The 144179-nt window shown below is 46.6% G+C and overlaps 1 protein-coding gene, 9 non-coding genes and 15 pseudogenes across 10 annotated transcripts; 21 read left to right on the top strand and 4 right to left on the bottom strand.

The window, feature by feature from the left end:
- The first annotated feature begins 3862 nt into the window (after window positions 1-3862).
- Window positions 3863-3981, top strand: LOC148670435 (5S ribosomal RNA; annotated as a pseudogene).
- Window positions 3982-18460: 14479 nt separating this feature from the next.
- LOC148670434 (U1 spliceosomal RNA) lies at window positions 18461-18598 on the bottom strand (annotated as a pseudogene).
- A 20680-nt stretch (window positions 18599-39278) lies between these two features.
- Window positions 39279-140476, top strand: LOC148670411 (major histocompatibility complex class I-related gene protein-like). Its single transcript, XM_088631023.1, has 6 exons — window positions 39279-39289; window positions 39661-39838; window positions 40492-40612; window positions 138828-138958; window positions 139125-139452; window positions 140177-140476. Exons 1-6 carry the CDS (start codon window positions 39279-39281, stop codon window positions 140473-140475), a joined length of 1068 nt encoding a protein of 355 aa, XP_088487149.1. The 3' UTR covers window position 140476.
- trnav-aac (transfer RNA valine (anticodon AAC)) lies at window positions 52916-52988 on the top strand. Its single transcript has one exon. It is a non-coding gene; the product is annotated as a tRNA-Val (tRNA).
- On the bottom strand, window positions 58165-58247 carry trnal-uaa (transfer RNA leucine (anticodon UAA)). Its single transcript has one exon. It is a non-coding gene; the product is annotated as a tRNA-Leu (tRNA).
- Window positions 68979-69097, bottom strand: LOC148670431 (5S ribosomal RNA; annotated as a pseudogene).
- On the bottom strand, window positions 84994-85158 carry LOC148670430 (U1 spliceosomal RNA). Its single transcript, XR_015938515.1, has one exon. It is a non-coding gene; the product is annotated as a U1 spliceosomal RNA (small nuclear RNA).
- On the top strand, window positions 88332-88450 carry LOC148670429 (5S ribosomal RNA; annotated as a pseudogene).
- On the top strand, window positions 88988-89106 carry LOC148670428 (5S ribosomal RNA; annotated as a pseudogene).
- On the top strand, window positions 89644-89762 carry LOC148670427 (5S ribosomal RNA; annotated as a pseudogene).
- Window positions 90300-90418, top strand: LOC148670426 (5S ribosomal RNA; annotated as a pseudogene).
- LOC148670425 (5S ribosomal RNA) lies at window positions 90955-91073 on the top strand. Its single transcript, XR_015937274.1, has one exon. It is a non-coding gene; the product is annotated as a 5S ribosomal RNA (ribosomal RNA).
- On the top strand, window positions 91611-91729 carry LOC148670424 (5S ribosomal RNA; annotated as a pseudogene).
- LOC148670423 (5S ribosomal RNA) lies at window positions 92269-92387 on the top strand. The gene has a single exon (XR_015938718.1). It is a non-coding gene; the product is annotated as a 5S ribosomal RNA (ribosomal RNA).
- LOC148670422 (5S ribosomal RNA) lies at window positions 92924-93042 on the top strand (annotated as a pseudogene).
- Window positions 93579-93697, top strand: LOC148670421 (5S ribosomal RNA; annotated as a pseudogene).
- LOC148670420 (5S ribosomal RNA) lies at window positions 94235-94353 on the top strand (annotated as a pseudogene).
- Window positions 94891-95009, top strand: LOC148670419 (5S ribosomal RNA). Its single transcript, XR_015937804.1, has one exon. It is a non-coding gene; the product is annotated as a 5S ribosomal RNA (ribosomal RNA).
- Window positions 95547-95665, top strand: LOC148670418 (5S ribosomal RNA). The gene has a single exon (XR_015937803.1). It is a non-coding gene; the product is annotated as a 5S ribosomal RNA (ribosomal RNA).
- Window positions 96203-96321, top strand: LOC148670417 (5S ribosomal RNA; annotated as a pseudogene).
- Window positions 96859-96977, top strand: LOC148670416 (5S ribosomal RNA; annotated as a pseudogene).
- LOC148670415 (5S ribosomal RNA) lies at window positions 97515-97633 on the top strand (annotated as a pseudogene).
- Window positions 98171-98289, top strand: LOC148670414 (5S ribosomal RNA; annotated as a pseudogene).
- LOC148670413 (5S ribosomal RNA) lies at window positions 98827-98945 on the top strand. Its single transcript, XR_015937802.1, has one exon. It is a non-coding gene; the product is annotated as a 5S ribosomal RNA (ribosomal RNA).
- Window positions 99480-99598, top strand: LOC148670412 (5S ribosomal RNA). The gene has a single exon (XR_015938919.1). It is a non-coding gene; the product is annotated as a 5S ribosomal RNA (ribosomal RNA).
- Window positions 140477-144179: the final 3703 nt, after the last annotated feature.

Genomic DNA, 144179 nt, shown 5'->3' with positions numbered 1-144179 from the left:
ATTTCGTAAATAATATTGTATAATTTAGTAATATATTGAAAAATATTTGCAATTATATTACCCCATGCAAATACCATATTCATTTATTGACTATAAAGAAGATTACGAGGCTGACGTTCTCGCGTTTTTTCGTTCCACCTTAAATGCTGCTGCTGTGATATTATGTCGTCTTTCGCCTTTCGGTCAGTACTAATCCGGATAGAATATTGTAGACATCTTCAGTGGAAGGGAATATCCAGATAAATAGCGACTGTGCAGATTGTATTGTTTGTATGGAATACATTTCAGAAAAGCGCAAACCAATTTAAAAAGCTCACAATAACACACATTTACACTGGGAAAAGGTGATTGCACTTTATGCTGTATTGCTATGGCCCTCTATCCTGATTACAAAATCGTCTCACAATTCTGACACAAATTTTACTGTACCATTTTTTAAATGACCCTCTGAACATGGCACTTGTTCTGTACAAGTCGATTGATAAAACCCGGCCTGTAAATGTTGCTGGAGAATGTAAAAGAAAGAAACAGCTGCAACCACAAGAATAACAACAAAAAGGTCATTTTGTTATTTAATGTCCTTTTGAGACATGCACTGTCAATGCACACAGGTACATGCTTGACTTCGTTAGAATGTGGACAAATATGTTTTGTTGAAAGTGTGGAAAGTTTTAATAACTTATTCCTTTCTTACACGGAATAAAAGAACAGAGTCTTTATAAGACAAAAACAACCCAGTGGGCAGTGATTCGTCCAATATACATATATATAATAGCGAAAAAACAGCTATATGTATATATACATTGCCGCAATGTATAATTAACATTGAATTGCAACGGTAATTTCAACAATATTAATAACTGCAGTAACAGATGCAGCCATTCAAAACAAGCGGGGTATGCTGCAGTATAACACGGTGGGCGTGTCGCAGTATACCGCATCATACCGTATGCAACTTAGATTATGTTAATAGCATAATCACCTTGTAAAACCGCCAGCTGGAGCTAATAAAGGTTAACCTCTCCTGTACAGCATTTGAGCTGTCACCAGAAAACGTCGGTTTCGAATCCTGATCACTGCTGAGGGACAATCTTTATTCAATTAAGAATTTAAGTTGTATACTCTTTAGACTTTTAAATTTAAACAGTGTATTACAGCATGTTAAACATTAAACATTAAAAAGGCGGTATATTTTATAAAAGCAAGATTGTTCTGTTGGACAAAAGTACACAACCTACCACCTTTATCATAAATATTTTAATTATGCAGGAATATTTTATGCATCAAAGTCTTTACCGAAGATATTACTAATAGTATTAATAAAGAATGACCTTGAACAAGCTGTAAGCTAAAAGTATTACCCTGGTCCAAATTCTTTGTAACCGTCTTTGTAAACGAAAAGAGTTTATTTTTTCATTGACAAAAAGTAACACCACAGCATTTAGTTGATCCGATCACACATTCGTTTCCAATCATACAAAGTAATTCTCGAGAATCTCCGATTCACCATGCCTTTCACATGCTCATAAACGATATTAATTTAGGAACATAAACATATTACTGTATGTAAACTGTACTGTATATTGCTGGTCTTGGTAGTTTAAAGAAAAAATACACACCAGTATTCCATTTCTCCCTAAACATTTTAAGCATCAACGTCTTACATGTTGTTATTTGGGAAACGTTTTTACGTGCTCCTTCTGACCATATTAGGATTATATACTTTGTGAAAAGTGATAGTCTTTTAACCTTTTCTGTGAATTCGCTTGTTATCTAACAAATGCATACTTTTAGAATTTGATTAACAGGGAATATAATATGGAATTTCGTATCTAAAAAAATTAATAATGATATAATTATATTCATGTACTGTCTGGTGGAATAAACTGAAGAGGTTAGTTAATGCGACATGGAATTATTAAGAATTATCACCTCTTTTTACACTTGAGAACAAATGAGAACATTGTAAGACTCTGATGCTTAAAATGTTTAGGGAGAAAGTGGAATACTGGTGTGTATTTTTTCTTTAAACTACCAATACCAGCCATATACAGTCTGTAATGTAGGGATTTCTATATGTCTTTATTTAGTGGTTACATTAGTGACAAAGGCTAAACTTTTAGCTTCAGTAACGCATACGCCGTATGGCATACATGTTTGTTTTGGGTTTTGCTTGTTCACATATCTTCCCTTTTTATAAAACGACATGGTTGAAAACTGTTCCAGAGCCACTGTTGTTTCATCAGTGAAAAGTACATCATGAAATGCCTCTCCCTGTTCAATCCTCTGGAAAAAAGAAAAGGAGCATAAAGCGTCTGATGGTCATAAACGATATTAATTTAGGAACAGCATCAGAGATATGTTTTTAACTGCACTGCATCGGAGAGAATACCATAGTGTGTTTTTTTTTTACTCCCTGGCGGAAACTGGCTTCCATAAGAATCAGTATGGCTCAGAGATTAAATAAAACTTCACTCGCACCAAACAAATGTATATTTCTAAATATCACAACATGATTGAAGTTAAGTCATTTTAATAACAATGAATAGTCACCTATGCGTTACAATATAAACATTTAAATTGATTTAAATCGCGTTTAAATCGCCTTTATTTAAAACCCATAAATAAAGCTGATACTGTTTAGACTTTTAATTATTGAAAACTGTATTACTGCAGCACAATGCACAATGCAACATAAATCGCTATGTTTGTCTTCTGTGTAATAATGTTGACCTCTCTGTCCAGCAAATTAACAATAGTAATAATAATGAAATTTATTGTATACAGTATGGCGCCTTTAAAGGTGGCTCCTCAAAGCGCTTAACAGTTTAAAAACAATAACAACACAGCAATACTGTTAGGCTGGGCAAACGATTTTTTTTAAGAAATACAAAATGAGATATAATGATGTGTTCTGGCTTAGACATTAACGAAGAGCATAACACGTGGGCGGCGTAGCGGTCGGCTCTGGCTTTCCTATCTACTATATACACTGCAAATACAACCCCCCTCTCTGCGGGAGTGCTGGCTGTGACGAATTAAACCGGTTTCACAGGTATTTTCAAAGTAGAAGGGGGCGAGATTTCCAGCGAAAGACACCTCCGCCCTTCAAAAACCCAGTAATGAAATCGCTTTAACATGCTAATGCGTTGGTGTAACAGTCCGGGCATGGCAAACTTCTAATGTCAACTCAACTATGGCGAAAGGAACCCTTCTTTCATTGGAAGACAATGAACATATTCTAGCCCTAAATGAATTAATAGCAAACATGGTTTGCATAAAAGACATTTTTCCAAGAAAGTTTAGCCTTTGTCACTAATGAAACCACTAAATAAAGACATAAATATAGAAATCTTAAGATTTTTAAAATACATGACTTTGCTAAAATTTATTTAAAAATAAAAACGATTACAAACGCCAGCGGAGAGAGAGAACAGGGGAGGAATGTTGATTTTGCATAAGGGGCGGGGCTATGGAAATGTGTATATATGGAAATGTGGAGTTACATGTTCTGGCTGTTTGTGAATTATCGTTGTTGAGTATGGAGTGTTGAGGTATTGATTTTGTGTAATGTTTTATGTTGAAAATTGAGGTGGATTTTGTTTATAATAAAGAGGATAAACTGGGATGGGAGGAGGGTTTAGTTTTGCATAAGGGCGGGATTATGATAACTGGAGGAATTTGAGAGAGTTTAATGGTTTGATATATTTGATTTTGTATTGTTGTTGTTATCTATGTTTTTGGTTGGTATTATGTTTATATGGTTGTTTTTGTTGGTTGGTCGTTATTGTGGTTATTAATCGTCGTAAGAGGTGACGGAGCTGTCCTCTCTATAAGAAAGGGGCCATTGAACCCCGCTCTTGCTTATGGCCACACCCCCTTGAGCATGCCTGATCTCGTCTGATCTTGGAAGCTAAGCAGGGACAGGCCTGGTTAGTACTTGGATGGGAGACCGCCTGGGAATACCAGGTGCTGTAAGCTTTTAAGCGCAGGAGGCGTCCTATCCCCGCTCGCTCGCTCATTCCCCTGTTCACACGTGCAGTGCGGCTTGTCCGTCTGTTTATTTGTCAGCTTTGGCGAGACACGGGTGCTTGTGTATTAGCGTGAGCGTTTTTTATTCTGATCATGAACAGTTTTACAAGTCCGCAAATGATTGAGGAAAGGTTTATCGCCAGCTGAAAAGAGACACAGCGCTTCGGCTGTGGAGACTTGTTCAGCTGGCGTTCGGGGAGTCGCGTTTTTCAGAATTGTATTGAGATCGTTTTCCACAGAGCTCAGATGTCAAAGCACAGCAGCAGCTGTCCACAGCGATCCTCTATAGCGCCCTTTCTCCCGCAGCTCCGTCCTCATTGGAAGGAAGCAAGAGTGAAAGGCTGAAGTGAAATAGAGCGGGGACAAAGGCGGTGAAGAGAGAGAACGTGGGAAGAAGAGAAAAACGCAAGGGAAAAAAAGCAGCGTCGTAAAAGAGGTGACGGAGCTGTCCTCTCTATAAGAAGGGTGCCATTGAGCCTTGCTCTCGCTTACGGCCACACCCCCTTGAGCAGGCCCTCTGACACCACAGGGGGCGTGGTCATGTGAGAGCAAGAAGAAGGAGAGGAATAGAGGATGTGTTTGTCTCAAGTAAGACTTTGTTTTTTGTGAATTTTTGTGGTTTTTTTGGTGTTTTTGGTTGATTTTGAAGCCCTCCCCTTCAGCCTAGTGCTGTTTGGGGAGGGGAGAGACTTTTGTTTTTTTGTTGTTGCTTTTTTGTTGCTTTCTGAGTCCTGTTTGTGTTTTAATGGAAGGAAAAAACATGGAGGCAGAGAATGTTATTGTAGTGGAGGAGGAGAGTGGTGTAGGAAAGAGAAGGATGAGGAATTCAGACCGCCCCCCCTGGCGGGTTTTTGCAAGGGCGCATACTGTTGTGATGGATGTGAGCGGCATGGAGAAACCATCTGCGGGTGCTATTATCGCAGCGGTGCACGGCATCTGTGGGGAGGGCTCTCTTTTTGCCTGCCGCCCCCGGACGCCAAAAGAGTTTGAACTGACTCTGGACTCAAAAGATCATGGGGACGCGGTGGCTGTGGGGCTGGATGTGCAGGCCACACCCTGCTACTGCCGCTGGCTGGAGCGGAAGGAGGTAGTGGTGTCCTTCCTCCACCTCCCGGCATATATCTCAGACGAGACTATCAAGGAGAAGCTGAGTAGCTGGGGGGTGAGAGTGATTTCGGTCATCAGGATGCGCCACTACCCTGGGACCACCATTGCTGATGGCACGAGGTTTGTTCGGATTCGCTTTCCCGAGCATGTTGCCTCGTTGCCATACAGCACCCGCTTCGCCACGGCAGAGGGGGAGCAGTACTTCAGGGTCCTCCACGACCAGCAACAAAGGGTGTGTCATGTCTGCCTGGACTCGGGGCACATCGCCAAGGACTGCCCCGAGTTCCTCTGCTATGAGTGCAGACAGCCCGGCCACCGCGCCAGGAACTGCACCGCTGCCAAGTGCCCGGACTGCCTCCACGCGCTCATGAGCTGCAACTGCGAGCCGGAGCCGGAAGATCCAGCCGCCGCAGGAGCAGCTGCCCGCAACGCCGAGGGGGTTGAAGATGGACTACGAGTGGCCGCTGCAGCTGAGCATGGAGAGTTGCCAGCAGCGGTGCCCCAGGACCCCAGTGAGCCAGCAACGCCCCAGCCGGTGATGGGGGAGAGGCAGAGGAGGCCCCTCCAATCCTGGGTACAGCGCAGCAGAAAGGAGCCAGGGACCAGCCAGCATCTCCACCAGCAAGGGCGCCCCGTTGCCCTAACAAACCTGTTGCATCCCACTCTGTGCCGCAAGAGAAGCGGAGGGAGGTTGCTCCACAACAGGCGGTGGTGCAGCATGGTGCAGCTGAGATCCTACGGGCACCACCACCACCAGAGGCGGCCCCTCAGCGTACCAGTGGGCTTATGACACCCCAGCCTGTGCAGGGAGAAAGGCAGAGGGAGGAGGCGACAGCACCGACACCACCACCTCCACCATCACCGTCAGCGGTGCCGCAGCTCACCGGTGAGCCGGCAGGGCCCTCTTCTGGGCCCGGGGATGAGAAGCCTGCTGGGGTCAGCAAAGGCGCTGCTGCGAGGCGTGTGACCAAGCAGCAGCGGCAACGGCGACAAGACCCTGGCAAGGTGGACATAGGCCCAAACAAAGAGACGCCCGAGGAGCCTGAGGGGAAGCGCCCGGTTGCCCTGCAGTGGCCACAAGACACCCTGCCAGGTGAGGGAGCCTCTTCAATACTCGGGCAGGCACCGTTGGCAGAGACTGAGGAAGGGGAGTTGGATATGGTCATGGGAGGAGAGGTAGGGGAAGTGGTGGAAGTAGGAATGGAGGATGGGTGTCTTGAGATGGATGGGGCAGGGACGGAGGAGGGGGAATTACAGAGCATGGAGATGGAGGGGGAAGGGGAGGTGGTGGAGATGGATGGGGTGGAGAGGGAGGACAGGGAGGAGGGGGAGGGGAGTGGGCGAGCCGGGGTACAACCACCTGGGCCCTCGAAGGCAGGGATCCAGTGGCACCACGTCAGGCCTCAGCCCAACCTCAAGCCCAGTTCAAGAGTTGTCCGCAGACCCATCCCTGATGTCTCTGCGGTGGCGGAGACATTAGGTGGGGAGGAAGCAGCAAGTGTTGGCAATGAGAATGTGGCAGAAAGGGCGGGGAAACTGTTGTGCGGGCCGGAGAATTAACTTCACTCTTTCCCGGCCATATACGTGATGGCATCTTTCGCCTCTTTAAATGCCAACGGGCTGAGGGACAGAGCGAAGCTGGGGGCAGTGTTAGCTCTGCTGGGGCGGACGGATGTTGTCTGCCTCCAGGAGACCTTCTGGGACGAGGAGTGTGTCCGGAAGGTGCGAGCACAGTGGGACTGGGAGCTGTTTTACAGCAACGCCTCCGGCCTGTGCAGGAGGGGGGTGGCCGTGCTGGTGAGGAGGGGAGTGTACGAGAGCGTAAGGCTCCTGCACCGCGACACGGACAGCCGGCTCCTGCAGGTCTGTCGAGAGGCTCGAGAGGAGCCAGGGTGCGCAGCAGAGCCCAGTATCTTGCCAAGGGCGAGAAGAGCACGAGGTTCTTCTTCGGCCTGGAGCAGGAGAGGCAGCGCAGCTCCTTCATCGAGGAGCTGGTGGGAGAGCACGGTGTACGGCTCTCTGCCCCCGAGGCCGTTAGGAATGAGGTGTTTTCTTTTTATAGCGCCTTGTTCTGGTCCGAAGGGGTGGATGAGCAGCAGACCCGGGCCATGCTGGCTGGGGTGAGTACCCGCCTGTCACAGAGCGATCGTGAGCTCTGTGACAGTGCGCTGAGCTTGGAGGAAGTGCTTGAAGCACTTCGGGGCTCGTCTCCTAACAAGAGCCCTGGGTGGGACGGGCTCTCCTCCAAGCTCTACAGACACTTTCAGCAGTCCCTGGGGCCCCTCCTTCTGGAGGTGTTCCAGGAGATTGCCAGGACCGGTGCTCTGACCCCATCTATGAGAAGGGGGGTGATCTCTCTTGTCTACAAAAAGCAGGGGGATCCCTCCCTTTTGAAAAACTTTCGCCCGATCAGTCTGTTGAACACGGACTATAAGATCCTAACTCGTGTTCTCTCCCTCTCGCCTTCGCAGAGCTACTGCGTCAAGTGGAGAGACATCGCGGACACGGTGTGCTCCATCAGAGATGTTGTGGACCTTATGCGGGAGCAGCCGAGGGGTGTATACGTCCTGAAACTGGACCAGGAGAAGGCCTTCGACAGGGTGGAGCATCCCTTTCTGTTTGAGGTCTTGAAGAGCTTTGGCTTCGGCGAGGCCTTCATCTCTTGGGTGAGGCTCGTGTACAAGGGGATCGTGACCTGTGTCAAGGTGAATGGTTCACTCACGAGCTTCTTTCCAGTGACCTTGCCTGGGGGCACCGCCACCTCGTTGATCTACCAATATGCTGACGACACCAGACTGACGTTGGCAGAGGTGGCGGAGATCTCGGCCATTTTAGAGGTGGTGCAGGCCTACTGCGCTGCCTCGGGCGCCAAGGTAAACTTGGAGAAGTCTGAGGTCATGCCAGTGGGGAGGGCAGACCTTGCCCCGCTCCTCAGCTACCCTTTCAGGGTAGAGACGGGTCACCTGAAGGTCCTTGGCGTCTACTTTAACGCTGATGAGCAGGCCACTGGGCTTCTCCTGTGGAAGGAGAAGCTCATTAAGATGAGGGCCAGGCTAAATCGGTGGAGACACAGGTCCCTGATCCTAAAGGGAAGGGTCCTGCTCGTTAACACACTGTGCCTGTCCCTCTTGTGGTACCCACTGTCTGTGATGCCTCTTCCTGAACGGGTAGAGAATGAGATTAGGCAACTGGTGGTGGGATTCGTGTGGGAGGGGACGCCTCCGCGGGTCACTCATGACACCCTCATTGGGGAAAAATCCAGGGGTGGCCTGAAGCTGTGTGATGTAGGCCTGAAGCTGAAAAGCTTTAGGCTGAAAGTAGTGAAGAAGTTCCTTGACCTGGATAATGTCAGCATTTGGAAGATTGGTATGGCAAGCTACCTCGAGACTTGCGAGGGCTTGGGGCAGGAGACCCTCCTGGTGAGGCTGACTCCGGGGTTGATAAAACATCTGCCCTCCTTTTACAGGGAGGTCCTGCTGGCGAGGGGGTAGTTCATGTCCCAGCATGTCTCCTACACGCCGGAGACCTGGGCAAAGCTTCTGGAACAGCCTCTGTTCCTCTACCCCCTGCTGGTGTCTCGATGGAACAGGCAGCTCTACGAGGCTGGCATATCCAAGGTCAAGGATCTTCTTTATGAAGTAAAGGACGGATTTCTGCCCACCCAGGCTATTGTCGACGCTGTGCGAGAGGTCGACGACGAGCTTCCTGTCAGTAAGATCTGTCAGGATTATGAGCAGCTCAAACTCGGTCTCCCGGACAGTTGGCTGGAGAAGCTCCATCTACAAGATGGGGCAGCAGGCCCGGCCTGGCCGGAGCTGAGGGTGAAGTGGGGGGGCCGTGGGGTGGACCTCCTGGGGTGCACCACCAGCATGTTCTACAGGCTGATGGTGGCAAAACGCTTCAGAGTGCCGGTCTCAGAGGTGTTCTGGGGTAAGATCTTCCCCCAGCTCGAGCCAGGGCGTACTTGACGGATCTGCTGGATGGCCTGTTTCGCTCTGTTCGAGGAGCTGTTCTTGACAGGGTGCCCTGGAAAGAGCTGTTCCTCTTTGGGTACCGCGGGTCTGAGGGGGGGGGTTAACGCCATTTTAGTGAACCTCCTCCTCAGCCTAACGAGGACAGCTGTCTGGGAGAGGAGGAACCTCATGATGTACAATGGCCTGAAACCAGACCTTGTCAGGCTGTACATTGCCAGGGTGAAGGACTGCTTCTCTCTCAGCCTGGCCTACTGCAGGGCTGAAAGGCGGATGGCCGACTTTCGCAGGATCTTCTTAAAAAATAACATCTTTGTGGACCTGCGGGAGGAAGGTCTGTACTTCCGGCTCTGAGATGGGGGTGTCTTTGAACAAAAGACACACACGGCTCCACCCTTTTCCACCCCTGGATAGCATTGGAGAGTTGAATAGCATTCAATTCACATCGAATAGCATTGGCCCCTGAATAGCCCCTGAATAGCATTGGCGAAGCTCAGCACTGGGCCACTGGGCACAATTTCCCACCGTTTCCATAGTGTAGTGGTTATCACGTTAGCCTCACACGTGAAATGTCCCCAGTTCAAAACAGAGCAGCTTTTTTTGTTGCCACGCACACTGTTTGGGGATTCGCCTAGCGCTGTGATCGAACAGACCCACTCACCTCTTAGTGTGGCGGGATCTGCACAGTGCATGTCGCAGCGCTTTCTGCTTTCACTTCAATGTGCTTCCTGATGTCGAGTCGTGTGCTGTGCAGAGGCTCTGAAAGCGAGAGAAATGAAAAAGTGCACAGCGCTGTAAAAAGAAAACACAGAGAAGTGAAAGGCAGTCCTTTCTCTAAGACTGGGGTAAAGTTAGCTTGAAGTTCGAAAACGATTTTGGCACGCCTGTAGTGCTTTCGCGAAATCTCTTAGAGTTACAAAAACACTTGCTTTGTGTATAAAATGCATTGTGAATGCTTTCTCAGCCTTCACTTTGTCATTTTTATTACTTTTTTTTAGCACGCTCAAATATTGTTTTGTCCATATCTTCACAATGGAAGCACAGAACGTCTTCAAACCAAATGCATTTTAAAGACCACAACTTGTGGAAATTTCCACATTCTCTACATCAAACTTTCAGTGAGCTAATTTCGTTTTTCATCGATGCATAATTACGCACTAACTGGAACCCGGGGGACCGCTGTGTGCACATGTTCACAATGCGAGAAATACTGTTCAATACGGCTTCATGGAAAAACCCGTATATTACCATAGGAAGCAGAACAGCGCAGTCTCCAATTACCCAGACTGTAAGATGACAAGATGAGTTGATGGAAAGAGCACAAAAGTTCAGCTCGTACAATAGGCAACGAAGATCCCAGCATCGTCATCACACTTGAAAGGACTGCCTTGCAGACCAAGGGCAGTGGGCGGTGCCCGGTAAGAGGGGTAGAGGCGGTAAGACATGATGCCGAGAAGCATGAAGCGAGGGGGATTAGCTCAAACGGTAGAGCGCTCGCTTAGCATGCAAGAGGAAGCGGGATCGATGCCCGCATCCTCCAGGTCTGAGTTTGGATCTCCGGAAGCCCAGTGCTCTCGTTTAGCCTCTGCGACTTCTGACAGGTGCTCCTCCGTTGCGGAGAGAATGTCCTTCAGTTGTCAAGCGTTGAAGGGCCACACCTCCTTCCCAACCTCAGTCTGCACTGAGTGCGTCTCTGGCATTTTCTCGTCCAATTTGTCAGCTTAGCAAGTGAAAAGTATATCCGAGTGAAAACAGTGCTGATAATACTCTCACGAATTGTTAGAAGACGTGCTTTTGATCATCGATTGCTTAACAATCACATTCGTTCGACTTGAGCCATCAAGCTCGTAGTTTTCCTTCAAATCTTGAAAGCTCTCAGTGAGAACATCATAGACTGCAGGACGCCCCGTAACTTGATTACTTCAACAGAAAGAAGAGCAGACAGCTCCACAAATATGCGAGGCACAGAGAACGCAAGGCGAGCCGCACACGTTTTGGTGGCTGAGAGAGGGCAGTTTTTGCTTCTGCATTTCCCAAGTAAGGACGCATGACAACAAGCGATCGCGGTGCTCATCTACGACATAGTGGTGATGAGTTTTCAGTACGTGTTCTTTTGAACGAGCAATGAGGCTGCCGCCTTGGACAGCTGACTGCACGCTCTCATTGTGCCACGTGATGAGAATTCACCAGGCTCGTTCAGTCATTAGTCACATTCCATCGTTTGTCATAAGCAGACGCTGCGAAGTGATGTGGATATCAGTTCCCAGTCTTGTGGAAGAGGAGGAAAAGAGCACACGAGGGCTCGTCCGGGAGTTGAACCCAGGACTTCTCGCACCCTAAGCGAGAATCATACCACTAGACCAACGAGCCACAGCAGCACTTTCCATTTCAATCTGTCAGTGAGCTTGAGGATGAGGGAGAGGCGTCATTCGCTCGTCCAGTCAGACCTTCATCAATAAGTCAAGAAAGCCGCAATTACACGACTGCCTTGCAGACGAAGGGCAGTGAACTGTGCCCAGTAAGAGGGGAACAAGCGGCACTAGGTGAGGCCGAGCCATAAGCCCCAGCGAGGGGGGTTGGCTTGTATGGGACAGAGCTTGCTTTGCATGGGGGAGGTAGCAGGATCAATTCCCACATCCTCCAGGTGTGTGCTTAGAGCTTGATGTGCCGAAAGGTGTCCTTCAGCCTGTGGTCACACCTTGCATGGAGAGCATCGTGCAGCTGTCAAGCGTTTCGCAGCCACACCCCCTTTTCATCTTCTCTCTGGCTTAAGCGTCACTCCGCCACTCTCTCTTGACATTTCATGTCAGCATGTCAGAAGTCCGAGTGACATTTTTAATGGCTGAGTGAGGGCACGATGCTGAAGCAGAGAGGCCACTTCAGCCACAGAGACTTGTGCTAGGTGAGATCTGAAAGACGGACTCGCAACAGAAACAGACCAAAAATGTATCGGTGAGATCAAAAGGCAAATGCAACATTCCGCAGAGGGCGTCTAAAGATTAGGGAACGGGCGACTGAAATCCATGTGAGGCAAACTTTCCGGTGTGTGTACTGCAGCTGGGCTTGTTGGCGTAATTGGTAGTGCGTCAGTCTTGTCATCTGAAGGGCCTGAGTTTGATCCTCACACGGGGCAGGGCTGCTTCCTCTCTTGCTCTTTTCAAACACTTGCGGCAACTGTTCGCTCATAACCACGCCTGGAATGCGTGACCTTTACACGGGCGAGAAGCAACGCCGCATCCCTTTTCTAAAGAACATTCACATTCAGAAATAAGTCAAGAAATTTGCCATTACTTTCGCTCGCACTGCTGTCAGCCTGCCCATGTTGCCAAAGAAAGATTCACTCGGCGTCAACATGACAGAACAGCGATCACTTGAAAACAATGTTCCACACTCCGTAAGCAAGAACTTCAGTGTTTGCAGTCACCCGATATGCCGATAGTCAAAGGAGCGCAAAACACGAAGCGTCAAAAGACAAGATGAGTTGATGGAAAGAGCGTTGAATTGATGAGCACAAAAGTTCAGCTCGTACAATAGGCAACGAAGGTCCCAGCGTCGTCATCGCACTTGAAAGGACTGCCTTGCAGACCAAGGGCAGTGAGCGGTGCCCGGTAAGAGGGGCAGAGGCGGTAAGACATGATGCCGAGAGACTTGAAGCGAGGGGGATTAGCTCAAATGGTAGAGTGCTTGCTTAGCATGCGAGAGGTAGTGGGATTGATCCCCGCATCCTAATGAATTAGTGGAAAATCATCCCCGATCTCATTTTCTCCCACTGGTTTTCTCTGTACCTTTTTGCCTTTTTTCCCCTCTTTGGTTTTTTTTTCTGAATCACCAGCTCACCTCTTTCTGATCCAGCTGGGAGCCTCTCTGTAATTAAACAGTTCTGTATCAGACTGTCTGTCTTCCTCTGAATTCACTTCCTAAACCATTCACTGCTTCAAGAGTTCAACCATAAACAGCACACTGAGGACTGTGCTTGGGCTTTGACCAAACACCACCCTGTTTTCACGTTTAAACCTTGACGTGGTTATTAAGAATTTGCTGGTCGATGCTGATTGTTGCTGTCAATAGAGGTGTATGATACTAACAAATGTAATGTGTGCTTAGAAAAGTTGTTAATTCTGAGTGTTACTTTTCTGTGTACTTATTTGCAGTGTTCATTTAGTTTCCAGTTTTTGATTTAGTCATAGTCTTAGTCAAGTCAAGTGTCTGTCATAGTCACCTTCTAGTCATCCATTTTTAATTTAGGAACAAGTAATAGGTTTATTCCATGCTGAAAAAAAAGAAGAAAGAAAACACAACGTTTCGGCTGTGGAGCCTTCTTCAGGTGTGGGACTTAGAGCTTAGAGTGTAGACTTAAAGGGACTTAGAGTGTCTGTATTAATCCTTCTCTCTGGTTGCAGTGTTAATGTGCTGTTTTGTCCAGTCGCAGTGCCTGTGTTAAGCCCTCTCTCAATGCAGTGTTAATGCACTGTAGTGTCCAGTCAGTGTGTCTATATTAACCTCTCTCTCAGTGCAGTGTTAATGTAAATGTAATGTAATTGTGATATTATTACAGTAGTCTTACTTTTTGCATGGTAGTTATGTTTCTGACAAAGCTAAATCAGAACACGCCCTTATACCCACTTATTCCACTATGTTAAAACAACCCAAATTGATTGTGAGTGTACTAGTATGCGTGTGTGTAGTTTAAGGCTTTTAAGATCACATGGCCTCAGCTATCACTACTATGCTGATGATACTCAAATATCCATCCATACCAAACCTGACGATGATGTGGCTGTCTCTATTCTATTAATTTGCATCCCCGATATAAAAACTTGGGTGACTCAAAATTTCCTTCCTTTAACTGTGACAAGACTGAAGTCGTGTTTATTGGCACCACCCATCAACTTTGTACAACCAATGTGTAACTCTATCTGTAGATGGTCTTGTACTTAAGCTTCAGTCTAAACTGAAAAACTTGGGGATGATATTTGACATTCGACCCACATGTGCAGCATGTTGTCAGAACATCTTTCATTCACCTCATAAATATTCCTCGACTACGCCCTGTGTTATCACTAACTGTGGCTGAAAATTTTTGTCTTCTCCCAAATCAACTACTGTAACGCTCTACTCTCTGGGGTTTCTAAATCCACATTGAACAAACTGCAGTATGTCCAAAATTCAGCAGCCAGAATCCTGACCAGGTCTAGTACAAATGATCACATTACTCCTATCCTGGAGTCCTTGCACTGGCTTCCTGTCAAGTTATTTATCGACTTAAAAATCCTCCTGCTCACCTATAAGACGCTCAATGTCTTGGCTTGGCTTGACACCTCCATATTGGTCTGATATTATCACCCTACTCCCTACCTTGCAATCTTCGCTCTTCTAATTCTGTTCTCCGATCTGTCCCCCAAGCCCGTCCACATTGTATGGGTGACAGGACCTTCTAATTTTATGCCCCAAGCTCTGGAACTCTCTCCCCAAGGATATCAGAGAGTCACCTTCTCTAAACTCCAAATCCAGACTCAAAAACATTTTCTTCAGAAGAGCCTTTATTTAACTGTTCTGTACCCCTCTGTTCCTACTTTACTTAGTACCACTGTCTACTGTCTCCTCTAACTGTGTATTCTCGTCATGCTAAGTTTGTGTATTTTTTGTTTTTGGCATTCTGTAAAATGCTTTGAGAAGCCACCTCTAAAGGTATAAAACTATAAAATAAAGTTTATTCTTATAAAGGTCTTGTCTTGTGTTTACAGATTCAGAGGCCAGTGCTCTTATTAAAGCTGGGGAAAGGACTCCTCTTGAACTGCAGCACAGTGTGGAGATGCACTGGCTGATGCAGGAGACAGAGGTCACTGCCGCAGAAGGGAAAGAGGCACTTAGTGAGCAGCACACAGAAAGTAGACAGAGTGTCAAGGATCTGGACTCTGTGCCCATGATGAAGACAGAGCCTGAGAGTGAGACACCTGGGCTCTTAGTATGTGATGATTTTACAGAGACTATTAATAATCTGGACACAATCAATATTACACAAGGTTGTAATGAACTGGGCTGCATCTCTGTACAAGAGCACAGTGAAAAACTGGATGTTTTAAATCTTACAGAGCAGGACATGGACCCCAAGTTGATTGACCCTGCAGAACAGCAGACTGATGTACCTGGTGAAGAGAACAGTACTGATTTACAGCATACTGAGAAGAGTCAGTACAGGGAGGAGCAAAAGCAGCTCCTACAGGGCTTGATAATAATTAGGCCTTGTTCTGTTCAAGCGGAGAGACTGTCATTGCAGAGTCTCAAACAATCATATGATCCCTTAGTATCTGATGACTTTACACACAGGTTTAATAATCTGGTTACTGAGAAAATCGTTGAAAGTTTTAATGAACTGGAGAGTATGTCTGTTCTTGGGCAAAGAGAGGAACAACTGAATGAACTGGACGGTTTTAGTCTCAGAGAGCTGGAGAAGGAGCCCCAGATGATTCACACTGCTGAGCAGCACATGACGAATGACGAAAACAAATCTCAGTTCCATCACACAGAGCAAGGCCATTCCATGGAGCATTTGCAGAATAAGAGACCCCAGCACGATCAGGGGATGAGGAAGAATCACTCAAGGCCTTGCTCAGATGGTGTGGGCAAACTGCCATTATGGCACAGGGAGAAGCAGCATTTCTGTCAGTCTAGCATTTCAAAACCCTATCAGCACCTTCACACAGGAGAGAGACCGTTCAGCTGTAGTCAGTGTGGGAAGAGTTTTAGTCAGTCAAGCCACTTAAAAACCCACCAGCGCATTCACACAGGAGAGAGACCATTCAGCTGCAATCAGTGTGGGAAGAGTTTTAGTCAGTCAAGTCACTTAAAAACCCACCAGCGCATTCACACAGGAGAGAGACAATTCAGCTGCAATCAGTGTGGGAAGAGTTTTAGTCTGAAAAGCCGCTTACAATCACACCAGTGCATTCACACAGGAGAGAGACCTTTCAGCTGTAGTCAGTATGGGAAGAGTTTTAGTCAGTCAAGTAGCTTAATAGTCCACCAGCGCATTCACACAGGACAGAGACCGTTGTACCTTGAGTTTGCTGCTCCTTTGGTTTGCCAGTCTCTCTCTCCCTCATCTCAAGTGGTGCTGGACACAGAGAGGCCATTCCATTTGGTTCACATTTAAGGTGTTTTTCTAGCTGATAGTGTGTTCTGATAAGGAACAACTCCCAAAGCTGAGACACATCAGCCACCCTAATTAATGGTCATCTCTGGTGCCTCACTGTCTGGGAGATTCCAAGGGAGAGTCTCATCCCAAGTGGTTTACACCCAAGGATGAGTGCATGGTTACTCATCCTCACACTGGGCACCAATAAATGTAGGCATCCTCTCACGAGGCACCAATAAATGTAGGGGTTTGTGCATTTACTGGGCCAATTGTTAATTGTTGCAGTAAGTCACAAAATGATTCTCGAATGCCCATGGAACTTTCAACCAATGAGCGACCGTAGTTCCTCCAGGTAAAACTCCAGCTCCTCCTGGACATCCTCAGACTCAGCTCAGACAGTCACGTAACGGCCAATGTGTCCCAGTGCCAGGACTTTTCCTTGTTCTAAGAGTCGAGAACGGAGGTTGCCAGCGTGTTACCAAAGGATCCACCCGAGGTTAGCCCAGCAGCAAGCCTCGTGAACCCACCGCGAACGCTCACCTGATCAACGAGTGAACTACTTTTGGAACTGTGGACAGCTGAATATCAGTATTCAGGACTAGCGCTATTTCGGGAACTAACCGGTCTTCTTCCTGTCTAAAGAGTGTGACTTGCTCGGATCTGTAGTCACTTTTCTGTGTGCAATCTCTCGCTAGTTTCAGCCAACACTAACTAGCCGGTCTTCAGAGAGCATCAGCAGCGCACCGCAGCAGAAATCTCTCTTCTCCTTCTCTCATGTCGAACAGCCTGCCACTGCTTCTTTGCGTCCACAGGAGATCTGAACCCCCACAGATTGGACGAGTATTCAACATTCGGCATTACAGCTCGAGAATTCAATTGTTACCTTAACCTGAGTTGATATCAATTTAATTCCTATGAGTCCTGTACTTGCTTTTGAGTATCTAATGTACAAGTTGTAACAAAGTTCATTTACAAAACGGTCTAAATGAATGATATACGGAATGTATGTCCCTCTTGGTTTGTAACTCTTTGTGATTGAATATATACCTTTTGTATTCTGCTAACCGTCACTATAAGATCTGTTATGTTGATATGCACATTTTATGTAATAATAAATGTATTCTTGTGTATTAGTATCCATGTGTGTGCGTTGCTGAGTTATCCCGCTGGCTCGCTCTTCTAATAACCATCAAAGAATCATTTTGTGACTTACTGCTACAATTAATAATTGTCCCGGTAAATGCACAAGACACCTACATTTATTGGTGCCTCGTGAGAGGATGCCTACAAGCTCCTCCAGTAAGGACAGTAGGCTCTACTGTACACAGAGAGGGGTGGGGGTGTGGATTAAGCCGATACCCCGGCTTCTCTCCAGACACAGCTGGGTGAGCTCCTCCAGTAAGGACAGGAACCTCTTCTGTACACAGAGAGGGGTGGGAGGGGGGAACAAGTTGATACCCTGGCTTCTCTCCAAACACAGCTGGATGAGCTCCTCCAGTCAGGACAGAAGGCTCTACTGTACACAGAGAGAGGTGGGGTGTGGAACAAGCCGATACCCTGGCTTCTCTACAGACAGAGCTGGATGAGCTGGATTGGTGCCGTAGGCTTTGGGAGGAAAGCCTGAAGTATGGACATTTAACACTTCCAAGAAAAGTGATCTATAGCTTCATTTGCATAGATGTTTTGTTGCTATGGCATGTGTGTGACTCATACATATAAAAAAACCCATTTGTTAAACGAATATCGAAGCTGCCTCTAAATCTGCAAATGAAGATGAGTCAATAAACCACTTGTTTTTCGTATAACTATACATATATTCATTTATTACTGATTTCATTCATTGAGCACGGATGCATGGATGAAATAGAGGTACAGCCATTCACTTTTTGACATGTCTGCACTGTTAGAGAATCTAGCAATCAGAAAACGGGTGAAACTGTCTTGAGAATTAGCATACAGTACCGAGGCCCCCCCATGACCAAATAAAGGCTAACCTCGATATGAGCCTAAATAATGCAGACTACAGCAAAAAGACTCACTTTGAAAAGGGAATGAATGTCCGGAAAGAGTAGTGTAACCAGCTTGAAATGCTTCTCCGGATCTCTAACTAAAAGAAACTGGGAACCAGCAGTGGCATCGACTCCTTTCGAACTGGGATCCTATCGCAGCTCGTGGTGTCGTAACTCTTCTGTATCTGATATTGGACCAAGCACATCAGGGGAGAGCGCCAACGCAGTCCCCCACTACCAGAAATTATGCAGTCGAGATTCCCACATTTGGGGAATTCGCAGGGGTCAGTACAGCCGGAGTTTAATGGCCGAGCCTTGCCCTGGGTGAACCGATTTTTTATTTTTAAGAACTTTATTTTCTTTTCACAAAAAAAACACAGGACATCACAAATTAGAAAGCTTTACATTAATATACGTACTTAAAACAGTATATATGATCACATCTCATTACATTTTGACACGGTACCAGTTACATAGCAACAATTTCTTTTTTTCTGGTGCAAATCACATTCTTTACTTAAACATGATAATGTTTTTTACAGTTTCTTGAGATATTGACCTATGTTCTCTATTTCCCACAGATTTTCTGCTTCCTCCCTCCCTTTTCTCCACAGATCTCTGAGGTAATAGTTCTCTCGGGTGATGAACAGGGCCAGGCTACCTGCTGCCTTGACTAGGACCTCGATGCCTTTGAACAGCCCCATGTTCCTCACTCTCCACAGGGCGTCTTTCCCACTGTTCACCACGGCCCAGATCCTGTCAAACACGTCAGGAGGAAGTTTTACAGGAGAGATGCCGTATATGACGAAAGCAGCGGTCAGGGTAAATTGGGGCGAGAGAGCTTGCAACCAATCTTCAAACTGTGCCCAGAAGGCCTTAGCAAAAAAGCAGGACCACAGGAGATGGGTCACAGTCTCCTCCTCGCCGCAGCCCACCCTATCGCAGCGAGGGCTGGGGGTGAGGCCCCTACGGTACAAGAAAGTTCGTACCGGTAAGCACTGGTGGACGACACTCCAGGCTAAATCTCTGTGAATGTTGCACAGAAACTTAGAGGATGTGTGTTTCTACACCTTCCTTATTTGGGCTGATGTTAAAATGCCCACAGGGGTCTGCCTATTGTTCTGGGGTGCAACGAAATCTTCCAGTTTTTGGATGCTGACATCTCGGAGGGGAATATGGCCAATTGGGTGAGATCTTAGAAAACTTTTAACTGTCCCATAAATTGCAGGGCATGTGTCAGAGAGTGGGACATCCAGCTTGGGTCTGACACCCCACACTCTGAACACCTCCCTACCTACCCAGAGCCTGGAAAAATAAGTCCAGGTATGCGCTGCAGGTGCTGTTGCAAAGCCTCTCAGCACAGAGGCCAGGAAAATGCACAGCAGCTTCGTAGCAATATTGGGACAGACTTCCACCCTGAGGGTAGCGGCCTGTACATTATTTCCCTTCTGAGTCTTTCCTGTTTCCCACCCCGTAGAAATTGAAACATCAATCTCCTCAGCACCGTCACAACACGGTGTGGGATTGGGAAGGTAAAAGCCAGAAAATTCAAGACAGGCAAGAGCTCGGCTTTGATGACCAGCACCTTCCCTGTCATGGTGAGGTCTCGGTCCTTCCATTGCATCTGTTTTTTGTTTAAGATTGGCAATTTGTTCTGCCAATTTACTGTTCCCATCTGTTCTCCAAAATACACCCCCAGGACCTTAATTCTCTTCTCTTGCAGCCTGAGATCATGTCCTTCTTTTGGCTCCCTCCAGTTCTGATAAAAAATCTCACTCTTAGATTTCTTAATTTTTGCAGAGGAAGCCAAAGAGAAACGATCACAGCACTGCAGAGCTCTGCTAATTGAGGCATTGTCAGAGAGGAGCAGGGTGACGTCATCCATGTATAGAGATGTCTTTACCTCTCCTCTCCCACTTCCAGGCACTGGTATCCCATTAATGGCCTGATCCTGGCGCAAGGCACAGGCTAAGGGCTCCATAGCCAAAACGAATAACAAGGGGAATAATGGGCAGCCCTGCCTCACCCCTGAACAGACTTCAAAGGGGCGTGATCTATTGCCATTAACCATTACTCTGCTGTTGCTACCTGTGTACAGCAGGTTAATCCACTTTCTCATGATAGGGCCAAACTTGATGTGCTCAAGTACCGATGTTAAGTACTGCCGGTTTATGCGGTCAAGGGCCTTTTCTAGGTCTACACCTAAAATGCACAGAGGGAGGGAGCGATCCTCTGAGTACAGACAGACATCCCTCAACAAGGCCAGGTTGTCGCTCATCAGGCGTCCTGCTATCCCACAAGTCTGTTCTTTCCCTACCAGTGAGGCCACTACATTTTGTAGGCGCAGGAAAAGGGCTTTGGACAGGATCTCAGTGTCCACGCCTAACAGGCTGAGGGGTCTCCAGTTCTTTATGTCATTCTTTGCTCCTTTCTTAAACAAGAGAGAGATAGTGCCTTCTCTTAAGGAGTCAGGCAGCAATTCTATCTTATAACTTTCCTCGAATAGGAGCAGTAGCGGATCCTGAAGCAGATCCCAAAAGGTGCAATCAAATTCTTTAGGGAGCCCGTCAGCACCCAGAGTTTTCCCCTTCTGTAAGCTCTCCATAGCCTGTCTCAGCTCTTCTACTGTCAAATCCCTCTCAAGTACTTCCCTATCTTCTTCACTCAAAACGTTTTCTAGCTTTGAGGTAAAAAAATGAATTTCTTCATCCTTTACCTCTGTAGAGCTGTACAGTCTTGATTAGAAGGCCTCGGTGCAGGAGAGGATAGCACTCGGCTCTGTTCTCTCTCGTCCCTCCTCATCAACTACACTTTCCATGACAGACTTGGAGCCTACCACTTTCCTGAAAAAGAAGCGAGTACACTTCTCATTTTCTTCCAAGAACTGCACTCTGCTTCTTAAAAGCACTCCTCGACTACTTTCTTCGGCTATGCTCCGGATGTCCTTTTTTAAAAGGGTGATATCCTTGAGCACATCGAAGCCACTGTGCAGCATCGTGTAGAGACACTGCAGCTGCCTCTGTTTCCTGGCTAGCACTCCTTTCCGTCTGGCAGCAGCCTTCCTCCCCTCAGCCACGAAAAAGGCCCTTGTCCTCACCTTCACCTCCTCCCACCACTCTCCTACTGACCCGTAAAGACACTACAAGGACAGCCACTTTGATAGTTTCTCCTTGTAGCGGGATACTACCCCCTCGTTCTCTAGCAGCTTTGTGTTGAGTTTCCAGAGGCCTGGGCCAAAGACAGTCCCTTGAACTAAGCAGAGAGAGGAGATGAACTAAGTTTTGCAGGGCCAGTGAGCTGGAATCCAATTTTATCGGAGAGCTAGACTGCCTGTCTATGTACTCTAAGATACAATTAAAATCCCCTCCCACTATCACGTCTGTGCTACATAACAATAGGGGAGAGAGTGCCTTGAGTAGCTCCACCCTTCCTCCCACGTCAGTAGGGCAATACACATTGATTAGCCGCAGGTTAACGGTCCCCCATTCCACATCCACACACAGCAACCTGCCATCTATGACCCTCTGAATACTTTTCAGTTTGAATGCCCGTCCTTTGAAAAGAATGGCCACGCCAGAGGCTCTGTTGTTATTGTCCCCTGACCAAACAGAAGGGCCTTTATCCCACCTATCTTCAAAGCTTTTATACCTCTCTTGATAGGCTAAAGCACACTCCTGCAATATCAACACATCTCCTTCTCTCTGCTGGAGGTAATCAAAGACAGACTGGCATTTAACTCTGTCATTGATACCTCTGGTGTTAAGAGAAATTATGTTTAGAGCCATATTACATTAGAAAGTGGAACCAGTCTTTACGAAACACATTTCTCTTCTGTCTCACCTGTTACCTTCTTCTTTTCTTTTTCTTCTTACCAATTTCCTGCCAGCAATCCTCTGAATGAGCCTTCATCAGGGTGGCAGCAGTAAAAGCGTTCACGGAGTCCATTTCAAGGAAGGGGGTAGAGGGAGGGGTGGAGGGGTTCCAGCTGTCCCCATCGCCATGCTCTCCTTCCTCCTCGCTCGGGGAGAAAACAGAGTCATTTTTCCGTTTCCTCAAGTCCAGCTCCTGGGAGCACTGAGGGGAAAGGGGTGCAGACGATGCACCAGTCTCCTCTTCCCCCTCACCCACCAGCTGCTGCAGATCCTCCGTGATGGACTGGATGGAGGAGAGGAGGACATCTGTAGCACTTGCAGAGTCTGAGAAAAGCAGCTCCGCTGAATCCTGGGTATCCTCGCTGGACCCGCTCCACCGGGGGGCCCCACACTGGCCCTCGTTCTGAGGAGCAGGAGTGGGGGAGGGGTCCTCGCTGTTCTTTGGGGTTTTCAAACCCTCGTGCTTGTCTGGAGCAGTCTGCGGTTGTGGGGGCGTAGTGGATTTCTCTTCCACCGGCCCCGGAGCACAGCAGGACTGATCCTGGCTGGAGGCTGAGAGTCTTTGTCCAACAAGGGTTCTTTGTTTGACTTGTTGTTTGCTTTGGATTTTCGGGCCGGTTTGGCTGAAACAAGCACTGCCTCATCCTTTCTCATTTTGAGTTTATTGGCGTAGGCGTGAGGGCAGTTCTTAAAAACGTGTCCTTTCGAGCCACATAAATTGCACTTTGGCAGCATTGAACAGTCGGAGGCTAAATGTCCCTGTTTGCCACAGGTCTTGCAGCATTTATCAATGCAGGACGATGCCAGGTGTCCCACAGCACCGACACACTTTTGGTTGTCCCACATAAAAAACATAGCCATTGCAGGCGCCCAGCCGGATTGTAGAGGGCAGGTGCCTTAAGCCTCCATTTACATTGTCCGGTAGCAAGCAAACCTTGAATTTCCTTGCTCCTGTTTTTATACCGTCAACATCTCTAACCTCAGTTCCATGGTGGACGGTGCAGTACTGGTTAAGCCAGGTGTGAATGTCCTCCGTCTTTGCCAGATCCGAGAACATAACAACATGCACCGTTTTCCTCTCTCTCTGTGTCAGAGGCTGCAAGTTGATCTTCTCAAGGGCAGGAACTCTCCCTCTTTTTGCCTCAAACACATCCACACATTGTTCAAACAGAGAATAGGTAGCAAAAACAACCTCAAATGCTTTCTGACCTGGGAAAGCGAAGATGAAATCCAAGTGCCAAGGTTCAAAGCCAAGTTCCTTCTGCAACACTTTTCTGCTGAACTGAATGCGATCCATGAAGAGGTCATCCAAAAGCTCAAAACGCACAACATTCTTGCGGGATCCAAAAGTTGTCATTTCGTAAACTGCAAAACAAACACTGCTTCCACAAAACAAGAAAACAATCCAACTACTCCACCTACAGGATGATCAAGGTATCACCCCTGCCAGGTAAGTATAAGTTGTATAAGGCCCTGCAAGCGGCCAGCACCCACAGCACAAAGCGCGCAGCCTAGGCCAGCTCCTCGCCACGCACGCCACTGCCTCCTGCCGGGCCCACTCTTTCGCACACTCACACGCCACACTAACACTCAAAAGGGTGGGCAAAACGAGAAAACGAGTGCGCCGTTTCCTACACATCTGCAGTCGCCAATGCGCATTCGCAGCATGTCCCGGGATGCAATTCGGCCTCATTTGCATAACACCAGACCGGCAGATCGCTACGCAAGCTCGCGTCGTGCGCCTGCCACAAACCGAACAAACACCGGAGCCTTTTCAGTAATTTCCAAAAAACGGGCCTGCTCGCCTGCCCACAAGGCTCCGTCTCTTACCCGCTCTCCAGAGCCTGCTGCCTTCTGTGCTGTTCTCTCGGCACCGCTGCAGCGCACACAACTCCTGCAGCGCTGAGAGAAAGTTTCCACGCTCCGCCGCAGGGAAGGCTCGCTCCGTGCGCACACGTCCTTTCAATGCCAGTTCAACAAGTGCTCCGCATTAGCAGCGTCGGGGCTCCGGCGTGTCGCACCTCACCTCACCTCGACATACGACATACGACACTTCTTTACGCAGAGAGTGGCGGGAGTGGGATGTCAGGGCCATATGACACTGTTTTACACAGAGAGTGGAGGGGTGGGTGTCAGGGCTATACGTCAGTGCTTTACGCAGGGAGTGGCAGGGGTAGGATGTCAGGGCCTGACGATACTGCTTTACGCAGATAGTGGCGGGGGTGGGATGTCAGGGCCATATGACAGTGCTTTACGCGGGGGGGAAGGGGCTGGAATGTCAGGGCTTGACGTCACTGCTTTAAGCACAGAGTGGACGGGTGGGTGTCAGGGCCATACGACACTTCTTAACGCAGAGAGTGGCGGGATTGGGATGTCAGGGCCTGACGATACTACTTTACGCAGTTAGTGGCGGGGGTGGGATGTCAGGGCTTGACAAAACAGCTTAACGCAGAGAGTGGCGGTGGTGGGATGTCAGGGCCATACGACAGTGCTTTACACAGAGAGTGGCGGGGGTGGGATGTCAGGGCCTGACAACACAGCTTAACGCAGAGAGTGGTGGGGGAGGGATGTCAGGGCCGTAAGACACTGCTTCATGCTGAGAGTGGCGGGGGTGGGATGTCAGGGCCAAACGACATTGCTTTACACAGCGAGTGGTGGGGGTGGGATGTCAGGGCCTGAAGGTACTGCTTTACGCAGATAGTGGCGGGGGTGGGATGTCAGGGCTTGACGACACTACTTTATGCAGAGTGTGGAGGGGTGGGTGTCAGGGCCATATGACACTTCTTTACGTAGAGAGTGGCGGGGGTGGGATGTCAGGGCCTGACGATACTTCTTTGCGCAGAGAGTGGCGGGGGTGTGATGGCAGGGCCTGAAGATACTGCTTTTCGCAGAGAGCGGTGGATGTGGGATGTCATGGTTATACGACAGTGCTTTCCACTGAGAGTGGTGGAGGTGGGATGTCATGGTCATAAGACACTGCTTTATGCAGAGAGTTGAGGGACTGATGTCAGGGCCATATGACAGTGCTCCACTCAGGCCTCTGCTTGAATTTGTACTCCTCCTCTCTCTCCCTACCTCTACCTCTCCCTCTCTGTGGGGCCAGCAGGGGGTGCTCACCCTGCGGTCTGTGTGGGTCCTATTGCCCCAGTATAGTGATGGGGGACACGATCTGGCCCACCAGCGACGAGCAGGTTACCAGATCTAGACAAAGTGGGCAACTCTTAGTAGTATGAGCTTAGTCACACATCGCAGTGATTAAAAAAACAAAACAAACATATTATGTCCGTTACTAACGACTTTTTTTTCCTACATTGAAAGTCTCTTTCCCGGGTGATTTTCTAGCGCAACTGGGGCTCTTCATTTCTCCTCGGTGTCTCATTGCGGGCTGATTTGAAACAGACCACAGAACCTGCCGCTGCAGTGCTCTCGGTTAGGGGCTCTCATCCTGCATCACCAATCTTCCACAGGAGGGACGGAGCTGGATTTCTGTCTGGAAAATAAGAGAGCAGAGAGGGGTAGGGAGAGGTAGAGAGAGGTAGAGCGGTAGAGAGGTAGAGAGAGGGAGAGAGGTGGAGGGCGAGGGATAAGGAGAGAGGTGGAGAGAGAGGGGGTTAAGGAGAGAGGGAGAGGTAGAGGTAGGGAGGGGAAAAGGGAGAGGTAGGGAGAGAGGGAGAGAGAGGGAGAGGTAGAGGTAGGGAGAGAGAGGGAGGAGGAGTACAAATTCAAGAAGGAGAAAATCCACAACACAACACAGGCGTCGGCATGCGTAGGCTACAAAAGGAACAAGTAAAATGTTTCTTCCGGGCTGAAAAGAGAAGGAAAGAAAAAAACACCGTTGCGGCGCTACGACACGAAGATGCCGAGCCAGTTGAGCACAGCAAACCCAACCTGTTCTCACAAGTTGCTTGCGCTTCAGGCGAAATTAAAGCTGCTGAGATAAATCGGGAAAGCGGTAACTATTAGGACTGCTCACTGTTCCTTAGGCTGGGACAGGAGAGCACACACTGTATTATTATTATGATTGAGAGTCTGGCTCACTGTTCCCCAGGCTGGGACAGGAGATCACACACTGTATTATTATTACTGAGAGACAGGCTCGCTGTCTGTTCCTCAGGCTAGTACAGGAGATCATAATCTGCTTTATTATTATTGAGAGACTGGCTCACTCCTGTCTGTTCCTCAGGCTGGGACAGGAAGTCACACATTGTATTATTATTATTGAGAGACAGGCTCACTGTCTGTTCCTCAGGCTGGGACAGGAGATCACACAGTTTTTTCATATTATTGTTGAGAGACATGCTCACTGTCTGTTCCTCTGGCTGGGGCAGGAAATGACACACTGTATTATTATTATTGAGAGAGAGGCTCACTGTCTGTTCCTCAGGCTGGGACAGAGGATCACACACTGTATTATTATTATTGAGAGACATGCTCACTGTCTGTTCCTCTGGCTGGGGCAGGAAATGACACACTGTATTATTATTATTTAGAGACAGGCTCACTGTTCCTCAGAGCTGGACAGGAGATCCCACACTGAATTATTATTATAGAGAGACAGGCTCACTGTATGTTCCCCAGGCTGGGTCAGGAGCTCACATAGTATTATTATTATTGAGAGAAAGTCTCACTGTCTGTTCCTCAGGCTGGGACAGGAGATCACACACTGTATTATTATTATTATTATTATTGAGAGACAGGCTCACTGTTTGTTCCTCAGACTGGAACAGAACATTCCACACTGGATTATTATTATTGAGAGACAGGATCACTGTCTGTTCCTCAGGCTAACATAGGAGATCACACTCTAGATTATTATTATTGAGAGACAGGTTTACTGTCTTTTCCCCAGGCTGGGACAGGAGATCACACACTGTATTATTATTATTGAGAGACAGGCTCACTGTCTCTTCCTCAGGCTGGGACAGGAGGTCACACACTGTATTATTATTATTATTATTATTATTATTATTATTATTGAGATACAGGCTCACTGTCTGTTCCTCAGGCTGGGACAGAGGATCACACACTGTATTATTATTATTTAGAGACAGGCTCACTGTTCCTCAGAGCTGGACAGGAGATCCCACACTGAATTATTATTATAGAGAGACAGGCTCACTGTCTGTTCCCCAGGCTGGGAGAGGTGATAACACTGTATTATTATTGAGAGATAAACTCACTGTCTGTTCCTCAGGCTGGGACAGTAGATCACACTGTATTATTATTATGATTGAGAGTCTGGCTCACTGTTCCCCAGGCTGGGACAGGAGATCCCACACTGTATAATTGTTATTTAGAGACAGGCTCACTGTCTGTTCATCAGACTGGGACAGGAGATCCCACACTGAATTATTATTATTGAGAGACAAGCTTACTCTCTGTTCCTCAGGCTGGGACAGGAGGTCACACACTGTATTATTATTATAGAGAGACAGGCTCACTGTATGTTCCACAGGCTGGGACAGGAAATCACACTGTATTATTATTATTGAGAGACAGACTCACTGTTCCCCAGGCTGGGACAGGAGATCACACACTGTATTATTATTATTGAGAGACAGGCTTACTCTCTGTTCCACAGGCTGAGACAGGACATCACATATTGTATTATTATTATTGATTGACAGGCTCACTGTTTCTCAGGCTGGGACAGGAGATAACACACTGTATTATTATTATTTAGAGACGGGCTCACTGTCTGTTCCTCTGGCTGGGACAGGGGATCACACACAGTATTATTTTTATTGAGAGACAGGCTCACTGTCTGTTCATCAGGCTGGGACAGAGGATCACACACTGTATTATTATTGAGAGACAGGCTCACTCTCTGTTCCTCAGGCTGGGACAGGAGATCGCACACTGTATTATTATTATTGACAGATAGGCTAACTGTCTGTTCCTCAGACTGGGACAGGAGATCACACACTGTATTACTATTATTGACAGATAGGCTCACTGTGTCTTCGCTTGGGCTTGAACAGGAGATCACACACTGTATTATTATTATTGAGAGACAGTCTCACTGTCTGTTCCTCAAGCTGGAGCAGGAGATCACACACTGTATTATTAGTATTTAGAGACAGTCTCAGTCTGTGTGTCTGTTCCTCAGGCTGGAGCAGGAGATCACATACTGTATTATTATTATTGATTGACAGGCTCACTGTCTGTTCCTCATGCTGGGACAGGAGATCACACACTGTATTATTATTATTGAGAGACAGGCTCACTGTCTGTTCCTCAGGCTGGGACAGGAGATCACATACTGTATTATTAGTATTTAGAGACAGGCTCACGGTCTTTTCCCCAGGTCTGTGTCTTCTAGGATATAATGCCAGCGAACTCTTGTTTTTATGTCCACTATAACTACGCTGGGCAAACGTTCTGAGGTCAAATTCTTCCAGCACGGGGGTACCTTTAAAGCGGAGACGACGGCACCGACATTTTTTGGCGCGCCTTCTCTTTAAAGCCCTGGCCAAATATGACGACAATAAATAATTTCCTAAGATACGCGATTAAAAAATAAATAAATTAAAATTTGAATCTCCTGCGGAACACATTCCATAAGAATCAGCGGTTTTACAGTATATATCGCCTTTAAAGGTGGCTTCTCAAAACGCTTTACGGGATAAAAACAACCAGAACAGCAGCAACAACAATATTGTATTTCGTTGCACTTTGAAAACCAAGTTATAACTTAACTATACAGTACGTGCAAACGTTTCGTATGTTGCTGTCGTGAATGCCTGCGTACCCATAAGTATCTTATTTGCCTTGAGTCTGTCTACAGTATATCTGTCCCACTACCCCCCTCTCTCCCTCAATTCAATTCAATTCAAGGTGTTTTATTTGCATGACAGATGGGTACAAGCAGTGTTGGGTATGTATATTGTAACGCTTACTGCCAACAGGCACTGTGTAAGACCCGGCGTACCAGAGCAGTGCACCGAGGAAGCGTTTGCATTTATAACTTAGTTTTTAAAATTAGTCAAGCAATATGAACTCCCGGAGTGCTGGCTGTGACGAATTAAACCGGTCTCACAGGTATTCAAAGTAGGAAGTACAGTGTTAAGTGGTAGCTGGGCTACTCCCTCAATCGAATCGCTTTAAGGAAAAGCATTTTCAGAGAGCAATCACGCTGTGTTTATGTAGAAAAAGCGATTAGGTTTAAGAGCAATCTAATTACCTATTCGCTTAAAACGCTATATAAAATAAAGTTTATTTAGAGATGAATGATCAGTGTCGCAGTTTAAATAATGGGAGTCAGGAAACTAACACACAGCGCCACCGGATTTAATAACGCAATAAAAACGCTATAAAATAATGTGACTAGGCACAGAAAAAGTTTACAGCACAGTACAATAAATGCTGACCATGACTTTAGAAGCATAAATTACCTTACACTCAATTTAAACACAAGCTGTCTTTCTGTATGAACCTCTAAGCTGGTTCATACAGAAAATGTAGAAATGCATTAGCCTGATTATGATTAAAAAACACATAATTAAACACGCGTTTGCGATTTAAATCAGAACACGATTTAAATCAATATAAATGTTTATTTTGTAACGCATACTGTCCAGCCTCCATTTCTCTATAAAAATGTACTCTGTTGCACAAACACACACACTAGAAGCAGGAACCGCTGTCAGAAGGGAAGATATGTTCAAAATATCGCAAATATCGATCATGTTGCGATATTTTGAAATATAAAAGTCAATTGATTGTCCATAATATCGCTTACCTATTTTTTCGAAGAAATGTTTGTTAAGAGTAAAGTCCAGCACCAGCTGGATTCGAACACACAACCCGCCAGTTGGTAGTCACGCACCTAGACCAGTAGGCTACAAGACAACTCGCGTGAACAGGGAGGCGAAACAGCCTTACACAGCCCTGTCGCAGTACACGAATATAATCATACCGTTAATAAATTCTTTAGATACGCGATTCCATATTATATTCCCTTTTAATCAAATTCTAAAAGTATGCTTGTTGACTCCGGTATCACGTTAGTTAAAGACTTCGAAGCTTACAATGTTTAGGGAGAAATGGAATACTGGTGTGTATTTTTTTCTTTAAAGTACCAAGACCAGCTATATACTGTATGTTTATGTTCCAAAATTAATATCGTTTATGGCCTTCACACGCGTTACAGTATGCTCCTATTCTTTTTATGCTCAGCTACTAAGATTTCCTTTCAGTGGTAAAATTCAATATCTACAACGGGCACAGTAAAGACGTTTACAGTAAGTCTTTCTACGACAGACCAACGGACCACGAGTGCCCCTGTCGGACAACCAATCACGCACCGCGGTACCCCGTGTCATCTTACCTGCAGTACGTGTCTGTACCGCTCACTTTGAATGGCTGCATCTGTAGTTTGCTTGCATGATGCCAGGAACAGCATGGTTGTTTGCTGAAATATGGTCTAGCGGTTAGAACTTCTGGTTTTCAGCCAGGCGGCCCGGGTTCGACATCCAGTATGAGAACGTTTTGTTTTTGCCTCCTGCTTTCCAAAAGATCAGCACCGTGTACGAAGGAGCCGCATTAAAACTACTCGAACGTGCAAAACGTGCGAGAAGAGGGGGCGCTTGTTTCCAACCGAAACTTCTCGCGTGTGAGACGAGCTGATCATCGCTGTGGGAGGGTTACTCTGGTAGACAGGGCTGACCTTCAGCAACAGGATTTATAGTCTCCAAGATGATATTTGCACTTTCTGGAGAGGCGATTTTCTCCACTTCAGTAGCCCGATTACATCGATTGCTTGGAGAGGGCTGTAGAATGTGGCGCCGCCTTTCCTGCTCCGTCCATGACAGGCGTGCTGGTCTCTGGAGAGAGAGCACGGTCCATCAGCGCACTCCAATAAAGGCACTGGAAGCAGCTGAATCGCATTGGCGAAGCTCAGCGCTGGGCCGCTGGGCACATCTTACCACCGTTTCCGTAGTGCAGTGGTTATCATGTTCGCCTCACACGCGAAAAGACCCCGGTTTGAAACCGGGTGGAAACAGCCTTCTTTTGTCGCCACGCACAAAAGGGGATTGGGGATTCGCCTAGCGCTGTGATCGAACAGACCCACTCACCTCTTAGTGTGGCGGGATCTGCACAGTGCATGTCGCAGCGCATCCTGCTTTCACTTCAATGCGCGTCCTGATGTACCCCGGTCTCCCGTGTGACAGGTGGGGATAGGTGACAGGTCCTATACTAACGAGGAAGACATCGCTCTCTCTGACCCCCGGCATCGTGTCCCGACCCAGCGTGCTGGAAGCCGACGCATGCTGTGATTCCTTTACGGAGCAGAAATGACAACCGAGGAGCCGAGAGATCATTTCAGCATTTCGCTTCTGAACGGAAAACACAAACGACCAACTCGGAATGACTTGTCTTTGACGCTTATCAAAGGGTTCTTCGTGCATCGAACAGACCCACTCACCTCTTAGTGTGGCAGGATCTGCACAGTGCATGTCACAGCGCTTCCTGCTTTCACTTCAATGTGCTTCCTGATGTCGAGTCGTGTGCTGTGCGGAGGCTCTGAAAGCGAGAGCAATGAAAAGGTGCACGATGCTATGAAAGAAAACAGAGAAGTGAAAGGCAGTCCTTTCTCTAAGGAGGTGAAAGAAAAGATACTCCCCGTTGGGGAATCAAACCCCAGTCTCCCGCATGACAGGCGGGGATACTTGCCACTATACTAATGAGGAAGACAGCGGATGTGCCGACCCCCGGCATCATGTCCCGACCCAGCGTGCTGGAAGGCGACGCGTGCTGTAATTCCTTTACGGAGCAGAAATGACAACCGAGGAGCCGAGAGATCATTTCAGCATTTCGCGTCTGAACGGAAAACACAAACGACCAACTCGGAATGACTTGCCTTTGACGCTTTTCAAAGCGTTCTTTGTGCACGACGACTGCGCCACCTAGCAGATACAAATGGGTTGTACAACTTTGAACTAGCAAATGGAAGAGGGCTAAGCCCCCTCTCTTTTAGCCCAGGTTCGATCTGTCTCCCAGAATCACCAGGGCGCACACACACACACCCGTGTCGTTGAAGTGCTCTGCTTCATTTCTAAGGGCAACTCAACATTCACTCCTACCCCGAGTGAAGAAAAGACAGCGTCCGCAGCAACAACAGCTCAGGTCTCTGCACAGGAGCTAAGCTGCCCCCATCTCCTCTGCTCTGCGGCTCCTGCGGAGTGAAGTCCTGCCTGGAGCCGTGTTTGCAGGCGGCGGCTCCCCGCGCCCTGTCTGTGTGTCATTTTCAAGAGCTCCTGGGAGGAAGAGAGAGCCCTCCCACTCGGGGGCTTTTCCACGGTCTGTGTGAGGAGGGTGTGTCCAGTAGCTTATCGAGCGGAAGCCTGGGGCGGCGGAGAGCTGTGATCGTGCAGACCTTGAGGTGTCACTTCTTTGTCTGCTTTCCCGCCCCCCCTCCGCCCAAGCTCTGCTCCAAAGTAGCCCGGCAACCCCTCACACCTGCACGTGTCACAACCTAAGGTGTGGTCATGAGACACCCATGGGGTGTCATTCTGTTCTTGCTAATTGTTTCCTGCCCGTCGCAGGCAGAAGTCCATGCGAGGAAGATGCGCTGGACAGAGCTCAGAGGGCGCACCTGGGTGGCTTTCCTTCTGAGTGACGTTCCTGCAACACTCTCCCGCTACTCTTGGTGCGCTCATGCCGCAACACAGGAAGGCTGGAGCAGGTGGCTGTGGGCTCTGCGCACTGCCGAAATAGCTCAGTTGGGAGAGCGTTAGACTGAAGATCTAAAGGTCCCTGGTTCGATCCCGAGTTTTGACATTTTGTTTCATCGCGCCCTTTGTTCCTCTCTCCAGCGCCCCCTGCCTAAAGTGACGTGTCCCTTTCTCAGCCCGAAACGCAAGCGAGACACCAGCAGCGGTCCCTGCAGGTTTCCGTAGTGTAGCGGCTATCACGTTCGCCTAACACGCGAAAGGTCCCTGGTCCGAGACCGGGTGGAAACAGCCTCGTTTTGCACGCTCCTGTACTTCACAGAGGTCTTGAGCGACCGGTCATTTGTTCCCAATGTATTTCCGGTGCCTTCATGCACTCTTGTACCAAACGCACGTTCCTTCTGTACGCGGAGCCGATCATTTGCAATTGGGCTGTGCCGACAGACCAGGACGAGCTCTTTCGGCTCAAAAGCAGCGCAGGACCTGCAAGAACAACAGAAAGATTAGCATCCAGCGGGGGCCTCTTAGTGAGCCCAAGATCTCATCAAGAATCAGCTCCAGCAACAGGGCTGGGCGCATTGTTCCATTCTCCGACCACTCTCGGTGTAAACAAGTCCCTCCTGGTCTCTGCTTGAAATGCACTTTCCTGCGTTTGCTTTGGTGTAACTGGCTTCCCCTGCATGGGCGAATGTGAAGAAGATCCTTAGTAAGTCATTGAAGAAAACCGAGAAGACCGACAGAGGTCGCAGTGGCCTCTGTCGTTCATCAACGATCCAGTCAGGCAGTACTCCTCTGTAAAGCGCCGTTCGTTCACATCGATTGGCTTTTTTTTGCCTTCATTCGTACAAGTAGTAAAAGCAGACGCCCCTATTCTGCCATGACCCGGCTTCAAACCGGGGTTGTTGCGGCCACAACGCAAAGTACTGACCACTATACGATCACGGCGAGTTACCGAGACACATATGGTAGGATGGAAAAGGCTGTGCTCTCTTCGTGTGACATAATTCGGAAAAGTCCTGACGTTGCATTTCAAGTGAGCCCCAGTATACATCGACCCTTCGACACTCTGAGTGACAACTCTCTTGCGTGTTTTCTCATATTTATGTAGTTTGCTTGCATGATACCGGGAACAGCATGGTTGTTCGCTGCCATATGGTCTAGCGGTTAGGATTCCTGGTTTTCAGCCAGGCGGCCTGGGTTTCAACATCCGGTATGAGAACGTGTTGGTTTTGCCTCCTGCTTTCCAAAAGATCAGCACCGTGTACGAAGGAGCCGCATTAAAACTACTCGAACGTGCAAAACGTGACCGGGGAAAAGTTAACTTGAAGTTAGAAAACGATTTTGGCACGCCTGTAGGGCTTTCGCGAAATCTCTTAGAATTACAAAAACACAGCTTTGTGTATAAAATACATTGTGAATGCTTTCTCAGCCTTCACTTTGTCGTTTTTATGACGTTTTTTTGACCACACTCGAATATTCTTTTGTCCATATCTTCGCAATGGAAGCACAGAACGCCTTCAAACCAAATGCATTTTAAAGACCACGACTTGCGGATATTTCCACAGCCTCTACACCAAACTATCAGTGTGCTAATTATCTTTTTTTAAACCTCCGGTTTTTCATCGATGCGTAATTACGCACGAACTGGAACCTGGGGACCGCTGTGTGCACACGTTCACAACGCGAGAAATACTGTTCAATACGGTCAATATGACCATAGGAAGCAGAACAGCGCAGTCTCCAATTACCCAGACTGTAAGCACGGGAATAAAGCTTTGTTTGATTTCTGAAACCCCTCCTTTACGTCCTGTTTTCATTCAGGTAAGGGTCAACTATATTGACAATACTACTGACAGCAGGAAGATTAAAATATTCTTTACTCAGCGGCTTATTAAAAACAGCTCCCATGATGTTCCAACCGACTTTTTACACAGAACGCTGACACAGCTTTGTGTTCTGAATCTCTTTTTCTCGTGCTTTTATTTAATGTGGCACAATGCACTGGGATAGGGGTATTCTGTTCACAAACCAATAGCATTTAAATCACAGCACCCACAATGCTGCATGTAAGTGTTTTGCACACTAAGCAGGTCCTCTGACTTTTCCCAGCTTTGTTTTGGGTTGTGGCCCCTTTATTTTTTTATGATTTTCTGAAGATAACACTAAAGGTAATACACTGGGATAGGTGGGTCTTTTTCATGGCTCAATAGCAATTCAAATACAACAGCCACACTGCTGAAACCAAGTGTTTTACACACCAGACAGGCCCTCGAACCTCATACAACCTTGCTGTGGCTGTGGCCCCTTTCTTTATTTTTTATGATTTTCTGAAGATAACACTACAGGTAATACACTGGGACAGGTGGGTCTTCTTCATGGCTTCATGATTTTTTTACTGTAATCAAGTGTTGTGCACACAAGGCAGGCCTCCTGACCTTTCACAGTCATGCTTTGTTGTGTGAAACTTTAATTCTCTTTTTAGGATTTTTTGAACATCAAAACTTCCAACTTTCACGGAGATGAACGGGGTGCTCTTCAATAGCTTTTTCATCTATACACACAAGTGTATATAACCAAGACACTCAGAACAAACAGAATCAACCTGAAGTCATAGAAAATCAAGAATGCCCCCGAGACACCTGCAACCCCCTCCTGGACCACTCTGGTATAAACACCCCCAAACCAAGCCATACCAGCTAACAAGACCAAGAGCAGGATGGGACAAGAACCTGCACCACACTACCCACCCCTCAGACCTGTGGTCAAGGGCTGGTGGAGTAGGGAATATGATCAATGAATTTCTGAAGTTTTCTAAACTCGAAAAAAAAATACTTGTAATGACAATATGTGGTCAACACTGTCAAACAGAGTCCTTGGAGAGGATTGCCCCAGCAACAATCAGTGATTTGGCATGAAGATAGAAAAAAAGTAAGAACCCAAGTGCTTAGGGTGCAGAAAGAGGAGAGTATTGGTAGGGATTCCAAACCAGATGACAGTACACAATCTATAGTCAGTATTTCAAGTCAAAGTGAGGGACATAGTTTGGAAGGCAACACAGAGCTCAGAAGTTCATCAGAAGATACAGAAGATGCATGGGCAGCACACGGCAGCACAGACAGTGGTGACATGTTAGAGGGAGAAAACAAATCTGTGTAGAATCAGAAAAAAAGCCTGAAGAGCACAGTGAATATTCCCAGGGGGCAAGCTCATCTGGGACGTCACCTCAGGATAAAAGAAGATTAAGAAAGATTATGTCTTTGCCTAAAACTTTCAAAGTATGTCTAAAGGCTGAACAATGGAGAAAAATAGCACCTCTAAAAGGTACATCTAAACTAAGACGACCATGGACCCAGATCTTATATATCGAGTTCAGGAAGATAAATCCTTGCTGCCCAATAGCCTTTAAATACCAATACATCAGGAAAGAGAACAGCAGAAAAAAAAAACTTTCTGATGATAAAAGCAGTCTGTACCTTCAGGTCCTGCAATGTAAAATACATAATGACAACAAGACACAAACCAATGGGCAATGATGACATCACAATTTATGTTGTACAAGTAGGGCAAATACAGCACAGTAAAAGGGAAACAATTTCAACAAGCACGTCAGCCTTATCGTCGAAAGATTGCCAGTGCCCTCACAAAAGGAATCAGCAATGTGTACTACAGGAACCTGAGCAGAACTCCGCTTGCTGAAATTGCAGCAGGCAATTTATCTAAACCACTAACACAGAATGTGCTGAAAGTCATTTCATCAGAGTTCAGGAACAGTAAACGCATTCACTATGATCCAGTGATTGAATTACATATGGCACAAAAATATATGAAAGCATGCGACTTCAACACTGTCCATTTTTCAGGATATATACAGATTTTGCAGTTAGACACATTTGCTGCCTATCTTTACACAGAACAGAGTATGTGAATTCTTATTGCCCATCTAAAGATGAAGGAGAAAGTCATCCTTTACCTGGATGCAACAGGAGGGGTAGTCAGAAAAATTCCATCGGAGAACAAAAGAATTTTGTAATACAGTCTTACGTTACCTGGAGGTGGAAAAGAAAGCCTCCATTACCAGTGTCTGAAATGTTGACAACTGACCACACCATTGTCAGTATAGAACGTTGGCTACGTAAATTTGACATCTCAACATGTACTACCAAGAGAGTGCAGCATGTAGAAACTGACTACAGCTGGGCCCTGATTCACAGTGTTTTTTTTGCCTTCAATGGGGACACCATCCATGCATACTTAAATCGTGCAATGAAAGTCTGCCAAGGCAAACTTAAGTACACAGAACTTCAGATGTTCACTGTTTTGCACCTTTGCTCTGCCCATGTCATAAAGGCTGTCTCTCAAGCAATTAGTAAAAAAACAACAGACAAAGGACTGCGAGACTTTGCAACATTTTCCTTTGCCATCCTGCAAAACAGCACAAATTTGAGTGTCAGCGGAAATGTTTTCAAACACATGTGTATTGTACTCTCAAGCAGGAGGTTCACAACTGAAGTCCAAACTAGTGTCTGCCTACTTAACGCTTACATTTCTCAAACAACCACACCAGACCAGATGGAAAAGGAAGCAGAAGTCAAAGACACAGATGAGGTACTATACCCAAAAATGAGAGGCAACCTGGGCTGCTCTCCTTTCGCTGTGGAGTTCAAAGGTATTTATGAAGACAGCATATCAGTTCAAGGACATGATGACTATGGGACACAACACAATGTGAACCCCTATTTCTGTGAAGACAGAATTAGATTTCTGTTGCAAAGATACATGGCATTATTTCCACTGTGGAGTGGAATTTTGTTGGGTGACCTGACAAGATATGCTTCAGACAGCAAAAAAGACATATCAATGTCAGAGGTAGCACAAACAAGAGCCACTTACTGTCATGTTGAGACCTGGTTTGGCATTGTCAAGCAATCAATACTTCAGCACAGGAGGAAACTGAAGCCAGCAGAGTTTATTACGATGATGAGAAAATCCCTCTAGGGTGGTACAGAGAACATATAATCCAAAATGATCTCCCCAAAAAGGTTTTGATGGCACCATTGATCACCACTAAAACACGTCATGAACATGCACAGGAACAATGGGCAAAGAGAGCACCAGGTGTAGGCAAAGAAACAAAAAATAAATTCTACAGCGCACCACAGAAAATTCCAATCCCCCAAAAAATGAGAAAACAGGAAAAAAAAGTTAGCAATAGAAATATTGAAACAAGTGAAAAGTCGCCAGATGACAGCAACGGCCTGCAAGTACAGCAGGGGAAATCAGGAACCACAGAATGTAAAGAATGGCAGCACAAAGAAGAAGGGAAAGTGTCACCCAAGCAAGCTGCCGTGGGCATGACTGAAGTGATCACACCACACTGTGATGCACGCCCCATCTCAAAACTTATAAAAGAGAAAACAGATTTCAGAAAGAAGGTAGGATTTGTATTTCAAATATTTCTCTGTGTGGACATTCACTTCTTTTTCAGAGCTTATGAATGTCATCTTCTACTACTGTAGGTGTTCTTTGTCGTTTCTCTCTAACTTGTTATACTTGTTGATAGTGGTGTGTAATCTCAATTTTCGTTATGTTAGCTCCAGTGATCTCTTGTGTATGCTTTTGGCTTGGTAAATCTTTTTTAGGTTCACGCCCTTTGGAACATCAATCCGAGTGAATTAGTGGTTGCAGTTTTGCCATCCATGCACAGTGCAGACACATATATTCTCAGACACTCAGAGTTTGTGTCTCTGAAACCAGATGAGTGGCTCATAGGCGAGGTGAGATGAAAGTGTTTGATTGCAAGGTTTGTTAAGGTTTCTGAGCTTTTGTGTAATCAAATGTGTGTGAGTGCGTGAAATCATATCTTCTTCAATTGTATTTGCTTGTTCCATAAGACCATTGAGTGTTACTTTCAAGTAGTGAAAGAATCCATGGACTTGGGGAAGAAGGTTTTCCTAATGAACCACTACACAACTAGTGTAATCATAAGTGGGAATAGAGAGCACATGGCTAGACAACTTTTGTCCAAGGTAAGGACATCAAACACAAATGTTGATGGATTACATTAGTGAGAGGCAAACATGGTTTTTCACTAACTGATGATTGTTTTATCAATAGAGAAACAAGGAGAGCTACAAGCAATCAAAACAGGTCACAACTGTGCCCATGGTGCTGCCTAAAGAAACTACCTTTATAGTCAGAAATCAAAATTCAAAGGTAGCACACCATCCATGTGAGGCAGCCTGTCGTGCTAATCTCGTCATTCCTTTCATTACAGGTCAACTTTGAAAACTATGAAGCCATAATTATTTTTTTTTAACACTGGTGTCCATTGGAAGTTGTTGGTAAGTGTGGTGCAGGTAATCCAAAACAGCATAGGTTTATAATTACACTTGGAACCATAACACAGTTCAAGTGATTATCCCTGTTGCATCTAAAAAAATTACAATGTATTGGTTCCTCTCCTGTTAAAAAAGGCGGACATGGATAGTGAGTATCCAAGGCAATAGTGACAGTGCACTTTTCCTAAAATATTATTGTGAATACTGCTGTGTAATAAACAGAAAACCAAGTGTCATGAATTGCACCCCCGCAGGCAGGCACTCATGCATTCCCACGAGCTCCTCCCATCCCAAACGTGCACGCACCAATCTTTCCTCTATTTAAACCCTCGCCAGATCCCCTTTCAGTGCTCACGATTGAGATATTCTCCCTGAGCTTAGTTCCTAGTTTACATTCTGTGATACTACTCTTTGACTCCTGGATCTTGACCCTGCTGTTCTTCTGCTACGTCTTTGCCTCCCAACTTTGTACCTACGCGCCTACTACTCTCTCCTGGATTTTGGACCCTGCTCTTCTTTCCAGACGACGCCCGCGCCTACCGATTCTGTACCAACGCTCCTACTACGACTACCCGGATTTTGGACTTAGCTACTTCTCCGATTACGCCTTCGCCTATCGTTACCCTTCCGAAGAGCTCCGCATAGAATCCCTATCCTCCGCAGTCACCCCCTCCATGACACCAAGCAGGTCAAAGTGTCATGTAGGAAAAAAAAAGTACTGTTAGGTCATTTTCTGACTGTCTTTGCTGAGGTTTGCAAAATATTACATGTTAAATAATATATAAATATAAATAAAATATTTAAATATTAAAAAGTTTTGTTTCCACAACATTAAACTCCTGAAACTGCCTGTGTGTCTGGCCCCACATTAAATGCAACTTCATGTCTGATGATGGGCCCTTTGTTTCTTGCAGTATCTGTGTGCTCCATCCCAGAAAGTCTTTGTGGTCGACCCTATGGGGAGTGACGAGATGGCAGACTCCACTGCAGCGGCAAAAAGTTTCAGGTAAAAAAATCAAGCATTGGTTTCGTGGTGAAACTCTACACGGGCACACATGCATTTCACATTCAAATTCAGCATGACAAATATGTCCTCATTTATCAATAACCTATTATTTTGATTCACAGGGATTTTCAAGATGCGAAGGAACGTCCTAGGAAAAGAAGACTGGTTGAATATCATCTGGCACCCAAGCGTGATTGGTCACACCAAGCAAGCAGATGCCTCAAGCTGTGGGGTCTTTGTGATGCAGGTCAGCATAACCTTTCCATGCAGAAATTTTGGACTGTCTCAAAACTATTGTATGAGAGATTTTTAGGGAAATAATAATTGTGACAAACCTTCGTCTGTTAGATGGGCGCAGACATCGTGAACAATTTCCTGGATATTCCAACATACATCGAGATGAACAGCAGCGCCAAAGAAATAAGAAAGTTGCGGGAAGACCTGTCAATCAGAATTCTTGAAGCTTCAGGTATTGTACCATTTGATCATCATTGCCTGCGTTTATTGGTGTATGTTGTTTTCCTGAAGCATGTTCTGTCTATGTAACAAGTCTGAATGAAAAAAGATTCTCGATTTATTTATATGCAGAACTCATTTGGGTATCCTTTTTGTACTATATAACACAGAGATGAAAAGTTAATTAAATCACATTTCGCACAGTTAAAATTCAATGACACTTTGGCCTTCGTCGTGGTTGACACAACCATTGTCTGGGAAAGGTGTGGGTCTAAATTGCCCATAGTGAAGCAAAGCAAACTGAAAAATGATAGCTGTGTGATCATGTGCCCCCTTAAAATCATAGCAACACACGCTGACACAAAAAAGGGTAACAGGTGTTGACAGGAGTATTCTGAGACATGACAATGTGCAGTTTAAGAAGCAGTAGAACACCTAATCAGGAAAGTGCATATGAAAAGGTCTCTATCAAATGGTCTTCAATTATGCAACAATGATCTGTAGATAACATTGGAGAAATCAGTCTATTTGGCATGTTTATTATAGCTCCTCTCCAGGACATGTGTCTGATGTGTGGAGAAACACTGGTGCTGCAGACAAACTGGGAAAGTGAACATCATTTTTATCTGTATGTGTAATTGTTACGTCCCAGTGTGTGGTCTGTGTTTTTTTATGTTCCACACTGCTGACCCTTTGATTGTTCTCCCTCCCCCATTGGCCCACCATTACACCACTGTTCTGTATGACATCATGATCAATTAGCTTCTCAGCCAGCGTGCATCTTATTCACTATATAACATGGAGGTTTTCTGAAGGAAGAGCCTTTCGTTTGACTTTGGTCCTGCTTGGTTTTGCTTTGCTTCATTTAGTTGTGGTTATCGCTTTGTTTTGCTATTGTTTTGGCTTTGTTGGTTTGTTGTTTTCTGTTCATTTCTTTGTACTTTGGTTTGTTTGTGTTTGTCCTTGTTTTGCCATTATCTTGCCCTAACATGTTACATGTTCAACCTTTATGTTCTTTTGTACCCTGTTCCTGTCGATTAGTCTCGTTTTCCCTTATTTGTATTCCTAGTTCACTTGTGTTTTTGTGTAAACTTTTGTGTATAAGGTTAGTTCAGGTTGTTGGGTACATTCTACACACTTAAATGATTTTGTATTAGTAACACTAGTTAAGTACGGGTGAGTGCCATTTTTCTTGTATGGTTTTGAGTAGTCAGGGGAGGTTAGCTAGGGTGTTGAAGACGCAGAAGACCGTGTGTTTCGGGTTTTCTTTTGCAGTCAGGTTAGCTTTCCCTCACTTTTTTTAGCCAGCTCCATTTTGTTTGGTTATTTTCTTTTCTTTGGCACCACTCTAGTTCCCTTACCCCTGTGTGTTATTGTGTCTTACCAGTCACTTTTTTAACTTAAAATCATCACTTTTACACCCACCTTTGTTATCGTGCTTCCTAGTCACTTACCAGAACCCACCTGCTTCCAAAAGAATTATTCTAAATGTTACACCCCTTTACCCCTAGATACTTGGGGTAGTAACATTATTATGTGTAATGTATGCCAATGAAATGTGATAGCTGAACTAATATAAGGTTTACTCTGTGTAGGTCCAGTGTGACAGTTGTGAAAACTGGTTCCATGAATTGTGCATCTCAAAAGAAGAGTATGAAAGCACAAAGAATGAAGTAACGTGGATATGTACATTTTGCCAACCCCAGTTTGGTGAGTATCACTATGAAAGGGTTTTTTAAGCAGGACATGTAGTTTTAGATTCAACAGAAACATAGGATGACATTTTCCAGTGGATGTTATAATTGTTTGTTATTGTTAGGAAGTTTGGATTTCAGGGTTATCTTCTGGCATTAATGGTTCTATAAATTAGAGATACCTTTTTAAAAAACACTCCAAAGAAGGCATAAAAAGGCATAAAAGATTATTGATAATCTTTGCAATTTATTACATGACACAGGCATCTCGAAGATAGAATTACTGTGTATCAGATTGATGATTAGATATGGATGCATCAAATCAATTACTAGGTTTCTTTCCAATAATATAGAAACAAAGGCACAAACATGAACACCTTAAAGAGCTTGCCATTTAGCACAGAAACAATATAATGTCTTGCTATAAAAACACAAAGTAAAAAAAAAAGGAGTTTGATCAAGAGAGATCTGTCAAATTCTGCATATACCTAGATCTTGATCTGTGACCCATTAATATTCTTTGGATTCTTTGCAGTTCGTAACCCTTCTTACGGTTTTATATTTCAGGCACTACTGATGAGTGAGCAACCACCCCCTACTCCCAAGCATTACATAAAAGACATGCTGGAAACTCAAGAAGACTGTCAATGTGTTCTCAGCAGAATTCAACTCCAAAAGACATGTAAGTACAAGTTTCAATATTCCCCCAAAAATCTCTTGGGTAAGAGTAAACTTTCAGACACTTTGCGAAAAAATAATGAAAAACACTAGAACACAAAAAAAAATCACTAGAAACCATTTGTTATCTATTGCCAGAAACCAAACAAAGTATTATGAAAACGGTAAAAAAGTTCATCATAACACAACACAGTCCCTTTTATATATGATTACTACACAGTGTTAACATCAAAGTAGTAGTGCAAAGAATTCTAAATCAACAGTATGTCACCATGACATGATTTATTCCACTCCGATGTAAGAAAGATCAAAGAAAACTGGCTTCTATCAAATAGAGGTGTATCTAATGTGATTCCTTATTATTAGGTTACCCAAATAGTACCATCTCTACAGTACCTTTCAGACAGGACACACTACTAAAAGGATTCTAACCGAAACAATAAAAACACAATCACATCATCGAAGTCCGAACCCCACTGACTTTCAATATCAAACCGTGTACATCTCCAGGCTTGGAGACTCATCAAAAAAGAACAGCCTAGATACCAAAGTGATCCTTTTCTTCCAGTAAGATTATGGCAGTTGCAGGATGCTGTCTAGATCAATGAACAGATTACGTTAATAATAGCAAGCAGGTAGCAGAGCATTTAAGCACACAGCCCCTAAATTGTGGAAATATGTCAGACCTTGTAGGATGCCCCAAACCTTCAAGCATATTTAACAATGCTGTAGTCTTCTACATCATCTCTGTAGTCTTATTGATCCTGAGTGATCTAATTCTTTAGGAAGTGCAGAAACAGATATCAGGTGGGTAAGTAGACAACCACGTTGCAATTGTTTTTTCTGTGTCTAACCCATTTTTTTCTCCACACCATGCCTGCCACTGTTCTCTCTTCGGTGCCTTTGGTTGATATTGAGCTCTGTTCCGCATGACAAGGGATCTTCCTGGATTTCTGAAGCAAGGAACCCAGCCGATACGAGTCCCTACAAAACTCAAGATCCTGTACTGCTCAACCCAGTGGATGGGACATACTCAACATTAATATCTAGCCTGACATAATACAGGAAATAGAATTCACCGTGTCAATCTGCATGGTGGTGCATGTGAACTGTTTCTAGTAACTACTTGTCATACCTGGAGGGGAGGTCAATCATCAGGCCTTGGACCCCCAGAGATTTTTTTGTTTTTCTCTCCTTCGTGCCTGATGGTTACACAGTCACATCTGCATACCACACCTTCATTGTGATTTGCTACAGATACAGCTTATTTAAAATGTGAAATTAGGAAAAACTAAAAGAAAGCGTGAAATAAAAAGAATGTCAAATCTAAAATTTTCAGATGTTGTGATGAAGCTTTTGACTCATGAATAGCACCCCCCCATCCCAGTGTAATGCATGTTTAATGGTGCCGTATTGAAAAAATAATTAAAAAAAAGGTTTCACAACCCCAAGCAAGGTTGTATAAGGTGAGGGGGACTGTCTGGTGTGTAAAACACTTGGTTGCAGCATTGTGGGTGCTGTAGTTTAAATGCTATTGGTTTGTGAACAACATACCCCTATCCCAGCGCAGAATGCCACATTAATTAAAAGCATGAGAAAATGAGATTCAGAATGCAAAGCTGTATTAGTCTTCTGTGTAAAAAATCGGTTTGAACATCATTGGAGCGGTTTTAATTAAGCTGCTGAGTAATGAATATATTTAATTTTCCCGCTGTTAGCACTATAGTGTATATATAGTTGACCCTTACCTGAATGAAAACAAGACATTAAGAAAGGGTTTCAGAAATCAAACAAAGCTTTATTCCTGTGCATACAGTCTGGGTAATTGGAGACTGCGCTGTCCTGCTTCCTATGGCGATATACTGTTTTTTTCACACAAAGCCGTATTGACCAGTATTTCTTGCATTGTGAACGTGTGTACACAGCAGTCCCCCGGGTTCCAGTTAGTGCGTAGTTACACATCAATGAAAAACCAGAGGTTTAAAAAGATAATTAGCTCACTAATAGTTTTGATGGCTTAAAAATGACATAGTGAAGGCTGTGAAAACGGTCACAATGTAGTTTGCACACAAAGCAAGTGTTTTCATAACCCTAAGAGGTTTTGTGAAAATGCTACAGGTGTGCCAAAATCATTTTTAAACTTCAAGCTAACTTTAACCTGGTCAATGACAGTACCTACAGGCTATCGATAGGTTTGCTGGCACTGTGGGTTTGTTGTTCCTGACAATGTGCACACTGAGAAATGCGCACAGACTGGCTTTCTTTCGGAATGAAAATGTTACCGCTTGTACCTCATGTAAACACAGTTTTAACCATTAGCACACTCATATATATCCTGAATCAAGAATGAATATGCCCTGGAATCCACTGTACCACTTCAAACTGAAAGTCAGATATTTAGAGTCTTGGTAAAGACTTTTTACAGGAAGAGACGTCATGCTTCAGCTGCTCTGGCCTGCAAAGTACAAAGGGGCTTCATTTGAAATACCCGATTGTATTTCAAAATCCAAGGTATTTTTGCTGTGCTAGAATGTATAATTTATTATAAATGTTTTATTCACAGCCTCTTCTTCAGGAAGCCTCGCACACACTAAACAATATTCAAAGACTATAGGAACAGTAAAAAAGAAAGCAGTAAGATGGATGAAAAAAGATTTTGACGTCTCTTCCGCAACTGATGAATACTCCTGTGTGATGTTATTTCTTACATGGATTCCGTTATTTTGCCACAGGCTGTGGGTCTCTGTTTTCAAAAAGAGCAAGTAAAAAGTTTTGTAAAAAGAGCAAGAGCACCTGTTTGGAGTGTTTACGACAGCAGCGGGTCTCCAAACAGAACTTCATCTCCTGAAAAGTGCCCCTCCCTGCCACACAGGTTGCTGTGCCTGGTGCAATGCATATCTCCACACATCCCTCCACCCCCAGCAGAGCACACACCACCTTAGGACACTCCATCATGTCCTCTCTGCTCACCACCACCCAGAAATTGGCTGATGCCATCCCCACTGTTTCTCTCCCCTCAGGAAGCACTATCTACACAGCAGAATTCACAGATGCCAATGCCATGTACAGTTCTCCCAGATGTCCACCTTTTGCCCATCAGCCAAGAGGAGTGGGGGATTGAATGTGCAGTGTGTCGGCACAGAGGGGACAGCCAGAGCCGACCGCTACGCCGCTCTTCTGTTTTGTAATTTTGTGACTGGGAGTGAACCACATCCGTAAATGTCGACTGGTCCAGAGGGAAAAGGGCCTTGCCTTGCATTCTCCACGAACACATAGGCATGTTGAATTGGAGATTCTCAAAACTTACTTTGTGTGATTGGAAACTGATACATGATAGGATAAACAAAATGCTTCAAAGAAAGAGGTGCTCTTTCTCTCTGGTTTTAGTCTGTGCAGCAATAAAACAATCAGATTAAACAAGAGAGAGTGTGACGTTACTTTTCGTCAATGAAAAAACAGTCTTTTCATGTTTATTTAAGTGGCCTTCTTTCATTTGGATTGTATGAAATAACTCGGGAGTTATTGTTATGATTACTCTATTATCGAATCCTCAACTCATTCACTTGTTATTTTGGGAACATTTTGACATGTTGCTTTTAGCCGTCGATACTGTTGAATTCGCTCAGTTTGTAATGTAGGGTGCTCTGAACAAGTTAAACTTTGATACAGGACAAATGTATACTTTTAAAGCTACTACAGTATAGCTTGTGGGAAATACAACATCACACCATATACATAAGGCACGTCTTTGTTCACGATTTAAAACTACAGTCCAGAAAAACATGACATTTGATTGCTGGTTCCCTTATGTTAAAGGGCAACAATGACACCAGAGCATGAAAATTCCTTCCCCTCCCCCAGCAGAACTGTTTAATCTACATAAACACAGTGGGGTGCAACACCTAGCCTAGACTTTGAGAGAAGTATGGAGCTGCGTTGCATAAAGAGTTTGCAATGGAATATACAGTAGTAGGCAAAAGTTAATTTCAAGCTGAAAAGAAAAGACTCAACATGTCTCCTCTATACATCTTCCATTTAGACCATCCAATGTCATTTATTATTAATATCATCCATATCCCATTAAAATCAGAAAGTTTCTTACAAGTGTAAATCCAACTATTTTCCTTTTTTTGTTAAAGGAAAACTCATGCCAGGAGCTGGGTTCAAAAAAACTATAGCTGAAAAGGGCAGGCAAAATGTTTAAGTAATCATAGGTGAATGAGACAAATTGATGCAGAAGTTTAGAAAGAAAGTGGACTACAGTACTATTTTGAGCTTACAGCCTATCCAGTGTTATTCATTATTAATATCTTTCATATCACATTCAAATGAATGTTTTTTTTTAAATGTAAGAGGCAATACACAACATGTGTCCTCTATAACACTTCAGTGTACATTTTAATCAGTTTAATGTTTAACAAGGTTATACAAAGCTTAAAATTATTAAATTGCATATACCGTTTAGACTGTTAAATTCTGTAATTGACAAACAATTGTCCCTCAGCATTGACAGGGATTCAAAACCAAGTGTTTTCTGGCAACAGACCAAATGCTGCACATGAGAGCTTTCATAGCTCCACCTGGTGGTTTTACAAGATATTTCACCCTACTTTGATACATCATGCGGTATCCTACAGTTCTTTGCAGAACGAGCACTGCGATTTACTGCAGCATACCTTGCACATTTTGAATGATTGGATCTGTACTTCTACTCAGTCTGGTGAATTCTTGATAAACCAAACTGGTGCCCTCCCTCTAACTCACCATTCCTCCCTTATGGTAGTGGATGTAGAGAAACCCATGTATATAAACCCATAGGGTCAATTGCAATGGACTTCCCGAGTTACAACACAGCCGCGTACCAATTTAGTATGGTACATTGTGGAGATCATCTCCCACCCTGAGTTCAATTGCAGCAAAAAACATGTGGAACAAAGTTTGAGCTCAGCTCAACTTGTGCTTAATCCGGTTCGGCGTTGTTGTACTAATTAGCCCGAACTGCAGGGGACTGTGCATCAGAACACTTCCGATTAGTAGGATAATACATACGCCATGTTAATATACAATTACTTTTCTGTTTCTTGTTTATATTCAAACTAAATTTCCTGGCAAATCAGTTAGTTTTTAATTTAAGAATTGCATTTAGGCTACAATTCATCTGATGAGGCTACATTGTTATTAATGAGATACCCAATTGTAATTAGTCATGAAACAAATGAGAACTGCAGCTGTGCATTTGAAATTAAACACTACTGTATTATTGCTGCATTAATTTTGTTTAACACTCCAGATGAATAAGCAAACCCATTGTTATAGCTAAGTCGTCACAAAAGACACCGACTTATAACCAGTAAAGTTAAGTTTTATTTTTAACAGAGCTGGAAATTAGACTTATAAAAATACTTGAGCAATAAAAAAACCCCCAACAACAAAACAATTGTTCCTGACCTTCTAAGCATTTTTTTAAGGCAATACATTTCTTTAGCAGGGTGTGCCTTGTGCTTACTTTTCAGAATTTTGATTTTCTCTCTCTCCTGTGTCAGTTCAGATTAAGCTCTTTAATCAGTTCCAACATCTTCCTTTCAAAGTGGGGAAGTGCTTGCTGGCATGTTGTTTTGCCAAGACATGCTTATCCTTTATGAAGGTATCTTCTGACACCTATGCACAATCCAACAACATTAGAAGACCAGCGCTATAACAGGAGTCATAAAAACACAAGAAGCCACATTGAACGAGCTTTCAGAATTGTAAAACAATGCTTTGCTCGTCTGTCATTTGGTTTGCATACCAGTCCATCAAGAGCTAGCACAACCCTGGCTGTTTCAACACAGTCATTGGATCACAGCCACAGGACAGAAAAGGGACTGTAAACCAACATAAATCACTTAAGATGCTGAGTTTTTTTCCTTTAACATGCTTGGGTGCAACCTATTTCCTCCTCATCCCTGCTTTCCTCCGATAACCACAAATACGGAGACCCATCACTAAAATATTTAACAAATCTATCCAGTTGACTCCTCAATTTTATAGAACACATTAAAGCCTCACGCTACATTTATATAAATAATAGTTTAAGTTCTGTTCTCTTCACTCTCTAGCACCTTAAACTTCACAGCTACTAGTAATGATTAACATTCAACATAATTAGTAAATGTCACTTTTGTAAATACACACATTAATCAACTTCATTATGAATAAATGTGGTATGAGTGTTAAGCAACTTTAATTAAATATTACAATGTTTTCAAGCGACGGATGCATAAATTCAGTACATGGTAACTATTTCCACTACTGTATATTCTGGAGCCTTCGAATGCAATTCATCGTTACACCAAGTACGGTACTAAGTTGCTCAAGCCATATTAAGAGGTGGTTTAAAATAAGTCACTAGTTTAGTCACTTCTAGAGGGCAACAACTATTATTTTGTGTTCGTTGCAATTGAGAACAGGTTTAGTACGGTGCTGCGGACTAAGCACAGCAGTAATGTTCGTTGCAATTGGACTTAAGGTGGAGCACAACTTCAGACCACAGCTGCGTACAGGTTGATTTCCTGTGAATACTTCACTTCTAGTTTGTTGAAATTAACCCCTAGACTTTGCCCTACTGAGGTCTAACTCAAGCTCAAGCAGAGACAACCCATTAATGGCTTTCATAACTTCCATTAGTCTCTACCTCTGTCTTCCCTAACTCATTCTTGATCTTCCAAACCAGGCGTTTAACTGAAATTCAGCCCACTGATACGGTTTCTGAGAAAAAAAAAATATAACAAACACTACTCCCGACAGCCTGAAAAACAAACACAGACTCCTATAGCCTCAACTGAGCAAAAGAGTCAGTTTCTGCGCCTTCTGAAATATTATTAAAAACTACTACCCTTTCTGAATCGCCAGCACTGGCTGGAGACGCTGTGTGTGTCCGGGCTCCGCGGTTATATAGGACAGGACTCAGCGCGCAGCAGGTGTGACTCATTGCTCTGCGCTGCCCGTGCGGAATGCGCGTCTCCTCCCTCTACACACCACCGCCTCGCTAAACCGCCTTCATACTCCCCAGCGGCAATAACATCTCCATTTATTACATTTATTCTTCCCTCTTAACCCAGAAAACTCCCGGGACGTTTCTTGAACCGGTAAAGCTCTCTCTGTTGGTGGTCACAAGTAGAAACAATGCACGAGCTGAAAGCAGGAAGTCAAGCACTCCTCCCTCACTGTATATCTGGGTCCAGACTTCCGAAAACTCCTAAAAGTGAATTTCCAGAACGCCATATTAAAGTCTCCCATCCGTTCGTTTCAAATACATCAATTAGATGAGTTCGGGTACTTTTCTGATGTATTTTAATAGTTTGGCACAGTGCCTTGTTAAATATGTCACAAGCAAAGTTTATCAACTTCACTTTCATGCGAGGTTTTGCGTGGATACAAAAACATTAGATGATATCTATAACACAGGTGAAGAGTGAATCTGAATTAATCAGAATGCCTCGCTGCACCAGAATTGTCATTTACGTATTTTAAAAATACATCTGGTGCATCTGAAGACAGAATAAAACCCAGAAAAGGACGACAGACCATTAAACTGTCTGGTGATATTGCTGCATGGGGCGCAAGATCAAAATAGAACACGTTATTGTAAAAAATGTTCACATTCGTGAATGAGTTTTTTTTTAATTATACCAAATGTCCGTTAAATAATTAATTACGTTTATCAGACCATAAACACTATTATATGAAAAAAAAACATTTACTATATATGCATTTAACTTGCTTTTTTAAAAAACATGACAATACGGTAGATGAAAATTGTTGTTCAGCGCGCTTGTATTAAATATACTCTACCAGCCTTTTAAGTCATGTGTCAGAAATAAAGTGTATAAAATTCGCTAAATCAAACAAAACACAAGCGCTTTTTTTTCCTGTGGCACTAACGGGCTAACGGTTAGGATTCCTGGTTTCCTGATTACATATAAATGTGTCTCTCTTGTCTTGCGGTGTCCAAATGATCAGTTCAGTGTAGAAAAGAGCAGCGTAAAACACCGGGGTAAAGTTAGCTTGAAGTTCGAAAACGATTTTGCCACGCCTGTAGCGTTTACACGAAACCTCTTAGAATCGCGAGAATACTTGCTTTGTGCATAAAATACATTGTGAATGCTTTCTCAGCCTTTACTTTTTCGTTTATATTACATTTTTTGGACCAAGCACGAATATTCTTTTGTCCATATCTTCGCAACGGAAGCACAGAACGCCTTCAAACCAAATGCATCCACGACGTGGATATTTCCACAGCCTCTACATCAAAGTATCAGTGAGCTAATTATCTTTTTTTAAACCTCCGGTTTTTCATCGATGCGTAATTACGCACTAACTGGAACCCGGGGGACTGCTGGATACACAAGTTCACAACGCGAGAAATACTGTTCAATACGGCTTCATGCGAAAAACCCGTATATGACCATAGGAAGCATAACAGCGCAGTCTCCAATTAACCAGACTGTAAGCACGGGAATAAAGCTTTGTCTGAATTCTGAAACCCTTCCTTTGCGTCCTGTTTTCATTCAGGTAAGAGTCAACTATATGCACAATACTACTGACAGCAGGAAGATTAAAATATTCTTTACTCAGCAGCTTATTAAAAACAGCTCCCATAATGTTCAAACCGATTTTTTACACAGAACACTGACACAGCTTTGCGTTCTGAATCTCTTTTTCTCGTGTGTTTATTTAATGTGGCACAATGTACTGGGATAGGGGTATTCTGTTCACAAACCAATAGCATTTAAACCACAGCACCCACAATGCTGCAAGTAAGTGTTTTACACACTAAGCAGAGAGCGATGTCTTCCTCGTTAGTATAGTGGCAAGTATCCCCACCTGTCACGCGGGAGACCAGGGTACATCAGGACATGCATTGAAGTGAAAGCAGGATATGCTGCGACATCCACTGTGCAGATCCCGCCACACTAAGAGGTGAGTGGGTCTGTTCGATCACAGCGCTAGGCGAATCCCCAAACAGTGTGCGTGACAACAAACGAAACGGGCCTGTTTCCGCCCGGTTTCGTTCCGGGGAAATCGGGCCCAGTAGTGGCGGGATCTGTACAGTGCATGTCGCAGCGCTTCAATGTGCTTCCTGATGTCCTACCCCGAGAACAGAAAAGACAGCATCCACAGCAACAACAGCTCAGGTCTCTGCACAGGAGCTAAGCTGCCCCCATCTCCTCTGCTCTGCGGCTCCTGCGGAGTGGAGTCCTGCCTGGAGCCGTGTTTGCAGGCGACGGCTCCCTGCGCCCTGTCTGTGCGTCGTGTCCGAGAGCTCCTGGGAGGAAGAGAGAGCCCTCCCACTCAGGGGCTTTTCCACGGTCTGTGTGAGGAGGGGCGGGTGTGTCCAGTAGCTTATCGAGCGGAAGCCTGGGGCGGCGGAGAGCTGTGATTGTGCACACCTTGAGGTGTCACCTCTTTGTCTGCTTTCCCGCCCCCCCTCCGCCCAAGCTCTGCTCCAAAGTAGCCCGGCAACCCCTCACACCTGCACCTTTCACAACCTAAGGTGTGGTCATGAGACACCCATGGGGTGTTGTTCTGTTCTTGCTAATTGTTTCCTGCCCGTCGCAGGCAGGAGTCCATGCGATGAAGATGTGCTGGAAAGAGCTCAGAGGGCGCACCTGGGTGGCTTTCCTTCTGAGTGACGTTCCTGCAACACTCTCCCGCTACTCTTGGTGCGCTCATGCCACAACACAGGAAGGCTGGAGCAGGTGGCTGTGGGCTCTGCACACCACCGAAATAGTTCAGTTGGGAGAGTGTTAGACTGAAGATTTAAAGGTCCCTGGTTCGATTCCGGGTTTCGGCATTTTGTTTCATCGCGCCCTTTGTTCCTCTCTCCAGCGCCCCCTGCCTAAAGTGACGCGTCCCTTTCTCAGCCCGAAACGCAAGCGAGACACCAGCAGCAGTCCCTGCAGGTTTCCGTAGTGTAGCGGCTATCACGTTCGCCTAACACGCGAAAGGTCCCCGGTTCGAGACCGGGCGGAAACAGCCTCGTTTTGCACGCTCCTGTACTTCACAGAGGTCTTGAGAGACCGGTCATTTGTTCCCAATGTATTTCCGGTGCCTTCGTGCACTCTTGTACCAAACGCATGTTCCTTCTGTACGCGGAGCCGATCATTTGCAATTGGGCTGTGCCAACAGACCAGGACGAGCTCTGTCTGCTCAAAAGCAGCGCATGACCTGCAAGAACAACAGAAAGATTAGCATCCAGCGGGGGCCTCTTAGTGAGCCCAAGATCTCATCAAGAATCGGCTCCAGCAACAGGGCTGGGCGCATTGTTCCATTCTCCGACCACTCTCGGTGTAAACAAGTCCCTCCAGGTCTCTGCTTGAAATGCACTTTCCTGCGTTTGCTTTGGTGTAACTGGCTTCCCCTGCATGGGCGAATGTGAAGAAGATCCTTAGTTAGTCATTGAAGAAAACCGAGAAGAGGTCGGAGTGGCCTCTGTCTTTCATCAACGATCCAGTCAGGCAGTACTCCTCTGCAAAGCGCCGTTCGTTCACATCGATTGGCTTTTTTTTGCCTTCATTCGTGCAAGTAGTAAAAGCAGACGCCCCTATTCTGCCGTGACCCAGATTCGAGCCGGGGTTGTTGCGGCCACAACGCAAAGTACTGACCACTATACGATCACGGCGAGTTACCGATACACAGGTGGCAGGGCGGAAAAGGCTGTGCTCTCTTCGTGTGACATAATTCGGAAAAGTCCTGACGTTGCATTTCAACTGAGCCCCAGTATACATCGACCCTTCGACACTCTGAGTGACAACTCTCTTGCGTGTTTTCTCATATTTATGTAGTTTGCTTGCATGATGCCGGGAACAGCGTGGTTGTTCGCTGCCATATGGTCTAGGGGTTAGGATTCCTGGTTTTCACCTAAGCGGCCCGGGTTCGACTCGGTTTTGCCTCCTGCTTTCCAAAAGATCAGCACCGTGTACGAAAGAGCCGCATTAAAACTACTCGAACGTGCAAAACGTGCGAGAAGAGGGGGCGCTTGTTTCCAACCGAAACTTCTCGCGTGTGAGACGAGCTGATCATCGCTGTGGGAGGGTTACTCTGGTAGACAGGGCTGACCTTCGGCAATAGGATTTATAGTCTCCAAGATGATATTTGCACTTTCTGGAGAGGCGATTTTCTCCACTTCAGTAGCCCGATTTCGTCGATTGCGTGGAGAGGGCTGTAGAATGTGGCGCCGCCTTTCCTGCTCCGTCCATGACAGGCGTGCTGGTCTCTGGAGAGAGAGCATGGTCCATCAGCGCACTCCAATAAAGGCACTGAAAGCAGCTGAATCGCATTGGCGAAGCTCAGCACTGGGCCGCTGGGCACAGTTGACCACTGTTTCCATAGTGTAGTGGTTATCACGTTCGCCTCACAAGCGAAAAATTCACAGTTCGAATCCGGGCGGAAACAGACCGGCTTCCTTTGTCGCCACGCACAAAAGGGGATTGGGGATTTGCCTAGCGCTGTGATCGAACAGACCCACTCACCTCTTAGTGTGGTGGAATCTGCACAGTGCATGTCGCAGCGCATCCTGCTTTCACTTCAATGTGCGTCCTGATGTACCCCGGTCTCCCGCGTGACAGGTGGGGACAGGTGACAGGTCCTATACTAACGAGGAAGACATCGCTCTCTCCGACCCCCGGCATCGTGAAAAGGTGCACGACCATAGTGCCTTTAGTGTAAATAATGTTCAATCTGAAATTAAAAAATTGTTATTCAAATGATTGTTTAGGAATTATATGCTAGATCTTAAAAATTATGTTCCAAGTTGATAAATTTGTGTAGGTAACAGTTTAAATGCATTTTTCCACTGTTTACAAATCATCAGTATGGTAACCACAGCAACAGGCGCCACGTCACTGTCCACGGCTAGGTGTCTCACATTCGTCACAAAGAGCGGTGTGACATCACGGACAGCAACTAATACTAATATTAGTGTCTTCATGTTAATATTAGTGTGAGTGGAATCGGTAGTTTTAACATTAATGATAGTTTTCATGTGAGTATTAATGATGATAGTGCTATTGATTGTTTTAATGCTAGTATTCCTGTTAATATTAGTGATAATTACAGTGATAAGGTTAGATTATTTACACTAGTTGTCATGTTAGTTTTAGTGATAGCATTACTGTTATTATTAGTATTATTAGTGTAGTAGTATTTTGTGTCAGTGTTAGGATGATAGTGTAAGTCTTAGTGATAGTGTTACTGTTGCAATATTAGTGGTATTTGTATTAGTGTTATTTATAGTGTATTTGTAGTTATGAGTGTATGTGTCTGTTTGTGTGTGGGGTTTGTGAGGAGTGTGTGGTGTCTGTCAGTGTGTGAGTGTGTGTTTGTGAGTTTGTGGATGTGTGTCTATACGTTTTCGTACTTTTTCATACAAAAGTGACCAAACACTCCCTAACTTTCAGGTTTGCTTGAACCTGTAACAAAAAAGAGGTCTGAAACTTCCATTCTCTGATGTCACTGTCTATAAAGCCGGACGTGATGTTTCGCAGATGTGCAGTGTGCCTTTTCTCTTGTTGTGTTCAAGATGATTTGCTGAATAAGCTCCTGACTGGGTGTTCTGTACTGCGCTGTTACCTCGTTCGATTACCTATGTGGTGTACAGATAAAACCCAACTGCGTGGTGTAATTTCCAGGTTCAGCACCAGCAGCACCTGCAAACTCATCAGCTGACCTCAACGTGATTGGAACACAAAACCTTCTGATCTGGAGTCAGACGCAGGAGAGAATGAAGTCTGGAATCAGACACGCTACCGTTGCGCCACGAGGTCACTTGCGACAGGTGCTTTTAATTCACCCAAAGAGAAAAATCAGCGTCCCTGAAAAAGATTGTTTTCATTCTCTCCTGTGAGGAGCGCCGCTCTTCCAACGAGGGTCTCTTCTTCCCAGACCACAGATTATTCTTCCCGCCCGGCTCTCTCACGGAGAGCAGACACACCGTCTCCACTAATGTGTTTACTACATCTATAGATCTGACCCCCTACAGCCCCGATATTCCTGGACAGGATATTTACCACCAGCCTGGTGAACTTCTCATCTTGACCTCTCCCAGGAGGAGCACAATTAACACAGAATCCTCTCTCCATTTAGCAAATAACACAAAACACTGTTTACCTGTCAAGACAGAAAACCAGGCTGCTCCAGGTGAGGCTTAAACTCACAACCTCGGCATGAGTCCACTGAATATGTCATTTTACATGGCCTGAACCAGGAAAGAGATTGGAAGTCAAGAAGTTATGGTTTTGTTTTAATACTTGCCTACTCTTTTAATTTTTCGGTCAAATCTTTTATTTGGGAGTACTTTCAATGGATGTTAATCTTTGTCCCGATGCACGATTCTGGGCCATGGTGAGTCTTGAATAATGTTCTTATAGGCTTCAGTTTGGAAAAGTGCGGTCTTCAGAAGCTACTGAAACCGCTAATGGTTACATAACACTTAATGCAAAAGCAACGTTCGGGTTTGAAAAAAGAATATTACTTGCTATGAATACAAACACTGTTACAGGAGGCGTGTTAGGGCTATTTTAGCTTAGATCATCAATTCATCTTACATTTCTTCTCCATCTATATCAACAGCGTCATCGCTACTGAGCGCTAAAGGCAGGTCCTGGCAATACAATCTTCTTTAGAAAACATTTTTAAAACTATTTCCACTACCATACGTGAAGTAAAAGATTCCGATTGCACGCAACTAATAAATTATCTTTTCCAGGGACGTTGTATCTAGATGCAAATTACAATCAAACATTTATCAGCTTTAACATTTTCTTTTGGATCCACAGGACGATCAGCATGAGCCATCAAAGAACCTGTAGCGGCAAGCAGTTTAAAAGCACACAAGTGATCTGTCTTTGGTCAAAGGAATTGCTGGAGCAGTAGGACGCAGAGCAATATCTAGCAGCTGCAGACGATGTTCGGGGAAGAGAGATTCTGTTTTCAGCAGAGGGAGTGAGAATGAGCTCAGTCCGGCTCCCAGCAGAATCCATTCTGGTTTGGTTACTGTCAGACTGTGCGTCTGAGGCTCTTTGGCTCACATCTTGTGATTTCCATGAGAGGAAGAGAAGATATCACTTTAAAAAAAAATCAGAACTGAAGATTTGGATCCGGGACCTCATACTTGTCAAATGATTAAAATAATATATCAAGTTGTGTTTCTGCAACATATCGTGCACAGTATGCCATTTTGTTCTAAAAATACAGTAGATTGTACTTAATAAAAATGTACAATTCACCGCTGGTATAAACAGATATGTGCTGTGTTTGCCTTTGTTAGCATTTGTTTAAAAAATTAGTTCAGAATAAGATAAAAAACACAGAAAGCACAAACGTAATAATATAATGATACAAAATCAATACCAAATCATAAAGCCAATTAAGTACCTATCCTTTGAAAACAGTGACATTTGTATCTACTTTTGAATTACAAATCAGACAGCGTAGTCCCTTAATTCAAAGATCAGATCTTGGCCAAAACAAGACAACCAGATGTTAGCTGAATTCGGAACAACAGCCTCTGCTTCATCGTTTATTGAGCTTTTGATCAACGTCTGAGTGAAAAAGATTCGCTACTTTAACTATTTGATTAAAGTTCACAAAAGCACCTTCCTTCGAGCTGGAGTCGAAACAGCAACTTAAGGATTCCTAACTGTTTCTAATAGAGTCAGCCGCGCTACCAACTGAGCTATCGAAGGGATTTAAAGTGCTCCTCTCTGGCACATATTGCCCAATGAAGTGAAATATTCTGGGTACTTAAATTCCAGTTCGACATCAAGTTTCCAACTCGTTTCCTTAGTCTTGTTTACCTTGAATTTAAGCCACAAACCAGGATTCTACTGTATAATCTTCCGGGGATGTTACAAAATGTTTGATGGGGCATCAATCATTATAGGCGGAAATTCACTCCTTTTTTTTTCTCGAGGCATCATATTAAATGATCCATTTCATTTGGATCAAGAAGAGGATCACCATGAGAAATAGAACAAACTGTTTGATTCTGTCTTTATTGGGAGCTGTATCACAGCTAATGCATGTAAAGCCTTCAGTATGCGATAGTGAGAGCTCAGTTATGCCAGGGAGTGGGAGTGAAGAGAACTGAAATGAAATTTAGTAAATTCATATTTAAATAGAGTGTTCTGTCACTTAAAGCTTATTACAACACTACCAGGAGTGGGGATTGAACCCACGTGGACATTTGTCCATTGGATCTTAAGTTCAACGCCTTAACCACTCGGCCATCCTGGTCTACAGCAAGATGCTCTTCAGTTGTTTAACATTTAAATATGATTCAACAATTAAAAAAAATTAAACCACGAAACCTCTTAGAGTTGCGAGAATACTTCCTTTGTGTATAAAATACATTGTGAATGCTTTCACAGCCTTTACTTTTTCGTTTTAATGACATTTTTTTGACCGAGCACGAATATTCTTTTGTCCATATCTTCCCAATGGAAGCACAGAACGCCGTCAAACCAAATCCATTTTAAAGACCAAGACTTGTGGATATTTCCACAGCCTCTACATCAAACTATCAGTGGGCTAATTATCTTTTTTTAAACCTCCGGTTTTTCATCGATGCGTAATTACGCACTTACTGGAACCCGGAGGACCGCTGTGAACAGACGTTCACAACGCGAGAAATACTGTTCAATACGGCTTCGTGCGAATAACCCGCCTATGACCATAGGAAGCAGAACAGCGCAGTCTCCAATTACCCAGACTGTAAGCACAGAAATAAAGCTTTGTTTGATTTCTGAAACCCTTCCTTTACGCCCTGTTTTCATTCAGGTAAGGGTCAACTATATTGACAATACTACTGACAGCAGGAAGATTAAAATATTCTTTACTCAGCAGCTTATTAAAAACAGCTCCCATGATGTTCAAACTGATTTTTTACACAGAACACTGACACAGCTTTGCGTTCTGAATCTCTTTTTCTCTTGCTTTTATTTAATATGGCACAATGCACTGGGATAGGGGTATTCTGTTCACAAACCAATAGCATTTAAATCACAGCACCCACAATGCTGCAAGTAAGTGTTTTGCACACTAAGCAGGTCTTCTGACTTTTCCCAGCTTTGTTTTGGGTTGTGGAACCTTTATTTTTTATGATTTTCTGAAGATAACACTACAGGTATACACTGGGATAGGTGGGTCTTTTTCATGGCTCAATAGTAATTCAAATACAACAGCCACACTGCTGAAACAATATGTTTTACACACCAGACAGGGCCCCTAACCTCATACAACCTTGCTGTGGCTGTGGCCTCTTTCTTTATTTTTTTATGATTTTCTGAAAGTAACACTACAGGTAATACACTGGGACAGGTGGGTCTTCTTCATGGCTCAATAGTGTAGTGGTTTGATGGGTTTACTGAGACAATTATTAATTGTAACAGTAATCACGAGGTTGTTCGTTGTAGCTTTTAGAAAATCAATCGTCAGAACAACTAACAACGCACACACACGGGTTCAATACACGAGATACATTTATTAATATAAATTGTGCACCAAAGATATACTAGTCTGCCTGGATACGAGCGGCAGACCTTACTGTGAGGGTTATCCAATATACAAGGTATATAATCTCGAAGAGATGCAAACACAAAGAGATACACAACAGAGAATATATGTCAATATATATCGTTCGGTTACCAAATCGCTAACCAGTGTTATTACCCACTGTTACTCTAAACTCGGAAGTAAATACATTACTCATGAATTAAATTGATAACAACTTGTGTTGAGGTACAATTGAATTCTCGAGACGCAATGTAGAACATGGGGTTTACTTATCCACTGTGTATGGATTTGGAATCTCCCGGCACGAACACCAATCCAGCTGACAGGCTCTGTTGCAGCCTCTGTTGCAGTGGTTGTCCAATGGGCGTTGTCCCGGCGTCCTCTGGCTACCGGCCAACCAGTCAAGGTGCAGCTCGGAGTAGGACGGGCGGAGAAATCTGACTGCGGCGCGCAGGGCAGTCGTTGCTCCGAGGGGATCTACCAGGAGTCCGGCTGGCTAGTAGAAAGTCTCTATGCACAGAGTGTGACCGCGAGTCCTCACAAGTCACTCTTTTGCCCGGGAAGAAGCTGGTTCGTTCCCGGTCCAGCGCTGCTTCTGAATAAGCTATTCAGGTTGTCGACGAGGGTCCAACTGTAGGCTGCCGTTGATCAAGCGGAGCATTCACGTTGGTAGAATTTTGAGTACGTACGGGATCCTCGGCCTCGCGCTTAGAACAAAGTCCAAGTCCTTTTGCAGACAACAGCAGTTGTCACGTGATTGTCTCTGAGGATGCGCGAAAATGGCCAAGGAGAGCCCCGATCTGAGCTTGCGCTCCCTTTTTGACCAAGACCCAGATGTGTGCTGATTGGTTGAGAGTTTGGCGGGCATTGGAGACCCACATGGTATTACCACGCCCTGCCAGTCCCTGATTGGTTGGTCAAGATGAGATATAATTCACTTACTCTTGACACTTAGGAATGCAGTCCAGATGTCCATTCGGCACTCCCTAGACTGATAGGCGCCAATGGATGACCATTGATCATGATAGCCAGGCTTAGCTAAGTGCATCCCCGTCTGGGAGCTTGTTCCTTATCAAAAGAAAACATCTTAAATCAGCCTGCATGAATACTTTCTCTGTGGCTGCACCACAGAGATGGAGGGTAAGATGGGGCCTCCTTTAGGACAGCATACCAACGCTTAATTCTGTCTTATTAACAAGCATTGCCGCTACAATAGCAATTCAAATACAACAGCTGCTGAAACCATATGTTTTACACACCAGACAGGTCCCTAACCTCATACAACCTTGCTGTGGCTGTGACCCCTTTCTTTATTTTTTAATGATTTTCTGAAGGTAACACTACAGGTAATACATTGGGATAGGTGGGTCTTCTTCATGGCTCAATAGCAATTCAAATACAACAGCCACACTGCTGAAACCATATGTTTTACACACCAGACAGGCCCCCTAACCTTATACAACCTTGCTGTGGCTGCGGCCCCTTTATTTATTTTGTAATGATTTTTTCAATATGACACCATTAGACAGCCGGTACATGGGGATAGGGGGGTGGTATTCACGAGTCAATAGCTCTTCAAGCACAACAGCCACAGTGCTGCAACCAGGTGTTTTACACACCAGACAGGCCCCCTAACCTTATACAATCTTGCTGTGGCTGTGTCCCTTTTCTTTATTTTTTTTATGATGTTTTCAATATGGCACCATTAGACAGGCGGTACATGGTGATAGGAGGGTGCTATTCATGAGTCAATAGCTCTTCAAGCACAACAGCCACAGTGCTGCAACCAGGTGTTTTGCACATCAGACAGCTCCCCTAACCTTATATAACCTTGCTTTGAGTTGTGGAAAATTTCTTTATTTTTTAATGATTTTTTTACTGTAATCAAGTGTTGTGCTCATTAATAATAATAATAATAATTGCTTACACTTATATAGCGCTTTTCTGGACACTCCACTCAAAGCGCTTTACAGGTAATGGGGACTCCCCTCCACCACCACCAATGTGCAGCATCCACCTGGATGATCCAACAGAAGCCATAGTGCGCCAGAACACTCACCACTATCAGTGAGGAGGAGGGAAGAGAAATGTAGCCAATTCAAAGAGGGGGATTATTAGGAGGCCATGATTGGTAAGGGCCAATGGGAAAATTTGGCCAGGACGCCAGGGTTACACCCCTACTCTTTTCAAGAAACGCCATGGGATTTTTAATGACCACAGAGAGTCAGGACCTCAGTTTTACATCTCATTCGAAGGAAGGCGCCTGTTTACAGTATAGTGTCCCCGTCACTATACTGGGGGCATTAGGACCCACATGGACCGCAGGGTGAGCACCCCCTGCTGGCCCCACTAGCACCTCTTCCCGCAGGAACCTTAGTTTTTCCCAGGAGGTCTACCATCCAGGTACTGACCAGGCTCACACCTGCTTAGCTTCAGTGGGTTGCCAGTTGTGAGTTGCAGGGTGATATGGCTGCTGGCCATATCAGTACTGAAGCAGGTGTGAGCCTGGTCAGTACCTGGATGGGAGACCTCCTGGGAAAAACTAAGGTTGCTGCTGGAAGAGGTGCTAGTGGGGCCAGCACCACCATTAGGCAGGCCTCCTGACCTTTCACAGTCATGCTTTGTTGTGTGAAACTTTAATTATCTTTTTAGGATTTTTTGAACATGGCAACTTCCACCGAGATGGGTGGGGGGTGTCGGGGTGCTCTTCAATAGCTTTTTCATCTATACACACAAACGGATGTAACCAAGACACTCAGAACCTGTCACGCAGGGGCTGACTGCTGAGGATAGGGATCCAATGCGGTGCCCTTGGTAGGGTTGGCGCGAGACGCAGGCGTAGTCGGAGTAAACAGGCAGGGGTCTGAGTCCGGGAAGGCGTATGTCGAAGAAAACTCAGTCTTCACTCAGGTTGGGAGATTGTCAACAGAGATCTTTAATACAATCAGCTGAAGGGGAGCATATCACAGAGAAAGGGTTTCCCCTAGCACTCAAGACATGCTCACTGGACTGAAGTTATACTTTCCTTTTTTATACATTAAAAGTAGGCAATACTTTAACATATCAAAGGAACATACAGGGAAAGGGGCAGTGTCAGAAGTCAAACAAACAGGACAGGGGGGTGCCATTTGGCATCCTACAATCTGTTTCAATTTTCTCTGGTTGAATGGGTGTGAGGAATCACAGGCTTTAGTTTGCACCTAAGACAGTGGTCTTAGGTGCGAACAGAAACCTTTCCCACGCATAGTCACTGTCCTGACCTTTTGACTCGGTCTTCCACACGTAGCACAGGCGTAGGCACAGAATCGACAGGCGAAAGTGTAGTCGAGGGACTGGCAGGGGTCGGAGTCCGGGAAGGCGTAGAAGTTGCGTCGGTGTGGATTCAGAAGGCAGAGGCGTAAACGAAGAGACAGGCTGGGGTCAGGATCCGAGAAAGCTTAAAACAGGCGAAGGTACAAAATCGAGTGGCTAAAGCGGTAGTCGGAAAAGCGGGGTCGAGGTCCAGGGGAGAAGTCGTAGTAAGGCAAAGGTGTAGTTAGTACGTAAGCTCCGGGAGAGAATCTCAATCGTGAGCAATGACCGGGGGGCAGATGAGGGTTTAAGTAGAGGACTGATTGACACGTGCACGTTTGGTATGGGGAGAGCTCGTAGGAATGCGGGAGCACTTGCCTGCGTGAGGGAGATTCGTGGCAAAACCAACAGAATCAACCTGAACTCACAGAAAAACAAGAATGCCCCCAAGACACCTGCACCCCCCCCCCGGACCACTCTGGTATCAACACCCCCAAACCCATCCATACCAGCTAACAAGACTCAGAATCGGTGCAACCCTCCAACCTGGACCAAGAGCAGGATGGGACAAGAACCTGCACCACACTACGCACCCCTCATCCAGACCAGCAGGACAGCCAGACCACAGACAGCACCATCATGTAACCCCCCTGTTCATTCCAACAGAAAAGCCGAACTGACCCCACCAGCATGGCGACGCTGCAGCTCTGGTCACACCAGCAGGCCCAATGGGCTCAGAGCTGGGGGACATACAGATGCTGCCATTCAAAATGCGTGGGCGATACCGCATTATTTTCCGGTACGCTGTACGCAGTCTACCGCAAGTTACCGGTAAATACAGCTAGTTACCGTAAATTCTCCTATAATATGACAAGCAAAATAATAGTATCCAGAATTTCGGCAAGGTGGAGCTAATAAAGCTCAACCTCTCATGTTTGAGCTGTGGCCATCAAAGTCTTTAATGAAGATATTACTAATAGTATTAATAATGAATGACCTTGGACAAGCTGTAAGTGTAAACTCAAAGTATTGCCCTGGTCAACATTCTTTTTTTCATTGACCGTCTTTGTTAAAGTAACACCACAGCATTTCGCAATCACGCATTTGTTTCCAATCATGCAAAGTACAGTAATTTTTGATAATCGATTCACCATGCCTTTCACATGCTCATAAAAGAGATTGATTTAGGAACATAAACATATTACTGTATGAAAACTGTACTGTATACAGTATGTATATGTATATTTAATGTCTTAACTGTGCCCGTTTAAGTATTGAATATTCATATCTAATTTTACCACTGAAGGGTAATCTTAGTAGCTGAGCATAAAAAGAATAGGAGCATACTGCAACGCGTGTGAAGGCCATAAACGATATTAATTTTGGAACATAAACATACAGTATATGGCTGGTCTCGGTACTTTAAAGAAAACATAAACGAAACATGGTTTCATTATGACCAGAATCGGTCTTGAGATATTTTTAACTTGATTTACAGTATTTGAGAGGTATGTCTTAACACCGATACTACAGTACGTAAATACTGCTCACGTATATGTTTCTAGGTTTATATTATGCATTTCATACGGTCAAATTACTTTTGAGCAACTAATAAGAAGCGCGAAACGGTATGCGCAGGGCGCTTTAGTTTCGTTTTACTGGGACTCTGCTTTAACAATGTCGCCGTGGATTGATTAGAGATATCAAGTACATACAAGTCATTTTTTAAATGTTGTAGTTCGTCTTGTAAAAATGTTACGAGTACATCATCTATCAACAATTACACAGGTTCTGTTTCCATATTGCGGATTTTGGGTACGTAATATTATTTTCTAAATTTGAAGTTGTGAATATATGATTTGGGCAAACAGAGCCGCAAAGAAGTACATTATGGGTTGTTGTTTTTTTTTGCAGTTTTATCTAGAACAAGTGATGCTTAAACCTTTGTCTGATTCTTGTGAAACTATCCACACGACAGTTACAGTACCTAGGAGTTGACTTCAGTGATGTCACTGATGGGATGTTTCTAAAAATCCATCCTCTTTAAAACGTCTTCTCTAGTTGTCCTGCATATGTATTCGCTAATGAAGCTGTGTGTTCTGAGCCTGGATCTCTACATTTCTGTATGAACCAGCTTAGAGGGCTAAAGACAGCTTGTGTTTAAATTGAGTGTAAGGCAATTTATGCTTCTAAAGTCATGGTCAGCATTTATTATTGTACTGTGCTGTAAACTTGTTCGGTGCCTAGTCACATTATTTTATAGCGTTTTTATAGCGTTATCAAATCTGGTGGCGCTGTGTGTTAGTTTCCTGACTCCCATGTCACATGGTCTGTGATTGAAACCTGTGAAACCGGTTTAATTCGTCACAGCCAGCACTCCGGCAGAGAGGGGGTTGTACTCGTAAAGTAGATTAAAGAATCGTCTTTAATTTTGTTACGTTATACATTTTAGAAACGTTTCATCCATACAAACACCACAAAACTATTTTCGATTGTATTTCTGAATAGTATGTTACACTTAGTTCACTGTTTTAAATACATCTAATTAAGAAAGTTAGGTGTTAGCATAAACTATTAGCAATCAATAATATTAAATTAAGCTCTGTAATAAGCTGTTGCACTTTCCCCCGCATCTTGTAAAAATATATTTTCATTGTTCAAATATACATTAAGTCTGACTATCATATAATAAGTTAAATACAACAATAAAGAAAAAATAGGGTTAAATATAATTCAAAATATTTTGCTAACAATGTTAACTGTTTATGAATAATACAATGTATTAACTAAGAAGTAGGATGGCACAGTTGTTAGTATGTTTTTTGTTTTGTTTCTTTTTCATAAATACAACAGTAGTACCTGATGTCTCAGTGGCTTTCAAAATTAAATTATGCATGCAAACCTGTGAACTAGAAAGATAACTAAGATATCCATTTATAATGGTGACAAAGTGGTTAGCATTGCTATCTTGCAGTAGTGGGGTCCTAGGTTCAATTCCTGCCATCCTGTGTGTGTGGGGTTTACATGTTCTCTCTGGGTTAGATGGTTTTTCTCCATATGTGTGATATGACTCTCTCTCGCACTCCAAAACATACTGGTAAGTTAATTGGTTTATGGGAAAACTGGCCCTGGTGTGTGTGTGTTTGTGTCTGTCTGTCCTGTGATGGACTGGCACTATGTCCAGGGTGTATTCTGCCTTGTGTCCGTTGCTTACTGGGATAGGCTCCAAATCCTCTGTACTGGATAAAGAGATTAGAAATGGATGGAAGTAAAGGCACTGTGTGGATGGAACTATACACAGTGTTAGAAACCCACTATGAAATGGCAGCATCTCACTGAGAATAAAATATCTTATAGTGCTGGCTTAAGGAAACAGCCTTTCCACCTCTCTTGCACATCAGTATCCATACCTAGTTATTTAAACAAATTGCCTCTAATTATAAACATCTTAATATGCTGGCTCTGTGGATCCGCATCAGCTATGTTTGCCCATTCCTTCAATTCATGTGCATCCAACACACAGTTCAATGCCAGCAACTACACATAATCTAAAATACAATCCTTATTTCAGTATCTATGTAAACATATAGTCTGTTAACTTCATCATCTTCATCAAAAGTATGCCTAACCCCATTAGGAAGTGTTCTTGTTATAAGTGTATTCCTCAGCTTTCCCCAAATTATCTTCTTCTTGCCAACATCTCTAGTCTTTTATCCTGCAATAACTCAGCCAACACTTAAATCTCCAAAAGCTGCTTGTGTTAATTTCTTTAAATCACAAATATCATGTGTAAATACTGGCCATGTAATACTCTGCATTGTGGAATAATAGTTTATTTTAAAGGGAACTAGAGAAACTAAGAACTAGAGAAATCAAGAAAGGCTTTTTTTCTAGAATTAATAAATGCACATCCTGTTCACTGGGGAAATTAAATCCACACTGAGCAATCTTCAATATGTTCAGAATATGACAGCAAGAATCCTATCAGGGATGCATTATACCTGTTTTCAAGTCCTTGCACTGGTTACCTATCAGATTTCGAGTCAACTTCAAAATCCTTATCCTCCTTATATACTGTCCTACAACTGTTATTATTGATCACCGAATTATTGTACTTGACATGACTTCATCCAGCCTTTCCTGAACATCTATGACAGGCAGAGAGAGTGCTGTTTCTGGTGCGATCTTTTGCAGCTGACATTTCACTGTTTTAAACGAACAAGAAATTAGATTGCTCAAAAATCAGTTATTCTATATAAACACAGAGTAATTGCCCTCCGAAAATCCTCTTTTTCTTGTTCGTTTTAGAGACCTTGATCGAAACTGATTTTAGATGTCAGAAAGGATTTATTTTCTCTGTATTTCCTACATTGCTTTGTCGAGATTTTAACTTTATATCTAACTTTATATCTAGGCTCAGATTTCAACTATAAATCGTACAGTAATTAATAGCAGAAAATACTGATGTTTTGCGCCCTCCTACCACAAAAATATATGTTTTGTAGTTGGGATTAACTTTATTTCGTACGCGTAGCTACTCCGATTCGGACACCGAACAGTTAAAGATGGCGGCAAATCAGACACCCAGAGAGAGGGGGGGGGGCGTCTTCTCGCCTCCATAACTAAAATGCCAAATAGGTGTGGCTTAAGCGACATACACAGTCGTGTAACTGACAGTTTGAGGTAGCCTATCGTGTAAATTTCGCTTTGTTGCTGATAGGTTAAGCTTTCGAAACTCTGCCCCAAAGTCATGTGACTGATTTTTCGCCCTGTTTCGTTGGTTAAACGCAATGATCACAAGCACCACCATGGTAACTGGGATGTGTAGTTTTTAATTCCGTTTGAATTATAACTGTACGTACTGTCTTCATATTTGGCCATGGCTTTAAAGAGAAGGCGCGCCAAAAAATTTCGGTGCCGTCATCTCCGCTTTAAAGGTACCCCCGTGCTGGAAGAATTTGACCCCGGAACGTTTGCCCAGCGTAGTTATAGTGGACATAAAAACAAGAGTTCGCTGGCATTATATCCTAGAAGACACAGACCGGCGCCAGACTGGTAAATGCTTGATGAACTAGGGATTGGACAGTTTCCAAGTGCTTGTACAATCGATGGAAATGTTCAAATAAATGTGCAAAAGAAATAAACAAAATAATCATTTATTTCTTTATCATATTGGCTAGCTAATGTCCTCTCTTTGCTAGTTAGTGGCTGTGTTTCTGCGTTGGGTAGCAACGGGTGACTGTTCTCAGGCGGAAGATGTAAACAGCTTAATTTTCGTGTTAAATAATTTTTAAAAATTAAAATTCATTCTATACAGCAATCACATATTTGGGTACCGTTTCATAAAACTTTCATGCTTAAAATGTTTAGGGAGAAATGGAAGACTGGTGTGTATTTTTTCTTTAAACTATCAAGACCAGCCATACACAGTACAGTTTATGTACATACAGTAATGTTTATGTTCCTAAATTAATATCGTTTATGACCTTCAGATGCATTATGCTCCTCTTCTTTTTATGCTCAGCTACTAAAATTTCCCTTTAGTGGTAAAATTCCATATAAATATTCAAAACTAAGCGGATTGAAACGTGCACAGTAAAGACATTAAATTATTAAATCTTTTCACTACCAACCAATGCACCACGAGTGCCCCTGTCGGTCATTTTGGCCAGCCAATCACTTACCGCGGTGCCCTACGGTGCCCTGCGGGTTGGTTACTTTACCGCGGGTTTTTAACGCTCATTTTGAATGGCTGCATCTGTATTTCACTTCAGCCTTTCACTCTTGCTTCCTTCCAATGAGGACGGAGCTGCGGGAGAAAGGGCGCTATAGAGGATCGCTGTGGAGAGCTGCTGCTGTGCTTTGACATCTGAGCTCTGTGGAAAACGATCTCAATACAATTCTGAAAAACACGACTCCCCGAACGCCAGCCGAACAAGTCTCCACAGCCGAAGCGCTGTGTCTCTTTTCAGCTGGCGATAAACCTTTCCTCGATCCTTTGCGGACTTGTAAAACTGTTCCTGATCAGAATAAAAAACGCTCACGCTAATACACAAGCACCCGTGTCTCTCCAAAGCTGACAAATAAACAGACGGACAAGCCGCACTGCTCGTGTGAACAGGGGAATGAGCGAGCGGGGATAGGTCGCCTCCTGCGCTTAAATGCTTATAGCACCTGGTATTCTCAGGCGGTCTCCCATCCAAGTACTAACCAGGCCCATCCCTGTTTAGTTTCCAAGATCAGACGAGATCAGGCGTGCTCAAGGGGGTGTGGCCGTAAGCGAGAGCAAGGTTCGCTGGCACCCTTCTTATAGAGAGGACAGCTCCGTCACCTCTTTTACGACACTGCTTTTTTTCCCTTGCGTTTTTCTCTTCTTCCCACGTTCTCTCTCTTCACTGCCTTCGTCCCCGCTCTATTTCACTTCAGCCTTTCACTCTTGCTTCCTTCCAATGAGGACGGAGCTGCTAGAGAAAGGGCACTATAGAGGATCGCTGTGGAGAGCTGCTGCTGTGCTTTGACATCTGAGCTCTGTGGAAAACGATCTCAATACAATTCTGAAAAACGCGACTCCCAGAACGCCAGCTGAACAAGTCTTGAAGTGGAAATCTAATAAGTAAATTGATTCTTAAAATGTAGAGAGCTTTGCAAAAAATATATTGGTGCTTTAAGATAATATATTTCAAGGATGTAAATGCTGTGCTACAGTACGTGCAGAATTTTAGAAAACAGTGCATCAACAAAGTACACTGTTTAGGTTACTTTAGAAGACAATGTACCAAAACAATATATGCTGTCTGGGTCGTTAGAATTAGCTGAAAGTAACTGATTAGCTTTGAATAACAAATCTTATTGCTTCTTCTCTCGCTTTTTGATGTAATCTGTTTTCTCTTAGGGAAAGGGGAACTTTTAGAAGGGACAAAGCGCTGAGCTTTTTTACAGCGCATTGTCTTTTAAAAACCCTGTACTGCTTGTAACAAATTGAGTCTCTGGTTGCACTTTGCGAAGTGGCAGCAGGGCTTGCAATATTGAAATAAAGACCTTACTCAGGTGAGAACTTTCTCTTGTGGCTTCCTTGATAGTTCCATGACAATTTGAGGGCTCGTCCGGGATCAGAAACCTAAACGCGAACGGCTGCTGAAACTCCATCCGTCCCTGACAATTTTAGCAAAATTGGACGAACCTCGGAGGATAAATTGTTTATCCTTCCAGAGACGCGTCTGGAGAATTGGCAGCTGTCTGACGCCAGTAAGTGATCCTTAAAAATTAATAGTTTGAGAAGCGAGCCACAGGGGTGTTCTCACGCGGGTTTGATGAGTCTGGGACTCATATAAAGAACTTATCTTAACACAGACGTGTGGTTTTTGCTCTGCGGAGTAGTTGATGTGATAAGGTTCTAAGTAAGGCACCGATCGGTAAAAATGGGAAATTAAAATTCAAAGATGAAAATGGGACCGAGCAGTCCAGCAAAAGTACATGTACGACAAATTCAGAGAAACAATTATAGCCTGGGTTAGAGTAAAAAAAATGTTTTATGTTCATGAACTATAAAGCTAGGGTAATAGGTGTAAGGGAACTTGCACATAATTTATATATGATAATTAGGGGCCCATAACTATATAGGATCTTTGTAAGTGAATCAGAATGGACAGAGGAAAGTTGAATTAGGAAAAAGAAGTTTCCTGAAGAAGGGGAAACTTAGAAGAGAAGGAGAAGAAAGGAAAGAAAGTGAATTGGAATACTTACGTAATGGAAAGAGGAATCACAGAAATAATGGGAAGCTTCAAAAAAGACTAGTCTTGAAACTAAAGAACAGCAAGCTGCAGCTAAAGTCATGGCCATGCCTTCTAAAAAGAAAAAGTTTCCACCGAAACTAGAAAGCGGTCCGGAGCCAAAGCCTTTTCACTTGTTCGTGAAATGCCAATGTGCACTTTTACAGGTCCAGAAGGAACTCCAGCATATGTACATTGACATTGGTCTCCTAGTGAATTATTTGCATTAGTTAAGTCTTTTCCTAAATTGCCTGATGACCGTAAAGAATTTCGAAGAAAGCCAAGCCTTGTTCTTGATTGTCTTAAGCCTAATTACAGTGACATAACCTTGTTGCTAGATCATATTGTTCCTAAAGGTTTACAACGTCCTCTAAAAAGGAGGAGGCAGATTGGCGGATACGTGACCCAAATGATGAAGAAGTATCCATCTAAATTAATCCACACGGACATGGAGAGGAAAAGTTAGGCGTCCGCTTCTAAAAAGAGGTAAGGACTCCTCTTTTCTAAAAAGTCCCTTGTCCTCTCCATGTTGCTGTGGTGCTGAAGCAAGTACAACAGAAAAATGAGTTAATGGTGTATGTGTTTTTAGATGCCTGTTTTGTGAAGGTGGGGTAGAAAAGGAGGGATTGCTGAAGGAATAGCGTCTCGCCCTGCCCGTGCGAAACAATCCAGGTGTTGCATCCTGGTACACGACTGCAGTACAGCTGAAGGTAGTAACTAGAACTGTACTCGCAGAAGAGCCGAAAATGGTAACTCGATTCAACTGTGTGTTTAAAGCCAGGATTTGGAACCTGGTCCGTGTTCCCGAATTGTGATAGTTCGTCAGTTTGTCTCGACTGGGGGGTTCCGCGGGGCGCGTGGGAGACGTGAAAATGGTTTGGTGTGAAGAAAAAAAAAAGTTTGATTAATCCAAAGTGAAACTTAAAAGAAATGTGTCAGACGGAATTTAGGCTGAACAGGAATGTAGAAAAGTGTATGAACATTTGGATAAAAATAAACAATATTTAGAGGAATATTTGAGAATTCAACAGAATGTCATAGATGAGACGCAAAAATCTCTGATGGAAAAGCTAAAAGCAATGGCTGAACGAAACGAAGTTATATATGCAGAAAAAGAAACAGCAAAAGAAGAAATAGAACGCCTTAAGAGAGAATCTAGGAGAAGGGTGGGAATTAGTGTGGAGATTTTTGAAAGAGCATTACCCACCGAAAACTGATTAGAGAAAAGTAACAGCATGTCAGCAGAAGGAAGTGAGGATTTTTTCAGATTTTACAGAAAGGTTTATAGCTTTATGGATAGTATACTCGGGGTTAGTCGATGAGAAGGAAGTGAATGAAGATACTTCCACAGTAATAAAACAAATTTACTTGAGTGGGTTAAAACCTGATGTTGCCAAGAATGTACAACTATGCTTTCCTGATATTACGGACAGCGGAAACAGATTTGATTTAATAACTCGCGAAGCATGCATGCAGAAGTGCGAGCGCTGCAAATGGGAGGTAAAAAGACTCCCATGGAGGAGAAAAGGGAGCCGCCAGTTTGTCGAAATTATTGTGCGACTTTAATGTTATACCGAGATATAAAACCCCAAAGACAAAACTACTAATAAGCTGGTGTGCAGTTACTAAAAAAAAGGTGTTTTTTGGAGAAATTGTAAGAAAGAGGCTTGATTTCACAATTAAAGAACATGTCAGAAGCTGAAACGAGAGCCGTGCGTGAACTAACAGTTTTAATCTAGTAAACCCCTCTGTAGCCTTCCTAAATTTATCTCAGGATTTAAATAAAAGTGAAATAATCTTAACTGTAACCAGAAACTGGGGGACACAGGAGCACAGCTGTCCTGTTTTTAAACTAAAACAGCATAAAGATGTGATATAAAGTTTTCTAACGGGTAACAGGAGGCTACAGGAGAAGGGGTGCAAGGGTTGTGTTTAAAGCAAATATAAGCTGTCACAGTCTGCTTGGGAAAAGATGTACAGTTTCAACTACTGATGTGGGTGGGGGACACCCCAGACCTATTTTAGGCCCAGACTGCAGCATTTTATAAGGAATTACTGCATGAAATAGCATTTATGTAAACTAACTCAATAGAGTTATGTGATATTGTGATTGTTTTACCTAATCAGGGAATCCATAAGGCCGGGCTTCTCCAAGTATTGGATCTAAAGAGGAAAAAAAGGAGTATTAAACCAACTACATGATAAAGCCAGGGTGAATGCCTTCTCAGAACGAGCTTGTCCAGTGACGTATTGGTTTAAGGGGGGTAGTGCAGTCTAAAGACAAAATTGCCTTGACCCCTGCAGCAGAAACCGTTTTTGATGTTTTGAAACAAGCTTTCTTGCAGACACTGGCCCTGGACTGTATTCCCTCAGACGGATCATCTGTATGTAATCTGTCTGTAAGTGAAAGAAATGGGTTGTGAGCCATTGTGCTGGTGCAGTAGCATGGAGATAGGCATCGTCTGGTGGGTTATTATTATTCAGGACCCCTTGATGCGGTGGCCAAGGGGCCGTGTTTATGTGTTGTGCAGGCTACCTGCCTGGCTGTATAAACTGTGAATAATCTGGTGTAGAACTAGCAGACCGAATGAAAATATTTAATTGAAACTTGTAAATATGCTAAATGGAAAATTGTAGCAATTTATATAGACTGTATATATACATTTGGTGTATGCCACAATTTTGGATGGCAGTGAAGGAATAGGGATTTCCCCAACATGGCAGGGACTCCAGTCAAGAATGCTGGGTTTGTCTCTGAACTGTTAGAAGCTTTGCAGCTACTGACTGAAGTAGCTGTGGTAAAGTATAAATCACATAATAAAGAAATGTTTCCAGTAACTCGAGGGAACAACTTTGCAGATGTAGCTGTCAGGTGCACAGTCCTGGTAGAACAGGAGTCTGAGACCCCTGTGAGACCTCTGTTGGTGAAAAGGGGACAGCTACAGGATATTCAGGCTGAGGCCTCTAAAGCAGAGAAAAGGACATGGTTAGAAAAGAGTGTGGTGCTGCCAGCACACTGGACGCTCTGCATGCCCTCACAGCCTAATGCCCTTTGTAGCTCGACTAATGCACTCTGTCGGACACCTGGGTGTGAGTCAAATGGTGTGCCGGTTACCCAAACCTGGGTGGGGACCGTGTTTGAAGCAGTAGCCACTTATGTGCTTATCAAAGGAACTCAACTACAGTTCAGGTGCAGGTGCTACAGCTCAAAAGGCCTGCTCCTGAGAAACCTTTCATGCAGTAGCAAATGTTTACAACCTTGGCTCTTATAATCTGTTTTCCCAGTGGGTTGCTGTCACTGCCTCTGTGTCTACCAAACACTTGATGATGGAGATAAGCCCTTGGTGGGCACTGCCCTACCGCATGTATTATGATCAAGAGACAGGCTGTGGCTGGATTATTCGGGGTGAGATGGACTGAGATCACCCTCAGTCTGCTGGAACAGTGGAATGAAGGAACAGAAAAGATTGACTAGACATCAGACTGAAGGAACGCCATGGGATGCGGGCTGGATCAAACAGAACTGTGTAATAGAGCCTGTTTGATATCATCACAGGCCAATCAACGAAACTTCCTGGAGGGATGAATTTGGCTAATGGATTGTTGAATTTGCTAATTCTCTATTGTAGTATTGTAGGTTGTTAATTGAAGTGGTGCACGGGGCTGGTGAACAGGTGCTGGATGCTTGGAGACCTCCAGTAGAGGGAAGACACGATCTGATACTTGGCGAGTGGGTGTGGGTGAGGAAGATATACCCTGCCAGATGTTGCAACCCTGCTGGGAAGGACCATATCAAGTGCAACTGACTACCGACTCTGCCATCTGAGTGACAGGATGAGATCGCTGGATCTACGCATTGCGCTGACACCGAACCACTGCACCAGAGACTGAGTGAACATTATTATATTGTCACTGTTTCTGTGTTTGTTGAGCTTCCTGAGGGGGGGTGACAGTGTACCTGTTAAGTGTAAGGAGTTTTACTTTTATAAATGGGGATATGGAATCAATACTTTATCAGTCAGCCACAAATAATAATCAGAGCTCCTGTTGGGATTGTATTGCTATAAAAGATGCTCATGGGAGTAATCCCCTTTGATAGAGGTGATTATTTAGGTGTATTGGCATGGGTAAATAGCCCTGCTTTTAGTCTGAGTGTAACTCAGATGTATTAGAATGGAAATAACTGTATGCTCCTCGCTATAATCACAGTTTTAGGCCATTCTCTATTAGGGTGATAGACAGCTGTTTAGGTGAGCAAAGACTAAACAGTACTTGTATTCTAGACAATTATTAGCAAATTAATGACTTAGCAAAGCACATCTATGATGAAGAAAAATATATATCATAATTATAATCCAGATGATTGGGGCATTGGTGCATGGCTACAGTCTGTGCTAGGAACCTGGAGAGGGTCTCTGGTTCAATACATATTTGTGTGTCTGGTATTATTCATTATAATCATACTGTTAATATCCTGCTTGAAAAACATGTGGACTAAAGCTGCTGCTTCTGTGCTAATTGTACGCCCTGAAGGGATCATGAAGGTCAACAAATGATTTCATGGGAAAGGTTCTCTTATCTAGTGGCAGAACCTGATGGGTAGAACAATATAGTTTTAAGGGGGGGTTACCCTTGGGAGTGATTCCCGTAGATGCACATTATTATTATGATTTGTTTGTTCATAATAAGATGTTTTGCAGGAACGGGCCAATGAGAAATTTTACAACTTCAGCTAGAATTGTTCTGCAAAATGGCACAGCTGAGGCAGTGGAACAATGTGTAGATTTTTCTAAGAGTTATTACTCTTCTGGTGAAAGACTTCAGGAAAAAGAAGTGGTGTTCACTCAGGTGGAGGGGGCCGTACCACGGCTGCTGACCACTGCGACTGCTGTGAAAGTCACGGAAAGGGTGCCCTGAATTCATGCTTCCCACTGTAAAAAGGTCACAAACGAACTGAGCAAAGCGCAGGAGTGATGTCTCCACAGGGATAGATGGGGATCACATGCTTGGGACTGATGTGCCCAGCCTTTTTCCTTTTTATGTGGAAGCCTGTCACCACCCAGAAAGAGGAAGAATCTAAATGCGAAGCCTCTTTGTATACAAACTGGCTGAATGAAACTGATAATGAGGGTGATATGAGTAATTTGTGGTATAAACTTATAAATCATACAGTAAAGTTAAAGAAATTTAATGCATCTTGTTATGTATGTGCTTTAATGCCTCATTCTACAGCCTCACCCCTTTCTCTCCTGGTTAGAATCACTGTTTGGGCCAGGGGGAATGTTTTTCTTTAAGTTACTAACACCGATTATAGTAGCTATGATACTTGTCTTCCTGTTTTTGTGTTGCTGTACGACATATATTATTCCAATGCTTTGAAATATGGTAATGAATATGTTTGCGCATCAGTATGTTCTGATAAGAACGCAAGAATCCGAAGTATGGGAGCCTCCCGGGAGTCCATATTGTAACGCCCTCGCCTGGTGGTGAGGAGGAAGCGCCCCTAGGTGCTCGTAGTACCGCTGGGCATGCTGGGAGTGGTAGCCAGGGAGAGTCTGAGGGTCAGCACGATGACCAGCGGCTGACCCTACCTGTGTAAATAATGTCCTAGTAATTCTAGTGCCCTGTGTAGTCCTGTAAAAGTATAGTGTGTTGTTAGGTAATTACCACCCTAAATATGTGTACGTGTTCCGTCAGTCTCCTCATGTGTGTGTAGATCCTGTGTTCGGTTTTGTGTGGTTGTAAACGAATAAAGCTAATGCTTGTTTGTTAATCGCGTCTCCACTCGTCCTTTTTCTGAAAAGAACCTGCAAACGCTACATTAGTGTCAGAAGTGGGCAGAATGGACAACTCGTGGCAGACACTACCCGATTCTGTTAAGCGCCGGCTGACGCTGGAAGAAACAGAACCCATCGGCAGCGCACATAGGGAGCCTGAGCAACTCCTGGGTGCGACAGATAGCCACAGCCCTTACCAGGGCTATTCAATAGTGGTTTTGCCGGTAGAATTGGGGCAACTGGCCGCTACTCCTGGTCAGCGGGCACCCCAGATAGAGGATACTCTCCCTGCTGGAGCCGATCAGAGATTCCCACACCCATCAGCGCGGGTGCGACCAGGTCGCTACAATGGGGAAGCGCCGTGGGAAATCTACGAGGCGCAGTTCCAGCTCGCGGCCCGGACGAATGGCTGGAGCCGGGCGGAGATGGAACGAGTGGCCTGCCAGGTGCTCCTGGATGTCCCGGAGGAGGACAGAGGCGAATACACGGCGCTGGCGGCGGCTCTCCAGCTGCGTTTCGGTGTAGAGGAGGCGCCAGACTTGATGCGGGAGAGGCTGGCCCTGCTGCGGTGCCGACCAGGAGAGCGACTGGGCCCGGTTGCCGCTGATGTCGCGTTCCTCACCCGCCGAGGATACCCAACTTTCCCCCGGGAGGCGCAGCGGGAGATGGCTCTCCAGGCTTTTCTCAAGGCCCTCTCACCCGAGGAGCTGCGGCGCCACGTGCAGCTGGCCGCGCCAACATCGCTGGAGCAGGCCTTGGCCCTTGCTACATGGGCTGAGGCCGTGTTCGGGGTGACTGGAAGTGGCAGCAGACGCAGTGCGCCCTGCCGGCTGACCGAGACGGCGACGGAGGAATCCAGCGAGGGGAAGAGAGGACACCGAGCCCGGTTCTGCCGGGCACCCGAACCTCGCACTCCTCGATCGGCGTCGGGAAACGGGAACGGGGCGACTCAGCGTGGGGAAGGCCGCCCCTCGAACACCTCAACCCCCGCTCCGGAGAGCGCTGTTAAGACCGGCGCCCCTCACGCCACCGTGGGGCGAGTCGGCTGTAGCCGGGGCCTGTACCTCCACTGCCGGATCGAGGACCAACCCTGCCTGGCCCTACTTGACACCTGTTCATCGGTAACCCTACACCGGCCGGGCGTCCTCCCCGACACCGAGGGCACCAACCCCCCAGGATGGGAGGCCTCCAGCCTGCGGCTATGGACCATGACGGGACAGCTCGCTGCAGTCCAGGGGAAACAGGTGCTTGCCTTCCATCTAGGTGCAGCGACGGTGCGCCACCCCTGCTACCTCGCACCCATCCAGGAGGACTGCATTCTGGGGCTGGACGTACTGCAGCGAGTGGGGGCCAGTTTGGACTTGAGTTGGTGTGGCAGGGGGAGCGACTTCACCTGGTGGAGGGCAGGCCCGGCGAAGGCCGAGGGACGCGGGCTTGCCGGAGCTGGGAGAAAAAGAGGCAGTGGCGGCGGCGGCGGCGGCAGTCGCCGGGGCAGACCAGGCCTGTGAGCCGGGGAGCGAGCGTGCTGGATCCTGCTCCCGAGTCAGCCGGGGGGCCAGACAAGGCGGCGGCGGCGGGAGCCGAGCGTTGCGTGGAAGCGAGGCGCGCCGTTGAGGATCTCTACCAGCGGAGCTGCGAGGGCCTCGATCAGGACCAGCGGCAGCGGCTACAGGCGCTACTCGCCCAGAACGAGGATCTCTTTGCGGCGATAGATGAGGACTGCACCCGCACTGCCCTGGTCCAACACGAGATCAACACCGGCGACGCTCGGCCCATCCGCATCCCACCAGGACGCATGGTTCACGCCAAGCGGACCGCCGCCGAGGAAAAGATCCGGGAGATGGCCACAGCGGGGGTGATTGAGCCCTCCGCGAGCCCGTGGTCGGCGCCAGCTGTACTGGTAAAAATAAAAGACGGCTCGTGGAGGTTCTGCGTCAACTACCGCAAGGTGAACGAGGTCACCCAGAAAGATTCCTACCCCCTGCCGAGGATAGATGATGCCCTAGACTACATCACCGGATCGACCTGGTTCAGCTCCCTGGACCTCCGCTGCGGCTTCTGGCAGGTACCGCTTGCTCCCGATGCTCGCCCGAAGACGGCCTTTTCTATCGGCCAGGGCCTCTGGCAGTTTACTGTCATGCCTTTTGGCCTGTGCAATGTCCAGGCGACGTTCGAGAGGCTGATGGAGAGGGTGCTGGCATCTGTCCCGCGGAACCAGTGTGTGCTGTATCTGGATGATCTGCTGGTTCATGCCCGGGGCTTCAACCAGGCCTTGACGAACCTCCAGGCGGTGCTGGCCTGAGGCTCAACCCCCGCAAGTGAGAGCTCCTGCGGCGGGAGGTGAGCTTCCTGGGACATGTTGTTGGACCGCAAGGGGTGGCTACGGACCCAGGTAAGGTCGCCGCAGTGAGGGACTGGCCGACTCCACGCACCGTCAAGGAGCTCCGCAGCTTTCTGGGGTTGGCCTCGTACTACCGGAGGTTCGTCCGGGACTTTGCCAGCATTGCTGCCCCGCTGCACCGCCTCACCGACAAGGGCCGCCGTTTCGACTGGGACTCGGGCTGTGAGACTGCCTTCGGCCGGTTGCGTGAAGCTCTGGTGGGGGCCCCCGTGCTGGCCTACCCCGACCCGCGGTTGCCGTATGTTCTCAACACCGACGCGAGTGACTCGGGGGTGGGCGCGGTGTTGGCGCAGGAGGGGCCGGATGGGGAGCGCGTAGTGGCCTACTATAGTCGGGCTTTGACTAGGCCTGAGCGGAACTACTGCGTGACCCGTCGCCAGCTGCTGGCGGTGATGGCGGCGGTCCACCACTTCAGGCCGTACCTGTTCGGGACCCGGTTCCGGCTGAGGACCGACCATGCGTCCCTCACCTGGTTGCTCCACTTTAAGGAGCCGAAGGGGCAGATGGCGCGATGGATAGAGATCCTGCAGGAGTACGACTTCACTGTCGTGCACCGTGCGGGGTCTCGCCATCTCAATGCCGACGCTCTCTCGCGGCGCCCCTGCGAGGCCGCGGACTGCCACCACTGCGCCTGGCGGGAGCAGCGTGAGGAGGCTGTCCGCACCGTGGCGGGGGTGAGCACCGCGGCCACGGCCCGGGAGGGGCCGCTGGGGGTGGGCCTGCCAGACCTGGCGCAGCGTCAGGCAGCTGATCCTGACGTGGGGCCGGTGCTCCGCTGGAGGGCAGCAGGAGTGCGGCCTACGCGAGAGAAGCTCGCCCCGCACCCGAAGTCCGTCAAGGCCCTCTGCACCCTGTGGGAGGCCTTGGAGGTAAAGGACGGGGTGCTGCGCCAGGGGTGGCGGGTACCCTCCAGTGGCGAGGTACGGTGGCAGCTGGTGGTGCCTCGGTCGCTCCGCGGGGCGGTGCTCCGAGCGGTGCACGGCCAGCCGGGCATGGGGCACTTCGGCGGTAAGAAACCCTGCAGCGTCTCCGAGGCCATTTTTATTGGGGTCTTTGCCACCGGGACGTGCAGCGGTACTGCCAAACGTGTGCGGTGTGCGTGGCGCAGAAGGGTCCCCCCGAGCGCTCTCGGGCCCCCCTCCAACAACACCAGGTGGGGGCTCCTATGGAGCGGGTGGGGGTGGACGTTTTGGGCCCGTTTCCGCGCACCGAGGCTGGGAAGCGCTACGTCTTGGTGGCCATTTTTACGAAGTGGCCGGAGGCCTACGCCCTCCCGGACCAGAGTGCCCCCACGGTGGCCGATGCACTGCTGGAGGGGATGTTTGCCAGGCTGGGGGTGCCGGAGGAGTTACACAGTGACCAGGGGCGTAACTTCTAGGTCTTCGCCAGAGTGTGCCAGCACCTGGGGATCACTAAGACGCGGACCACACCGCTGCATCCCCAGAGCGACGGGTTGGTGGAGCGGTTTAATCGGACGCTCGCCACCCAGCTGGGCACCCTGGTGTCCCGGCACCAACGGGACTGGGACCGCCACCTCCCCCTTGCGCTCTGGGCGTATAGGACCGCGGTCCAGGAATCCACCGGGTGCACCCCGGCCTCGCTCATGCTGGGCCGGGAAATGCGAACCCTGGTGGACCTGGTCTTCGGCCCGCCGCCCGGAGACGGGTCGGCACCGCCGGCTGGACCGGACTACGAGTGGGACCTGCGGCAGCGGATGCAGCAGGTGCACAGCTTTGCACGGACCCACCTGACACAGGCGGGGGTCCGGCAGAAGCGGCACTACGACCTGCGTTGCAGGGGGCCTGCCTTCCAGCCCGGGGACTCGGTTTGGGTGTACAACCCGCGCCGCTGCAAAGGCCTCAGCCTTAAGCTGGCGCCGTCGTGAGAGGGTCCCGCTGAGGTACTCGGGGTGGTGGGTGAGGTCTGCTACCGTGTCCGGTTGCGAACACGGGGGAGAGTGGTGGTCCTGCACCGAGACCGCCTGGCCCCCTACCGGGCCCGGGAGGAGGAGCCGTGTGGGGAGGCTCTACAGGAGCAGCCGGGGCTGGAGCCGGACGATAGTGGGGCGTCCGTGGGTCGCCAGCCGTCACGCCAGCCTGTGGGGGGTGTTCGAAGTCGGCGAGATGCCAGACGCCAGATGCCAGACGCCAGACGCTTCAGGTGGGGGCAGTGTAATGCCCTCGCCTGGTGGTGAGGAGAAAGTGCCCCTAGGCGCTCGTAGTACCGCTGGGCATGCTGGGAGTGGTAGCCGGGGAGAGTCTGAGGGTCAGCACGATGACCAGCGGCTGACCCTACCTGTGTAAATAATGTCCTAGTAGTTCTAGTGCCCTGTGTAGTCTTATAAAAGTATAGTGTGTTGTTAGGTAATTACCACCCTAACTATGTGTACTTGTTCCCTCAGTCTCCTCATGTGTGTGTATATCCTGTGTTTGGTTTTGTGTTAATGCTTGTTTGTTAATCGCGTCTTCACTCGTCCTTTGTTCTGAAAAGAACCTGCAAATGCTACAGTATTTATTTTATAAACACCAGTATTGACACTTTGATCAGTATATTTATTATTAGTAGCCAGTCTTATAAATTTACAATTTAGATTAAGTCTGGTAACAGTTATACAGTTAATTTAAATCATCAGACCACTGATGGAACTGAGAGCTGGGTGGAAATAAAACCAGGATACACATTTTAACCTCCAGGATCAGGAGTCTGATCCTCCTGGCTTCTATACTCTGAAGATTTGTGTAAAACTCTTAAAAGCGCTTATTTCAGGGACTCGTGCTTGTCCTCTACTGCTCCACACGGGTACGCTTTGTAACGCAATAATCTGCGATGTAAACTTTTTTTTCTGTTTAATGAATTTTATTCCTAGGTTTGTCGCTCTCCTTCTCCAACTGTGATGATTCGCTTCTCTTCACAGTCCGGTGTGTTTTTTTTGGGGGGGGAGATTTTATATCTGTAAGAAAAGCCCCCCGGGCTCCGGACAGGAGTCTCCTCCAGCTCTGCTTTGTCAGAAAGAGCGCTGTGACGTCACAGACACCAGCCAGAGCGCCGGGATCAGAGAGCGAGACCGCGGGAGACGCGCGGAGGGAACAGAGGAGAATTATTGATCACTTATGTATCGACAACCAATTTATTCAGCTGAAGGACCATAGAATAATCGATTAACTTCACTGATTGGTGAGTACTGATTCTTTTCTTGACCCTGTTTAAATATCTAGAAAACAGTCAATAAAGACTGTATCGATCAATTACCATAGTGCGTTTAGTGTTAATAATGTTCAATCCGAAATTAAACAATGATTATTCATATTATTATTTAGGTAACTCTATCCTAGAGCTAGAAAATTATATTCCAAGTTGATAAATGTATGTAAGTAACAGTTTAAATGCATTTTTTCCAGTGTTTATAAATCATAAGTATGGTAACCACGGCAACAGCCGGCACGTCACTGTATGTGTCTAGGTGTCTCGTATTCGTCACAGAGAGTGTATGTGACGTCACGGGCAGCAACTAATTCTACTACTAGTGTATTCATTTTAACATTAGTGAGAGTACAACTGGTAGTTTTAATGGTAGTGTTCATAACAAAGTGTGAGTATTAATAACAAAGCGCTTGTTTGTTAATCGCGTCTCCACTCGTCCTTTGTTCTGAAAAGAACCTGTAAATGCTACAATATTCTTTACTCAGCAGCTTATTAAAAACAGCTCCCGTGATGTTCAAACCGATTTTTTACACAGAACACTGACACAGCTTTGCGTTCTGAATCTCTTTTTCTCGTGCGTTTATTTAATGTGGCACAATGCACTGGGATAAGGGTATTCTGTTCACAAACCAATAGCATTTAAACCACAGCCCAGGTTCGATCTGTCTCCCAGAATCACCAGGGCGCACACACACACACACCCGTGCCGTTGAAGTGCTCTGCTTCATTTCTAAGGGTAACTCAACATTCACTCCTACCCCGAGTGCAGAAAAGACAGCGTCCGCAGCAACAACAGCTCAGGTCTCTGCACAGGAGCTAAGCTGCCCCCATCTCCTCTGCTCTGCGGCTCCTGCGGAGTGGAGTCCTGCCTGGAGCCGTGTTTGCAGGCGGCGGCTCCCCGCGCCCTGTCTGTGCGTCGTGTCCAAGAGCTCCTGGGAGGAAGAGAGAGCCCTCACACTCGGGGGCTTTTCCACGGTCTGTGTGAGGAGGGGCCGGTGTGTCCAGTAGCTTATCGAGCGGAAGCCTGGGGCGGCGGAGAGCTGTGATCGTGCAGACCTTGAGGTGTCACCTCTTTGTCTGCTTTCCCGCCCCCCCTCCGCCCAAGCTCTGCTCCAAAGTAGCCCGGCAACCCCTCACACCTGCACGTGTCACAACCTAAGGTGTGGTCATGAGACACCCATGGGGTGTCGTTCTGTTCTTGTTAATTGTTTCCTGCCCGTCGCAGGCAGGAGTCCATGCGAGGAAGATGCGCTGGACAGAGCTCAGAGGGCGCACCTGGGTGGCTTTCCTTCAGAGTGACGTTCCTGCAACACTCTCCCGCTACTCTTGGTGCGCTCATGCCGCAACACAGGAAGGCTGGAGCAGGTGGCTGTGGGCTCTGCGCACCGCCAAAATAGCTCAGTTGGGAGAGCGTTAGACTGAAGATCTAAAGGTCCCTGGTTTGATCCCGGGTTTTGGTATTTTGTTTCATCGCGCCCTTTGTTCCTCTCTCCAGCGCACCCTGCCTAAAGTGACGCGTCCCTTTCTCAGCCCGAAATGCAAGCAAGACACCAGCAGCGGTCCCTGCAGCTTTCCATAGTGTAGCGGCTATCACGTTCGCCTAACACGCGAAAGGTCCCCGGTTCGAGACCGGGTGGAAGCAGCCTCGTTTCGCACGCTCCTGTAGTTCACAGAGGTCTTGAACGACCGGTCATTTGTTCCCAATGTATTTCCGGTGCCTTTGTGCACTCTTGTACCAAACGCACGTTCCTTCTGTACGTGGAGCCGATCATTTGCAATTGGGCTGTGGCGACAGACCAGGACGAGCTCTGTCGGCTCAAAAGCAGCACAGGACCTGCAAGAACAACAGAAAGATTAGCATCCAGCGGGGGCCTCTTAGTGAGCCCAAGATCTCATCAAGAATCGGCTCCAGCAACAGGGCTGGGCGCATTGTTCCATTCTCCGACCACTCTCGGTGTAAACAAGTCCCTCCTGGTCTCTGCTTGAAATGCACTTTCCTGCGTTTGCTTTGGTGTAACTGGCTTCCCCTGCATGGGCGAATGTGAAGAAGATCCTTAGTAAGTCATTGAAGAAAACCAAGAAGAGGTCGGAGTGGCCTCTGTCGTTCATCAACGATCCAGTCAGGCAGTACTCCTCCTATTCTGCCAGTATGCGGATTCGAACCGGGGTTGTTGCGGCCACAACACAAATTCTGAGCACTATACGATCACAGCGAGTTACCGAGACATACACAGCCAGTAGGAAAGGATGTACTCTCTTTGTGTGACACTAGTCGGAAAAGTCCTGACGCTGCATTTCAACTGAGCCCTAGTATACATCAACCCTTCGACACTCTGAGTGCCAACTCTCTTGTGTGTTTTCTCCATCAAGCAGGTCATCAAGGCAGCAATTACAGTTTGCTTACATGACGCACGCACAACATGGCTGTATGCTCCCATATGGTCTAGCGGTTACGATACCTGATCTTCACCCAGGTGGCCTGGTTTCAGCTCCTTGTATGAGAACGTGTCAGTTTTGCCTCCTGCTTTCCAAAGATCAGCACCATGTTTTACGCCTCCCCCGAATATCGAAGCTGCCTCTAAATCTGCAAATGAAGATGAGTCGACAAACCACTTGTTTTTCATATAACTATACATATATTCATTTAATACTGATTTCATTCATTGAGCACGGATACAATAGAGGTACAGCCATTCACTGTTTGACATGTCTGCACTGGTACAGAACCTAGCAATCAGAAAACGGGTGAAACTGTTTTGAGAATTAGCATACAGTACCGAGGCCCCCATGACCAAATAAAGGCTAACCTCGATAATCAGCCTAAATAATGCAGACAACAGCAAAACGACTGACTTTGAAAAGGGAATTAATGTCCGGAAGGAGTAGTGTAACCAGCTTGAAATGCTTCTCCGGACCTCTAACTAAAAGAAACCGGGAACCAGCAGTGGCATCGACGCCTTTCGAACTGGGATCCTATCGCAGCTCATGGTGTCCTAACTCTCCCGTATCTGATATTGGACCAAGCACATCAGGAGAGAGCGCGAACGCAGTCCCCCGCTACCAGAAATAATGCAGTCGAGATTCCCACATTTGGGGAATTCGCAGGGGTCAGCACAGCCGGAGTGCAATGGCCGAGCCTCGCCCTGGGTGAATCGATTTTTTAAGAACTTTATTTTCTTTTCACAAAAAAATACAGGACATCACAAATTAGAAAGCTTTACATTAATATACATACTTAAAACAGTATATATAATCACATCTCATTACATTTTGACACGGTACCAGTTATATAGCAACAATTTATTTTTTTCTGGTGCAAATCACATTCTTTACTTAAACATGATAATGTTTTTCACAGTTTCTTGAGATATTGACCTATGCTCTCAATTTCCCACAGATCTCTGAGGTAATAGTTCTCTCGGGTGATGAACAGGGCCAGGCTACCTGCTGCCTTGACTGGGACCTCGATGCCTTTGAACAGCCCCATGTTCCTCACTCTCCACAGGGCGTCTTTCCCACTGTTCACCACGGCCCAGATCCTGTCAAACACGTCAGGAGGACGTTTGACAGGAGAGATGCCGTTGTAGCGGCAATGCTTGTTAATAAGACAGAATTAGGCGGTGGTATTCTGTCCTAAATGAGGCCCCATCTCACCCTCCATCTTTGTGGTGCAGCCACAGAGAAAGTATTCATGCAGGTTGATTTAAGATGTTTTCTTTTGATAATGGACAGCTCCCAGATGGGGATGCACTTAGCTTAGCCTGGCTATCATGATCAATGGTCATCCATTGGTGCCTATCTGTCTAGGGAGTGCCGAATGGACATCTGGACTGCATTCCTAAGTGTCAAGAGTAAGTGACTCATATCTCACCTTGACCAACCAATCAGGGACTGGCAGGGCGTGGTAATACCACGTGGGTCTCTAATGCCCGCCAAACTCTCAACCAATCAGCACACATCTATGTCTTGGTCAAAAAGGGAGCGCAAGCTCAGATCGGGGCTCTCCTTGGCCATTTTCGCGTATCCTCAGAGACAATCACGTGACAACTGCTGTTGTCTGCAAAGGGACTTGGACTTTGTTCTAAGCGCGAGGCCGAGGATCCCATACGTACTCAGAATTCTACCAACGTGAATGATCCGCTTGATCAACGGCAGCCTACAGTTGGACCCTCATCGACAACCTGAATAGCTTATTCAGAAGCAGCGCTGGACCAGGAACGAACCAGCTTCTTCCCAGGCAAAAGAGTGACTTGGTGTTCGTGCCGGGAGATTCCAAATCCATACACAGTGGATAAGTAAACCCCATGTTCTACATTGTGTCTCGAGAATTCAATTGTACCTCAACACAAGTTGTTATCAATTTAATTCATGAGTAATGTATTTACTTCCGAGTTTAGAGTAACAGTGGGTAATAACACTGATTAGCGATTTGGTAACCGAACGATATATATTGACATATATTCTCTGTTGTGTATCTCTTTGTGTTGGCATCTCTTCGAGATTATATACCTTGTATATTGATAACCCTCACAGTAAGGTCTGCCGCTCGTATCCAGGCAGACTAGTATATGTTTGGTGCACAATTTATATGAATAAATGTATCTCGTGTATTGAACCCGTGTGTGTGCGTTGTTAGTTGTTCTGACGATTGATTTTCTAAAAGCCACAACGAACAACCTCGTGATTACTGCTACAATTAATAATTGTCTCAGTAAACCCATCAAACCTCTACAACCACGATACACCACCATAAACTATATTAATTTAGGAACATAAACATATAGTGTAAACTGTATATGGCTGGTATTGGTAGTTTAAAGAAAAAATACACACCAGTATTCCACTTTCTTCCTAAACATTTTAAGCATCAAAGTCTTACATGTAGTAAGATTTTACCACGTTTCGGAAACGTTTTTACATGCTCCTTCTGACCATCTTAACTTTATATACTTTGTGAAAAGTCATAAGATATTCACATTTTCTGTGAATGTGCTCGTTATCGGAGTAAACAAAAGCTTTTAGAATTTGATTAATTAATTTACTTTTAGAATTTGATTAATAGGGAATATAATATGGAATCACGTACCTAAAGAAATTAATAACGATATAATTATTTTTATGTACTGTAGCTCAAATAGTAGTATAATACACTTTCTATGCATACATGTGCTTCTACGCAACGCAGAAGCACATCCACAAGTAACATTACCTAGCTAAGAGAGGACATTGGCTAGCCATTATGATAAATACAGTGGAAAAAAGCAATTGGGAAAATAAGACCTGCTGATCTGTTATACATACCAGGAAGAGAACAGAATATGATTTTTTTCTGTTCCAAACGTGTTGTCTTTATGAAATTCATGTATTTTAAACGTTTAATTAAGAAGAAAAAAACTTACAGAAAGATACTAAGCTGATCATGAGATAGAAAGATCACCCGTTTTTCGCGCATAAAAAGTGGCTATTAACTGGGTGAACTGTTATTAACTGGAGTCAACTGGGTGAAAACACATAATATGAACATGAAACAAAACAAAAAATAAAAATAAGATACAATCTACAGACATTAAAACCGGTGTCATGGAAATATAACTATCAAGGAAGCCACAAGAGAGAGTTCTCACCTGAGTAAGGTCTTTATTTCAATATTGGGAGCAACCAGATACTCAATTTGTTACAAGCAGTACAGGGTTTTCATAAGACGTTGCGCTGTAAAAAAGCTCAGCGCGTTGTCCATTCTAAAACTTCCACTTTCCCTAAGAGAAAACAAATTACATCAAAAAGCGAAAGAAGAAGCACTAGATATGTTATTCAAAGCTTATCAGTTACTTTCAGCTAATTCTAACGACCCAGACAGCATATATTGTTTTGGTACATTGTCTTCTAAAGTAACCTAAACAGTGTACTTTGTTGACGCACTGTTTTCTAAAATTCTGCACGTACTGTAGCACAGCAATTACATCCTTGAAATATATTATCTAAAAGCCCCAATATATTTCTTTGCAAAGCTCTCTACATTTTAAGAATCAATTTACTTATTAGATTTCCACTTAAAGACTTGTTCGGCTGGCGTTCGGGGAGTCGCGTTTTTCAGAATTGTATTGAGATCGTTTTCCACAGAGCTCAGATGTCAAAGCACAGCAGCAGCTCTCCACAGCGATCCTCTATAACGCCCTTTCTCCCGCAGCTCCGTCCTCATTGGAAGGAAGCAAGAGTGAAAGGCTGAAGTGAAATAGAGCGGGGACGAAGGCAGTGAAGAGAGAGAACGTGGGAAGAAGAGAAAAACGCAAGGGAAAAAAAGCAGCGTCGTAAAAGAGGTGACGGAGCTGTCCTCTCAATAAGAAGGGTGCTAGCGAGCCTTGCTCTCGCTTACGGCCACACCCCCTTGAGCAGGCCTGATCTCGTCTGATCTCGGAAGCTAAACAGGGATGGGCCTGGTTAGTACTTGGATGGGAGACCGCCTGGGAATACCAGGTGCTGTAAGCTTTTAAGCGCAGGAGGCGCCCTATCCCCGCTCGCTCGCTCATTCCCCTGTTCACACGTGCAGTGCGGCTTGTCCGTCTGTTTATTTGTCAGCTTTGGCGAGACACGGGTGCTTGTGTATTAGCGTGAGCGTTTTTTATTCTGATCATGAACAGTTTAACAAGTCCGCAAAGGATCGAGGAAAGGTTTATCGCCAGCTGAAAAGAGACACAGCGCTTCGGCTGTGGAGACTTGTTCGGCTGGCGTTCGGAGAGTCGCGTTTTTCAGAATTGTATTGAGATCGTTTTCCACAGAGGTAAGATGTCAAAGCACAGCAGCAGCTCTCCACAGCGATCCTCTATAGCGCCCTTTCTCCCGCAGGTCCGTCCTCATTGGAAGGAAGCAAGAGTGAAAGGCTGAAGTGAAATAGAGCGGGGACGAAGGCAGTGAAGAGAGAGAACGTGGGAAGAAGAGAAAAACGCAAGGGAAAAAAAGCAGCGTCGTAAAAGAGGTGACGGAGCTGTCCTCTCAATAAGAAGGGTGCTAGCGAGCCTTGCTCTCGCTTACGGCCACACCCCCTTGAGCAGGCCTGATCTCGTCTGATCTCGGAAGCTAAATAGGGATGGGCCTGGTTAGTACTTGGATGGGAGACCGCCTGGGAATACCAGGTGCTGTAAGCTTTTAAGCGCAGGAGGCGCCCTATCCCCGCTCGCTCGCTCATTCCCCTGTTCACACGTGCAGTGCGGCTTGTCTGTCTGTTTATTTGTCAGCTTTGGCGAGACACGGGTGCTTGTGTATTAGCGTGAGCGTTTTTTATTCTGATCATGAACAGTTTAACAAGTCCGCAAAGGATCGAGGAAAGGTTTATCGCCAGCTGAAAAGAGACACAGCGCTTCGGCTGTGGAGACTTGTTCGGCTGGCGTTCGGAGAGTCGCGTTTTTCAGAATTGTATTGAGATCGTTTTCCACAGAGCTCAGATGTCAAAGCACAGCAGCAGCTCTCCACAGCGATCCTCTATAGCGCCCTTTCTCCCGCAGCTCCGTCCTCATTGGAAGGAAGCAAGAGTGAAAGGCTGAAGTGAAATAGAGCGGGGACGAAGGCAGTGAAGAGAGAGAACGTGGGAAGAAGAGAAAAACGCAAGGGAAAAAAAGCAGCGTCGTAAAAGAGGTGATGGAGCTGTCCTCTCAATAAGAAGGGTGCTAGCGAGCCTTGCTCTCGCTTACGGCCACACCCCCTTGAGCAGGCCTGATCTCGTCTGATCTCGGAAGCTAAATAGGGATGGGCCTGGTTAGTACTTGGATGGGAGACCGCCTGGGAATACCAGGTGCTGTAAGCTTTTAAGCGCAGGAGGCGCCCTATCCCCGCTCGCTCGCTCATTCCCCTGTTCACACGTGCAGTGCGGCTTGTCCGTCTGTTTATTTGTCAGCTTTGGCGAGACACGGGTGCTTGTGTATTAGCGTGAGCGTTTTTTATTCTGATCATGAACAGTTTAACAAGTCCGCAAAGGATCGAGGAAAGGTTTATCGCCAGCTGAAAAGAGACACAGCGCTTCGGCTGTGGAGACTTGTTCGGCTGGCGTTCGGAGAGTCGTGTTTTTCAGAATTGTATTGAGATCGTTTTCCACAGAGCTCAGATGTCAAAGCACAGCAGCAGCTCTCCACAGCGATCCTCTATAGCGCCCTTTCTCCCGCAGCTCCGTCCTCATTGGAAGGAAGCAAGAGTGAAAGGCTGAAGTGAAATAGAGCGGGGACGAAGGCAGTGAAGAGAGAGAACGTGGGAAGAAGAGAAAAACGCAAGGGAAAAAAAGCAGCGTCGTAAAAGAGGTGACGGAGCTGTCCTCTCAATAAGAAGGGTGCCAGCGAGCCTTGCTCTCGCTTACGGCCACACCCCCTTGAGCACGCCTGATCTCATCTGATCTCGGAAGCTAAACAGGTATGGGCCTGGTTAGTACTTGGATGGGAGACCGCCTGGGAATACCAGGTGCTGTAAGCTTTTAAGCGCAGGAGGCGCCCTATCACCGCTCGCTCGCTCATTCCCCTGTTCACACGTGCAGTGCGGCTTGTCCGTCTGTTTATTTGTCAGCTTTGGCGAGACACGGGTGCTTGTGTATTAGCGTGAGCGTTTTTTATTCTGATCAGGAACAGTTTTACAAGTCCGCAAAGGATCGAGGAAAGGTTTATCGCCAGCTGAAAAGAGACACAGCGCTTCGGCTGTGGAGACTTGTTCGGCTGGCGTTCGGAGAGTCGCGTTTTTCAGAATTGTATTGAGATCGTTTTCCACAGAGCTCAGATGTCAAAGCACAGCAGCAGCTCTCCACAGCGATCCTCTATAGCGCCCTTTCTCCCGCAGCTCCGTCCTCATTGGAAGGAAGCAAGAGTGAAAGGCTGAAGTGAAATAGAGCGGGGACGAAGGCAGTGAAGAGAGAGAACGTGGAAAGAAGAGAAAAACGCAAGGGAAAAAAGCAGCGTCGTAAAAGAGGTGACGGAGCTGTCCTCTCAATAAGAAGGGTGCCAGCGAGCCTTGCTCTCGCTTACGGCCACACCCCCTTGAGCACGCCTGATCTCATCTGATCTCGGAAGCTAAACGGGGATGGGCCTGGTTAGTACTTGGATGGGAGACCGCCTGGGAATACCAGGTGCTGTAAGCTTTTAAGCGCAGGAGGCGCCCTATCCCCGCTCGCTCGCTCATTCCCCTGTTCACACGTGCAGTGCGGCTTGTCCGTCTGTTTATTTGTCAGCTTTGGCGAGACACGGGTGCTTGTGTATTAGCGTGAGCGTTTTTTATTCTGATCAGGAACAGTTTTACAAGTCCGCAAAGGATCGAGGAAAGGTTTATCGCCAGCTGAAAAGAGACACAGCGCTTCGGCTGTGGAGACTTGTTCGGCTGGCGTTCGGAGAGTCGCGTTTTTCAGAATTGTATTGAGATCGTTTTCCACAGAGCTCAGATGTCAAAGCACAGCAGCAGCTCTCCACAGCGATCCTCTATAGCGCCCTTTCTCCCGCAGCTCCGTCCTCATTGGAAGGAAGCAAGAGTGAAAGGCTGAAGTGAAATAGAGCGGGGACGAAGGCAGTGAAGAGAGAGAACGTGGGAAGAAGAGAAAAACGCAAGGGAAAAAAAGCAGCGTCGTAAAAGAGGTGACGGAGCTGTCCTCTCAATAAGAAGGGTGCCAGCGAGCCTTGCTCTCGCTTACGGCCACACCCCCTTGAGCACGCCTGATCTCGTCTGATCTTGGAAACTAAACAGGGATGGGTCTGGTTAGTACTTGGATGGGAGACCGCCTGGGAATACCAGGTGCTGTAAGCTTTTAAGCGCAGGAGGCGCCCTATCCCCGCTCGCTCGCTCATTCCCCTGTTCACACGTGCAGTGCGGCTTGTCCGTCTGTTTATTTGTCAGCTTTGGCGAGACACGGGTGCTTGTGTATTAGCGTGAGCGTTTTTTATTCTGATCAGGAACAGTTTTACAAGTCCGCAAAGGATCGAGGAAAGGTTTATCGCCAGCTGAAAAGAGACACAGCGCTTCGGCTGTGGAGACTTGTTCGGCTGGCGTTCGGAGAGTTGCGTTTTTCAGAATTGTATTGAGATCGTTTTCCACAGAGCTCAGATGTCAAAGCACAGCAGCAGCTCTCCACAGCAATCCTCTATAGCGCCCTTTCTCCCGCAGCTCCGTCCTCATTGGAAGGAAGCAAGAGTGAAAGGCTGAAGTGAAATAGAGCGGGGACGAAGGCAGTGAAGAGAGAGAGAACGTGGGAAGAAGAGAAAAACGCAAGGGAAAAAAAGCAGCGTCGTAAAAGAGGTGACGGAGCTGTCCTCTCAATAAGAAGGGTGCCAGCGAGCCTTGCTCTCGCTTACGGCCACACCCCCTTGAGCACACCTGATCTCGTCTGATCTCGGAAGCTAAACAGGGATGGGCCTGGTTAGTACTTGGGTGGGAGACCGCCTGGGAATACCAGGTGCTGTAAGCTTTTAAGCGCAGGAGGCGCCCTATCCCCGCTCGCTCGCTCATTCCCCTGTTCACACGTGCAGTGCGGCTTGTCCGTCTGTTTATTTGTCAGCTTTGGCGAGACACGGGTGCTTGTGTATTAGCGTGAGCGTTTTTTATTCTGATCAGGAACAGTTTTACAAGTCCGCAAAGGATCGAGGAAAGGTTTATCGCCAGCTGAAAAGAGACACAGCGCTTCGGCTGTGGAGACTTGTTCGGCTGGCGTTCGGAGAGTCGCGTTTTTCAGAATTGTATTGAGATCGTTTTCCACAGAGCTCAGATGTCAAAGCACAGCAGCAGCTCTCCACAGCGATCCTCTATAGCGCCCTTTCTCCCGCAGCTCCGTCCTCATTGGAAGGAAGCAAGAGTGAAAGGCTGAAGTGAAATAGAGCGGGGACGAAGGCAGTGAAGAGAGAGAACGTGGGAAGAAGAGAAAAACGCAAGGGAAAAAAGCAGCGTCGTAAAAGAGGTGACGGAGCTGTCCTCTCAATAAGAAGGGTGCCAGCGAGCCATGCTCTCGCTTACGGCCACACCCCCTTGAGCACGCCTGATCTCGTCTGATCTCGGAAGCTAAACAGGGATTGGCCTGGTTAGTACTTGGATGGGAGACCGCCTGGAAATACCAGGTGCTGTAAGCTTTTAAGCGCAGGAGGCGCCCTATCCCCGCTCGCTCGCTCATTCCCCTGTTCACACGTGCAGTGCGGCTTGTCCGTCTGTTTATTTGTCAGCTTTGGCGAGACACGGGTGCTTGTGTATTAGCGTGAGCGTTTTTTATTCTGATCAGGAACAGTTTTACAAGTCCGCAAAGGATCGAGGAAAGGTTTATCGCCAGCTGAAAAGAGACACAGCGCTTCGGCTGTGGAGACTTGTTCGGCAGACGTTCGGGGAGTCGCGTTTTTCAGAATTGTATTGAGATCGTTTTCCACAGAGCTCAGATGTCAAAGCACAGCAGCAGCTCTCCAAGCGATCCTCTATAGCGCCCTTTCTCCCGCAGCTCCGTCCTCATTGGAAGGAAGCAAGAGTGAAAGGCTGAAGTGAAATACAGCGGGGACGAAGGCAGTGAAGAGAGAGAACGTGGGAAGAAGAGAAAAACGCAAGGGAAAAAAAGCAGCGTCGTAAAAGAGGTGACGGAGCTGTCCTCTCAATAAGAAGGGTGCCAGCGAGCTTTGCTCTCGCTTATGGCCACACCCCCTTGAGCACGCCTGATCTCGTCTGATCTTGGAAGCCAAACAGGGATGGGTCTGGTTAGTACTTGGATGGGAGACCCCCTGGGAATATCACGTGCTGTAAGCTTTTAAGCGCAGGAGGTGCCCTATCCCCGCTCGCTCGCTCATTCCCCTGTTCACACGTGCAGTGCGGCTTGTCCGTCTGTTTATTTGTCAGCTTTGGCGAGACACGGGTGCTTGTGTATTAGCGTGAGCGTTTTTTATTCTGATCAGGAACAGTTTTACAAGTCCGCAAAGGATCGAGGAAAGGTTTATCGCCAGCTGAAAAGAGACACAGCGCTTCGGCTGTGGAGACTTGTTCGGCTGGCGTTCGGAGAGTCGCGTTTTTCAGAATTGTATTGAGATCGTTTTCCACAGAGCTCAGATGTCAAAGCACAGCAGCAGCTCTCCACAGCGATCCTCTATAGCGCCCTTTCTCCCGCAGCTCCGTCCTCATTGGAAGGAAGCAAGAGTGAAAGGCTGAAGTGAAAGAGAGCGGGGACGAAGGCAGTGAAGAGAGAGAACGTGGGAAGAAGAGAAAAACGCAAGGGAAAAAAAGCAGCATCGTAAAAGAGGTGACGGAGCTGTCCTCTCAATAAGAAGGGTGCCAGCGAGCCTTGCTCTCGCTTACGGCCACACCCCCTTGAGCACACCTGATCTTGTCTGATTTCAGAAGCTAAACGGGGATGGGCCTGGTTAGTACTTGGATGGGAGACCGCCTGGGAATACCAGGTGCTATAAACTTTTAAGCGCAGGAGGCGCCCTATCCCCGCTCGCTCGCTCATTCCCCTGTTCACACGTGCAGTGCGGCTTGTCCGTCTGTTTATTTGTCAGCTTTGGCGAGACACGGGTGCTTGTGTATTAGCGTGAGCGTTTTTTATTCTGATCAGGAACAGTTTTACAAGTCCGCAAAGGATCGAGGAAAGGTTTATCGCCAGCTGAAAAGAGACACAGCGCTTCGGCTGTGGAGACTTGTTCGGCTGGCGTTCGGAGAGTCGCGTTTTTCAGAATTGTATTGAGATCGTTTTCCACAGAGCTCAGATGTCAAAGCACAGCAGCAGCTCTCCACAGCGATCCTCTATAGCGCCCTTTTTCCCGCAGCTCCGTCCTCATTGGAAGGAAGCAAGAGTGAAAGGCTGAAGTGAAATAGAGCGGGGACGAAGGCAGTGAAGAGAGAGAACGTGGGAAGAAGAGAAAAATGCAAGGGAAAAAAAGCAGCGTCGTAAAAGAGGTGACGGAGCTGTCCTCTCAATAAGAAGGGAGCCAGCGAGCCTTGCTCTCGCTTACGGCCACACCCCCTTGAGCACGCCTGATCTCGTCTGATCTCGGAAGCTAAACAGGGATGGGCCTGGTTAGTACTTGGATGGGAGACCGCCTGGGAATACCAGGTGCTGTAAGCTTTTAAGCGCAGGAGGCGCCCTATCCCCGCTCGCTCGCTCATTCCCCTGTTCACACGTGCAGTGCGGCTTGTCCGTCTGTTTATTTGTCAGCTTTGGCGAGACACGGGTGCTTGTGTATTAGCGTGAGCGTTTTTTATTCTGATCAGGAACAGTTTTACAAGTCCGCAAAGGATCGAGGAAAGGTTTATCGCCAGCTGAAAAGAGACACAGCGCTTCGGCTGTGGAGACTTGTTTGGCTGGCGTTCGGAGAGTCGCGTTTTTCAGAATTGTATTGAGATCGTTTTCCACAGAGCTCAGATGTCAAAGCACAGCAGCAGCTCTCCACAGCGATCCTCTATAGCGCCCTTTCTCCCGCAGCTCCGTCCTCATTGGAAGGAAGCAAGAGTGAAAGGCTGAAGTGAAATAGAGCGGGGACGAAGGCAGTGAAGAGAGAGAACGTGGGAAGAAGAGAAAAACGCAAGGGAAAAAAAGCAGCATCGTAAAAGAGGTGACGGAGCTGTCCTCTCAATAAGAAGGGTGCCAGCGAGCCTTGCTCTCGCTTACGGCCACACCCCCTTGAGCACGCCTGATCTCGTCTGATCTCGGAAGCTAAACAGGGATGGGCCTGGTTAGTACTTGGATGGGAGACCGCCTGGGAATACCAGGTGCTGTAAGCTTTTAAGCGCAGGAGGCGCCCTATCCCCGCTCGCTCGCTCATTCCCCTGTTCACACGTGCAGTGCGGCTTGTCCGTCTGTTTATTTGTCAGCTTTGGCGAGACACGGGTGCTTGTGTATTAGCGTGAGCGTTTTTTATTCTGATCATGAACAGTTTAACAAGTCCGCAAAGGATCGAGGAAAGGTTTATCGCCAGCTGAAAAGAGACACAGCGCTTCGGCTGTGGAGACTTGTTCGGCTGGCGTTCGGAGAGTCGCGTTTTTCAGAATTGTATTGAGATCGTTTTCCACAGAGCTCAGATGTCAAAGCACAGCAGCAGCTCTCCACAGCGATCCTCTATAGCGCCCTTTCTCCCGCAGCTCCGTCCTCATTGGAAGGAAGCAAGAGTGAAAGGCTGAAGTGAAATAGAGTGGAGACGAAGACAGTGAAGAGAGAGAACGTGGGAAGAAGAGAAAAACGCAAGGGAAAAAAAGCAGCGTCGTAAAAGAGGTGACGGAGCTGTCCTCTCAATAAGAAGGGTGCCAGCGAGCTTTGCTCTCGCTTATGGCCACACCCCCTTGAGCACGCCTGATCTCGTCTGATCTCGGAAGCCAAACAGGGATGGGTCTGGTTAGTACTTGGATGGGAGACCGCCTGGGAATATCACGTGCTGTAAGCTTTTAAGCGCAGGAGGTGCCCTATCCCCGCTCGCTCGCTCATTCCCCTGTTCACACGTGCAGTGCGGCTTGTCCGTCTGTTTATTTGTCAGCTTTGGCGAGACACGGGTGCTTGTGTATTAGCGTGAGCGTTTTTTATTCTGATCAGGAACAGTTTTACAAGTCCGCAAAGGATCGAGGAAAGGTTTATCGCCAGCTGAAAAGAGACACAGCGCTTCGGCTGTGGAGACTTGTTCGGCTGGCGTTCGGAGAGTCGCGTTTTTCAGAATTGTATTGAGATCGTTTTCCACAGAGCTCAGATGTCAAAGCACAGCAGCAGCTCTCCACAGCGATCCTCTATAGCGCCCTTTCTCCCGCAGCTCCGTCCTCATTGGAAGGAAGCAAGAGTGAAAGGCTGAAGTGAAAGAGAGCGGGGACGAAGGCAGTGAAGAGAGAGAACGTGGGAAGAAGAGAAAAACGCAAGGGAAAAAAAGCAGCTTCGTAAAAGAGGTGACGGAGCTGTCCTCTCAATAAGAAGGGTGCCAGCGAGCCTTGCTCTCGCTTACGGCCACACCCCCTTGAGCACACCTGATCTTGTCTGATTTCAGAAGCTAAACGGGGATGGGCCTGGTTAGTACTTGGATGGGAGACCGCCTGGGAATACCAGGTGCTATAAACTTTTAAGCGCAGGAGGCGCCCTATCCCCGCTCGCTCGCTCATTCCCCTGTTCACACGTGCAGTGCGGCTTGTCCGTCTGTTTATTTGTCAGCTTTGGCGAGACACGGGTGCTTGTGTATTAGCGTGAGCGTTTTTTATTCTGATCAGGAACAGTTTTACAAGTCCGCAAAGGATCGAGGAAAGGTTTATCGCCAGCTGAAAAGAGACACAGCGCTTCGGCTGTGGAGACTTGTTCGGCTGGCGTTCGGAGAGTCGCGTTTTTCAGAATTGTATTGAGATCGTTTTCCACAGAGCTCAGATGTCAAAGCACAGCAGCAGCTCTCCACAGCGATCCTCTATAGCGCCCTTTCTCCCGCAGCTCCGTCCTCATTGGAAGGAAGCAAGAGTGAAAGGCTGAAGTGAAAGAGAGCGGGGACGAAGGCAGTGAAGAGAGAGAACGTGGGAAGAAGAGAAAAACGCAAGGGAAAAAAAGCAGCTTCGTAAAAGAGGTGACGGAGCTGTCCTCTCAATAAGAAGGGTGCCAGCGAGCCTTGCTCTCGCTTACGGCCACACCCCCTTGAGCACACCTGATCTTGTCTGATTTCAGAAGCTAAACGGGGATGGGCCTGGTTAGTACTTGGATGGGAGACCGCCTGGGAATACCAGGTGCTATAAACTTTTAAGCGCAGGAGGCGCCCTATCCCCGCTCGCTCGCTCATTCCCCTGTTCACACGTGCAGTGCGGCTTGTCCGTCTGTTTATTTGTCAGCTTTGGCGAGACACGGGTGCTTCTGTATTAGCGTGAGCGTTTTTTATTCTGATCAGGAACAGTTTTACAAGTCCGCAAAGGATCGAGGAAAGGTTTATCGCCAGCTGAAAAGAGACACAGCGCTTCGGCTGTGGAGACTTGTTCGGCTGGCGTTCGGAGAGTCGCGTTTTTCAGAATTGTATTGAGATCGTTTTCCACAGAGCTCAGATGTCAAAGCACAGCAGCAGCTCTCCACAGCGATCCTCTATAGCGCCCTTTCTCCCGCAGCTCTGTCCTCATTGGAAGGAAGCAAGAGTGAAAGGCTGAAGTGAAATAGAGCGGGGACGAAGGCAGTGAAGAGAGAGAACGTGGGAAGAAGAGAAAAACGCAAGGGAAAAAAAGCAGCGTCGTAAAAGAGGTGACGGAGCTGTCCTCTCAATAAGAAGGGAGCCAGCGAGCCTTGCTCTCGCTTACGGCCACACCCCCTTGAGCACGCCTGATCTTGTCTGATCTCGGAAGCTAAACAGGGATGGGCCTGGTTAGTACTTGGATGGGAGACCGCCTGGGAATACCAGGTGCTGTAAGCTTTTAAGCGCAGGAGGCGCCCTATCCCCGCTCGCTCGCTCATTCCCCTGTTCACACGTGCAGTGCGGCTTGTCCGTCTGTTTATTTGTCAGCTTTGGCGAGACACGGGTGCTTGTGTATTAGCGTGAGCGTTTTTTATTCTGATCAGGAACAGTTTTACAAGTCCGCAAAGGATCGAGGAAAGGTTTATCGCCAGCTGAAAAGAGACACAGCGCTTTGGCTGTGGAGACTTGTTTGGCTGGCGTTCGGAGAGTCGCGTTTTTCAGAATTGTATTGAGATCGTTTTCCACAGAGCTCAGATGTCAAAGCACAGCAGCAGCTCTCCACAGCGATCCTCTATAGCGCCCTTTCTCCCGCAGCTCCGTCCTCATTGGAAGGAAGCAAGAGTGAAAGGCTGAAGTGAAATAGAGCGGGGACGAAGGCAGTGAAGAGAGAGAACGTGGGAAGAAGAGAAAAACGCAAGGGAAAAAAAGCAGCGTCATAAAAGAGGTGACGGAGCTGTCCTCTCAATAAGAAGGGTGCCAGCGAGCCTTGCTCTCGCTTACGGCCACACCCCCTTGAGCACGCCTGATCTCGTCTGATCTCGGAAGCTAAACAGGGATGGGCCTGGTTAGTACTTGGATGGGAGACCGCCTGGGAATACCAGGTGCTGTAAGCTTTTAAGCGCAGGAGGCGCCCTATCCCCGCTCGCTCGCTCATTCCCCTGTTCACACGTGCAGTGCGGCTTGTCCGTCTGTTTATTTGTCAGCTTTGGCGAGACACGGGTGCTTGTGTATTAGCGTGAGCGTTTTTTATTCTGATCATGAACAGTTTAACAAGTCCGCAAAGGATCGAGGAAAGGTTTATCGCCAGCTGAAAAGAGACACAGCGCTTCGGCTGTGGAGACTTGTTCGGCTGGCGTTCGGGGAATCGCGTTTTTCAGAATTGTATTGAGATCGTTTTCCACAGAGCTCAGATGTCAAAGCACAGCAGCAGCTGTCCACAGCGATCCTCTATAGCGCCCTTTCTCCCGCAGCTCCGTCCTCATTGGAAGGAAGCAAGAGTGAAAGGCTGAAGTGAAATAGAGCGGGGACGAAGGCAGTGAAGAGAGAGAACGTGGGAAGAGAAAAACGCAAGGCAAAAAAAGCAGCGTTGTAAAAGAGGTGACGGAGTTGTCCTCTCAATAAGAAGGGTGCCAGCGAGCCTTGCTCTCGCTTACGGCCACACCCCCTTGAGCACACCTGATCTCGTCTGATCTCGGAAGCTAAACAGGGATGGGCCTGGTTAGTACTTGGATGGGAGACCGTCTGGGAATACCAGGTGCTGTAAGCTTTTAAGCGCAGGAGACGCCCTATCCCCGCTCGCTCGCTCATTCCCCTGTTCACACGTGCAGTGCGGCTTGTCCGTCTGTTTATTTGTCAGCTTTGGCGAGACACGGGTGCTTGTGTATTAGCGTGAGCGTTTTTTATTCTGATCAGGAACAGTTTTACAAGTCCGCAAAGGATCGAGGAAAGGTTTATCGCCAGCTGAAAAGAGACACAGCGCTTCGGCTGTGGAGACTTTATTAATAAGGCCCCTCAGTAGTTGAGATCTCTGTTATACCCATCTAGAAACATGCAATCAGCATGTTATTGCTGAAGCAATAGTCACAACATTATTCCACACCTGGGTGAGATGCGGGTTATGATGACAGTCATGCTTTCTACACCTTATACTGAGCTCAGAAATGGACCAAGCGGACATCTCACGAGCAGATCCCTCCGCGTATAAGAAAGGCAACTTGTCTCAGCAAAAATACCACGGATTCACATCCAAAATATGATAAAAAGGCAAAAACCCCACACTTGGAATGCAAACGTACCCTAAAAAGGAAACACGGTTTTAAAACGAACTTGATTTTCCCCTGGAGAAACCTTTTTATGGACACACATCGCATCTATTACACATGTAGAACTAAATATAAAGATAAAACTTAATATATGAAGTCATGACATATCACACATGACGAAGTCTGGTCCAGAATAAACAGTTTACACTGACCCACCTTTATTTACCCTGGTCACTCACTTCTATTAACTGTTTAACTGGGTAACAAATTAATATTTGTTTCAATTTGGGATCTACACCTGGGAGCCCTGAAATGTTGGCCAGAGGGGAGAAGCTGATATTCAGACGTGAGAATATATTAAAAAAAAGGATCTGATGTTGTTTTTCACCTGTCTAATCAAAGCTTGTTCAAAAATTATCTGATTATAGGACACACGAGTTTATAATCATACTCATTCCACTTTTTAACCCCGTATATATGCACAATATGAAACGTATATACACTAAATCTCACGTGTGACTCCCATAATATACATTTCTTTACGAAAATTAGGAACACTTACTACAATTATCAACCCCCCATGACGAGGCAATATTTCATACCTTTGTTTCTTTGTGGGTTCAAAGTTCTGTCCTGTCGTTTCACACGTAATGTTTTGGTAGTTATCTCAATTTTCCTTTGCAATTATCTCCAAGATCATCATCAACTTTTTGTAAAACGCTATGCACAACTGATATTTAAAGAAAGTCCTGTACCAAAACGTCTTCGTAGGGAAAGACAACTTTTTTTTCCTTACGTTAGTCTCTACACGGTTACTCAAAAAATCCATTCACCGCCTTTAAAAAAAAGTTTCGTTTTTTATTGTGGTTCACTGACATTTCTGTCACAATTCTGAGGGACCCCAAATAAAATTCACTTGCCGGTATAAAGACGCCGGCGAGGATAAGACAGGTATCGAGCCACCTGCGTATCTAGCGGACGTTTAAAATAAAAAAAATGGCGTGTAATGTTGCGAAGGGCTACTGTTTTTTTTATAGTTTGTCGATTGTAAGGGACGTGGGCCGCGACAGAAATACTGGACGGGGTGGGAAAAGCTTGATTGATGGTTTGTTGTACCGCAACGGTCACAATTGACTCACCAGCAAAGATGGCGCCGGAGCCACATCGACTCCCTCCCGCCCTGCCTCGCACCGAAGCTCGAGCTGCGGAGCGCGACGCCAAACCGCCGGTCCACGGGCGCGGGCGCCGGACATAGACGTCATAAACCCTTCCGAGGCGCAGGAATTATAGATCACGGTAGTTTCTTCTGGACCCGGGTTAGGGACAGTGTGCCCTCCGTGAGAGTCTTCTGAGGAAGCCAGTGTCTCATGGGTGTCCAGGCTTGGTACCATCTGTCCATCACAGGACACACAGACACACACACTCACTCACACACCCTGGACAGGACACCAGTCCATCACAGGACATACACACACCCTAGATAGGACACCAGTCCATCACAGGACACACACACACTCACACACCCTGGACAGGACACCAGTCCCTCACAGGACACACACACACAACCTGGATAGGACACCAGTCCCTCACAGGACACTCAGACACACACACTCACACAACCTGGACAGGAACCAGTCCATCACATGACAAACACACACTCACTCACACACCCTGGACAGGACAGCACTCCATCACAGGACACACACACACCAGGGCCAGTTTTCCCAGAAGCCAATTAGCCCAAAAGCCTGTCTTTGGACCCGAAGAACACAGGGAGAACATGCAGACTCCACACAGACAGTCCCCCCCCCGGGTCCAGACCCGAGCCCGGAGCCCCCCCGCGCTGAACCCCTCCGTACAGACGTCCGCACACAGCTCCGTTGTTCCCGATTCCCGAGGTGATCTGTTAAAAGAAGCCGGTGTGTTGCCTCCAGGTGACATTTCCTACTGGAGTCAGGACAGGAGGCTCTTCTGTACACAGAAGGGGGTGGGGGTGGGGAACAAGCCGCCCAGCCCTGTGGTTGAAGCCGATACCCCGGCTTCTCTCCAGACACAGCTGGGTGAGCTCCTCCAGTCAGTACAGGGGGCTCTACTGTACACAGAGGGTGGCGGGGGTGTGGAACAACTCCTTTGTTCGGGGCCTTGGGGCATTCTTGTTGTGAAAGGCGCTATATAAAAAAACTGAATTGAAATTGAATCTTACAGGTTTGGGTTTTTCGGAGATCTTGTCAGAGATCTTGTCTGACATGCCCGTTTCAAAAACGTAACGACACTCCTCACGTCCGAGCGCCGCCGGTCTGTGACGTAACTTTTGCTTACACAACCATGACGGTTTCATCATGGACAGCACGAAAGCCCGAAAAGTGGTTGACGTTTTAATTTGGCAACGCCACGATGGATCCCAGTTTTTTTTTTTATTTTGGGGGCCAAAGAGGACAAAAAAGGAAACGTCTGGAGGTGGATCGATGGTCATCTCTGCGGTTGTTCTGATGTTCTGGAAAAAACAAAACAAAAAAAAAACGGCTCGCTTGCCCGGTCGTGTAGTGTTTCCACACCCCACACAAATCAACTTCTCTTCGCCCCCTGGGGCTCGTCGCCCGCCGCACCCCTCTCACGTGATAGGGGCTTCCCCCGGCTGTGACGTACTTACCCCACCCCCTTCGGCCAACGTCATACCGAAGGTCGCACTTCGGGCCGCGGCGATGTTGACGGACTGTCTTGTAGCGTGAGAAGGGTTTAAATTTCAACTTAAGGAGTTGGCCATCGTTATATTTCACGAGGTATCATACGGGGGGAAAAAGAACATTTATATTTATCAACCTACTAGTAATACTGGGTGGATGTCACGTTCCCCAAAGTTCAGTGCCTCTCTCTAATAAAGTAGAAACGCGACATTAAAAAAAAGAACTCCTATTCCCATTTGTAATGACCCCATCGTGTTTTTCCCGGTGTGCGCTTATCTTTCGGAGACCGTTTCTCTCTGGTGTTGTTTTGCTGTTGGAATAAATGCCGAGGTGACCCTTCTGTGTGGAGTCTGCGTATTCTCTCCAGCGGGTCGTTTCCTCCACCGCAGGGGCTGGTCGAACCGGGGTCTCCCAATCGTCACAGAAGTGTGTGTCGTTTTGGGTGGTGGTGGGGGGGTGCATCGGGGATACTGCGCCCCGAGGGGGTGACCTCTCACCTTACTCCGGACAAAGGGAGAAGACCTGTACCTTCACGAGTCCGGGTTGTGAAAACTTCTTCTGGCAGTTCAAAACGTTTCGAAGGGACTACAGCGCTACCCTGTTTTCCATTTCTATCGTGTATTATTAGACAGTCATAAGTATCTGTACTGATCACAGAGTCCCCCTCTCACTGCCAGGACTGAAGCCCAGTGCAGCACGAATAATAATAATAATTAATAAGTCTGGACTCTCCACTCAGAGCTCCTCCCAGGTCAAGTGGATCCCCTCCAGCCCCCCCAGTGTGCAGCCCCTACCTGGATGATGCTCCAGTCCGCTCAGCACACAGCAGCTCTCAGTGGGGAGGAGAGCAGAGGGATGGAGCCAGTTCAGAGAGGGGGGTGATAAGGAGGCCATGATGGGTCAAGACCAGGGGGGGAATCAGGCCAGGACACTGGGGTAACACCCCTACTCTTCTCCAAAAACACCCCGGGATTGTTAACGAGCACAGAGAGTCAGGACCTCGGTTTTACGTCTCATCCGAAGGACGGCGCCTGTTTACAGTCCAGTGTCCCCCGTCACTATACTGGGGTATCAGGACCCACACAGACTGCAGGGTGAGAGCGCCCCCTGCTGGCCCCACTCACACCTCTCCCAGCAGCAATCTTGGGGGGGGGGGGGAGGGAAAAAACCAAAAGCTAAACAGATTTTTAAAAAAAAAAATTTATTGATGCTTAACAAAAGGTCATCAGTCCAGTCTGGGGCCCCTCAGCTTCAGTTCAGACCAGTCTGGGGCCCCCCAGCTTCAGTACAGTCTGGGGCCCCTCAGCTTCAGTCCAGTGCAGTCTGGGGTCCCTCAGCTTCAGTCCAGACTGGGGTCCTTCAGCATCGGTCCAGCACAGTCTGGGGTCCCTCAGCTTCGGTCCAGCACAGACTGGGGTCCCTCAGCTTCGGTCCAGACTGGGGTCCCTAAGCTTCGGTCCGGCACAGTCTGGTGTCCCTCAGCTTCGGTCCAGCACAGTCTGGGGTCCCTCAGCGTCGGTCCAGCACAGTCTGGTGTCCCTCAGCTCCTGTCCAGTCCAGTCTGGGGTCCCTCAGCTTCGGTCCAGCACAGTCTGGGGTCCCTCAGCTTCGGTCCAGTCTGGTGTCTCTCAGCTCCGGTCCAGTCCAATTCAGTCCAGTCCAGTCCAGTCCAGATCTTAGCAGGCACAGAACCAGGAAAGGAACCTGGAAAGATATTGTTATTGCAGGTGTGAGGGACACAGACACAGACGTCACCATGACATCAAACAGCAAGAGGAGACTCCTCCTTGAATCACAGACACGACCGGGCGGCGCCCCCCTGTCTGCTCACCTGCACCTCCTCTTCCTCTTCTTGTCCTTCCCGGCAGCCTGCTTCTCCTCTCCCTCGCTCTTCCTCTCCTGAGCTACGGTCTCCGCCGCCTCCATCGGCTCGTCCTGATCTTCTGTCTCCACTGACACGCAGCTCAGGGACTTTAAAAAGACGCATCGGCGCTTCTGAAGCAGAGACAGGAGAGTCACGTTAAGAGTCGGACTGGACACTCCAGTACATGAACACTGCACTGAGAGAGAGAGGGGTTGATACAGACACACTGACTAGACACTCCAGGACATGAACACTGCACTGAGAGAGAGAGGGGTTCATACAGACACACTGACTGGACACTCCAGTACATGAACACTGCACTGAGAGAGAGAGGGGTTGATACAGACACACTGACTAGACACTCCAGGACATGAACACTGCACTGAGAGAGAGAGGGGTTCATACAGACACACTGACTGGACACTCCAGGACATGAACACTGCACTGAGAGAGAGAGGGGTTCATACAGACACACTGACTGGACACTCCAGGACATGAACACTGCACTGAGAGAGAGAGAGGGGTTCATACAGACACATGACTGGACACTCCAGGACATGAACACTGCACTGAGAGAGAGAGGGGTTCATAGAGACACACTGACTGGACACTCCAGTACATGAACACTGCACTGAGAGAGAGAGGGGTTCATACAGACACACTGACTGGACACTGACTTGACACTGGACAGGAGTAAAGAGAGGATCAGAGCATTACCCACCTTCTTTTTCTTCTGTCTCACAGGAGGTGGTGATTGGACCTCCTCCAGCTGGAGTCCGTGGAGGGAGAGAGGGGGCAGGAGAGGGACAGCACAGGGAGAGAAAGAGAGAGACAGGTGAGTCAAGTGTCCCAAGAGCACAGAGACTCTGCTGAGATCACACTCGCAGTGAGTGAGCCTGGGTGTAGCCCACTAATACTGACCCACTGGACACCACATGACAGACAGGAGGAGGAGGAGAGAGACACACCGCCTGGACACCACAGGACAGAGAGGAGGAGAGAGACACACTGAGGACAGAGAGGAGGAGGAGAGAGACACTGACAGACAGGGCTGAAAGAGAGAGAGACAGAGAGGCAGGGACAGGCAGACAGCAGGCCGAGAGAGACACTGACAGACAGGGCTGAAAGAGAGAGAGACACTGAGACCCAGGGACAGACAAGACGGCAAAACTCCACCACAGACAGGACAGGGGGCAGGGTGGGACCAGCACTGACCTCCTTACTCTCTCCTGCCGGAAGAGCTGTCTCCACCTCCTCTTCCTCCTGCAAGTCAAGAGACAGGCTGAGAGAGTGACGGGCTGGCGGGACATCGGCGAACAGAGCTGAAGGCAAAGAGCAGAGGAGACAGGCCCAGCTGGGACAACGCAGGACAGACAGAGAGACAGACAGGGAGACACACGGAGAGACACAGGGAGAGAGACCCAGCTGGGACAACGCAGGACAGACAGAGAGCAGGGAGACACACGGAGAGACACAGGGAGACAGGCCCAGCTGGGACAACGCAGGACAGACAGAGAGCAGGGAGACACACGGAGAGACACAGGGAGACAGGCCCAGCTGGGACAACGCAGGACAGACAGAGAGCAGGGAGACACACGGAGAGACACAGGGAGACAGGCCCAGCTGGGACAACGCAGGACAGACAGAGAGCAGGGAGACATGGAGAGACTCAGACAGAAGGACAGAAAGACAGAAAGAGAGAAGTACAGACGGACAAAAAGACAGAGAAAAGGACAGATGGACTGATGGACAGAAAGGCAGAGAAAAGGACAGAAAGACAGATGGACAGATGGACAGAGAAAAGAACAGAAAGACAGAGGGACAGATGGACAGAGGGACAGATGGACTGAAGGATAGACGGACAGAAGGACAGATGGACAGACAGACGGACAGACGGACAGACTCTGTCACACTTGCCTCGTCAGACATCTCAGCCTCTCTCCTTGCCCTCCGCACTGGGGAGCCCCAGGCGGGGCCTGGCGGGGCCGGGCGGGCGATGGGGGGCAGGACGGGCGGGGGCAGGGGCAGGGGCACTGCCCCGGCAGCAGGGGGGGCTCGCGGGGCATGGTGGGGATGAAGGGGGGGCGTCGGGGCGGGGCGGGCAGGGGCCTGAGGGGGCCGGAGGGGGGGGCCGGGGCCGGGGAGCGGAGGGGGCTCTCGGGCGAGGAGGGGGGGGACACCGAGCCGAACGAGCTGGGCGAGCCCGAGCGGGACGAGCCGGGCGACCCCGGGAGCTCCAGCTGCAGCTCGGCCGCCCTCTCCAGCTTCTGGACGAGCTCGGGGAAACACGAAGACACCACGGGATTCTGTCCAGCGGGGAGAGGGGGAGACACAACGCAGGGGGGATGAGGAGCAGAGACTACGCCTGGACAGGTGAGTGTGTACAGTGTGTCCAGTAAGAGTCTGGACAGGTGAGTGTGTCCAGTGTGTCCAGTGAGAGTGTGGACAGGTGAGTGTGTACAGTGTGTCCAGTAAGAGTCTGGACAGGTGAGTGTGGACAGTGTGTCCAATAAGAGCCCAGACAGGTGAGTGTGGACAGTGTGTCCAGTGAGAGTCTGGACAGGTGGTTGTGTACAGTGTGTCCAGTAAGAGTCTGGACAGGTGGGTGTGTACAGTGTGTCCAGTAAGAGTCCGGACAGGCGAGTGTGTCCAGTGTGTCCAGTAAGAGTCCGGACAGGCGAGTGTGTCAAGTGTGTCCAGAAAGAGTGTGGACAGGTGTGTCCAACAGTAAGAAGCTGTCTTACCCTGTAACCTAGCTCAGGGGTGTTAGGGGTGTGCTCTGTCTCCTCCCCAGATCTCACCTTCAGCTCTGGTGAAATGACGGACCACTAGGAGATGCTGGAAACGAGGACACAAGACAGAGGTTAGGTCCACAGAGCTCACTCAATCACTACAGCAAGCAGAGACCTCTCGGCCATCAGGACTGTGGGGGTCAGAGTGTGGAGCTGTAGGGTATCGGGAGTTTAGGGGTCAGTGTGGGGAGCTGTAGGGTATCGGGAGTTTAGGGGTCAGTGGGGGGAGCTGTAGGGTATCGGGAGTTTAGGGGTCAGAGTGTGGAGCTGTAGGGTATCGGGAGTTTAGGGGTCAGTGTGGGGAGCTGTAGGGTATTGGGAGTTTAGGGGTCAGAGTGGGGAGCTGTAGGGTATCGGGAGTTTAGGGGTCAGAGTGTGGAGCTGTAGGGTATCGGGAGTTTAGGGGTCAGTGGGGGAGCTGTAGGGTATCGGGAGTTTAGGGGTCAGTGTGGGGAGCTGTAGGGTAGATGTGGGGCACCGGGCCCACCACAGGGCGGCCGGTCCAGTCTCGCGGAAGGCGACCGGGTCAGACTTACGGAAAAGCACCGGGACTTGGGCCAGGACCTCTCCCGCAGCCAGTCCGGGTTCGGCCTGACCGGTGTGACCTGTGAAGACGCCAAACAGCCCATCTCCGAGACAGCTCTGACCAAATAGCCCAGCCCAGTCGTGTCGAGACTAGGGGCCTTGGGCAGTCTCTACAGTGTGTCCAGTGAGAGTGTGGACAGGTGAGTCTCTACAGTGTGTCCAGTGAGAGTGTGGACAGGTGGGTGTGTACAGTGTGTCCAGTGAGAGTCTGGACAGGTGAGTCTGACCAGTGTGTCCAGTAAGAGTCTGGAAAGGTGAGTGTGTACAGTGTGTCCAGTAAGAGTCTGGACAGGTGAGTGTGTACAGTGTGTCCAGTAAGACTCTGGACAGGTGAGTCTCTACAGTGTGTCCAGTGAGAGTCTGGACAGGTGAGTGTGTACAGTGTGTCCAGTAAGAGTCTGGACAGGTGAGTGTGTCCAGTGTGTCCAGTGAGAGTGTGGACAGGTGAGTGTGTACAGTGTGTCCAGTAAGAGTCTGGACAGGTGAGTGTGGACAGTGTGTCCAATAAGAGCCCAGACAGGTGAGTGTGGACAGTGTGTCCAGTGAGAGTCTGGACAGGTGGGTGTGTACAGTGTGTCCAATAAGAGCCCAGACAGGTGAGTGTGGACAGTGTGTCCAGTGAGAGTCTGGACAGGTGGTTGTGTACAGTGTGTCCAGTGAGAGTGTGGACAGGTGAGTGTGTACAGTGTGTCCAGTAAGAGTCCGGACAGGCGAGTGTGTCCAGTGTGTCCAGTAAGAGTCCGGACAGGCGAGTGTGTCCAGTGTGTCCAGAAAGAGTGTGGACAGGTGTGTCCAACAGTAAGAAGCTGTCTTACCCTGTAACCTAGCTCAGGGGTGTTAGGGGGTGCTCTGTCTCCTCCCCAGATCTCACCTTCAGCTCTGGTGAAATGACGGACCACTAGGAGACGCTGGAAACGAGGACACAAGACAGAGGTTAGGTCCACAGAGCTCACTCAATCACTACAGCAAGCAGAGACCTCTCGGCCATCAGGACTGTGGGGGTCAGAGTGTGGAGCTGTAGGGTATCGGGAGTTTAGGGGTCAGTGAGGGGAGCTGTAGGGTATCGGGAGTTTAGGGGTCAGAGGGGGGAGCTGTAGGGTATCGGGAGTTTAGGGGTCAGTGGGGGGAGCTGTAGGGTATCGGGAGTTTAGGGGTCAGTGGGGGAGCTGTAGGGTAGATGTGGGGCACCGGGCCCACCACAGGGCGGCCGGTCCAGTCTCGCGGAAGGCGACCGGGTCAGACTTACGGAAAAGCACCGGGACTTGGGCCAGGACCTCTCCCGCTGCCAGTCCGGGTTCGGCCTGACCGGTGTGACCTGTGAAGACGCCAAACAGCCCATCTCCGAGACAGCTCTGACCAAATAGCCCAGCCCAGTCGTGTCGAGACTAGGGGCCTTGGGCAGTCTCTACAGTGTGTCCAGTGAGAGTTTGGACAGGTGAGTCTCTACAGTGTGTCCAGTGAGAGTGTGGACAAGTGACTGTGTACAGTGTGTCCAGTGAGAGTCTGGACAGGTGAGTCTGACCAGTGTGTCCAGTAAGAGTCTGGACAGGTGAGTCTCTACAGTGTGTCCAGTAAGAGTCTGGACAGGTGAGTGTGTACAGTGTGTCCAGTAAGAGTCTGGACAGGTGAGTCTCTACAGTGTGTCCAGTGAGAGTCTGGACAGGTGAGTGTGTACAGTGTGTCCAGTAAGAGTCTGGACAGGTGAGTCTCTACAGTGTGTCCAGTGAGAGTCCGGACAGGTGAGTCTCTACAGTGTGTCCAGGAAGAGTGTAGGACGTCCAGAGGCAATCTGTGCTCTCAGAAGGCCATAATGGACCTGCAGCTTGGTTTTCCTCGGACCCGCGACCCTGTCTCTTGAGCCGAGGCGTGTCCTCAGTCAAGATCACCACTGGAAGTGTCTCTCCTCGTCTGGAGGTGTTACCTTGAGACCTGGTCTGTCAAGCGCTTTGCGCTGCTATGTGTGTGAAAGGTGCTCTATCAGTGAAGTTTATTATTATTATTATAATACAGCGAGCGCTGCTGGGGGCGGAGAGGCCAGTCGGAGGAGGGCTGGACGCTGGACGCTGGACGGCGGGCGGGAGGGGTGGACTTACGACGCCTCGCCGGGCCCGGGTCCTGCTGCGACCGCGCACGGCCGTGCGGCATCTCTGTCGGTCCATCGCCCTGCCGAGACAAGCAGAGTCACAGAGGGGAGGGGAGGGGGCGGAGCCACACAGCTGGGCGGCTTGTTCCCCACCCCCGCCCCCCTCTGTGTATAGTGTATAGTAGAGCCTCCTGTCCTGGCTGGAGGAGCTCACCCAGCTGTGTCTGGAGAGAAGCCAGGGTATCGGCTTCAACCACAGGGCTGGGCAGCTTGTTCCCCACCCCCACCACTCTCTGTGTAGAGGTGCACCTCCTCTCAATATCTTTTTACAGCACGATCACACCCATAAGAGTGGAGTAACGGGAAAAAAAAACCAACTTATTTCTCAACTTATTTTGTTATTTCTCGACAGCGGCATTTTTAACTGACTTGCCGATTTCACGGGGATACTTCAGAGTGAATCTGAAGCTGGAACTATTATTTGATTGAAGTCGAAGTAACCCACGAATCTTTTTTGGAAGAAACACGTGTTTAGAAAGCGCTATATAAACCTTTCCTCCTCCTCTCTCTTCACTCCTCTGAGCTCACGGGGCTCCAGCGCCACCCCCCGCTAGATTCCGCCGCTCTGTGACGTCAGGCGGCTCATTGTGACGCCCCCGTGATGTCGCCCCCGACGCGCTCACGGCTCGGCCGGGAAACAAAAATGGCCGACATTTTTCGCGGTTGTTTTTTTTTTAGGTGGACATTTTATTTTTCCAACTCTCAGCGGCCAGCCGGGTGTCCCTGTACGACCCCGGTAGTCGCCACCTCGGACAGGCAGGGGAAACGGGTCCACGTGTTTCCGGCCCAATGGTTACAAAAGCTGCACTTGAATTTAAAGACAAAATCACGTCGAGGGCGCATTCAGCACCCCCACGTCCAACACGGATTTCCGTTAGGTATGGTTCAGTGAAATAAGCACCCCCCCTACCCCCAAGTCAAAGAAAGACCAACCTCCACCCCCCTCTAGCGGCCAAGGGCGGAAATTTCGGGCCACGCCACGTCCAAAAAACACGGGTTCCCCCCCCCCGTCCTGCGGGGAAAAGAGACGGCATTTTCTTTTCCGAGCGCTGCGTGGGACCTCACGACCCCCCCCAAAAAAACGGGCTTCGGAGACGAGGAAAACCAGGCACGTCAACCTCTCTACAACACCACCCGGCCGTTTCTGTTTCAGACCGTGGGAAAAAAGAAAATTTCACCCCTCACCGACCGCCGCGCAAAAAAACACAACTTCACGCTACAGAAACGGCCTGTGTGAGGGGGGGCACGGGAAAAAAATAAAACCTGCGTGTTTTCGGCAGAGTAAGCTCAGCGGGGAAACTCCCTGAATCTCGGGGTTGCTTCTTGAACCCCGAAAACGACCTTTTTTCTCTCTCTCGTTTTCTTGGTGTCTGGGACGTTCACGAACTCCGCCGCGTCGGTGCGATTCCCAGCGGGACTTGAACATAACCCCCCCCCCCCCCCATGGAGCCACAGCGCCCCCGTGTGGCAGAGAGGACCACCACCCGCAGGGCTGAGCTTTTACTGCCGTGTCCCGCTTTCACTCTGGCGATAAAGGAGGGAATCAAGGAGGAGAATTAATATTGTGATCCACCAGTCCATCACAGGACACACACACACCCTGGACAGGACACCAGTCCTTCACAGGATACCAGTCCATCACAGTACACACACACACCCTGGACAGGACACCAGTCCATCACAGGACACACACACACTCACACACCCTGGACAGGACAGCAGTCCATCACAGGACACACACACACTCACACACCCTTGACAGGACACCAGTCCATCACAGGATGTTCAGTGCCTCTCTCTAATAAAGTAGAAACGCGACATTAAACTCCGTTCAAAACGGGAGAAATCACCAGGACACCATACACTTTGCTCCGGACGATGGGAGAAGACCTGTACCTTCACGAGTCCGGGTTGTGAAAACTTCTTCTGGCAGTTCAAAACGTTTCAAGAGACTACAGCGCTACCCTGTTTTCCATTTCTATGGTGTATTATTATACAGTCATAAGTATCTGTACTGATCACAGAGTCCCTCTCTCACTGCCAGAACTGAAGCCCAGTGCAGCACGAATAATAATAATTAATTCGTCTGGACTCTCCACTCAGAGCTCTTCCCAGGTCAGGGGGATCCAGTGGGGAGGAGAGCAGAGGGATGGAGCCAGTTCAGAGAGGGGGGTGATTAGGAGGCCATGATGGGTCAAGACCAGGGGGGGAATCAGGCCAGGATAGTGGGGTAACACCCCTACTTTTCTCCAGAAACACCCCGTGATTGTTAATGAGCACAGAGAGTCAGGACCTTGGTTTGACGTCTCATCCGAAGGACGCCGCCTGTTTACAGTCCACTGTCCCCCGTCACTATACTGGGGCATCAGGACCCACACAGACCGCAGGGTGAGAGCGCCCCCTGCTGGCCCCACTCACACTTCTCCCAGCAGCAACTTTGGGGGGGGGAAACCAAAAGCTAAACAGATTTTTTTAAAAATTTTTATTGATGCTTAACAAAAGAACAAAAATTACAAGCTTCAGTCCAGACTGGGGTCTGGGGTCCCTCAGCTTCAGTCCAGTCCAGTTTGGGGCCCCTCAGCTTCAGTCCAGTCCAGTCTGGGGCCCCTCAGCTTCAGTCCAGTCCAGTTTGGGGCCCCTCAGCTTCAGTCCAGTCCAGAATGGGGCCCCTCAGCTTCAGTCCAGTCCAGTCTGGGACCCCTCAGCTCCAGTCCAACCTGGTGTCCCTCAGCTCCAGTGCAGTCCAGACTGGGGTCCCTCAGCTTCGGTCCAGCACAGACTGGGGTCCCTCAGCTTCAGCCCAGCACAGACTGGGGTTCCTCAGCTTCGGTCCAGCACAGTCTGGGGTCCCTCAGCTTCAGTCCAGACTGGGGTCCCTCAGCTTCGGTCCAGCACAGTCTGGGGTCCCTCAGCTCCAGTCCAGTCCAGTCTGGTGTCTCTCAGCTCCTGTCCAGTCCAGTCTGGGGCCCCTCAGCTCAAGTCCAGTCCAGTCTGGTGTCTCTTAGCTCCAGTGCAGTCCAGTCTGGTGTCTCTCAGCTCCAGTCCAGTCCAGTCTGGTGTCCCTAGGCTCCAGTCCAGTCCAGTCTGGTGTCCCTCAGCTCCTGTCCAGTCCAGTCTGGGGCCCCTCAGCTTCAGTGCAGTCCAGTCTGGCGTCCCTCAGCTCCAGTCCAGTCCAGTCCAGATCTTAGCTGGCACAGAACCAGGAAAGGAACCTGGAAAGAATATTGTTATTGCAGGTGTGAGGGACACAGACACAGACGTCACCATGACATCAAACAGCAAGAGGAGACTCCTCCTTGAATCACAGACACGACCGGGCGGCGCCCCCCTGTCTGCTCACCTGCACCTCCTCTTCCTCTTCTTGTCCTTCCCGGCAGCCTGCTCCTCCTCTCCCTCGCTCTTCCTCTCCTGACCCACGGTCTCCGCCGCCTCCATCGGCTCGTCCTGATCATCTGTCTCCACCGACACGCAGCTCAGGGAGTTTAAAAAGACGCACCAGCGCTTCTGAAGCAGAGACAGGAGAGTCACGTTAAGAGTCGGACTGGACACTCCAGGACATGAACACTGCACTGAGAGAGAGAGAGGGGTTCATACAGACACATGACTGGACACTCCAGTACATGAACACTGCACTGAGAGAGAGAGGGGTTCATACAGACACACTGACTGGACACTCCAGTACATGAACACTGCACTGAGAGAGAGAGGGGTTCATACAGACACACTGACTGGACACTCCAGTACATGAACACTGCACTGAGAGAGAGAGGGGTTCATACAGACACACTGACTGGACACTGACTGGACACTGGACAGGAGTAAAGAGAGGATCAGAGCATTACCCACCTTATTTTTCTTCTGTCTCACAGGAGGTGGTGATTGGACCTCCTCCAGCTGGAGTCCGAGGAGGGAGAGAGGGGGTAGGAGAGGGACAGCACAGGGAGAGAAAGAGAGAGACAGGTGAGTCAAGTGTCCCAAGAGTACAGAGACTCTGCTGAGATCACACTCGCAGTGAGTGACACCGACACTAACCAGCCTCAGGACAGCACTGCTAGAGCACCACAACCCAGACTCAACCACATCACAGCACAGATCAAACAGCAATATCTCACACATTGGGACACACACACACAAACACAACATAAACTGGAATGCTACAGAACCTTAAACAGACAATACACACTAGCTGAATATTTGACCAAAATAAAAAATAACAAACAGAAACAGACCCTGACGAAGTACAGGCTCAGTGACCACAACCTGGCCATAGAAACTGGGCGACACAGGCAGACCTGGCTGCCCAGAGAGGACAGGCTGTGCTCCCACTGCCAGCGGGGAGAAATAGAGACAGAGGTGCACTTCCTACTGCACTGTGACAGATACTCTGGGATTAGAGAAACATTCTTCCCGAAATTCAGAAATCTAATCCTAGAGTTCCCACACCTGCCAGAATCACAACGGGTCCCAATCCTACTGGGAGAGGGAGGAGGGAACTCAGTTGATCTGGCAGCCCAGTATGTGATCTCCTGTCACAGCCTGAGGAACAGTGAGTCTGTCTCCCAATAATGCTCCAGCCGCCTACAGTATATGTCAATATTTTATAATATGTCTTTGTTGTAAATGTCTGTAACATCTCTGCTTTACGCAGAGAGTGGCGGGGGTTGGATGTCAAGGCCCGACGATACCGCATTACGCAGAGAGTGGAGGGGTGGGATGTCAGGGCCTGACGACACTGCTTTATGCAGAGAATGGAGGGGTGGGTGTCAGGGCCATACGACACTTCTTTATTCAGAGAGTGGAGGGGGTGGGATGTCAGGGCTAGATGACACTGCTTTACACAGAGAGTGGAGAGGTGGGTGTCAAGGCTATACGACAGTGCTTACCGCAGAGAGTGGTGGGGGTGTGATGTCAGGGCCATACAACAGTGCTTTACACAGAGAGTGGTGGGGGTGGGATGTCAGGGCCATATGACACTGCTTTACACAGAGAGTGGCGGGGCTAGGATGTCAGGGCCATATGACACTGCTTTACACAGAGAGTGGTGGGGGTGGGATGTCAGGGCTTGATGACACTGCTTTATGCAGAGAGTGGAGGGGTGGGATGTCAGGGCTATACGACAGTGCTTTCGGCAGAGAGTGGTGGGGGTGTGATGTCAGGGCCATACGACACTTCTTTACGCAGAGAGTGGCAGGGCTTGACGACACTGCTTTATGCAAAAAATGGAGGGGTGGGTGTCAGGGCTATATGACAGTGCTTTCCGCAGAGAGTGGTGGGGGTGTGATGTCAGGGCCATACAGCAGTGCTTTACACAGAGAGTGGTGGGGGTGGGATGTCAGGGCCATATGACACTGCTTTACACAGAGTGGCGGGGGTGGGATATCAGGGCCTGACAACACAGCTTAACGCAGAGTGTGGAGGGGTGGGTGTCAGGGTTATACGGCAGTGCTTTACGCAGAGAGTGGTGGGGGTGTCATGTCAGGGCCATACGACAGTGCTTTACACAGAGAGTGGCGGGGGAGGGATGTCAGGGCTTGACAACACTGCTTTATGTAGAGAGTGGAGGGGAGGGTTTCAGGGCCATAAGACACTGCTTTATGCAGAGAGTGGAGGGATTGGTGTCAGGGCCATATGACACTACTTTACACAGAGAGTGGCGGGAGTGGGATGTCAGGCCCTGACGATACTACTTTACGTAGACAGTGGCGGGGGTGGGATGTCAGGGCCTGACGACACTGCTTTATTCAAAGAGTGGAGGGGTGGGTGTCAGGGCTATACGACAGTGCTTTCCGCAGAGAGTGGTGGGGGTGTGATGTCAGGGCCATACGACACTTATTTACGCAGGGAGTGGCAGGGGTGGGATGTCAGGGCCTGACGATACTTATTTACGCAGAGAGTGGCAGGGGTGGGATGTCAGGGCCTGAAGATACTGCTTTTCGCAGAGAGCGGAGGAGGTGGGATACGACCTCTCAGTGGGGCCAGCAGGGGGCACTCACCCTGCGGTCTGTGTGGGTCTTAATGCCCCAGTGTAGTGACGGGGGACACGATCTGGCCCACCAGCGACGAGCAGGTTACCAGATCTAGACAAAGGGGGCAACTCTTAGTCGTATGAGCTTAGTCACACATCGCAGCGATTAAAAAACAAAACAAACATATTATGTCTGTTACTGACGACTTTTTTTTCCTACATTGAAAGTCTCTTTCCCGGGTGATTTTCTAGCGCGACTGGGGCTCTTCATTTCTCCTTGGTGTCTCATCGCGGGTGGATTTGAAACAGACCACAGAAGGTGGTCACACACTATATTATTATTGAGAGACAGGCTCACTGTACCTCAGGCTAGGACAGTAGATCACACTGTATTATTATTATTATTAATATTATTGAGAGTCTGGCTCACTGTTCCCCAGGCTGGGACAGGAGATCCCACACTATATTATTATTATTGAGAGACAGGCTTACTCTCTGTTCCTCAAGCTGAGACAGGACATCACATACTGTATTATTATTGATTGACAGGCTCACTGTTCCTCAGGCTGGGACAGGAGATCACACACTGTATTATTATTATTGAGAGACAAGCTCACTGTCTGTTCCTCAGGCTGGGACAGAGGATCACACACTGTATTATTATTATTTAGAGACAGGCTCACTGTCTGTTCCTCAGAGTTGGACAGGAGATCCCACACTGAATTATTATTATAGAGAGACAGGCTCACTGTATGTTCCCCAGGCTGGGTCAGGAGCTCACACAGTATTATTATAATTATTGAGAGACAGTCTCACTGTCTGTTCCTCAGTCTGGGACAGGAGATCACACACTGTATTATTATTATTGAGAGACAGGCTCACTGTCTGTTCCCCAGGCTGGGACAGGAGATAACACTGTATTATTATTATTGAGAGTCTGGCTCACTGTTCCCCAGGCTGGGACAGGAGATCACACACTGTATTATTATTATTATTGAGAGACAAACTCACTGTCTGTTCCTCAGGCTGGGACAGTAGATCACACTGTATTATTATTATTGAGAGTCTGGCACACTGTTCCCCAGGCTGGGACAGGAGATCCCACACTGTATTATTATTATTTTGAGACAGGCTCACTGTTTGTTCCTCAGGCTGGGACAGGAGATCACACACTGTATTATTATTATTGAGAGAGAGAGGCTCACTGTCTGTTCATCAGACTGGGACAGGAGATCCCACACTGAATTATTATTATTGAGAGACAGGCTTACTCTCTGTTCCTCAGGCGAAGACAGGACATCACATACTGTATTATTATTGATTGACAGGCTCATTGTTCCTCAGGCTGGGACAGGAGATCAGACACTGTATTATAGTGAGACAGGCTCACTGTATATTCCCCAGGCTGGGACAGGAGGTCATACATTATATTATTATTAAAGAGAGACAGGCTCACTGTATGTTCCACAAGCTGAGACAGGAATTCACACTGTATTATTATTATTGAGAGACAGGCTCACTGTCTGTTCCTCAGGCTGGGACAGAGGATCACACACTGTATTATTATTGAGAGACAGGCTCACTCTCTGTTCCTCAGGCTGGGACAGGAGATCACACATTGGCTTGTTATTGAGAGGCAGGCTCACTGTCTGTTCCTCAGGCTGGGACAGGAGATCACACGCTGTATTATTATTATTGAGAGACAGGCTCACTGTCTGTTCCTCAGGCTGGGACAGGAGATCACACGCTGTATTATTATTATTGAGAGACAGGCTCACTGTCTGTTTCTCAGGCTGGGACAGGAGATCACACACTGTATTATTATTATTGACAGATAGGCTGACTGTCTGTTCCTCAGAATGGGACAGGAGATCACACACTGTATTACTATTATTGACAGATAGGCTCACTGTGTCTTCGCTTGGGCTTGAACAGGAGATCACACACTGGATTATTATTATTGAGAGACAGGCTCACAGTCTGTTCCTCAGGCTGGGACAGGAAATCACACACTCTATTATTATTATTGAGAGACAGGCTCACTGTCTGTTCCTCAGGCTAGGGTAGGATATCACACACTGTATTATTAGTATTGAGAGAAAGCCTCAGTGTTCCCCAGGCCGGGAAAGGAGATAACACATTGTATTTTTATTATTGAGAGACAGGCTCACCCTTCCTCAGGCTGGGACAGGAGTTCAAACTGTATTATTATTATTATTGAGAGACAAGCTCACTGTTCCTCAGGCTGGGACAGGAAATGACACACTGTATTATTATTATTGAGAGACAGGCTCACTGTCTGTTCCTCAGGCTGGGACAGGAGATCACAAACTGTATTATTAGTATTGATAGACAGCCTCAGTGTTCCCCAGGCTTGGACAGGAGATCACACACTGTATTATTAGTATTGAGATACAGACTCACTGTCTGTTCCTCCTGCTGGGACTGGAGATCACACACTGTTCTATTATTACTGAGGGACATGCTCACTGTTTGTCCTTCAGACTGGGACAGGACATTCCACACTAGGTTATCATTATTGAGAGACAGGCTCGCTGTCTGTTCCTCAGGCTAGTACAGGAGATCACGCACTGTATTATTATTATTTAGATACAGGCTCACTGTGTGTTCCTCTGGCTGGGACAGTAGATCACACTGTATTATAATTATTGAGAGGCTGACTCACTGTTTCCCAGGCTGGGACAGGAGATCACACAGTGTATTATTATTGAGAGACAGGCTCACTGTCTGTTCCTCTGGCTGGGGCAGGGAATCACACACTGTATTATTAGTATTATTAAGAGACAGGCTCGCTGTCTGCTCCTCAGGCTGGGACAGGATATCACACACTGTTGTAGTGTTCTCTCACGAAGCACCAGTTCTGTAGGGGTTTGGGCATTTACTGGGACAATTATTTTTGTGGCAGTAAATCACAAAATTGATTATTTTATGGTCTTAGAATCCAACCATGCGACATAACTCAAACAACGCACACACAGGTACTAATACACGAGGATACATGTGTTAATATATAGAATATGCATGCAAACCTAACAGATCTTATCGTAAGGGTTATCAGAATTCATTCAGTTACAAAGAGTTACACATATCAAGAGGACATAAGTTCGGTATATCATTCATTTAGACCGTTTCGTAATTGAACTTGTTTACAACTTCTACATGAGATACTCAAAACAAGTACATAAGCCTTAGGAATTAAATTGATATCAACTGGTTTGGAGCAGTAATGCAATAAGCTTGAATACTCCCTGCTGGTGAGCCCCTTTTCTCACCGTTTCCGTAGTGCAGCGGTTATCACGTTTGCCTCACACGCGAAAAATCCCCGGTTCGAAACCGGACGGGAACAGCCTCCTTTTGTACGCTCCTGTACTTCACAGAGTTCTTGAGCGACTGGTCACATGTTCCTTTCCTTCTGAGTGACGTTCCTGCAACACTCTCCCGCTCCTCTTGGTGCGCTCATGCCGCAACACAGGAAGGCTGGAGCAGGTGGGTGTGGGCTTGGCGCACTGCTGAAATAGCTCAGTTGGGAGAGCGTTAGACTGAAGATCTAAAGGTCCCTGGTTTGATCTCGGGTTTCGGCATTTTGTTTCATCGCGCCCTTTGTTCCTCTCTCCAGCGCCCCCTGCCTAAAGTGACGCGTCCCTTTCTCAGCCCGAAACGCAAGCGAGACACCAGCAGCGGTCCCTGCAGGTTTCCGTAGTGTAGCGGCTATCACGTTCGCCTAACATGCGAGCGGTCCCCGGTTCGAGACCGGGCAGAAACAGCCTCGTTTTGCACACTCCTGTACTTCACAGAGGTCTTGAGCGACGGTCATTTGTTCCCAATGTATTTCCGGTGCCTTCGTGCACTCTTGTACCAAACGCACGTTCCTTCTGTACGCGGAGCCGATCATTTGCAATTGGGCTGTGCCGACAGACCAGGACGATCTCTGTCGGCTCAAAAGCAGCGCAGGACCTGCAAGAACAACAGAAAGATTAGCATCCAGCGGGGGCCTCTTAGTGAGCCCAAGAGCTCATCAAGAATCGGCTCCAGCAACAGGGCTGGGTGCATTGTTCCATTCTCCGCCCACTCTCGGTGTAAACAAGTCCCTCCTGGTCTCTGCTTGAAATGCACTTTCCTGCGTTTGCTTTGCTGTAACTGGCTTCCCCTGCATGGGCGAATGTGAAGAAGATCCTTAGTAAGTCATTGAAGAAAACCGAGAAGAGGTCGGAGTGGCCTCTGTCGTTCATCAACGATCCAGTCAGGCAGTACTCCTCTGTAAAGCGCCGTTCGTTCACATCGATTGGCTTTTTTTTGCCTTCATTCGTGCGAGTAGTAAAAGCGGACGCCCCTATTCTGCCGTGACCCGGATTCGAACCGGGGTTTTTGCGGCCACAACGCAAAGTACTGACCACTATACGATCACAGTGAGTTAACGAGACACACGCGGCAGGGCGGAAAGGGCTGTACTCTCTTCGTGTGACATAATTCGAAAAGTCCTGACGTTGCATTTCAACTGAGCCCCAGTATACATCGACCCTTCGACACTCTGAGTGACAACTCTCTTGCGTGTTTTCTCATATTTATGTAGTTTGCTTGCATGATGCCGGGAACAGCGGGGTTGTACGCTGCCATATGGTCTATCGGTTAGGATTCCTGGTTTTCACCCAGGCGGACCGGGTTCGACTCCCGGTATGAAAACGTGTCGGTTTTGCCTCCTGCTTTCCAAAAGATCAGCACCGTGTACGAAGGAGCCACATTAAAACCACTCGAACGTGCAAAACGTGCGAGAGGAGGGGGCGCTTGTTTCTAACCGAAGACTTCTCGCGTGTGAGACGAGCTGATCATAGCTGCAGGAGGTGGGAGGGTTACTCTGGTAGACAGGGCTGACCTTCGGCAATAGGATTTATACTCTCCAAGATGATATTTGCACTTTCTGGAGAGGCAATTTTCTCCACTTCAGTAGCCCGATTTCGTCAATTGCGTGGAGAGGGCTGTAGAATGTGGCGCCGCCTTTCCTGCTCCGTCCATGACAGGCGTGCTGGTCTCTGGAGAGAGAGCACGGTCCATCAGCGCACTCCAATAAAGGCACTGGAAGCAGCTGAATCGCATTGGCGAAGCTCAGCGCTGGGCTGCTGGGCACGTCTTACCACCGTTTCCGTAGTGTAGTGGTTATCATGTTTGCCTCACACGCGAAAGGTCCCCGGGTGGAAACAGATTTCTTTTTTCGCCACGCACAAAAGGGGATTGGGGATTCGCCTAGCGCTGTGATCGAACAGACCCACTCACCTCTTAGTGTGGCGGGATCTGCACAGTGCATGTCGCAGCGCATCCTGCTTTCACTTCAATGCGCGTACTGATGTACCCCGGTCTCCCGCGTGACAGGTGGGGACAGGTGACAGGTCCTATACTAAGGAGGAAGACATCGCTCTCTCCGACCCCCGGCATCGTGTCCCGACCCACCGTGCTGGAAGCCGACGCGTGCTGTGATTCCTTTACGGAGCAGAAATGACAACCGAGGAGCCGAGAGATCATTTCAGCATTTCGCGTCTGAACTGAAAACACAGACGACCAACTCGGAATGACTTGCCTTTGACGCTCATCAAAGCGTTCTTTGTGCATCGAACAGACCCACTCACCTCTTAGTGTTTCTCGGGTTTCGGCGTTTTGTTTCATCGCGCCCTTTGTTCCTCTCTCCAGCGCCCCTTGGCCAAAGTGATGCTTCCCTTTCTCAGCCCGAAACGCAAGGGAGACACTAGCAGCAGCCTTTGCAGGTTTCCGTAGTGTAGCGGTTATCATGTTTGCTTCAGACGCGAAAGGTCCCTCGTTCGAAACCATGTGGAAACAACTTCTTCATGAACTCTTGTACCAAACGCACGTTTGACTAAATGACAACCAAGGAGCTGAGAGGTTATTTCAGCATTTCGCAGCAATTCACCAGGGCCTAGCAGATACAAATGGGTTGTACAACTTTGAACTAGCAAATGTAAGAGAGCTAAGCCCCCTCTCTTTTAGCCCAGATTCGATCTGTCTCCCAGAATTACCTGGGCACACACACACACACTGTCTTGTTTCTCCTACATGTATAGTGTAAAAATTAAGAACCCTGGACGAAGATGTGACACTCGAACAAACTCTTTGTTATTTATCCTGTAACTCCGATCCAGTTAGCTCCTAAATTCACTATGACCTGTGACCCTGTGACTCTGAGCAACCGTTATTCCCCGCTCAGCCCTCCATCAATCAACATGCAGTTTCACTGCTGACGCACACAAATATTACACCTTCTCCAGCTGTTATGAATCGCCTCTCTTCAAAGCCCGGTGAGTTTTTTTTTTGGAGATGTCATACAGATGCAGCCATTCAAAGTGCCGGAGGTAATTGACGCAAAACACCGCGGTACGTGATTGGTTGACCGACAGGGGCACTCGTGGTCCGTTGATCGGTCGTAGAAAGATTTACAGTAAATGTCTTTACTGTGCCCATTTTAGCATTGAATATTTATATGGAATTTTACCACTACCACTAGGTGACTATTCATTGTTATTAAAATGACTTAAATTCGATCATGTTGTGATATTTTTAAATATTTATATTTAGAAATATAAATTTGTTTGGTGCGAGTGAGGTTTTATTTAATCTCTGATCCAGGGAAACGTTTCATTTTTTCAAAGAAATGTTTGTTAAAAAGAAAGAGTCATGGCTTCAGTGGGATTTAATCACAGACATTGCAACATAGAAGTCAGGAGCCTAACCCACAGCGCCACCAGCAAGGTCACATCCAGTGTGCTGAAAAAGCACTACAGAAACATTATCAACAGACAATGTACAGCGTGTACTATTCTTGTGTTGCGGTACATGAATATAATTATATCGTTATTCATTTCTTTAGATACGCGATTCCATATTATATTCCCTTTTAATCAAATTCTAAAAGTATGCTTGTTGACTCCGGTATCACGTTAGTTAAAGACTTCGATGCTTAAAATGTTTAGGGAGAAATGGAATACTGGTGTGTATGTTTTCTTTAAAGTACCGAGACCAGCTATATACTGTATGTTTAAGTTCCAAAATTTATATTGTTTATGGCCTTCACACGTGTTACAGTATGCTCCTATTCTTATTATGCTCAGGTACTAAGATTTCCCTTCAGTGGTAAAATTCCATATAAATATTCAATACTTAAACGGGCACAGTTAAGACATTAAATATACATATACATACTGTATACAGTACAGTTTGCATACAGTAATATATGTTACTAAATCAATCTCTTTATGAGCATGTGAAAGGCATGGTGAATCGATTCTCAAAAATTACTGTACTTTGCATGATTGGAAACAAATGTGTGATTGCGAAATGCTGTGGTGTTACTTTTACAAAAACGGTCAATGAAAAAAAGAATGTGGACCAGGGCAATACTTTGAGTTTACAGCTTGTCCAACGTCATTCATTATTAATACTATTAGTAATACTGAGAATTTACGGTAACTCGCGGTGGACTGCGTAAAGCCCACCGCAAAATAATATGGTACCGCCCACTTGTTTTGAATGGCTGTATCTGTATATGTCAGAAAGAGCACTGTGACGTCAGAGACACCAGCCAGAGCGCCGGGATCAGCGAGCGAGACCGCGGGAGGTGTGCGGAGCGCACTGCGGAGAGTTATTGATCACTTATCTATCGACAACCTATTAATTCAACTGAAGAACCGTAGAATAAACGATTAACTTCATCGACTGGTGAGTACTGATTCTTTTCACGTTCTTGTTTTAAATATCTAGAAAACGGTCAATACCGCCTGTATCGATCAATTACAGTACCATAGTGCGTTTAGTGTTAATAATGTTCAATCCGAAATTAAAGAAGGGTTATTCAAATTATTATTTAGGAATTTAATCCTAGAGCTAGAGAATTATATTCCAAGTTGATAAATTTGTTTAAGTAACAGTTAAAATGCATTTTCCATTTGTTTACAAATCATAAGTATGGTAACCACGGCGACACGCGCCAAGTCACTGTGCCCGGCTAGGTGTCTCGCCTTCATCACAAAGAGCGGTGTGACGTCACGGACAGCTACTAATACTAATACTAGTGTATTCATGTTAATATTAGTGAGAGTACAACTGGTAGTTTTAATATTAATGCTAGTTTTCATGTTAATATTAGTGCTTATTATGGATATACTGTTAGACTATTTACACTAGTAGTCATGTTAGTTTTAGTGATATTATTACTGTTATGGAACAAGTAATAGGTTTTATTCCATGCTGAAAAAAAGAAGAAAGAGAACACAACGTTTTGGCCGTGGAGCCTTCTTCAGGTGTCACACTCTCTCTTTCTCTCTTTCTTCTTTTTTTCAGCATGGAATAAAACCTATTACTTGTTCCTTTGCAGCCTATGCATGCTGATGCAGCTACCCACCTGAATTATTACTGTTATTATTAGTATTAGTAGTGTAGTAGTAACTTTGTGTTATAGTTAGTAATAATGATAGTGTTAGTCATAGTGATAGTGTTACTGTTGTAATATTAGTGGTATTTTTGTTAGTGTTTGTTATAGTGTAACTGTAGGTAAGAGTGTATGTGATGTCCATCAGTGTGTGTTTGTGTCTGTGAGTATGCGTACTGTCTATGTGTGATTCTGTAAATGTGTGCGTATCAGTGTGTGGGTGTGTATCTCTGAGTGTAGTGTCTACAGTATGTGTGTGTCTGTGAATGTGTGCTAGTTTGTATTTGTGCATGTATGTGTCTGATTGTGTGTATAAATGTGTATGGTGTTAGTATGTGTAGTGTCTGTGTGTGTGAGTGTATATCTGTCAGTGTGTGTAAATGTGTGTAGGTGGGCTTGGGCGCCAATGTTGTGTCTGATAGAAGTGACCCATCAACAGGTGTTGAGGTCCAGAGCTGCTTGCAAATGGAATCACTTTCTAGAGTCCAGACCAATGTCTACAGAGCTGTGAGTGCTCTGTTTTTATCACTATTAGTAGTAATGACAGCAGTAATAGTAGCAGGAGTATTAGTATCAGAATTAGTATTAGAATCTGAAGTCATGGTCGTAGTAGTAATGGTAGTAGTGGTATTAGCAGTTGTGTCAGTGGCAGCTGTATTAGTAGCAGTAACAGTACTACTAGTAGCTTTAGTAACATTAGTAGTAGCAGTAGGAGTAGCTGTAAAATTTTATTAGTTGCAGTTGTGTCAGTGGCAGCAGTAGTAGTAGCTGTAGTAGCAGTATTACACTAGAACCATGTGTTACGATCCCTGCCTCCCGGCAACGAAAGAGGTAGAAGAAGGCGTAGTCTTAGTTCATTAGTCTACCTATCAGTGTACGCTTTCACCACCACACCTCCGTCTCATTTTGTATTTAAGCACTAGTCTTTCCCTACCTCCTCGCTCAGTATTGGTTTTCCTTTCGAGCTACTTAGTTGCGCTACGCCTTCTACCTCCTCGTACTGTTCTGGTTCCGACTTTGGTTTCTCCACTTTTACTAAAGAAATAAAGGATCACCTGGTAACTATACAACAGTTGGGCAGAACTTTGGAGGAAGTAATTTCCCAGGTGTTGGAATTAGAGTTTAGAATTTGTCAGAGGAATAGAGAAAGATCTCAGACACAGATACTAGAGGTTCCTCGGCCACCACCTACCAACACTCGGAATAATCTATGGAAATTGCCCGCACCCGGTTAACTCCAGAAGAAAGAGAGAGACGCAGACGAGAGGGCCGCTGTATGTTCTGTGGAAAATTAGGACACTTTAAAGCTGACTGCCCTGCTTTACATTCGTCTTTGAGGTGCCTCCCTACTACTCAAGATCCTGTGGTGAGTGAGTTAACTCAATCCTCTAAGTTTTCCTCAGGATTTTCTATTATGTCTACACTGTTTTGGGGTAATAAACAGATGCCACTTCTTGCTTTTATTGACTCGGGGGCAGCAGGGAACTTCATCGACGCCTCCTTAGCTCAAGCTTGGAAATTACCCCTGACCCAGGTGACGACTCCTCTTCATGGACAATCTATTGATGGTTCCCCAGTGTCTCCAGGATTTATAAGATGGCAAACTGAATTAATAAGATTGCAAATTGGCGCCACACATGTGGAAGATATCTGGTTTTATCTCCTTGAGACCCCATCACATCCCCTTGTACTAGGCTTTCCCTGGCTCCAACAGAATGACCCTAACATTTCATGGTCCCGTAGAGAAATTTTAACTTGGGGACCCCAATGTATTGGTAGTTGCTGTCGTCTGCAAGGTTGTAAGAGTTGCATTCATGGAACCCCCTTCTGGTGTTCCTACGATACCCCCCCCAATATTCTGATCTACAGGAAGCCTTCAATGAGCAAGAGGCCTTGGCTCTCCCACCCCACCGACATTATGACTGTGCCATCGACCTTTTGCCAGGAACAATTCCTCCTAAAGGTCGTATATTCCACTCTCCAATATGGAATCCGAGGCCCCGAAAATATATATACAAGATTCTCTGAAGGCTGGAATTATACGCCCATCCACTTCTCCTGCTTACAGGATGGTGGGCTCCGTCCCTGTATTGATTATAGTTGCCTTAATGAGATCACTATTAAGAACCGGTACCCTTTGCCCCTAATTCCGGCAGCGCTTGAGTCCGTGCATGGGGCCAAGATCTTCACCAAACTGGATCTACGAGGGGCTTATAATTTAATCCGTATTTGGGAAGGGGACGAGTGGAAGACGGCATTCAGGACAACCCATGGACATTATGAATATTTGGCCATGTCTTTTGGTTTGGTAAATGCCCCAGCAGTGTTTCAAACCTTTATTAATGATATTTTTTGTGATCTGCTACAAAGGTTTGTCTTGGTATGCCTTGATGACTTTCTAATTTTCTCTAATACCTTATCTAATACCCAGGATCATGTTCTCCATGTCAGAGAAGTACTCTCCCGGCTCATAAAGAATAAACTTTATGTCAAACTGGAGAAGTGCACTTTTAATGCTTCTAGGATTCACTTTTTAGGTTACATCATCTCTCCAGAAGGGGTGGAAATGGACTCAAGTAAAGTCTCCGCAATTACTGATTGGCCCACACCCAGGAACCTTAAACACATACGGTTTCTTGGTTTTGCCAATTTCTATAGGAAGTATATTTGAAACTTTAGCTCGGTGGTTGCTCCCATATCCTGTTTAACTTGCAAAGGACCCAGACAAGGTAAATGGACCCCTCAAGCAGAAGAGGCATTTCAGCACCTGAAACACCTTTTCACTACTGCCCTCATCCTGAAACACCCTGATCCTTCTTTGCCTTTTGTTGTTGAGGTGGACGCTTCTGGCCATGGTGTGGGCGCTGTTCTCTCTCAACGTCATGGAGAAAAACAGATTCTTCACCCCTGCACCTTCTTTTCTAAGAAGTTATCTCCTGCACAGATGAACTATGATGTTGGTTACCATGAGCTTCTGGCTATTAAGTTAGCATTGGAGGAATGGAGGCACTGGCTGGAGGGAGCTCATCATCCATTCTTGATATATACAGATCACAAAAACTTGGAGTATTTACAATCGGCCAAACGTCTATGTCCTTGCCAGGCCTGATGGTCCCTCTTTTCTCCAGATTTAATTTCCTTATCACCTACACTCCAGGCTCTAAGAACATCAAAGCTGATGCTCTCTCACGGATCCACGACCCCCCTGAGGCTGAACTGCTTCCTGAACCCATCATCCCTTCTGGTAGATTCCTGGCAGCTGTCAGATGGGACATAGAAGTCATAGTTAGACGCGCCTTGGCTGGACAAACTGTACCTCCTCAGTGCCCTCAGGATAAGTTATTTGTCTCAACCCCAGTCAGATCTTCTGTCTTACAATGGGGATATGATTCCCGCTTCGCCGGACACCCTGGATTCCGACATACCTTGGATTTCATCTCTAGAGATTTCTGGTGGCCAACCATGGTTAAGGATGTCAAGGAGTATGTCCAAGCCTGCTCTATATGTTCCCGAATTAAGTCTTCTCGGATGAGGGCGGCAGGCCCTCTTCAACCCTTACCTATCCCTGACTGTCCTTGGACCCACCTCTCAGTTGATTGAATTACTCACCTTCCACCAAGCCAAGGATACATGACAGTCATGGTAGTAGTAGATCGTTTCTCTAAATCCGCCCATTTTATTCCCCTACCTTCCTTGCCTTCAGCTAGGGAACTAGCAGACCTGTTCGTACTGCATATCTTCCGTCTTCATGGCATCCCTAAAGACATTGTTTCCGATAGGGGCCCCCAGTTTATTTCATGATTTTGGAAGGCCTTCTGTAAGTCACTGGGAGCCTCAGTTTCGCTTACTTCAGCTTACCACCCGCAGGCCAATGGTCAAACTGAGCGTATGAATCAAGAACTGCTAACCTACTTACGGGCATATATCTCATCGACCCAAGATAACTGGGTGTCTTTGCTTCCATGGGCAGAATATGCTCATAATTCTTTGTATACTTCTTCGACCGGCATGTCACCATTCAAATGTGCCTTAGGTTATCAGCCTCCTCTTTTCCCGGACTCCCCGCCGGACACAGAAGTTCCTTCTGTTCAGGAGTGTATCACTAACCTGCAGGACTTCTGGAAGAAGGATAAAGCCGCCCTTCTTCACACTGCAGCTCGGCAGAAGACCGTGGCGGATTGGCACCGTCGAACCATACCCAGATTTCGACGTGGACAATTTGTCTGGTTGTCTACCCACAACCTTCCTCTAAAGCAACCTTCTGGCAAGCTTGCTCCCAGGTTCATCGGTCCTTTTCGTGTCCTCACCCAGGTTACCCCTGTAACTTATCGGCTGGCCTTGCCTCCTACCCTCAGGATTCACCCTACATTCCATGTTTCCCTCCTTAAGCCCTTTCGCAGATCCACTCTGTCTAAACCGCAACAAAAACCCCCACCACCTCGAGTAATTGACGGACTTCCTGCCTACACCGTAAATAAGATCTTAGATTCCCGATGGTCTCGTGGATCCCTGCAATACCTAGTGGATTGGAACTTGAACTTGAACTTGAACTTTATTGCCATATGTAACCAGTGCTGGTACAATGGAATTCTTACTTACAGAAAGTCTCTCGATTGTAAAACAAGTGTAAAAAACAAAACAAAGTGCAAACAGTGCATCAAGACAATGTACAAACAAACAATAGACAATGTGCAAGTAAACATGCAGACAGTTTGAATGTAAACAATACAGACATGTAAACAATGACTGGAGACGTACAATAAATAAATTACAATGAGGTAGATGGTGATGGTGTAGGTGTGGTCCGAGGGGGATGGCTAAATGTGTTCGCCAGTCTCACTGTTTGTGGATAGAAGCTATTGAAGAATCTAGTGGTAAGTGTCCGTATGCTCTTATATCTCTTGCCTGAGGGCAGTGGGGTGAAGAGCTCATGCCCGGGGTGGTGACTGTCCTCTGTGATGGCCAGAATTCTACCACGGCAGCGGTCCTCATAGAGCTGTTTAATCTCGGTGAGACCGCAGCCGATGATCTTCTGGGCCATATTGACCATTCTCTGCAGACCATTGATGAGACCATTTCTCGCGAAGAGGTGTTGCCATACCACACGGTGATCCCGTTGGTGAGGACGCTCTCGATAGTGCAGCGGTAGAAGTTCACCAACACATGTATTGGCATCCCCCATCGCTTGAGGCACCTCAAGAAATAAAGGCGCTGCTGAGCCTTCTTCATGATAGAGTCAGTGTTCACAGTCCAGGTTAGATCTTTAGAGATGTGAATTCCCAAAAACCTAAAGCTGGTGACTGTTTCCACTTCCGTTCCATCAATACTGAGTGGGCTGTGAGTGTGTGGCCTGTGTCTCCGAAAGTCCACTATTAGCTCTTTCGTTTTCTTTATGTTCAAGTCCAGGTTATTGCTATGACACCACCTAAGCAGCTGTACAACTTCATCCCTGTAAGTGGACTCGTCATCATCACTGATCAGTCCTATTATAGTGGTGTCATCGGCAAACTTAATGATGTGGGGTTCCAGTGCTCAGGGTGAGTGGTGTTGATGTTTTATTGCCTATCCGCACCACCTGTGGTCTCTCGATAAGAAAGTCCAGCAGCCAGTTGCAGACAGAGTTGCACAGACCTAATCCCCTGAGCTTTGTCACCAGTTGACTGGGTATGATGGAATTGAATGCTGAACTGTAGTCCACAAACAGCATTCTCACATACGAGTTCTTAGTGTCCAGGTGTTCCAAGGCTGTATGCAGAGCCAGGGAGACGGCATCATCCACTGATCTGTGGATGATGATGATGATGATGATGGGAAGGCTACGGTCCAGAGGAGCGGTCGTGGGTAGCGGAAAGAGATATACTGGATCCGGGATTTCCATCAGAGTTTCCCTAATCGTCCAGCTAGGGCGTCGGGAGCCACCCATAGAGAGGGGGGTAATGTTACGATCCCTGCCTCTCAGCAACTTAGTTCATAAGTCCACCTATCAGTGTACGCTTTCACCACCACACCACCGTCTCATCTGGTATTTAAGCATTAGTCTTTCCCTACCCCCTTGCTCAGTATTGTTTCCCTTTCGAGCTACTTAGTTGCGCTACGCCTTCTACCTCCTCGTACTGTTCTGGTTCTGACTTTGGTTTATCCCCTTTTACTATGTCTTTTGGATTACGGCTCGGCTTTGGTTGCTTTCTCCTAGTTTGGTTCTCTGGCTTCCCCTGGACTCTTGGCTCACTCCTTCGGCTACGGTATTTGGATCACGACTTGTCTCTGTCGGCTCCCGCAAGTGGGTTCACTACTTGGTTTCGGTTTCACTGGCCGAATCCGTAACATCACAAGGAGGACAAACTGGAGTTTTCAAATCAAGACCAAGAATAAATTTGTTTATACGGATTTATCGGTCACATACTGTAAATGTATTTGTAGATTTACAGCCTTATGATCAAACACTGTCCTTTGGCCTCTTTATTGGTCAATTGTAAAACCTAACAGGAATCATATAGGTGGGGTTGGGGGTTTCAGACAGTTTTCAATATATTTTCTACACACTGCAGGAAATACAATCCAGAAGGAGAAAAGACACACAGTGACAAGGAGGAGTTATGTCACAGCTCTCAGCAGGATAGGAGCAGCAGCAATGGGAGGATGGACAAATGACGAAGGATTGGTGCAGGAGTTTTAATTCTCCTCAGTGCTGGAGACTGGAGACTGAAAAATTCAATTTGTTCAACTCAGATCCATTGGTGACATAGTTATATTACCTTATATATGAATGTATATTATACATAACTGGAAGGTCTAGTGTAAAACTGACAGACAGCAGACAGGAGGGGTTTGTCCTGCAGTTGCTCTCAGACAGTGTCTCCTGTCTGTGTTTCTACATCTGGTCTCCACACAGTTAGAAAGACATAGTGACAGTAAGGAGTGTTGACGGGGCTCTCGATCAATGGAGGAGTTTCAATTCTCCTCAGTGCTGGAGACTGGAGAGAGTCTGTTTCTCTTACCTGAACACCTCACTCCAGCATCATAGACATGAGGAATGCTATACTGTTTCACTACAGTTTTACCACAGTCCCTCAGCGCAGACTCTGACCCTCTGCAGGAAACAGCACCCAACAGGACTGATCCAGACCCTGGTCCAAAGTGAGCTCCTCCTGGTGCTGAAACAGCAGATCCACAGCCCAGCTGTCTGCACACCACTGCAGCATCATCCAGATCCCAGCCAGAGTGACGTACTGTCCCCCACTCTCCACCATGATACACCTCCACTGTCCCCTCACAGGGACTGGCTCATTTCACCAGCCTCACATCAGAACTGCCTGGAGAGAGAGAGATAAATACGCATGACTATGACTACAGAGGACTGAGACTTTTTCTTCCTGGGTATTGGGAGCTATAGTCCCTATAGTGGACAGGGGACATAAAAACCGTAGTGACTATGGCTCTCAGAACACAGACATTAACCACTGTGCTCTGAGAGCTGTGATCAGTACATTGGACAGGGATGTGTGATGCCAGAGTTCTAGGACTTGTGTTCCTGGGTTTCTGGAAGCTGTGGTCACTGCAGTGGACAGTGACTGTGGAGTCAGAAGCCTACATCACTGACACATGGTCTGTTGTATCTGTGTCTCAGGTCCTATATGTAAAAACTGTATGATACCACTGGCTGCTGCCTGTTTGTCCATATAAGGTAAGAGATTTAAAGTGAGATTTAATGATGTGTCTCTTTACTCAGTGTGTTATATTTGAAAGTGAGACCTTAGAAAACACAAAATAGAAACAGTACAAAAATGTTCACAAACAGATAAGTGCTTTATAGATTGTGCTTAAATATGCCATTAATGAACCATTATCTAGTTAAAATATAACTAGATATTTTTTAGATTAAACATTCATTCACTTTCAGTTTGCAGTATGTAATGTTGTTCCCTTATATAGTACAAATCATTTTTAATACTGATTTTTTACATTCAGATTTTTTTTCACTTAACAAAGTCTTTTCAGCTTATAAATGTCAAGATCTATGTTAATATATGACTCACAGAATGAATTCCATTTAAAACACAGCATTTTCCAAATGTATAAGATTATTGTATGTTTAACTAAAATATGTTTACCAACCATGTTTTTGTGTTTTTGTCCTGAGACATTCTGGTCCTGATTATCAACTGATGGTGACAGGCAAATTAAATATTTCACTTGTATAATATTAATTAAATATTCAATTTTCATTATCCGGCTTATGCAAACTTATGCAAACTTGCATTTGAGTATGCATTTTAAATGCAGACTCCACAGATTGACTGTTTTATCTGCGTCTTAGGTCCCAAACGTAATAACTGCATGGCAACACTTTGTATGTATGTGGTAAGAGATGAATCACTCTGCTTTGAAAATGAAAATGCAATCAGTACAAAACCTTTATAATAAACAGATGATTTACATACTATACTAAAATATACATTAGTATGTACAGTACCTACTCAATTTCCAGTGAATATTTAACTAGATTTGTTTTTAAACCTTCACATTCAGGAATATTTGGAATATATATTGTTTCCATTATATATGACAATTCATTTGTAGTATCGATTTTGCTTTACATTCATACATTTCTTTTGCTCTGGAGACATGTTAATGTGTGCCTATTGTATTTTTAGCATTTACCTGTTAACTAAGTATACTTAATTTTCATCATCCAAACTTGCATTTTCATTATGAAAGCTTAAAAAACTGCATTATTTATACATTATACACTCCAAATGCACACCACAAAGAAAAAAAAACACTTATCACACACATCGCAATATAATAAAAAATAATACCCAGCATAAAATAACCTCAAAACACAAAATTATTTAGCCATCAGTGAATCATCAGTCAGATACTGTATAAACATTAGTTTCTACACATTATCCTTTACCTTTACTACAGTACAGCCTCTACGTGTTAAATTATTGTTGTAACACCTCAGTGACTAATAAGACTCCACTTTCTAAAAATAATTGATATTCTGCTTTTTCTGAAGGAGTAAAGAATGCCACCTTTACTATAGTACAGACTGTCCCTTTTAATGTCTAAACACAGCAAACCTGGTGTACATGGTGTACATCAGACGTTGCGTTTCTTTTCTTTAAACCACATGAGACAAAAACACACAAGACAATTTTTCTGTGAGTCTGGTGTTGAGAAGAAATGGGGCTCCTCTGTGTAACCTCTGTGTAAGCTCCTCAGGGCTATAAACCGGCAACCATTAACACATTTCAGAAGAGACAGACGACCCCAGTGATGGAGCTGCAGGAAGAGGCTGTCCTGACGTCTGCTGTCTCTAACACACTAGAGATGAGGAGGTCAGAGCCCCCAGATACACCAGTATCTGCAGTGGTGGGGGTGTTAGTGTGAGGAACTGGGACTTGTCCTCCTTCTGAATGTTCATCAGACTCCATTAACTTTCCGGTCCCCCTGTCTCTCTTAATCAGCTACTGTCTTAAAGTGTTAATGTTCAAAATAAGCAGCTCTCTACACTGTAAAAAAACATAGCTGTACTGAATCTCTTTCATATCCCTCGATCACAAACAATTGTCTTCCTATGTAATATAGCTTCCTCTAAAAAAATACTCCAGGCTGAACAAATCCCATAATCCCAAAGGAAATACCTGCAATTAAATCTCACACAGACACAAGACAGGAACCCCAGACTGTCTGAACACACAAAGAGGAATAATGGCAGCAAAATAAATGGTTCTGAAAAACAAGAAGCTGTAAGACCAAACTAGGGGCTCCTGTTTCAGAAATTACTGTATATAACTAAAACTACAATGGTGCTGACTGTGTTTCACTGACAAGACTTTCACTAACAATCTACTTTTCTAGGAGAGTCAGTGCTATGTAGCAGGACTTGCGTTCTGTACTGGACAGTATTATCACTCTGCCCTGGTGGTATCTGTGTCCAGTAACACCCCATAACAAAGACAGGCTTCCTCAGTAATTAATTTGACAAGATTCTGTGATAAAACTATCCCAGTCTCTAGAAATGCTGCAACAATTATCTAAATATGTCAAATAACCCCTGGCACAAATACACTACTTAATAAAAAAGGTAATTAATAGTCTTCTTATTAACACAGTATGCACAGAAAAGTTCCTAGAATTAAATTACTCCACTCTACAAAATGACATAACTACTGTATTATTCAACCTTAAAATGTCCTTGGCTCAAAATACTCCAGTCTTTTACAACACATTTACCTCCAGTGATGTCCCAGTCTCTGATAATTCTCTATTTAACAAACATGATATCAATGATACTACACCTGTGTGACATAATTATTCAGGCTAAAGATCTCACCTTCAGTAGAAATACTTTTCTCTTTCATAAGAGTTCTATCTCTAATTAAGCCACAGTCTGTAATAATAAAATGGAATCTTAATAATACCTCAGTCTTTAACACACTTACATACTGTACATCTGACAGTAATAATAAAATGGCTGAGTCCCACTTACTGGCTGAGCTGTGCAGCACCAGGACAGCGAGAGAGAAGATGGACAGGCAGCTCTCCATTGTCATCAGGACAGAGCGCAGCTGAGACCCCTGTCTTCACCCCTGAGCCCACAGGGCAACTGAGCTACTGCTCCGCACCCTGGACCCCCAGTAACAACACAGCCCCCCGCCCCGCCAATCACACACAGCACTGCCTTTTCAGACTGACAGCAGGAACCTCTCACACAGGCGGGACGGCCAATCACACAGGGCCCTTTCAGTCTTCTCCATATATATCAGAGACACATCACTGTTTCCTCTCCCAGCAGCGCGGAGGAGAGGAGAGACAGGAGCAGCTCTGTGTCTCACTGGAGGAAACACAGATACAGATACAGATACAGATATGACAGACAGCAGGGCTACAGTACAGTCAAATCTCCACCAAACTTTGAGGTTCAATGAAAACTTAAGCTACAGTACTAAGCAAATAAAAAATATGAAATACAATATAAGCATATACATGAGAATTGGATAGTTCTAAAAAAAATGTATTTTGATCATAATAATTATGATATTAACTATTCCCCATCCAAGCACAGAAATGTATAAACATTGCCAACCATTCAATTAGAATTCCAAGCATTCTGGGAATAAAGCACAGTGCCCACCAGAATAACACAATCCAGCGAAGATACCGGAAAAAAAATCAAATTGGAATATCAACCTCACTTTTATTTTTGGCACAAATAATTTCCATAGCTGTGCTGGTGACAAACGGGGGCACTACAGTTTACTTTTCAATTACCCACTAAGGATAGCAGATCACTTCTTCTCCTGAAATTCTTATTTCATTAGACTATAATCAGCCAGTACGATTTTCTCAGTCTAATATCCACGTGACTGAGGGAGCTAGGGTATCCCATTTTAACAATAGAGTGAGATCTTGTCTTGACATATTTATTAATATCACAGACCTCTGAGTGTGTCTGAGGACCAGTACAGGGCTGTTCCTGTCAGAATGGAGGCTGACTCTCAGAGCTCCAGTGTCAGTATGAGGAGAAGCTCTCAGACCTGACTGCTGCCAGAGCCTCTGAGCCTGAGTGTCCATGAGCACTGAGCTCCTCAGCAGCTGAGAAAAGCCTCCTGTCTCCTGTGGTCACAGTGTGGTGTAGTTTAGTGGGGGCACAGTCTTCCTGCTATTTGCTTCCTGTAAATACACCTAATCTCCCCGTCAAATCTGTCAACACATGCTGTAATCTGTCCATCTCTCTCTTCTCTTTAATGTCATCCTCTCTCACATGCTAACTGCATTGGCTTACAGGTGATAAGCAGAAATGAAAAAAAGTATGAAAAAGTATTTTTCTCCTTCTTGTTTTCTTATTTTCTTCTTGATCACACACATATAATATTGGCTTTTCTTACATAAATCTCTCTAACTGCCATTACACCATATTCAGTTTTTCCTTTTCTTTTTAATTACAATGAGCAGCTGGAGTAGGATCAGTTATGGCTTTAATAACACCATTTGATTCCGCTTAGAATGAACAAGGTGTTTACTGCTTTTATGAAGCAAGTTGTCTTATTTAATATTTCGTTAAGTTCCCCATTTAGTTGTTCAAAAATGATTTTCCAGAACAATCGCTCATGTTTGAACTAACGTCCTTTCACAAAATTCAGTCTAACCGGCTCATGGTGTACATGTTATCAGGCTGGAAAGAGAAGAAAAGAAACGGTGAAGCCTCTCTCCTTCTGTTTTCAGCCTGGAATAATCCTCTACTGTGTTCCTTTGCAGCTACACATGCTGACGCAGCTGCCCTACTTGAATTAAATGTCGTCGTGACCGGCATTGTGACGTCACACGGGGACGATACCGTTAAACGAAGTGACTCTGGATTCTTGCTATCAAGCTGTTTACAGCTCAGCATTACTTCTTAAATGTGACTTCTTTAATATTAGATTCACATGTGAGTCTTCAGTCTTAGCTGTGTGCATTATCTAACTGCCCCTCCCAAAATTGCGTTCTTTGTCCCACGTAATCCCAAATGATTTCCGCTGTTTGGTTTAATTTAAGTGAAAAAAAAAGTTTTCCTCTGTGTTTCGCTTCGCAAAGAAAAGACCAGCTTCGCTGGCTGGAACATACGGGTGACGTACATGTGCCGTCTGTGTTATTGTGACACAAGTGTTAACCCGCTTTGTAACAGCTGACACGTCGAATGCTATTGGCTGCACATATATGAGTGAGCTATGAGGACAAGGCTCTTATGACACATTTGTTTTTGCAGTTAATGGTAACTGGCACATGTTTTTTTTTACAGTACCTAGCGACTCCAGACTCCGAGCGCCAGATGTTTCCGCATAACCGATAAACTAACCCCTATGCCCTCAGCCTTAACTGGCTCAGGCTGTGTTCCCGTTAATCAGTTGCTGCGGAAAAAGCCATGAAGGTCTTTGCGCTGATGTTTCTCTGCTGCAGGGATCTTGTCCATGCGGGTGAGTGCCAAATGTTTTGCTCTTCAAGAAAAGCAGCAAGTTTCAACACCAGCGGCACTTTGGGGGAAATTTGAAAAATTCCCGGTCTGAGTGTTTGTGTCTGTGTCTAAATAATAGACACATAATTTGTGAATTTTGGTAAAACGCCAGGAAATTAACACATTGCAGGTCTTTTTGTCTGTTTCCAAAATAGTAACACCAGCTGTCAGTGGGGAGGATAGCAGAGGGAGGAAGCAATGAGGATAGTTTGGCCAGTTTGGGTTACAGCCCTACTCTTTTTGAGTAACAACCTGTGGTTTTTGATCATCTCATCTGAAGCACAGCACCTTTTTACAGTGTAGTATCCCCGTCACTATACTGGGGCATTAGGTCCCACACAAGATCGCAGGGTGAGCTCCCCCTGCTGGCCCCACTAACACCTCTTCCAGAAGCAACTTCAGCTTTCCCAGGAAGTCTCTCACCCAGTTACTGCCCAAACTCATACCTGCTGAGCTTTAGTGGGTTGCTAGTTGTGAGTTGCAGGGTGATATGGCTGCTGGTGTTTTGTAACACTCTAAACACCAGGTTGTTTTGTAGAGCGATGAGCAGGGGGCATGGCTTCTCAGTCAGTTAAAATGTTCTTGTGTCCTGGAAAAAAAAACATTAAGTCACCAATGACTGGTTAACATCCAGTGGTCCAGTTATCAAAATAGGTCGTAAAATCATGGAAGCACCGATTTGCTTAATGACCACTTGATGGCGTGTGTAAAAACCGGTTAACAGCGCTAGTCTTTTTTTTTCAATGTAACACCAGTCTAAAAATTGCTGCTGTACATAGGTGCTGTGTAGCTTGCGCCCTTGATTTTCTGTTTTAAAAATTAAAAAAAATCCCTTTTCCTCTTCATTCCGATAGTTACAATTCTGACAGGCACAGCAGTGTTGGGGTCTGAGAGTTGGAAGTGAAACTCATCAGTTGGGCTAGCAGCTCAGTTAAACGGTTCATATTAAAATGGCCATTAACCGAGTTGAGCTGAAATCTACAGTGACTATATTCTGTTTCTCTATAGATTCTATATACGCCACTATCAGATACACTCTTGCACTGTGCTGGGAATCGGTTCAATTACAAAGAGCAGCATAGTGTCCAGCTGGATTTTCAGACATGTTGCAGATCAGGTTGGAACGATCTCTCACTCTTATTCCCTCTGGTTAATCTGGACTCTCCAGATGGGCCAGACCCAGAGTTAGTGGTCAGGGGGATGGTGGGCACTGTCCAGTTCATTCTCCTGTCCTTGTCCTGTTTCCAGACTCGCACTCCCTGTGGTATTTCTTCACTCTCACGATGAGACAGACCCAGATGCCGGAGTTTGTGGCTGTGGGAATGGTGGACGATATCCAGGTGGAATACTACGACAGCGAGATTGGGAAGATCATCTCTTGACGACACTGGCATCCAGGCTCCGAGGTCGAGGAAGCCACGAACAAGGTTCATTCTATGTGGAGTTTGCATGTTCTCCCAGGGACTGCATAGGATTTTTCGGTCTGGTCCAGTTTCCTCCCCATCCTGGTAGCCTGGTTATATTATCACACTGACTTTCCCTCAGACGCCACAGGCCACAGTTTGGAAAGGGATATTTGCAGAGGTGCCTGATCTGTGCGTTGCAGGTCAACGGACCTACCAGGCAGTGGCTGGCTGTGAGTTGGGCGATGACGGTACGGCCCGAAACGAGAGCTGGGACGCTTACGATGACCAGGATGTGATGGTCTACAACATGAAGAGCCACAGCTGGACTCTGCTCATCCCACAAGTAGTCATTGATACAGCACGGCTGCAGGCCACTAAGTTCTTGACAGAGAATTTCTACCAGCCACTGTGTGGCCGGATCCTGAAGAGCTACCTGCTGCAGGAGAGGAACAGGCTGATGAGGAGAGGTCAGCTCTTTAGTCTATGTGTATTTCCTCTACAAGTGGCCAGAAACATCCTGAGCTGTTTCCACACTGTAGCACTCTCCCAATGTTGGTGTACTGTCCATCAATTCCCTAATGGAGTGATGATGTTGCTACATTTTTTTTTCCGGTTTCTTTGCTGGAATGTGTTATTCTGGTGGGCACTGTGCTTTATTCACAGAATGCTTGGAATTCTAATTGAATGGTTGGCAAAGTTTACACAGTTCTGTGCTTGGATTTGGAATAGTTAATATCATAATTATTGCTACTGTGGTTTGGGTCAGTGAGCAACAGACAGCAGAATGACCCAGATAGTGGGCACCCCTTTATTTGCATGGCTGTGGCCACACATAGAGGTCAGTGGTATCAGGGCATTAGGGATGTGTAAAAGACCAGTAACAGCTGCCAGTGCGTTTGCTGTAATCAGTGTCCTGTATTTTTCTCTCTTTTCTTTACAACTCAGCATCAGGGCTTAAAGGCAATGTGAAATATAACTGGTAACTGATACAGGGAAGCCAAGGTAGGAGTCATATGATGACAAAACTAGTTACAGTTCATGCATTAAAATAATGCAAGTTTTTTTTCTGTACAGCAGAAAGGACAGTTAAAGAAACCTGCAAGCAAGACATTGTGGTAGTCACTGCCTGATGACATAAAAGATCAACTTTCTACGTAAAATACTGTTACTCTTTATTCCCACATGTTGCAGTGAAGCCCAAGGTCAGGGTCTTTCAGAAGAAATCTGGGGTCTCTGGGGGGACAGAAGTGGTCTGCCTGGCCACTGGCTTCTACCCCCGGGCCGTGGAGGTGACCGTGCTGAGAGACGGGCATCCCATCCCAGAGCAGGAGCTGAGAGGGGGGAAGGTGTTGCCCAACGGAGACGGGACCTACCAGCTGAGGAAGAGCCTGAGAGTCAGTGAGGAGGAGCAGAGCGAGAGACACAACTATCCCTGCAGGGTCCAGCACAGCGGTCTGGACAACAAGCTGGAGGTGAACTGGGGTGAGTGAGAGAGAGACCTATCCCGGTCTGGTGATCAGTGCTCTCCTGCACTGTCAGTCTCCTGGATGACTGGGACTTTGGCACAAACTCTCAAGACCTGCACTGCCAGGCCAGACCAGCAGGATGTCCTGAGAGACGCACTGGTGTGTGGACTGTGATTAAACCTTCAGCACAGAGCTATGTGAACAAGTAACACAGGAGAGTGAACTACTGGAGCTGAGAATCAGCCAGGAATCAATTTGTTTCGGTGTCGATGTGCGGTAAAAAATGCACGACACTTCTCACAGAAATAGAAGACGATGTGTGAGAGAGATTCTCCGCAGTTGGATCTCTGTCCCTAAAGACAGAACAGACATTCAGCTGTTGGGCTCAGCTCTGCAGGTTCTTGTTTGACATTGTGACAACCCGGGTGTATATACCAATTCAGCCTCATTCTAGAATGAGCACAGAAAACACTGGATACTAAATCACACACAACGAAACAGACACATACTGTACTCTCATCAAAAGCTCAGTAGTCCCTCTACAGTGTTGACAGATCCAGAGCCTTAATTTTAATTACTGATGTGCATAATTAGGCATTTTTACCCTCCTGGTAAGGTCTATGATCAGCAGATGAGACTGCAGGAAAAATCCTGCAGGATTGTGTCTGTGACACCCTGGTTAGCTAACCTCTTTTATACTCTTTTAAACTTAATACTCTTTTATATCTTAAGCTAATCTGTATTCTGCTATACATGGGTGTATTCTATAGATGGCTATATCCTATTGATGTACTGGATTGTATGCATGTACTGTATTTCAAAGTGCTTGACAGAAGACCTCCTGTTATAGCCCAGGTACTATTGGAACTGAGGTGCTATAGGACTTGATTCTCATTGGGCCACCGCTCAACTCTACAGGTTTTTAAACCATGAAGCCTTGATTACAGTATTATAGGAACAAGTAATAGGTCTATTCCATGCTGAAAGAAAAGAAAGAAAACACATCGTTTGGGCCGTTGAGCCTTCTGACACGTGAAGAAGGCTCCACGGCCCAAACGATGTGTTTTCTTTCTTCTCTTTTCAGCATGGAATAGACCTATTACTTGTTCCTTTGCAGCCTACACATGCTGATGCAGCTACCCACCTGAACTACTACAGTATTATAGGGTCTGTTTTCAACTTGTAACCTAATTAGAGTCTTAGTTTAAGCTAATTAGACTCTAAGTCTCAGTATTATATTTAAGAAAGTCAATAAAAGCTCTGATTCTCTGCATCACTGGCTTGGTGCGTTGTCGTTATTGAAAAGACCAGAGTTCTGGGGAAGCCCAGGGTTCGACCCAATGAGCTGATCAATACAGCTGATCAGAAGAAAGTGTCAAGATGGGTCCTTTGTCTTCACAAAGACCAGTAGCTCTGTAACGCAGCTAAAACCAGCAGCCATTTCACTCTGCAACTCACAACTGGCAACCCACTGAAGCTCCGCAGGTGTGAGTCTGGTCAGTGCCTAGATGGGAGACCTCCTGGGAAAAACTAAGGCTGCTGCTGGAAGAGGTGTAAGTGGGGCCAGCAGAGGATGCTCACCCTGCAGCCCATGTGGGTCCTAATGCCCCAGTAAAGTGATGGGGACAATATACTGTAAACAGGCACTGTCCTTCAGATGAGATGTAAAACCGAGGTCCTGACTCTCTGTGGTCATTAAAGATTCCAGGGTGTTTCTTGAAAGGAGCAGGGGTGTAACCCTGGCATCCTGGTCAAATTTCCCATTGGCTGCTTACCAATCATGGCCTCCTATTAATCACCATCTATGACCTGGCTTCATCACTCTGCTCTCCTCCCCACTGATAGCTGGTGTGGGGGGAGCGTTCTGACGCAGTATGGCTGCCTGTCGCATCATTCAGGTGGGACTGCACACTGGTGGTGGTGGGATTCCCCATTACCTGTGAGCGCTTTAAGTGGAGTGTCCAGAAAAGCATTTCTTATTATTATTACTGAACTTGAAGGTACTAATATGTACTTCTGTGCCTGCAGGCCTTGTGGGTTTTATGAGAAATTGGTACCGCTGAATAAAAAGAGGCTGTTTTGAGAAACAGGATGCAGAGCGGTTGCTAAACAAGGTGAGGATGCAGCTGTTGAGCCGTTGAGCCAGTTACGTCAGAAACACGCATTGCTGGGCAGGGAGCCCGCTCTCGGCTCCACAGCGACCCCCAGTGGACAGAGAGGTAAGGTGAAACCCCAGTCCGGCTTGAAGAGGATGACGGGATGCTCAGGAAGACACCTTGCGTGACGGAGAGTTTTTCCTCAGGTTTTAACAGAACGTCAAATAATACAAAGGAGAAAAGTGATCCAAAAAGGCAAGTGAAAATAAAAACACACAAAACACTATTCTGCCAGAGGTAATGAAAAATCTGAATACAATAACTTAAGACTTTTACATACATCAGATGTGTTATTTTTACCATTTTTAAAGGAGTTCAGGTAATATTTTGCATTTCTGTCTTACACGCCTTAAAGCATGGAGAAGTTTTAGACCATTTTGTATTGCGAATGTGATATTTACCTGTTATTAATAACACAATAATTGGAAAAAAACATTTTCTTTTCCATATTATAGCTCACAAAGTATAAGAACTATGTTGTTATAAGAACTAATAACTATAACACCTAATAACATATCAATGTCCTTACATCTGGCATTCACATTTAAATGCTTAAAGATAAAGCTTTACTAAATCTATCTAAACAACTTTGTATATATATAAACAGCTCAAAATAAATGTCAGAGTGCTTTTCCTTGCCTTACATAAATCATCTTATTCATAAAACCTAGGACGAGTTTTAAATGTGATTTATTTTACCTTGTTTGTAAGGCAGTATAAGTCAGAAGTTGTCCAAACTAATTCCCAGATAATGTTTTAAACAGTGTTCCCAGAAGATACACAGGGAGGATTGAAGGAGTGTTGACATGGATTCTTTATGGGGTTATTGTTGTCGTTTTGTCTTCTTTTCCATACCTTCCAAAAATACATTAATTGTAAAATCTGGAATACTGACAGTTAAAAATTTACTTTGAAGAAACTCCCAGCTTTCTCAGGGATCAAAGACTGGAACCTGTCCAAAAATTCAGTGGATTGAAATTGGGAATCACTTTGCATAGAGAATTATTGTTTTGAATATATTGTAATGGAAAGTTACTGAAGAAAAGTTTTATCCTAAAAATGTTGTGCACGGGCAGAGCTGTGTTGTAAAAGCAGTTGGATTCTATGAACAAAGTGAGATTGTACCTCAGCGAGTCAAGGGCACAGGATGTTCTAAGAATATGTATATCTCTGCCCCAGCAAAAAAGGCAGATACAAAACTGCACGTACAGTAGCTGTCTTCTCTGTCCTTCAAGGCTGCCTGTCTTTGTATTACAAACCAACTATAATGAAGTAAGAAAGTTGAGGTGTTGCATCAGCTAAGTGTATAAAATAAGGGATCTTTCTCTATTTTACTTTGAAATCAGCTCCCACTTGCTGCACAGACTAGTGGTTGCTGTCTTTCCGTATTGCGCAATATGAATAAATGCCTTACTGAGTGAATGAGAACACCTCTCCTGGCTCTTCTTTGATAAAGATTCCACGACAATATAGTTTCTAATTTCAGTTGATTTTGAAAGTTATATTTTAGTTACAAAATTCTAATATGTTCAAATTCAGTTCTCGTCCTCCTTTACTACAGAGAATCAAGAA

The sequence above is a fragment of the Lepisosteus platostomus genome, chromosome 5 (genome assembly GCF_059453375.1).
Source record: "Lepisosteus platostomus isolate fLepPlt1 chromosome 5, fLepPlt1.hap1, whole genome shotgun sequence".
NCBI lineage: Eukaryota > Metazoa > Chordata > Actinopteri > Semionotiformes > Lepisosteidae > Lepisosteus > Lepisosteus platostomus.
The sequence above is the reverse complement of the archived record's forward strand: the minus strand, read 5'-3'. Positions and strand labels throughout refer to the sequence as shown.

Bases quoted from the DNA above. Each gene is read 5' to 3' on its own strand.
- LOC148670411 (XM_088631023.1), top strand. The intron at 39,839-40,491 runs GTAGGAAAAAAA...TTCGTCTGTTAG, and splicing joins CAAGCAGGTCAAAGTGTCAT to ATGGGCGCAGACATCGTGAA. The intron at 40,613-138,827 runs GTATTGTACCAT...TCCTGTTTCCAG, and splicing joins CAGAATTCTTGAAGCTTCAG to ACTCGCACTCCCTGTGGTAT.